Raw genomic sequence first — 135,108 nt, forward strand, 5'->3', positions numbered from 1 at the left:
TTTAATAAAGTGTATAAAATTCTTGGTTATGTTTTTTATGGATCCATATCTACACATTAATAGGAGTTTACTTTAAAAACTTTTCAAGTTCCAGTTTATTAGTCCCAAACTTCAAAGATTCTGATGTAAAAATAATAACTAATGAATTTGAATCAATGTTATATCTGAAGTGTAGATCAACAGAATAAATTTCTTTCCAGAAAATATCTTCAGTATTTTGAATTCTGTAGCCAGTGCCTCCTTTTTACTGGATGCATTCGGCCTATCATATTAAAGTTACTAACACAAGACAGACATTTGTATTTTAGAAAAATAAAAAGTAAAACTTTCCAGATGCTGCCTTTTGGTTTCTCTCGTGCCTTAGACCTTCGGAGACACATGTGATGTGGTCTGCTTGGCTTGTATTTTTCCATGCTTCCTTTCTGACCCTGTCTGTGATGTGATTAGAGAGGAGATCAGAGCTGTGCATTTGAAGATGACCATGAAGAATGAGTCAACTCCCATTCAAAGGCCTGCAGCTTTTGTAGAACAGTGATGTGTGTATTAATTTTTCTCTTTCAGCATTCGTGTCAGATCCTGTTGTGAATGTCCCAGTGCAGTCATACAGCAGTGAGCTCCCCTTTGGCAACAGCCTGGATTCCCCAGCTCATCCCAGGCTGCCTGGCCAGGCTCTCACCTCTGGCCAGCACAAGCTGGGGCTGCCTCTCACCATGGTCTGGAGCCACTGACTGAGCTGGGTCTAGGCTGCTGCAAGAGAAAATTGCTTCTTGCTGAGCTTGTTTGTCGTTTCTGTAACATTGCATAGATTTAGATGTAAGAAAACTGCTCACCAGTGAGGCCACCTTGGTCAGCAGCTTGTTCCAGCAGCACTGCATCAGAGGGGCTCTCACCCTCCCCCTGCGCTCAGCACTCGCTGCATCAATGTTGAGCTGGAGCCATGAGCCAGGGCACAGCATCACTCGGCCCCTGGGCAGCACAGGACAGCGTGGGGAGCCCGAGGATGTGAGGAACTGCCCTGGGATGTGGGAGTGTCACTGCAGCCTCGGCACCTCACCCTGAGGTGACAGTGACAGGACACGCTGATGGGTGAGCCTGGATGGTGCAGCCAGAGGAGTTTGGTGCCAGCACCTGGGAGTCCCCTCACAGCAGGGGAGGGAGCCTTGGCTCTTTTCCCAAAGGAGTTCAAGAATCTGACTCTTGGGGCTTGTGGGAGGGATTTGGAGTTTGAGCGTGTGTTTGAGGGGATGTGGGTGCAGCAGGGCAGTGGTGAGGAGGCACTGCCAGAGGAGGCTGGGCAGACCCTGCTCCTCATCCCCAGTAGGACAAGCTGCTGACTTTGAGAACAGACAGACTGAGCCCAGGACAAATTATGTAACTGCTGCTTTTTCATCAGCCTGTTCCCCTGACTTCTCCTTGCAGGTTAATTGACTCTATTTGTGTGTCAAGGCCACTTAGAGCTTTCTTCTATAAATGACTCCTGCCTCATCTGATGGCACAGTTAAATGTCTGAATTGTTTCTTTGATTAAAAAAAAAAATTAAAAAAAAAGTGGAACTGAAACTTTTCTAGGCAGTTGATGTGGAAGCACAGGATCCTTCCTGAAGAGTTACTCATAATTTTTATTGCTAGCTTTGGTGTGGCTTGCTTTCCCTGCAGGATGGAAACAGGGGCTTTCAAGTGATGCATTTCTTGGAGTTGTGGGATGGGCTGAGCCTTGGCTGCTTGGAAACACCAGCTCTGGTCAGAAGCCTCACCCCTGGAGGAGGTTGAGGATGGGAGTCCCACTAGCACTGAAAATTGAGGGTAATCCAGCAACAAGAGACTTTAAATTGTGTTTCAAAGTCAAACAGCATCCTTGGGCCAGGGATGTGGGATTTTACCTGGGGCCCATTTGCAGAAGTTACAGGAGGAGGTGCTTTATAGATGGAGTTGGGTTAAAGGATCTGAGCAAAATTATTTATGATGCTGTATTTACAGCATGTGTCATTTTGAAGTCTTACAGCACCTGGCCCATCTACTTTCTCACTGGGGCTTGTTTGTGCAGGAAAGTCAAGTTTAATACAAAAATCTCTTTTAGCTCTTTGGCTGTTGAAGCTTCAGTGGGAAACATGGGAAAAATTCAATTTTTCAAGATTTTCTCTATATTCAGATGGTCCAAAGCCAGTTTTTATTCATTCTGGTCTTGTTGCTGGACAAATAGATCAATTTGATCTATTTATTATGATAAATAATAATGGAGAAATGTTTGGCTAATCCCCAATGAGCTGGGATCTCAAATATGCTCTCCAACACAAGCAGTCCTTACCTCTCCCCAGCAGGGGTCATGTCGGGGTGCAGGGCAGTGTGAGGAACAGCCTGTGCCCTCTCACTTGTGCTCTGAGCTGTTAGTGCAGACGAGGGACTCAGGTGCCTCCCCCACCCAGGTGAAATGTGCCTTGAGTACATCTCTGAGAGCCAACAAAGGATCCCTGTCAGTGGACTGGGAGGCCTTTGAGGTGTCTGTGGACAGGGAGACAGAAAAAGGCACAGCCTGAAGGCCATGGGGACAGGCTTGGAGGAGCAGCCACCCAGCAAGCCAGCTCTGATGGGGTCCCAGCAAAGCCTGGCTCAGTTGGAAGATGTTTGCTTTGCCCTCCCCTCCTCATTTTACCTTTTTCAGGGTGGCTCTGCCAGTCTGTTTGGCAGGCATGTGCCCTGGCATCTGCCCCACTGTTCCCACTGCCCTTCCCCTGGATCTGAAAGTGTAAATCCAGCCCTGAGGGGATGGCACTGTGACACCTCACCACCTGCCTGAGGAACACCTGGCACCTTCCTCTTCCTGAGGAAGATCCCTGCTGCCAGGCAGGAGGCCTTGGCACAGTGCTGCTGCACCATTTCTCACTTGACAGCCACAGCTGGGCTCCACAGAGGGATTTCTGCTTTGCTCCATGGTTCATGTAAACGATTTGCTTGCAAATGTTATCAGAGCCTTCCCGAGGGAGCTGCTGCCTCCCACCTCTGCAGCCACCGTGTGCTCAGAGCCTGTGTCTGTAATTGATGCTGCCTCTGCTTTAATGCTTCACAGCACCAACGCTCAGCCCACCTCCCTGCAGTGCTTCTGCTGCAGTTCCTGCATGTCCTGGGCTCCCCATGGCCATCAGGCTTTTGTGGCTGTGGCCCCACCTGCCCCACAGTCCTGCCAACCCTCAGTTTTGCCCCCACACCTGCAGCACAGTGGCACCTGAATGTCTGGCAGGATGAACATCTCCTGGTGATGGCATCAAGGGCTGCTGGGGGTGTTTTCAGCTGCATGTAGCTGCACCAAAGCAAAAGTGCTTGTGCTTTGTAAAGCTTCTGGAAAACTCTTATTGAAGAAACCTGTGTTTTGCTCTCCTCCACAGAAGCCTGAATGAAAGCCATCAGCCACTTGCCCTTTGGGGTGAGCCTGCCCGAGGGTCCCACACTGCCATGCTAGTAAGGAGACAGGATATTGCCATCACTGCTCTGAGCCAGGTGTGGCTGTGCCAAGGCAGAGGAAATAAAAAGGTAAGACCATGTATTCTCTGGGGTGCAGGGTGCTGGTGGGCACCCACAGCCCATGATGTTGGGGAGTGCAGGAGCAGCAGGTGCTGGCTCAGCAGCTCCCCTGCCTGGAGCATCCCCTGTGCTTTGGAAGCTGGATGTGCCCAGTCCTGCTGTGACCCTCAGTGAGGTTTGGGACAGGATGGGTGATGCACAGGCACACATCACAATGCTAGTTGTGCTATTGCATAAATCAAGGGGATTTTGGTGAGGGTAATGAGGGCAACTTGGGGCTCTGAGCTGGGGAGGAGGAGGAGGCCTTGGAAGATTTTGATTTCCTACACTGAACAGTGCAAGGGTGGGGTTAGACTGAGGGTAGCCCATGCTGAGGAGGGAGGTGGGCTGCAGTCCCCCCTGCCAGGATCTTGCTCCTCTGCCAGCTTTGCTCAATTATGGGAAATCCTTTAAGCTTTTGCATTAGTGCTGTATTTAGGTCTGCGCTGTATTAGGGCTTGGCATAGGGAGCACAGTGAGATTTCTCACTTAATAAAGAATGTTTTAAAGGCATTTGTCACCGTGGGCCTGCTGCTGGGAGCCAGCTCTGGGCAGGCAGGGAGGGTGCTGTGGGAGGTGAGGGAGCTGGGCTGGCTCCAAGGCCTGCTATGCTTGGCCTGGACCTTGGGCCAGGTCTCTTCTCTGCCCCCCTGCTCCCACACTGAACATTGGGACAGAGGGTCCTGGTCTGCCCCCTTTACCCATCCAGCCAGGGGCTACACCAGGTTGTGCATGCCAGGGCTGCAGCTGGTGACCTGCCTGCCCATCTGCATCAGCACAGCTGCTGGCAAAGCCCAGCCACCCTCCCGTGAGGCTGCAGTGCTGGCGGGAGGCCCGTGCTGCTGGCAGGGAGTGTGTCATGGGCGGTGACCAGGGACCATGAGTCACCACCGCCCACCGCCAGCCAGCCAGCCTGGCCAGGGCTGCCACGGGCTGCAGAGCAGGAGCTGGCAGAGACCTGCTGCCTCCCCCTCCTCCTCCTCCTCCTCCTCTGCCTCTCCCCACCTGCAGCCTCACCAAGCTGCATCTTGCACAGGGCACCAAACGATGGAGCGTCCCTGTGGCAGCGCTCACCTGGGGCTGAGCTTCCCTGAGCAGTGTGGGGCTGTCATGGTCCCCCCACACCCCTGCCCACAGCTCTACCCCTGGCTCCTGGACAGCTTGGCAAAGATGGGCCTGAGGAAATATGTGTCCCCTGAACTGGACTATAAGTAGCTTAAGCTGGGGCTGGGCCAGCTCAGGGTGCTGCTGGGAGCCAGGAGGAGTCTCTGGACTCCCCTTTCAGTGTGGGTTTTTCTTTTAATCTGGTAATTGTTGAGGCAACTGAGTACTAGACCCAGATTTTGAGCTGCTGGTGATGGGCTGTGGCAAATGGCCACACTCTTGTGGAGGGCAAAGCTCAACCCTTGGCTTGTGGGCTTCTCTCCCTGCTTGGCCTCCCATGAGTGGCACTTGAGCACTTTGATCCTTGTCCCCAAACTCCAACCCCTGCAGTTGTGGCCTCAGCCTGGAGAAAGCCAGGCTTCTGCCTCACACCATGGCTGCTACATCAAGGGCAGAAGTTGTGCTGTGGCTCAAGTGACATCCCTGGGCAAGCCCAGTGGAAGTGCATGTGCAGCCCCTTGTTGGGGGCTCAGCTGGGAGCCCCAGCAGCCTCTTTCCCTTTCCCTCAGACCTGCCAAGTGAGCAGGAAAACAAAATTTTGGATCTGCTGCTGAGCCAGGCCTCAGAGCAAAAGCAGCCCCAGTGCCTCTCCCAAAACCACTACTTGAATCCCCAGGGAGAGCCCCAGCTCCAGAGAGAAATCATCAGACAGGGAAAGCTTTTATTTCCTTTCTGTCTTTGCCTTCTCCAGGGCCAGGCTTGATTATTCCTTTCAGCAACACAAAGTGCTAGAGAGGCTCAGCAGCCAAAGATCAATTTTCTCTGCTCTTGGTGCAATGTGTCTGTGCAGGGGGAAGTGGCTTTTTTCCTTCCCTTCCCATTGTGCTGAGACTTGGTGAGTGACACCAGGGGCACTGGCAGCTGCACTGCCAGAGGGAGGGTGGCAGGGAGGGTGTGCCAGCCCTCACCTAATGCTGTGCTGATGGAGGGTGTCAAAGCTTTTCACTCACAGCCATTGAAAAGCAAAGATATTGCTGGGGAAGAAATCCCAGCTCTCCCAGACATCAGTATCACTCAGAGGCACAGTGCAGGGTGGGACCCTCCCCTGCTGCCTCTGCTGCTGCTGTGACATCCCCTCTCATTCACCACAAAGCACTTGCTAATGGAGAATGACTTTCTTTCTAGGGAACATGCAAAAATTTGTCTCCACAGTAATAATATGCAAAGATCTCATGTTTAAGTGATTGGAACATATTGGTGACACAAGATATGAAGACTGAACACAGAGAGATTCAAGATGGTTCTCAATTACGCAGACAAGATAAGGGGAAAAAAAGAGAATTGCAGAATTTTAAAAGGATGGGAATTTGGCATGGGATTAATTATTAGAGAAAAGATTAGAACAGCAAAAAAGCAGATGAGAAATACCAGAGGGGTGAGGCAGATGGACCAGAGCAAGGAGAGCTGTCAGCCCACAGACAAAGATTAACCTAGGGATGAGCCCTGCACTGTCCCCACAGCATCCACATGCCCACACTGGAGCTGTCTCCAGGGCTGCTGTGGCACAAGACAGAGGGAAGAGCATTCTCTCATGCACTGGCATGGCTGGACTTGCTCAGGGGCTGCTGGCAGTGAGGTGTCCATGGCTGTGGCTCAATGAGGCAGTGAGCCCTCAGTGTGAGTGGTGGCTCTGTCCATGCAGGGCTGTTTGTTAGTCCATCTGTGCAGGGATGGGATGTGGTTGCCTATGCTGGAGGCTGGAAAGGAGCATCAGCCTGGCAGAGCAACAGTTTGCTTCCACCAGCCACTGGTTTGATCCTCTCCAGGCTGTACAAATTGGGAAATGCTTTGAAACACTGAAGTGTCACCCTGCAATTCCAGGCAGCAGCCCTTTGCTTCTTTAAGCAGAAATACAGCTGGGGTTTGGATCACCAGCTTTTATCCACAAAATGCTCAGGCAAGTTCATAAACTGCAGAACAAAATACTAAAGGCTGCAGGTAATTATGGCAGAGACCTCTGGAGTCCTCCCCAGCACGAGGAGCCCCAGCAAAGCTGTCAATGGCTCCCACTGCTGCTGATCCTGGCTGGCAAATATTAATTTCGGTTTTTTTCAAGTTGAGAAATCAACTGCTTTACAACCCTATCTAATTTGAATACTCTAATTAAGCAGTTTCGGTGCTTTTCTCCTCCCAGGACCTTCCCTGGCCAAGCACTTTAACCCCTTGGTTCCCAGACTCCTGGAGCAGTCAGCCTCTGAGGTCTGCTGGTTTGGCACCCTTGGATAACGATGATGGATGCCACATGTCATCCAGGCTGCAGCTCTCCAGGGTGCTATGAAGACCCTTACTGCTGTCTGGATTGTCTCCAAGCAGCCAGGTGTTCTTTCTAGGAGAGCTGACAGGCTCTGGTGTGGAGGACACACAGCTTTGTCCCACCAGCCTCCCTTGACAGGGAAGCTGATCAAGTGTCTCATAATGAGCTCGCCGTGCTCCTGCTCTGCAGACACTGGCTGTTGGCAAAGGCAGCCTGGGGAGAGGCTCTGCCTGGCTCCCACTGCCCATGGCTCTGCAGAAAGCCTTCTCCTCTGCCTCAAGCTCATCTCCTCTGGAAGCATTTCATCCAAGATATGCTTCTGCCCTCATCAGAGACACCTGCAGGGTGGCCAGGAGCAGGGACCCTCTGCTGCTCTGGTTGAGGGAAAGAGATGGATGGGAAAGTGAGTGTCAGCATGGGGAACAGGGCCATGCCAGAAAGATGGTCTGTGATATTCTGATTTGATACTCCATGATTCTAAATCGAGTAGGATGTGCCACCCTGCAGCATTTGGTGACAGTGGCACTGCCCACCTGGGAAGTTTATCTCCCACATGCCATGAGTGCTGCCAGAACTCAGATACTGCCTCCCATGCCAGCCAGGAGCTCCAGGAAAGGACCAGCATCCCACGAGAAATGTCCCTGTGTCACCCACCCAAGGCACTGAGGCCCTGCCACAAAGACAAGGTGCTGGGCTGTCTCAGTGCCACTGGCTGTCCCAGGGCTGGGGACAGGACCAGCAGTGGCTGTTCTGGTCTCAGGTCACTGCACAAGCTGGCAGTGCCCTCCTGGGGACTCAGCACGCTTTAATGAGCTCAGTGCCAGAGCCTGCGTGCAGGAATTAACCACTCGGAATAATACTTGTCACTTTGCTGGGAGGAAATTGTCAAGTGAAAAGCAATTTACTAAAAAAGAGGGAGGAAAGGAATGGTTTTGCTTATTAATATCAACATCATATTAAAGTATTTTCTCAATATCCCATTTGGGTTGAATTTTACATCTTCTCTCTCTTATTCTCACCAATGGGAGTAAAGCAGGGGGGGGTTCACTCTAATTAATTGTTGGCTGCTTCATTTGGCCAGCAAATTTCATGAGCAAGGTTACACATTTCTGTAGCATTTGAATTGCAAATGCTGCAGGAATATGATAAAAAAGGAAAACACGTGGAATTCTAAAAGCAAATGGGAACCTTTCTGCAAGACATCAGTTTAAAATTGCTTTAATTTTACAAATTTTAAAAATACATCTTAACAGATTATTTACCTTCCCCCCTCCTTTCTTTTCATTTAGAGTTTAAAGCAACAGGTTTGGTTTGTGTATTCACTGTTGCCTTCTGGCTTTTTATCCTTAAGGAACTGTATTTTCAGTTTTACTCTACTGTTGGCTAGAAACTGTAAAATATGTATGTGTATGTATTTCTATGAAGAGCCTGTCCCATGTGTTGATTTAACAAAAGCAAATCTGAGGACAGCCCTGTCCCCTCAGCTTTGCAGAAATTTGTGGAAGGTGGTACCCAAGGAGAGGGTGCTGTGCTGGGTGTGTGGAGGACAGGGCTGTTTTTGCAGCCATGGAGCTGCAGCTCGGTGTGAGCCCAGCACAGACCCAGTGAGCAATAGCTGGAGGCACTTCCCAGGCACTGCAGAAAGGATTACAGCAGCTTGGACTGTGAAGGGCAACGAGGAGAGAGCTCGGCGGTGTCTGGAGTAAATGGGAAGAGGAATGACCCGTGAAACCACATTTCTGGCTCCACCAGCACCGGCTCGCTCACGGAGCAGTGACTCATCCCCACCCAGAGACCTGTTCGATGCTGATCCTGCAGGCAGGAGATGCAGCAGCAGAGGGGAGAGCCAGGAGAGAGGGCTGGTGGGGAGGTGAGGGGCTGCAGGCACTGAGTGTGCCAGGGTGTAGCAAAAGCACCTTCCCCTGTGGTGCTGTTCAACTCCTGGACCAAGCTCTTCTAAATGGCTGATGATCTGATCTGAGAGCCAAGGAGAGATGCTTCTCCCAGAAATCCCAAAAGCCTCCTTGTTGTATCAATTATATTTCAGTGCAGCCCTACTTCTGCTTCAGAATCGGTAATTGCTTTGGAAAATGTCCTTTACCTCTTTTGAAGCACCATCATGCCTTTTGTTGCTACTAAAGTAATGGCTAAAAGCTGAAGGATGGCAGAAAATCAGAACTTTCTGAGAAATGTCCTCAGGATTTGCCTCTGAGTCATCTCTATATTGGCAGGAAAAGTTGGCAAAAAAGAAAAGCATCTCTGCAGGTTCTGAAACAGCCCCAGAATTAGGAGTCTGGGCCAGGTGGACACATCCAATCCCTAAGACACATTTCACTGGAACCTGACAGGGCTGAGATCATAAGCTGTCACTGCAGTTATGTGACTGGTGTGACATAACCTCCTTGAATGAGCTGCATGTGAGAGCAGCCCCCGGTGCTCCAGCAGCCATTTGAGCCCTGAGGAGCTGGTCCCTACCCTGCAGCTTCCATGCTGAGCACCATAAGGCACAGTAAGTGGATTAGCAAAACCTCTGGAAGAGGCAAAGAAGAAATGACACTGGGTCTTAAGCTGGTTTTGCATGTATTTACGCAAATGATGTCCCCAGCTAGATGGTAACTGAGGTGAAATCTGGGTTATCCCTGCTGCCCTGGCTCAGCAGCCTGCTGCAGGCTTCCTGGCAGAGGAGAGCCTGGTTTGTAGCTGAGGCAGACACAGGGAGTCAGAGCAGATCAATGATGGCAGTGGGGACAGCCCACAAGAGGTGGTGGCAGCAGCACAGCAGCCACACTGTGTCTGCAGTGGGGAGGTTTTGGCTGCTGGGGGCTGGTGCAGTCCCACCCTGGCATCACCAGGACACGTTCCAGACTCCTCACTCTATCCATGGCTTGGAGATGCTCCTTTGTCACCTCTCAGGGTACTGTTCCCAGTCCTGCCTCCCTGCTGGGCACAGCACCAGGCAGGATTCATCTCTCACACTGGTGAGATGGGGATTGCAATTATTCCTGGCCCTTGCTTGTGCCATCTGTCTGTTCCCTGAACATCCCTGCAGGATCTGTGTCTTAGCAGGTTAATTTAATAAGAGCCTGCTTTATTGTTGCTGGCTGCAGGCACAGCACAGAGCAGCTGAGTCCATCAAGAGCACAGAGCAGCTCTGGCAGCAATCGAATCCTGCCCGGATGTTCATTTGGGAAGGTTGTTTTGCTGAGAAAGGGCAAACCCTCCTGGGGCAGCACTGAGGGCTGAGCCCTGCTCCTTTCTCCTTGGCAGGAGCCGTGGAGAAAGTGGCAGCAGAGATTAAATCAGGCCTTTGACCTGGGATGTGCCACACCTCAGCGGGAGGAGATGGCGATAGCGAGGGAGTGGCAGAGGTGGTACTGGCAGGAGGTGCCCTGCATGGCTGGCTCAGGGCTTGGCCATTTATGGCAGAAGCAGCTCTTCCCATCCAGAGTTTCAAAACCTTTTACATCACCAGCTATTTTTGTGGCTCAGGATATGTGGTAGGGCACACGGCGGTGAAAGAGCTGCACGAACTGTTTAATGAAGGGAATGACTCGTCTTAAGGATAACAAACTACCTGGTGCACTTTGAGATCGGCCCTTTTGTTCAGCTCTAGACATCTGTGCCCAGGTATAAAGTGCTGTGAGTTGGGAAACAAATCTTGGCAATGCAAATCAATACTGGAGAAGGGAAAAAAAAAATCCAGTTTCCCAATCCCGTGTCCACCTGCTTGGGCTTCCCCTCAGCCCATGAGCGAGGCGTTGCTGATTAAAGTCAATTGCACAAAAATACATTTGGCTTTTCTCCCGCTGTGCTCTTTGCCCCTTCCTCTCCCACAGTCATTCCTCCACCCATCACAAACATAATGGGCCAGCAGCGCCACAAAGACGTGCACAGAATGAACCTAAGTGACCGTGTAATCTTATTATTGTCACCCTCATCCTCCCTTGCCCCTTTTCTCCCTCCCCCCATTTGTCACTGTCGCCGATTGTGTCATGGTTAAAATTAGAAGGGAAGCTCCTCTGGGAGCAACTGCGGCTTTCCTTTATCCCCAGCACCCTGAGTGCATTAAGGTACTTTGCAACAACTCGTGATTTCTAATGGGGTTAAAGTAGGAGGCAGCCTGTTTTAATGCTCACCTTTTTTACATTTTCGAGCTGATTCACCAGCCACATGAAAATCTTCCATGCAGGCACGTCTGCCTCCTGCCAGCAATTCACTTGACAACACAATTCTGGAGGCAATGGTGAAGGAAGGAGAAGGCTTTTTACTTGCATGTAATAAAGAAAAGTTAATCAAATTTGGTGTAACTTAAGTAAGATTTGTTCTGGAGGATGAAAGTCCTCACTGACATTTTCCCATAATGGACATGTTCTCTTTATGGAAAGGAAGTGAATAAAATAAAGCTGTTTGCAAAAACAGCCACAAGCAGAGTCACCTCCTCAGTGCCTTTGGATGGTTTTAGCCTTGACCTGGGCTGCTGGAAGGCCAAGGATGTCCTGGGATGGACACAAAGCAGCAGCTGTGACTGCCTCGGACTTGAGATCAAACAGGGGAAAGGGACAAATCCACAGTGCCTGATGGAATTCTGCAGCCTGCAGGGAGCAGCAGAAACACATGTGGTAATATTGGAGGACAGCTTCTCCTGCGGGTGGGAATCATCGAACGGGGGGATTTTCTTTTAGAAAGAAAACAGGCGTTGATCCTTTTCAGTTCCTTCCTCTTTCCTTCGGGGAGCTGCAGTGCCGGGAAGCGGCGGGTCGGTCCCGCAGCACCGGGATGGGATGGGATGGGATGGGATGGGATGGGATGGGATGGGATGGGATGGGATGGGATGGGATGGGATGGGATGGGATGGGATGGGATGGGATGGGACGGGACGGGACGGGACGGGACGGGACGGGACGGGATGGGATGGGATGCGATGGGATGGGATGGGATGGGACGGGACGGGACGGGACGGGATGGGATGGGACGGGACGGGACGGGACGGGACGGGACGGGACGGGATGGGATGGGATGCGATGGGATGCGATGGGATGGGACGGGACGGGATGGGATGCGATGGGATGGGATGCGATGGGATGGGATGCGATGGGATGGGATGCGATGGGATGGGATGCGATGGGATGCGGTGGGGTGGGGTGGGGTGGGGTGGGGTGGGATGGGATGGGATGGGATGGGATGCGATGGGATGGGATGCGATGGGATGCGATGGCTCCGGTGCCGTGCTGACCCCTGCTGTCAGCGCTGCCGCAGCCCTGCCCGGCACAACTCCTGCGGATCCGGGAGCATTTTAATGGCCAGGGCTCCGATGGAGACGGGTCGCAGCTCCCGGCAGGCGAGCAGCGCCGGGACACGGGCAGGGCGGAGCGGCAGGACAGCGCCCCGCGGCTCAGCGCCTGTCACCCGACAGCAAGGATTTTCTTCCGAATATCGAATCTGAACCTACACTCTTTCAGTCCGAACACATTCCCCCCTTCCTGTCACTGCATGTGTTATTAAACAGTCCCGCTCTGTCTTTCCTGTAAATTCCCTTCAGGCACTGAAAGGGCAATTAGAACCTTTCTCATCTCCAGGCTGAACAATCCAAGTTCTCCCAGTCTTTCATCATATGAGAGGTGCTCCCTCCCTCTGATCAACTTGGCGACTTTCTTTGTCACCAGCCCAGCGGGTTTCCAGGGACGAAGAACGGCGGTGCCGGTGTCCGACTCTCGACACCCGCCGGTGGCATAGCCCGGGTCTCTTCCCAGCAGGGAGCTCACAGGAGTTCGCTAAGGCGTTCAAGTTATGGAATGCAGAGCAGGAACTCGTGAAGGGACAACGCGCCCCTCACAGAGCCGCCCGCGAAGCGGCTGCGGCCGGGACCGCCCTGTCGAGCCCGCCATGTTGGGGGCCCGGGCAGGGACAGTGCCTCGGTGCCACACTCAAACCTGTCCCCCGTCACAGCGCGGTGCCTCGGTGCCACACTCAAACCTGTCCCCCGTCACAGCGCGGTGCCTCGGTGCCACACTCAAACCTGTCCCCCGTCACAGCGCAGTGCCTCGGTGCCACACTCAAACCTGTCCCCCGTCACAGCGCAGTGCCTCGGTGCCACACTCAAACCTGCCCCCCGGCGCAGTTCGGGCAGGCCGTGACGCAGCACGCCGGAAGTGAGCGCGAAGCGACGGGGCGGGGCCGCCTCCGGTGCCTCAGCAAAACCCTTCCGGGTGGGGGTGGCCCTGGCGGGCGGGTCCCGCGGCCGAGGCGGCGATGGCGGGAGCGCGGCGGTGAGGGAGCTCCGCGGAGCTGGGGCCGCGCCGGGCGCTGACGGGGGTCTCGCTCCCCCCAGGACGGTGCGGGAGCAGTACGGCCTCGCCCTTCACCTGAGGCGGGCCGGGGCTATGCGAGGGCCGCGGTGCCGCCTGCCCTAGGCCCGGGCCCGGCGGGGAGCGGCGAGCGGGGCCCGATGCGGGAGTACAAGGTGGTGGTGCTGGGCAGCGGGGGGGTGGGGAAGTCCGCCCTGACGGTGCAGTTCGTCACCGGGACCTTCATCGAGAAGTACGACCCCACCATCGAGGACTTCTACCGCAAGGAGATCGAGGTGGACTCGTCCCCGTCGGTGCTGGAGATCCTGGACACGGCGGGCACCGAGCAGTTCGCCTCCATGCGCGACCTCTACATCAAGAACGGGCAGGGATTCATCCTCGTCTACAGCCTGGTCAACCAGCAGTCCTTCCAGGTAACCTCGGCCGGGTCCCGTCCTCGGCTGGAGCCGCCCTGCCCGGGGACGGCGCCGGGCCGAGGAGGAAGTTTAGGGGTAGCCACGTGTGCGTAGAATCGCTTTTATCTCCGAAGGGCCACAAGTGTAAATGCCCAGCTTGAAAGCGCGTTTACCAGCCCTGCTTCCTGATGGAAAACTGCTTGCTTTGCAGGTACTTATCAGGGTGCCACCATTGTTAAATCCCACGCAGTGCTGGAGAACAATGACTAGCTCCCACTTCCCCAACAGAAATCTCTTGGCAATCCCCTTTTGTGAAGAAATCACTCGATATAAAAATCGAGACTTCCCCTTCCAACCCCCTCTCCTTCCTAAAAGGCATGTTTCTGCAGTTGCTCTTGAAGAGAGTCTCATTGTTCTGCAGTTGTGACTTGTTAAGGGAGCTGCTATTTTCCGCTCCCTGCCCCCAAAATATATTCCTGTCCAGCACGAGCTTGATGCTCTCCCAGCGTAGGTGGAGTACTGGAGAGGAGAACTAGCTATACATGATTATTTGTAGATCTCGATTTGATTTCTACTGTTAAAACTCTCCAAAAAAAAAAGACATTTTGTCTCTGAGACATTGTCTCAACCAGCAACTGTAGAAACGGGGGCTTTGTTTTTGGGCAATAAGTGAATTTAGCAGCGCTCCGTGCAGCGCAGGGATTTGCAGCTCCTGCCTTGGCTTGGGCTGCTGAGCTGGGTGTGTTCCAGCTGCTTGGCAAGACCTTGCACACCCCCACTGTTTGCTTCTGCTGAAGGCTGAACCTTATCTTAGCAGAGGCCTCGAAACAACCCTGTGCAAGCTGAAGACGTGCTTATCTCTGGAAAACAACAGCAGTGACATTGGGATGCTTCTGCTCTCATTTTCACTGATTTTTGGGTTCCGGTGAGCCCGCATTATTTGAGGAATGGGTGTAGAGTAATCCACCTTGTTAATATTTAATTGTTCCAGTCTGGCTCTAGTGTGTTTGCTCTGAAGGCTGTAGGTGTAAACCACTCTGCAGTTCTTTACACAGTGGTAACTTCAAACGCTGGGATTGCTTTGTCTCAGAACTATGCAAGAATTTGTAGTCCTGATAGTAACTTAAAACACTCAGGGGGCAGAGGAGGCTGACTCAGACTTTCAAGTGTAAACTCCCCGTGTCTGCTCAGACTTGAATAAATGCATCTCTAGGTAATAAAATCTCTTTACAACATCTAATTTGGTTACTTACATGTGATTAAATGTGTTCACAATGAATTATTCTAAGCATTCCAGGACTGAGAAGGCTTTATTTAAATTGATGGCTTTCTCAAGCTGTAAACTAAGCACAAACTTCCTAAATGGTTGTGTAATGGCATGCCCCTGCTAGGGTTACAGGTCCTTAGACTTGAATCAACTTCTTCAGAAAGCTGAAACCAGCCTTCAGAACAGCAATAGCTCTGGCTGAACCATCTGAGAGCACAGCAGTCACTTTCTGTTTGTAAATGCACATATATCCTATAAAATGTGTGTGCTTTCATATAAAAGTAGCAACTTAGTGATAGGTGGTAAATTTTCTCTGAATTCTAGTTCACTGTGACTATGAGTTTAAAAAAATCTTGTGATGTATTTTTCATGTTCAGTTGCACGTGAGGGTTATTAAAATGTGTTTCTGCAGCAGCTCCATGTGATTTGGTTGCTTGCATGTACTAACCAGCTGGATTGTTTGACCAGGACATCAAGCCAATGAGGGACCAGATTGTCCGGGTGAAGAGATACGAGAAAGTTCCTCTGATCCTAGTGGGGAATAAAGTGGATCTGGAGTCGGAGAGGGAAGTCTTATCTGCAGAAGGCAGAGCCCTGGCTCAGGAGTGGGGCTGTCCCTTCATGGAGACTTCAGCCAAGAGCAAAACAATGGTGGATGAACTGTTTGCTGAGATCGTCAGGCAAATGAACTATGCCTCCCTGCCTGAAAAACAAGATCAGTGTTGTACAACTTGCATCGTCCAGTGAGAGAAATTAAGAAAAACCTCAACCATGGCCATACAGAGCAGGTTGGTGGAACAGTCATAACTAACTGAGGTGGCTAAACATGGTCTTTCAGTAAAGATAAAGGGACAGGGAGTCTGAAATGAGGCAGCCTTCCTCCAAAAGAGATGGGAGCTCATGTGCACACGATTGAGTCAAATGGATTTCTTGTGTTACTTCCAGTAGGGTTAGTCAGGGAATGCTGCATTTGCTTGCAGTAATTTCACAGTGACACAGAGTGAATGATCTCATCTGCACCTACTTTGACTGTCAGTGCTGTATTTGATGCTGTTATTCTGCATAAGTGCTTTGTGATGTTGCAGTGGGTTTATTCTTGTAGCTGGTATCTGAACTATTTTCAAGTAATAGGAGTTACCTTGGAGTTCAGTGAGATTATTGTGTCCAAGTTGCCCAGTAGTTTTTCTGAGAAGACTTTGAGCTTGTTTAAAAGAAATAAAGTTCTGCAGTACAGAACTGACAGTACCCTGCTGTCTTATCAGTGGAATAAGTCTCTCTTGCAAGAGAACCAGCCTGAGTGGTAAGTGGCTCAAAGCCCACATGTAATAATCAAGGGCATGCACAAAGTGCTCTTCATCTCAAATCTCCAGAGCAGAGAACACACTGTAAAATGGCTTCCCAATGCACAACTCCCCTTTCCCAGTGACTCATAAGAGGTGATGAGAGTGTGGTGTTCAGAGAGCCCACTGTAAAGCTTCTCCTATGCCAGGTGTTGCTTAGGTTTTTGTTTTTTTTTTTCCTCCAGGACAGCTGCCTTTGGTCTTTCACATGTGTGAAAGACTACATGTGTGTTCTTTTTCAGCACCTTTTTCACCTGACTGTGGACAGGTCTGTTCCTCCCTGGTGTGTGTTCCTGTGAGGAGGTTCTGAACCCCCCACACTCCTGTTTCCCCTGTAGCTGTTGCAGGTCTTGTTTCACACTGGCTCAAATCCACGTTACTGCAAAGCACTGTTGGTGTGCTCTGTGTGCTGCAGCTGGCCCCTCAGACCTCCAGCTGTCTGTTGGGCCTGTCTTCACAAACAACTCATCCTGATCTCTGAGGGCAAGTGCAGGAGTGAGGGATGATGTGGAAGTTCAGGGGAAGGAACTGCCCCTCCTGACAGCTGCACACAGACTCCCACTGCCATGTTAGTGACTTCCTTAGCTCAAAGGAACTTTGTGTCTAAGTGACAAGAGGGAAAATAGGTTATTACTGGAAGTTTTGGACCATGTATCCTCTTTAATCTTGAATGCAAGGTCAGAGAGTGAAGTCTCAAAGCTTGTATTTGAGGTTGTTATCAAGTGCTTTGTAAAGAAAAAGTTTTAGGTGCTCATGGCCCTTGCACTGTCATGCTACAGATAATACATGATGTTTTTATCTCCAGTGCTGTGAAATTAGAAAGGGTAGCTGTCTCTGTGTAAGAGGTGTGTGTAAGTTTGAGATTTGCTTGTTGAAAGGTGAGTAAGCTTGTTTTGGAGCAGAGGAAAATACAAATAAAGTATTTCATTGCACATTAATCACACCTGCAGAGTCGACAGAGTTCTAGGAAGAAATTAATCTTAAGAAATTACTGCTTGTTTTTTTAATTGAGTGCTGCAGGAGTGGTCTCCTGAATTGTGTATAGTAATGCAATGTTTCAGCTATTTCTAAGGCAGTTTCACAAACAAGATTATATGGACTAGAAGTATCATGGTAAAGGATATGGCAATTCCTTGAGTTACTAGTGTTTCATCTTGTGCAGGTTATTTTCTTAAACTCTGACAAAATCAGGCCTTTCATCCTTGAAATTTATAGTTCTGGAATTAATTGCTTCTAAGGGAGGCTTTGTAACCTATCTGCTTCTGGATTTAGCACTAAGTAGTGCATTTAATCTTAAGGGTGAAATTGAAGAAGGTGCAAGGCAACATGTTATTCCTTTGAATGATAACTTATGCCTAGATTTGGTGGGTTTCCTAAGCATGTTCTTGTTTCAGGAGAAACATCTGTATTCTTATGTCTTTGTGAGCTCTTGAGACAGAGGATCTAAGCTTTTGTGATAGAGATTTCCTTTCCTTCCTTCTGCCTGCCTTAGACAATCACCCCAAGCTTTTAGCAGGGAACTGCTTCCTTGCTTCTGGGGAATGCTGTTTCTACCCAGTGTAGTCTCATCACCTGTGCCAAACAAGTCTTTCCTTCCTGATCCATTTCCTATTCAGTCCAATTCTCATTATGTCTGGAACTTTTGTTGCTCATTCTGGCTTTTTACAGGCTTCATGCTCTGTATATTTCATTTCAGCCCAACACTTTTGGGGTATTTTCCTCTTCCTGGATCCCACTTTATCATTGTTCTTTGATTGAGCAGATGTAGGATCTCATTAACTTTATCATGAGCCTTTGCTACTTGGTAATTTCTGTCTGATGTGCTTTGCTAGGAGAGGTGCTGATGGTGTCTTGTGATAGCTCTAATCAGCTTTGTAATCCTGCTTATCTGTGATCCAGGAAACAATTGCTGCTTGTCAGACCTCTGCTTTAGGAGTGACCCCTCCTAGGTAAATTGAAACTGAGGAAGTAAAACCAGCTGTCTGAAAATCTGTGTGTAGGAAATGGGCTTGAACTACAGCTGTGTCCTGGGATCATCATCATAATCTCTTGAGTTCTGTAACCTGGCTGTGTCCAGGAGCAGTCTTGGGTGTGTCAGTTCACAAAGCAGTGCATACACACACCAGTTTGTGTTCCTGCAGTTCTGCTGCAGAAACCCATGGGAGGGGTAAGGGTGGATATTTTTTTTTTTTTTTACTGGGCCTGGCTTTGCTTTGACACTGTTGCAGTGTCAGTTTTAACTCACAGGTACCACTTAACCTCTTTTTGGTGCTGATACCTCTGCCTGTCTGTCAGCTATGATGTAATTTTTGAGAAGCATTTGTGGAACTGCTGTTCCAGTCAGCTGCCCTGGAAGAGATGAAGGATGGAACATAACTGCATAGTCAGGATAACCCTCAGTTCCTTTTGAAAATGTGGTTTTTTCTGACATCCTGTTTCCCTACTCCCCTTTCCTGTTTCTGCAGTGGTCTTCTGTCATTTTGCTCTTGCATTCAGAGAAAGGAGAGTTCCAGGACCTGCTCTGTGTTCCTTGCTCCAGCATTTCTCTTGAATTTTCAGTATGACACTGTTTTGTTTTGAATTTTCCTTAAAGTATGGTACCTGGTAGAGTGCTCATAGAGTGAAGCCTTTCTGATACAAATAGGATTGGTAGTACCTTAACATTGGGATGAAAGACTGATTCTGATTAGTGAATTCTGTCCCCTGTGTTCCTGAGTAACTGATACTAGCAAGGTTGAAGGAAATGTGTTCCTCTCTAGGAATAAAAACTGAAAGTGTACTCTAGTCTATATGGCTGTGCAACACAGATACATTTATTATACTGTATTTCTAACTTCCCCTTTTCTCCTGCCTGCTCAGAGAAGAGACCAGAGAGTGCTATAAAATGTCACAGGCAAATGAAGCCAGATAAGGTATCATGTAGTGTTAATTTTAGTAACTAAACACAAATGGAGACATGAAAAATCTGAATTGGGAAGTCCCATACCTGCAAATACAAGGATGCTGAAGGGCATGTGGAGGAAAGTACCATTACTTCATTTTTCTGTTCTTACTATTCCCAGCAAATCTTTTCTGGCTACATTGTTGAATGCTGGGTTTAGATGAAGTTTCTGGGGTGGATCTAACTCTGGTAGGATGGGGAGCTATGCTGTTAATGTTTTGCTTCTAAACAAAGATAAAACATCTATTAAGCAGGTCCAATCTATCCCCATTAGAAGCTAAATGTTGGTTTGCTGCTTCTGACAGTACAGGGACCCTCTCTGTCTAAAATTTGTGGACCAGCAGCAGTGTGTGGGGTGGGAGTAATTTCACCAGACTGGGAGAGATTTGCTTTTAGTTAGAAAACATACAAATAATCAAGAAAAACCTGGCTGTTGGCTCCTGTCAGGGCAGGAGTGCTGCTCCTGAATATTGGGGTTGACCAGTTCTTAGGCAGGAGGGGGAACCCTGGCTGTGTCAGAGCACTCTGCTGTGACAAACTGTTAGCTGAGAGCAAATCAACAGAAAAGAAATGGTGCTGTAGGAAACATAAGGTCCTTACTCCTTTGGTGAAATTACTTCAAAAATTGAGAAGGCTCCTCAAAATCACTTAAAAGCTGTGGATCAAGCTAGAGTGAAGTACATGCACGTAATATGACAGGTTTCTGACTTTGAACTTCACCTGAGACTTAGGATATCTCTGCAGATAAATCCTGGGAGCTACAAGCAGGTTGTCTGAAATGCAGAGAGGGTTTGGTCCCATTGGTAACATGTTGGTGTGCTTGATTGAGGATGGTGGTGTACAGCTCTGTCTCTGCTGTCTCAATGATAAGGGGCTTTTTTGGAGTCATTTAGAGGGTCTGGTTGCTGAGAACAAGTCAAAACTGACTTAATTGTCTCATCTGCCTGTTCCCAGAACTTGTGCTAAAGGCCATTGCTGTGTAAAGGCTATTGTGTGTTTCTGGGTATTACACAGGCACTAGGTCCTGCATTGGTGCATCTGTAGAAAAGAACTTAAATTTCCTGGCTTTTTCAGATCTTTAGATGCATGCAATTTCGTATCCCACAGCAGCAGCTGTTACAAAGTGAATAGTAGGTTATTGCCTGCTTGCCTCTTGTATTACCACAGTTAGTGAAGCATTTGGGAATGCTGCTGTGAAAAACAGTGCTTTGGGGCTCAGGATGGAAAACTGGCAATTCTGGGCAAGGGAGGAGCTGTGTTCACTTTGGATATGTATTGAATGTGGCTTTCTTTTTCTTTTTTTTTTTTTTTTTTTTTTGTTTAAATTGCAGATAAAACTCAGAGGAAACTTGCACAGATGCTGCTTTGGAGAACTTTCAGCCCAGGTTGCAGAGCTGAGCCTTGGTAAACCTGTCTCTATTACAGCACATTGCCATACATCTAAGTGCATAAGGTTGGTGGCCTCCAGGATCCACACACCTTAATCAGAATGCTTAGCATGTTTACCATAAGTTTTAAAATCTGTTCTTTATCTATCAGTCCTTTTATAGCTTTCTAAGTTCATATAATGGCTAATATGCAAGAGTTCATTTTTAATATTTTAATTGATTTCTTTAATCAATTCTGAACTTGTATTTATTAAATACTTAAACTCAGTATTACCTACTCAATGCCTTTTAAAAGAAGAGAGTTTTAATGGAGAATAAGTTGAGCCTTAAACAAATGGTTACTTCTGTATATTACCTCGCATCAGTGCTTATTTCTATTTGCAAGGTTTTCTCCTACAATGTAGTTGGTCATTCTTTGAGACTTTTTGTTTACGTGTGACAGTGTCATGGAGAGATACTGAAGGCACCTCTGTTGTCTGGATGTAGTATCCCTTTTCTTGGCAGATGCAGCTGTGACAATGTGTTTGTAACCAGTCCAGTTTGACAGTAGGGATTACTTGGAATGGGATATAAAGTCTCCAGCTGATGTTTCTTGCAATCTCGGGTTTCTTAATTGAACATGACAATTGTAGCATTTGAAAACAGCAGCACACTTTTCCTTCTACTGAGTTTCTAAACTTGCTTGTTTACAAATTGCTTCTCTATGCCTTTGAAAAGGGATAATGTATCCTTCAAAACAGGCTGTATGCCTATTCTGTCAGCTCAGCTTTGCCTGGCACAGTAAGAGACATCTACTAGACCTCTGCATATGTAAATCTAATGCAAATAAGATCACTTTACCTTTTATAGTTCCTAATATTTGTCTTTCTGAATAATATTTTAAAGCAATATTTGTTAAAGTTTTTCTTGCACTGTCACAAATTGCTTTTTAGTTTGGTTTTTTTTCCCCAATAAACAAGTTTAATATTAGAGACAAGTTGGTGTAACAAGGGGAAAAGCACCAGGTTTCAGTGATACTAACTGCAAGCGTGCTTTAAACAGCCATTGCCTTCCTTATTGTTTACCTGATCAACATTTTCTCTGAATACTTGAAAATTTTAACAGTAACACAGGTATAAAGAGCAGAATGAAAATGTACAAAGAACAGACAAAATCTTTTTGTTCACCTTTATTAACGTGTTGCATACATGAGAGCTTTTTCTAGCAGTGGTTTAAAATGTGTAATTTTTTTTGCAGAAATTTAATAACTGCAGCTCACCTACTGCACCAAAGTTCTAGGTTTTTAGGAGCCCAGCTTTAGTCATTTGAACATGCTTCTAGAAATGTACATTCTTTCCCTGTAATAGCTAAATATCTATGAGAAAAGCTCCAGTAAAAGCAGTGATGGATATATGAGGTTAAGCAGTTGAAAACTCACAAATTGTATTGTGGATGATGGCATTTGAAACAATAAAAGATCACCGGTACAGTATCTCAATATTAAAGTGTTTTATTGGTAGTAATGCAGGCTGACTTTACAATTCTAGCAGAAATAAAGATTCTGTGTCTACATTCAGTGTTGAATTTGAATCCTGAAAAGAAGAGGACACCAGGATTTCTGCCTGGTTATTGAAACACCTGATTCTTTTTCTGTGGGGTTACTTGAATTTTTTTTTTCCTGTTTGTACAAACTTTATAAACAGGCTGAGGCTAATACTTAGGTTTGCACTTTAATATCAGAATTAAACCAAACCTTGTATTCGAAGTAGATTTTTTTTTTTTTTAAGTGATGGTTGTTGATCTTTTTTGTAGGTTGTAAGGAGGTAATAGGATATGAAAGTAACTCATAAAGATCCTAGTTTTCTTTTGTCTAAAAAGGAAAAAGTTGGTTGATATTGGTCAGTGGTTCATTCCTATGGGTAGTTTTCAAAGCAGTGTTCATTTTCATTGACCTCAGCAAAAAAAAGAGAAAAAAGAAAAAAAAAATCACAAAAAACAAACAAATGAAAAAAACCTTAAACTTGAACTAGCTTAGAGTGACAGGACTGGGAAAATGAGAGATGGTTTCTTCAGCACACTTTGGGGGGAAAAAGGGACCAAAAGTTTATTTAGGCTTCCTCAATAGTTTGCATGTGAAGTTGCTTATTAGAGTAAGAGGCTAATAATAAATGCAATATGTATTGTCTTTACTATGGCATCTGTTTAGGAGTTGTTCAAATCACTGCAGTAGGGCTCTACAAACAAAAAATGTAACCTAACATCTTGTATCTAATGTACTGTATCTTTATCAGTGATAGGTGAAATCTGGAATAACAAGTGCAAAAATGGAACAATTACCTATAATGCTTTGTAAAAAGTTTTTTCCAGTAGAATTCATTCTTGTCATTTTGTAAGACAACCCTACAGTCCACCTGTTTGTAACTTTTTTAATAAAATAGATACCTGTATTACCAAACTGGGGTGAGTAGTCTCTGTTCAGTTTCTTCTGGAGTGGGCTGAACTGACAAGCTGCTGCTGCTTTTTTGTTTTGTGGGTTTGTTTTGAGGTCCTGGTTATTCTAAATGCAGTAACTACATTTGAATTGTCTTGAGTGAGTCCTTGTGTGGGGGAACAGGGTGTGCAGCTGTGCCCCAGCTGGGTGTAAAGCTCACAGTCTCTCTCTGAGGAGAGAGAAGGGGGAGCAGGGGCTGTGCTTCATCTTCCTGAGCTGGGGGCTGGTTCAGAGCAGCCTCCTCACAGGCCAGTGTGATGAAGCTTTGTTCAAAAGAAATCTGTGTTTGTCTTCTGTGTATCTTTAATGTTCTTGTTTTCATGCAGGCTTTGTGTGTGTGAAGATGGCTGCAAGTCCTGATATCACCTTGCAGTGTCTGTAGCTGCTTTCCAGCCAGAGCTGACATCTTTCCCCCACCCTGGCAGAGTGAGTGCTCCTGGAGCTCTGCCACAGGAGAGGCACAAGATTTTTCCAGAAAACTAAAGTACCCAAAGCTATTTGATAGCAATTATCTTAAATGCTCAGTAAAAGCCCTCAATTTGCAAAGTCAGTGGTTGTCATCTGGGCCCTGTAACAAAAAGTGCATCTTCCTCAGGACATGCAGTCTTGGCAGTGACCTTTAGTACTGTGTTTGTAACTAAAGCTGTACATAATGGAGAGTGTGATTTCAAGTTGAGAAAAAGTTGATATCTTGGTACCTTCAGTCCTCAGCAATGTGCCAACAGGCAAAACCACACAGCCTGCTCACCACCCCTCCTCCAGCTGAAACAGCATTTGCCTTATCTTGTAGGTAGGTTTCTGTGCTGTTTCTTCTTCCTGCTCACACTTCCTTTGGTGAAATAGAGAAGTAGTTTCCATCTCAAGAGGAAAATTATAGAGAAGAGCAGGGTCTGTGTCTAAGTGATTTTTGGGTGAAATGTCTGCTTCCCTAACCTAGCTGAGAGGGGAGGGTGAAGCATTCCCTGTTCTCATTAGTGTCACTGAGGGTGGGAGCTGACACTTTAGGATCAGTCTGCTTTGAGGTGTTACTACTGGGTTTGCTGCTGTGTGAGTCTGACTTCTCATGTGGTTTAAAAGAAGTCAGAATGCAGCAATACTCCCAATTCCTTATGGCACTCAGTGTAACTAAGGAAGCTGCTTCCTGTTTCCCCTTGTAAGTTGGGAAGTGGTGCAAGTACATATGTTAAACCCCTCTGACATCAGTGACAGTGTAATGCAGGCTGAGTTGGGAACTTTTAGGAAGGACACAGGATTGTTAGTGTAGGCTATTATCTTTCAAAAGTCTTGGTGCTGAGAGTGACCTCAGTTGCTGCTGCAGCATCCTTTGTTAAATAGGTGTGGCATTGTCACGTTGCTCTGTCTGGTTTTGGGGCTGTTCATGTAGTGTTTCATGGCAGCTTTTCTCTTGGTCTACCAGGTCTTGCTCTACAGGTACCTGCAGAAATCTCCAGTGTCTGCTTCCCCCCTGGAGCCAGAGGACAGGGCTGTGCCAGAGCCAGCAGGGAGCAGGAGAGCCTGTCCCCACCCCGCTCCCCCAGCCAGCACGGGTGGCACGTAGCTGTGTCCCTGCCCAGGGCAGAGCTGGCTGCTTGGCTGGGGTACAGCAGCCTGACTGGGTGTGCAGAGGTGCACCCCACACACCCCACACACCCCACAGCCACACCAACCCCACAGCCAGGACAGAGACCCTGCCAGGGTGGAGGGTGACCCGCCGGCCACACCTCGTGTGGAGCTGCATGCTGGCATCTGCCCCAGGAGGCTGGGCTGTAATTACAGTGTGGAACTAGGTGGAAGTGTCTAGTCTTAATTAAAATGAGATAGGGTTCCAGAGCAGTGTGTGTTGCCCTGTGTGAGTTATCTGTGCTGCAGAGCAGAGCCCGGGTGGCTGCTGGGGCTGCCTGAGTCACAGCTCACTCTGGAGGAAGCACCAACAGCTCCCGGAGCTGCGGGCAGGAGGTGACGTGGCCCGATGCTGTGTGCTCTGAAAGTGAAATAATGTGGCTTTCTGGTGTTTTACATAGCCACTTTTATCTGTGCCTGGTCACTACAGCTGCAAGGAGCAGAGGAGAGGGCTCTGAGCTGTACATCAGCACAGTGCTCTGTTAGAGGGGATGTCCCACTGTGTGCTGGTGCTGCTGAGGGCAGCACTGAGCTTGGCTGGCAGTGAGTGCTGCTTGCAGGACTGGAAGGGATGGAATTGCTCTCTGTGGAAATAATCTATTTAGTGTGGAGCCAGCTTCCTTGCTGCTGGTGTTCTCCTTCAAAGCTGTTTTCTTCAAGTCCCTCCTAAGGGTCTGGAGCAATAACTACAATAATTGATGGGGAAAAAGTCTCTGTTGTAGGAACCTGTAAAATATTCCCTCTTAGGGGAGGTTTTGCTGCTTGTTTGGTTTGTGGCAGGTCTGTGCTCCTTGGTTCTGCTGGTTCAGTCTGAGTGTGCTGTGACTCTCTCTTAGCAGTGCCTTACTTCCTCCTCAGCATATTTCTGGTGATTAGGCTTGCGTGGGATTTGAGACTCAGTGACACTGCCAGTTACTGGGTGACCTCAATTGTTCTTGCCTGGGAAGAAAAATCTTAACTGTAGCACTTCTCTCCTGGGGCATAGGGGGTAGGGTGTGTTAGAGATGTGGAGGTGCTTGGACTTGCTTGGAATCAGATCCACCAGCATTGTAGAATAATTTTGAAATTGAACTTCTTGCATGTAAATAAATAAGTGAACTAGAACTTAAATAACAAAGTTGAAAAATTCTCAGACTGATGAAAAGGATTAGTATTTCATATATTTGTGAGACTACAGTGTAACTTGTTCAGTCTTAAGACTCCTACTAAAAGGTTTAATTAACTCAGTAAAGCAAACAATCATCTTTCTGGGAAATTTCTAGCTTTTCCAGAAATTGATTATTTTTTCCTGTTGCTAGGCCAACTAGTTCATGCAGTTTTATGTCCTTAGATCTACCTTGACATTACGTTTAAATTATTTGGTCAGCCCAGGAAAAAAACAATACAGTTGCTATCTCTGACATTCCTGAAGGGTTACTTGTCTTTTTGGGAGCTGGCAAGATAGGATGATCAGTCATCACCTTGGGATTCATCCTACTGCTGGGACAGATCTTAGACCCCTTTTCCTCAAATTAAAAATGATTGTGTAATCACCAGCTTCTGTGGGAAAGCAAGAATTTAACTGAATTTTCAGAAAGCTGATTTACATTGGAGAAGAGAGAAAGCTGCTCACAGAGCACATGTAAGTGCTGGAGCAAGTTGCAGTTATGTAGGATGGTGAAGGATTTTCTAAGATGATGCTGAATAACCAGTGCTGGGGGAAGGAGTGGGAGTGTGTTGGGCTGTCACGTGGGATCACTGAAGTCCCTTGCAGAGCTGTGTCTCAGTGACCACAGTCACATTACTGGCCCTGTCATTATTTTCCACTCGTTGTTCCAGGAATTAGCACAGCCTTGCCAAATGCTCTAGGTCTAATCTCAGTAATGCAGATGTTTTAATAGGTTAGAAGGAAGGTTTTAGCTGCAGGGCCTGCCCAGTGTCAGGCTGTGGTTAGAAGTGCTTGGGTGTCCACTGCATTCCTTTCCCTTCAGCTGTCTGTCAGCACAGGATCATCCAAATGGCTCCATCTGGGGATCCAGTTTAATCATCTGGAAAGGTTTTGTGAGTGTACCTTGAGACCTCGGGGCAGTCACAATGTAGGAATGTTTCCTGCTTTTGGAAATGTCTGTCTTGCAGCTCCCACCATCTGCCAGAAGGCCCTGGAGGAGGGGCCATGAAGTGGGATCACCTTTGGTCACTACAAAAGTACCAAGCTCCCAGCTTCAGGTGGATACTGCTCTGTGTTCCTCCTCTGCCTGCTGTGAAGAGTGGCTTTGACCTGCTCTGCTGTGAGCTGCATTCCTGGAATTTGGTGTGCCCTGGTAGGACTGAAATGTGATAAGGGTCTTTTGAGAAAGAATAAAAGGAAAAAAAAAATGTGGAGGTACAGAGGCTACTGGAGGGAAGTGTTAATAAAACTCAGGATCAAGATCCATATGGTGGAATGGGTCTGGTCCATTGGCCTGGAGGTGCCTGGAGAACATGTGTGTTTCTTTGTCTAGATGTAATCAAGGCTTACTCAACCAGAGTTATTTGTCTTGAGCCAAGAGGGAAACCACATCTATCATGAAAACAAGTAGTATAGTTCCTTAGAACTCTGTCCTTTCCACTAGGATTCACCTGGCATTGCAGACTCCATTTGGCAGCTTCCTCAGACAAAGCCATTGGCTGTAGGATCCTCCCTGGTGCTCAGCAAGTAGCCCAGCAGCAACATGTGTGAAAAAATAAAAGACAGCAAAAAATCAAGGTACCAGCCCAGTGCTGTGCACTGCTACCCAGGTGTGGTGAGATGCCTCTGCCCAGCTGGAAATCACTGAATGCTGTGTGATCCCAAGGCTTTGGAGACATCAGTGCTCCTTTGATTCAACACATTGAAGAGGCTTTCTCATGTCTTTGAAGTGACCTATTTGAATTAAACATCACAAAGTGCTTTTTATATAGCTGTGCCAACAACACAGTGTAACTGGGATATCAAAAAAGAGACAAAGTGGTCTGGGTATCACCAGAGTCAGGGCTGTATCCAGTTTCTTGTACAGCTTGTGCTGTCATTTGTAAGCTTTGCTTACAGCAAGCTGCTTTCTGCAGTCCTTGTAATAGTTTTTACATAACATGTAACATCTGAAAAAGGAGTAGAAGTCAGCAGAGCCCATGGATGCAGGCTGGAATGTGTTGTGAATGATTGCTGGGCTGCTGATGGCTCACACAGGATCCTCTCCCGAGGCTGCTGTGGGGCAGCAGCAGCACCACGAGAGGGAGCGAGGAGGCAGCGAGAGCCTCGCCCGGGCTGCCCCAGCCCCGGCAGCCCAACGCCTGCAGCACAGGCTGGACACAGCAGAAACGAAATCAATTTATCTTTTGGGGCTTCAGCACTTCAAGGAATGTTTTGCACTTAGGGTTAGTTTGTCTCAGGTGTCTGGAATTGCTGTTGTGTTTAGTGCATAATTGAAGTTGTTGCAGGTAGGTAAAAAGAGCCTCTTAGCTGCTGAAGCTGAAATAAAAATAAAATCACAAGAATGAGAGTTGCTTTTATTCTGTGATTCCTTGAGCATGAGGTTCTGCACTGATTTTTGCTGGGGTAAAATGGAGAGGAAAATGCTGCTGTATAATGTCACCTTCTGATATCAAAATGCTGCTCAGAGAAGTCTTATCCTGCAGTTGGAAGGTAATGGGTGAACCCCACCTAAACACAAAATAAAAAATGCAATTTTTTCCTTTTTTCCAGTGATTACTTATGAGTAATGAATTTCAGCACACTGATGTCAGATTATTTAGCTGATGGTTGGCAAGCAAAATTTGATGAAAATGTAAATGTATCACTGTTGATTATATTCAATAAATAGAACAGTTTTGGGGCTGTTTTTAGAAGGGCAGGATACAGTGAGTCCCCTCTAACTGTTGATTTATGTTCAAGATATAATGTGAAGTAAATGTGAAACAATGATCATTGTTAAAGGTTTAAAGGAAGGACCATGGATCTAGACTGTCCTCAACAGGCATGTCTAAACCAACTCTGCTTTTTCCAGCCTGCTCCAGTGTTCTGCCTCACAATGTAAATGTCTTTCCTAGGACCTAACTCAGATCCTCCTTGCAGTGTCCAGCAAACTCTCCATTTTCTCTTTAGCTTGGGAACACAGCTGATCTATTCTGGAGTGGCTCTGCATCAATCAGGTGATTGTTATTCCTTCCTGCTCTTTTTAAGCTAAACAAACCAAATATTTTCAGGCTTTGCTTTTTGAAAATACTTTTTAGGGGGGTCTATTTTATGAAAAGTTTAAAGCAACTGTGTATAAGCTGGGACCCCAGCTGAGAGTGAAGCTATTCCTGTTGGAGGGGCAGCAGGAATGTGGTAGGTACCCTGTTCTGGAGAGAAACGTCCCTGTTTACAGTGTTGGTGCCATGTCTTGGATTCATTAACCAGCTGGGATATCCTGTTGGGAGCCTGGAGCTGTTCAGAAGGACTTTGGCCCTCCCAGAGGCTGCTCTCAGTGATGCAGCCAAGAGCTGGGCTGCTCCCTGGCCCTGCAGCTGCAGGAGTTAGGGAACGTGGAAGTTCTCCATGCAGCTCCAGCTGAGGAAGAGGAGGTGAAGTGTGAGTGTATGAAAGGTCACAGCTGGCCAGAGTCCACCTGGGTGAGTCCTGGCTGGCATTTTGAGTGTGCACTTCTGTCTGCTCAGCAAAGAGCTGGGTGTGGTTCCTGCCTCTTGCACGGTGGTGTTAAAAATCCCCTGGCAGATCTCTGTTCAATTGCTTTATCTAGCCATCTTCATTTCCTTTCTCAACCAAATTTGAAGATAGGGGCAACAATGCACAGAGCTGCAGTGATGCAGGGCCAGCATGTTATTATGTCCCTTCTCTGTCAGAGTTTGTTCTCTCAGCCTGCTCCTTTCTGGGGAGGCAGTGGGGAGGTTTGGGGCATTTCCTTGCCCATCCCCAGCCCCAAACCAGGACAGCAGCTCTGAGCTGGCTCACTTGCTGCCCAGTGACAATGGCTCACCATTCCAGCAGGCTCTGCAGGGTGTAGCTGCAGTGCTTAGCTCTCTCCCCTGTCCTGTGGGCTGCTCCAGCACCAACGGGGCACAAAGGAGAAATGCCCAAACTTCAGTGTGAGTATTCTCCTTGGAAAAAGGGGCAACAGGGTTTGGGAGGAAGGAAACTTCTTTCTTGCTCTGCTCAGTCCATTCCAGCAAGCTGCAGGATTTGAGAGGCTGAAGACACTGAGACAATGCATCCAGCTTGATGAGGGGTCAGATGCACTTGGTGGAACAAAGTCCTTCCTGGGAGAGCTGGTCTAACACAGGATGGTGTCAGCAAGGTCCAGAGTATTTAAAATCAAGGGCTGAGCAGGCTGAGCAAGGAGCCCTGAAGCTGAACTCACTCCACCATGCTGCTGCTTGGAGTCCCCTCCCCACCTGCCACTATGGCTGTGCTTGCCCTTCACAGGTTCTGTGCTTTCCTGCACCATTTTCACATTATTCCCTGCCCCTGCAGATAAGGAGGACATACATACCAGGCTGGTCTTGGGCATTGGATCAGGCTGGAATTCTCCTGATTCTCCCCTTGTGTGCTGCTCCTGCTGGCCCCCAAGTCACCTCCAGAAGGAGATAGGTGGGGGGTTAAACAGGTTCTTCATCTGCTCAGACAATCTCCATGCCCCAAGCAAATCTTGCTTGTCCCACATCTCTTCTTGCTGTCCTTTAGTATCCTGTGCCAAAAAGTTCTTGTTTATGGAGCTTGATTCTGTTTGCTGCTGCTGCTTCCATGCTGGCTCCATGGATAGCTTTATAGGGTGGTCAGAGGTCCTGTCTGGCCCAAACCAGCCTTATTCCTTCATAGCAAGGTAGTGAAATAAACCTTTTCTTCCACTCACAACTCTGTTGGCCAGTGCCCAGCTTCTACAGCATCTGTGGAGTCCAGGGTCAGTGCCCCTGGCCTGCCAGGAAAGCCTGAAGCAGAGACTTGCCTTTTTCTGGGCTTTGGGGGCCCCTCTGTTGCACCCCCATCCATCCCTCCTGCAAGTGCAGGGTCCCCACCATGCTCCCAGTGCAGAGCTGTGCCTGTGATGTGAGAGCCACTCGCAGGAGAGCTGCTCCTCTCCTTGGTGCCTGCCAATGTTGGACAGCACAAACATTTTAAACTGCAGAGGGAAAGTGCACTCAGCCCCCTTGGATGGTTGTACATGCTGCTGTCCCTCTCTGTGACACAAAGAGCTCAGACCCCAGGCCAAGTGCAGTGCTGGGAGTTTGTCCTGACGTGGTGCAGGCACACTGTCCCCTCCTGGCAGAGCAGCACCGTGGGCTCAGCTGCTTTCTGCAGCAGCTTCACGGGGAAAAGCAGGTTGGCTTTGACTTTCAGGCTCCTTTTTGTCCTGGTTAGTAGAAGACTTACACATTTTTCTTTGGATAAAAAGCTTTATGGTTTTTCTCTCTGCACCAGAGGTGACAAGTTACTATGTTGTCCTGACAGCTTTCATCTTGACATCCCTGGGAATATTTGGGAAGTGCAAAAGAAGCCATGGCAAATGGTCTGGAGTGATTTACAGTGGAATTTTCAGTACAAACAGCCAAGGAAGCACCAAGCAAAATCTTTGCAGCACTAAATGTGGCTTTTTTGGTTTGCTGAGCCATGTTTCTGTCACTCTGGGTCCCACAGGATTGTGTGTGGTTCTGACTTTTTTCAGCAGCAACAATAATGGTCCCCTATTCCAGTCCAGTGCCTGCCTTTGGTACTGCTCAGTGCATTTTTTCTGTAAGTGGGGGCTCCTGCCCAGAGGTGCTTTCACCCAAAAGCTCAGTGAGGTGGTCTCTGATGGATGAGAGGGACCAGAGGGGTCAGACAGCTCCTCGTGGCCCTGCAGCACCTGGGGCAGAGAAGCAGCAGAAGCATCCCCAGACACCCACCACACCAAGCAAGGCTCACACAGCAGCCTGAGCCTGGGCTCTGAGGGGGAGTGATGCCTGGGGACATGGACTTTGCAGATTTGAAGTGGGAACCAGCTTGTCTCAAAGGCTTCTGAGACTGCACTGAGCTGCTCAACTAGGGTGTGAGCTGGGAATTAGGAGCAGGTTCTCCTCTACCTCTCCAGGAAGGACTCACAACTGGTTTCAAGTCTAGTTGGAAGCATTTTCCAGTCTCTGGTGGAGTACACCAGCCCATCCACACCTCCCTCAGTGTACAGAACATGATGTGCCCACCCTATGGAGCCAGCACAGCTGCTCCCCCAGTGCCCCTTCACCAGAGCAGAGCAAGGGGGGCACTCACTGCTGGATGATTCTGGCAGGAGAGATGCTCAGCTTTTCTCCCCAATCCTGTGGTACAGTCAGGGGCTTGCTTTGCCCTGGCATTGCTCACCACCAGCTGTAAGAGCTGAGTGTTTATCTCAGCCCCATTACTGCCAATCTTCCCCCTGTTAATACACCCATAATTCACAGGCAGAAAACATCTTTTATTGCAGTGGTGACATTTAAACCAAGGGAGGTATTGGGTTGTTGGGGTGTATTTTTTTGTTAGTTTTTAGGCAGTCAGCTTGTTTGCTCCAGCCTCTGCTCCACGTCTGTGACTGCAGCTTTCTCCATCCAGCTGAGAGGGAATTATGTGTGCAAGAGGAGTCAGGGCTCCCTTCCCTGCTCCCTGCTCACACTGCTAGGACTGCTCTGCCTGCTGCACTCCAGCTGCCTGCTCGAGGATGCTGCACCTGAAAGTCCAGTTCCTGGATGATTCCCAGAAGATCTTTGTAGTTGATGTAAGTGGGTATCATATTCTTACTGATTTTTTGGTGTTTATTATTAAGTCATTGCTGCTCTGAAGGATTGCATGATCTCTGATAGCTTCTGGTTTTCAGCCTTAAAAAAAATAAAAAAAAAACAGTAAAGAAACAAGAAAACTAATCTTAAATTCAAAATGAAAATTTATAGTATTAATTGGTAAGTGTTTTTTTTGGTATCAACACACTCTTATGGTCTCCTGCTATTGGCATTATTTATGAAGGAGGAGGAATGGCTTTTCTTACCTGGTGTGATATTTAGTAAATCAGTTAATTGAAGTGATGGTCTTGACAAGTGTCAAGTTCTCTCATTTGTCTGGCTGCCAGAGTTAACATTCAGCAAGGAAGTAAAGTCTGGGAAAAGAATAAAAATAGCACATTTGTCCAAGCTATCCCTGGTGAGAAACATCTGCACACATCTGAAAAAGAAAACTGTGTGGTTTTGTGAATAGCTGAGGAGAAAAATTCTGTCATATTCTCTGCATGGCAGTGTCCCAAAACACATTGTGATTAATACTTCACATTTAACAAATGCTAGCTCTGAACTGGGTTTAAAATGTTAAATTAGTATTAATATCTATAGTGTTAGATTAGATTAACTGAAAGTAGATATGTCTTAACTGTGTGTTAGAAACATCTTTTTACAAATGTGATTGCACATTTACTGTTGGTTAGGGTTTGATAATCACAGTAGCTAATTGAATTAGCTAATTCTAGTAGATTTGTTCTTACCTGCATCTCCTGTGGGAGCAGAGTATTTAATATAAAATGAGGAGATTTTTTTTAAGTTCTGTGGCTTTTCTTGTACTCTCCTCTTCCGTGGTTTATAGCACAGCCTGAGACCTCTCAGATGCACAGCTCTATTTCTTTATGAAAGTATTTTGCACAAAAGAGGATTATAAAGCAATTCCATCTCTTGACACAGTATGGAAATTGTTTGATTTAGTTTCATTAATCTTAAAACTTCATTAACCTTAAAAATGAGACTAGTAATTTTAAAATGCCTTCCCCTCCTCCCCCCATTGATTAGATCAGGTCATAGTGAGACACAATTCAAAAGATGCTTCTGGTACAATGTTGCTGCATTTTTTTTCCATCTCTGTTTTCTTATTTGCTCAAAACACAGCACTATAGCTCTGCACGACATGTTATTGCAGCAAATAGCTTCCATTAGAGCAACTCCTGGTCATTTCCTTTTTTAGCATGGAATGGTATTGGAAACCCCTTTTAGGCATTTCATGCATTTGCTGCTGCTGTGTGGCTAGGATAAATGAGGAGCTGAATTAGTGACTTCTCCAGTATAAAAGGAGTGCTTTGGGCTAAGTTTTGAGCAGATATTTTAAGCAACTCTTCCTAAACCTCTCCTGACTTTGGAAAGCTCTTTTGAATGTGGAGTACTGCATGTAATGGGAGGGAAAAGGACAAAAGCAAGAAAACACAGAGGGCCTGATTCCCCCTGCACCTTACTCTCAGTGTAAACATCTCTACCTGCCTCACGTGGCATCTGCAGCAAGGTCTCATTTCCAGGCTGCTTTGCATGAGAACAAGTTCCTCTCCTGGTGCTGGATGCTGACCCAGGAAGGCTTCAGCCTCCATCTGCATCCTTGCTGACAGCTGGGACCACTGAGCTCCCAGGATTTCCTTCAGCTGAGCACTGGGGGTGGTTCCTGGGATAACAGATCTGAGCCCCAGGGCAGGGGAGGGAAGGGACTGGACACATCTCTGAATGTCCCCACTGTGCCCTCCCTGCTGAACACCCCATGCTGGGGCTGGGGTGCTGCTGAGCAAACCAAACAAGCCCAGAAAAACGAGTTGCTGAGTGAAGGACAGAGTTTCCTGTGGTCGTGTGTCCCTTGTAAAGCTGGGAACTCCTTGGCAGGTGTGTGGCAGAGGGCACAGGGAGCCTGAGGGCTGCTGGCTTTTGGTGCATGACACTGCTGCTGCAGCACCCCTGACAGGGCAGGCACCTCCCAGGGTGGAGAGAGAGGATCCCACCAAATCCCAGGAGCTGCTGCTCAGCCCTAAACCAGAGTAGCAGCCTGTCCTATGGAATGCTGCAGGGATGGGCTTTGCTGCTGGACTGCAGGTGCTGCCAGGGTCCCTTTGGGGCTGTGAGTGCCCCGTGTGTTGCACAGGTTGCTGCCTACCTCTGGCAGTGCCTCTGATTCTCCTCACAGTCCCAGATGCTTTCACCAAGGAGTGCAGGGCCAGTGCAGCCTCTCCTCTTCACCTTCTGCTCTGGGTTCTGCCTGTGGGTGCTCCCCTGGCCCTGCACCACTCTCAGAGGCACCTGCAGGCTTGGACAGCCCCAGACAGCCTCACATGTCATGTTTCTGCCTTGCACTGAGCTCTTCCAGCACAGACCCCCCTCTCTCACTTGGTGCAGTGCAGGGCTGCTGCTGCTGACTGTACCCCAGTGCTCAGGGAAGAACTGGCCTCAGCACCCCAAACTCCAGGACACCTGCAAGCCACACTCTGCAAGAGAAAGGCTCTGCTTCCAAAGCATCCCCTGCAGCAGCAGGGCTGTGTCTCCCACTGAGCAGGTTTTCCTGGGTTTGGGGCTGCTCCTGTCCCTGGGCACTGCTGGGCTTGGAGCAGAGTGGGTTGCTCCCAGCAGACATGTGGAAGGTAATAACCCAGTAAGAAATCCTTGTCTTTCCTGGCTGCCTGACAAAGGCCAAGGCCTTTCATGCTAGAAAATTCTAGCTTGGAAAAAAAACATTTATAATTTTTTTTAATTACCCTTGTGATCCAGTAATTTTGGGGAGAAATGAGAGTGCTGCAAAGTGAATGCTGTTATTATGCTATCACTTTTCTGCATCCCTTAAGCACAGAGCCAGCAATTTCACCCAGGAGAAGTCCTGAAAGGTGGTTATTAGTGTGCATCAGCACCAGCAGCCAGGTCCCTCCCGTCCCTGCTGGGGACAGCCACTGCCACAGGGAGCTGCAGCCTGCCTTCCCCTCCATCACCCAACATGCCATAATTTAGCAGCTGTCTAACCTGGCCTCTGCTCCAGCTGGCTTTTGCAATAATCCTTCTTTTTGGTCTGCTTTCCACAAGTTGATGAAGATGCATCCAGGTTTTGTTGGGGTGGGTCCCTGCCATTTTACTTTCTGGTGCTTTCTGGAGCATTTTCCAGAGTCAGGGCCCTCTGGTTTGTTCTCCAGCCAGGTCATACAGTATGACAAGTCAAGAAAACACCCTCCAAGTGTTCCTGTTTACTGGGAATAACTACAGCCTGGACTCCCTTATCAGCATGTGGCACCACTTAATTTATATTGCTAAGCCCAGGGATGACTCAGAGCCCATGGCACAGGATCTCTGTCCTGTTACTGTTAATTACCACTAACCATAACACAGCTCATCCCCAGCTCCTGGGGCACAAGGACTCACTGCACAGATTTGAGGTCTGCTCCCCTTGGCTCTGAATCCAGAGCTGTCCCTGGTTCAGGTGCTTGTCCTGGGGGTCACTCACTGGTTTGCCAGGGACAGAACTGCCCAGACAGTGATAATTGCAAATAGTGAGCCAAAACATGGTTTGTTTTCCCTTGCTCTCTTTTCTGGTTTATGCTCCTTAATAAAGAAGTGATGGGAAGGAATCTGATTTCCAAAAGCAGGGAACACAGCATGCAGTTGTCCTGTTGTACATGCTGAAGCCAACAGCATTTTTATTGAGTGAGATTTTGCTGCTGGATGGTCAGGAAAGGGGTGAAGGAAGGGAGCTGAAAGTTCTCCCCATCTCTCTGAAATGCCATCACAGCTGCTGTCAGCATTGCCTAACCTGCTGCCCCTGTGCTCTGCTTGTTTGCTAGCAAAAATCCTGTGGGAAAGGGCTCTTCAACCTCACCTGCAGCCACCTCAACCTCGTGGAGAAAGAGTATTTTGGGCTGGAGTTTCACAGCCAGGCTGGGAACCAGGTGAGTGGAGCTGCCATTGCCCACATGGCTGGGGGGTTGTTAGCACCCCCTGAAATTCCAAATGGAAAATTAAATAGAAAGTTTTGCCATGATGGCAGAAAAACCCTGAAAATGGGAGTCAGGTGGGGAGCCACAAGCCCCAGTGATATCTATCATGGGGTGTGTCCATGGCCATCCATGTGGCACTGCCCAGCAGGACACTTGTCACAGCAGCCAAGCTGGCCAGCACTTCCATGTTGCATTCCACTGTGCTGCTGCTTTTATTCTTCATCTGTGGTGCTGTTTATTTACCCAGATCTTCATTGCCTTATTTTAGGTCTGGTTGGAACCACTGAAACCCATAACAAAGCAAGTTAAAAGTAAGTATTTCAAGAATAGAATTCTTATAAATCTCTACCAGTGAGAGTCTAGCACAGACACATCCATGCAGTGTTGTTGCTTGTGGACAGGATCTCTGTCTTCCAGCCTTAACCAGGCTCATTTTAGAGGGTGGGATTGTTTGCAAGGACACCTCAGTCCATACAAAATCTCATGGAAATACTGCTGCCTTAGAAATCTGGTATCTGCAGCATTTTAGGCTGGAGCTGTTAATAACCTGGGAGCCTGGCAGAGGAGCAGGGGTGGCTGGGTGCCTGTGTGGCTGTGCTGGCAGTGTGACAGGCACTGCCCTCCTTCTCCCTTTGCAGCTCAGGGTGGCCCAGGCACCTGGCAGAGGCAGGGTCCCCCTCTGCCTGCAGCTCCTCCCCAGCCCCACGGAGATGCTGCAGAGCCTGACCTGAATTCAGGCCCAGTCTCCTCTGCCATGGCCATGGCTGGTGTTACACAGTGCTGCTTTCAGCACAGGCCTCTTTCCATATCCATATTTTCCCCAGTACTGCTGGGATGTGACTGAGAGCTTGGGGCCATGACCCCAGTCTTTGCCATGGGGAGGCTGCAGAACAGAGTTTGCATGAATTTCCCTGAAAGGGGAAAGCCTGGCTAGGAACCTTCCCTTTCTGGGTGCACCACAACTGGAATTGTTGCAGGCACCTATTTCCTTTACCAAGTGCCTTCTGAGCCGTCCCAGGCTGTTCTGTGACAGGCAGTGCTCACATAATTGCCTCCCTCCCTCCACACACTTTGCCTTGGGCTTGGCTCCTTGTTCTCACTCATCCCACAATAAACCTTTGCCCAAGCAGCCTCCTCTGGAGCTATTACCTCCCAAGTGCTTGGAGGGCTGAGTTTAACACACAGCCCCAGTGATGGCAACCACACCAAGGCTCTGGCCACGCTCCCTGGCCCCATTTAATGGAAACCAACCCCAACAGGGGTTTTTGCAATTTAAAAAAATGTTGGGGCACTTTTCTCTTTAGTATTCTTTAGATATCCAAATCTCTGTTTGTACCCATTGGTAATACTGAGGGCCTGGGCATGCTGGTTTTGGGGGGGGGGGGGGCAGGCTGTAGGCCCTGATTTGTAAGGGTCCAGATCATTTACTGTGTAAGGAGGCAGCATGTGTGAAGAGAGTTGTAAATGTTCTCAATAGATATGTAAAAGAAAACTTATGAAGGTGTTGTGTTTTAAGATCCTAAGGAGGTTCTTTTCAAATTTATGGTGAAATTTTTCCCAGTGGACCCCGGCCACCTGAGAGAAGAACTGACCAGGTACAGTGCTTATTTTATTACCTTCTCACCACACAGTTCTGTGTTTTTGCAGTGTGTTAATTCTCTATTCTCATCCACCCAGCCTGTCTGTAAGCAGTGGTTATCCTAAGTATCCTAAGTATTATGCTTTACAGAACAAAACCAGAGAATATCTTTTCTTGATCCTCTGTTTTTAAACACAATCCACTTGAAGGATCAGCCTTCTTAGGAGGCTGCAATTTGTTTACTGCCAAACACTTCAGCAGTTGGGCACAGAGTCTGACTGCTCAGTCTAGCTCCTGCCTTGAGCAGTGTTCTGAAAGAAGAACTTTAGTTTTATTTTTAAAAATGACACTGTTAGCATTTACAATTTTAGAGAAAGCATTGCAAATAGGGATTAGGAATAAAACCAAGATAGTGCTTTTGCAGAATGTCAGTCCCAATAGAGACAAATGCCCTCCAAAACAGAAAGGAATGTTAATTTTGAAATCTGCTAATGAGCATTTCAGTGACAGGGACATGCTGGTCATGGTGGTGCCCTTCTGCAGAGGCTGCAGGCTCATCCTGTGACCCGCAGATGTGATGCCATGGGTTGAGATATGGGAACAGCACGGCCCTCCTGGCTCAGCCCAGCAGCCAGTTCCCCCCAGGCCATGCTCCTGTGCCCCTCCACAGGTACCTCTTCACCCTGCAGATCAAGAAGGACCTGGCCCAGGGGCGGCTGCCCTGCAGTGACAAGAGCGCGGCGCTGCTGGTCTCCCACCTGCTGCAGTGTAAGGACAGGGTGCCTGAGGGACAGGGCCCTTCCCTGGGGCCAGGCTGTGCTTCCCCTGCACTGACCCTCACAGTCTGACCCCTGCTCTCCCCGTCCCCAAAGCCGAGCTGGGCGACTTCCACGAGGAGACAGACCAGCAGCACCTGGCCATGCACAGGTACCTGCCCAACCAGGAGTACCTGGACAACAAGATCATGCACTACCACCGGAGACACAGGTGAGGGCTGCTCCACTCCCACAGCTCCCCCGATGGATTTCCCCCACCGTGTTCCCACCAGCCGTCAGAGCTGGCAGTGCGGTGGGTGTGATGCCAGCATGTGCCCCTACAAAATTCATTTTCTCAGCCCATTTCAGCGTCTGCCTTCTCTCTCCTGCTGCTTCCTGTGTGTCTGTCTCCAGAGGGAAGACGCCGGCCGAGTCGGATGCTCAGCTGCTGGACGTGGCCAGGAAGCTGGAGATGTACGGGATCCGCCCGCACCCCGCCAGCGACGGGGAGGGGACCCAGATCAGCCTGGCTGTGACACACACCGGGGTGCTGGTGCTGCGGGTGAGCCCGGACCCAGATCAGCCTGGCTGTGACACACACGGGGGTGCTGGTGCTGCGGGTGAGCCCGGACCCAGATCAGCCTGGCTGTGACACACACGGGGGTGCTGGTGCTGCGGGTGAGCCCAGGGCTCCTCTGCCAGCGAGGGGACCCAGATCAGCCTGGCTGTGACACACACCGGGGTGCTGGTGCTGCGGGTGAGCCCGGACCCAGATCAGCCTGGCTGTGACACACACCGGGGTGCTGGTGCTGCGGGTGAGCCCAGGGCTCCTCTGGCAGGACCCAGATGGGGTTGCCCCTCCAGCTGGGGGTGCCCCTTCTCCCGTTTGAGCTCCCCAAATCCTCCCAGAAAGAGGGCGGGTGCTCACAGACCGCGGCGCTGAAGGCGATGCTCTGGCACTCAGCCCCGCTGCCCTCCCAGCACTCGTTGGTGCCACCGAACCTGCCCGGCTCTGCTGGCCCTTGTCCCGGTGGTGGCCCTGGGAGCAGCACAGGTTCCTCGGCTCTGTCACATGTGCTCACCGTGTAATCTTCCAGCGAAAATAGCCCCCCACGTCTGTGCAATTACATAACGCTGTAATCACCGCCGAGCTGCACGGTAAATACAGACTTCCTCTGCTCCCACACCAGCTGATTTCAACCTGGGAACATCTTGTCACAGCAAGAAAAAAGTAAAAAAAACAAACCCAAACATAAAACCTAGCTGTGGGTCTGCTGTTGGTAATTAGTGCTGCCAGACCTGGTTATTTATTCAGAGCCATAAACACCCCTCATGGATGATTAGAACATCTCTGAGCCCATTGAAATCTGGGCTCTCCCAGAAAACTGAGAAGGTCTTGGTGCCACAGAGTGGAGTAACATGATTTTCCCTGGTTCTGCCATGGTTCAGTGTTTTGTGTCTGCATCTAACCTCATGAAAAATGATAACATGGTAAAGTGTGCTTGCAGCCTGCTTAAACTTGGTCTAAAGGTGTGGAGGTGAGCTGAGCACTGCTACACTTCCCAGCAAAGGAAGGGAGAATCTTATTTCTTTGGGGTGCAGATTCTGCCTTGACTCACAGGATATTTCAGCTGGCACAGACAGAACGCCCTCCCTTGACCTCTCTTAGATTTGCCTGGGGATCCTAGATTTTGCAAAGAGCTTCAGCAGGCAGAGTTAAGCCCTGAACTTCAATTTCTACTTTTAGAACCAGCTGATGGAGTGTTGAATGCCAACACCCTTTCCCCAGAGCCCAGCTCCAAGAGCTGCATTGGAGTCTGATGCAGTGTCTTGTGAGCTCAGGCCTTGTCCCACTGCATTTCTGTATTTACCAGTTGCCCCACCAAGCTGTAATTGCTGTGTTTATCCTTGCAGGGCAATACAAAGATCAACACCTTCAACTGGTCCAAAATCCGCAAACTGAGTTTCAAGAGGAAGCATTTTCTCATCAAGCTCCATGCTAACATCTCTGTAAGTGCCATGGCACAGGTAGCTGCTGGGCTGGGGAGCAGACAGCTGAGGATGGAAGGTCAGCCACCCAAAGCCCCAGTTTTGAGTAAAAGCCATTCCTGCTGCTCATGATGGTGCCCCTTGAGTGTGATCTGCTGCTCCTGTGTCCCCAGCGAGGTGACAGTGGCCTGGAGCCATTGACAGACCCTGGGGGGATCAGGAGGGAGAATGGCAGAGCTTGTCCCGTGCTCCCGACCCCTGTCTTGTCTCTGGTACAGGCGCTGTGCAAGGACACGCTGGAGTTCACTATGGCCAGCAGGGACACCTGCAAGGCCTTCTGGAAGACTTGTGTGGAGTACCATGCCTTCTTCAGGCTCTCTGAAGAGCCCAAGTCAAAGCCCAAAGCCCTTCTGTGCAGCAAAGGCTCCAGCTTCCGCTACAGGTAAATTTCCAGGGAAACCCGAACTGCTGGGGCTGGGAGAGGCCTGGGAATGGCTCTGAGCCTCCCTTTTATGTCAGCCCTGACTGAATCTGAGGGGATGGCAACAGCTGCTTCTCCTGGAGAGCCCCCTGCCTCAGTCCTGCTGCCTCCTCACGTGGGGCACAAAGGCTGGGGCTGGTGCTGCTGCTCACATTTCTCCCTCCACGCTGCAGTGGGAGGACTCAGCGGCAGCTGCTGGAGCACGGGAGGAAGGCTAAGATGAAGAGCCTGCCCTTCGAGAGGTACCGGAGGCGTGGAGGGGTGGCAGTGCTTGCGGGGATTTGGAGAGGGGAAGGACCCTCCTGGCCACACACCTACCCGTGCTCTTGTCCTGCAGGAAACACTACACATCCCGCTACGATGAGAGGCAGTGCCGCTCCTCCCCGGACCTCCTGACGGATGTATCGAAGCAGGTAAGTCCCCGCAGCATCACCAATAGCTCTGTGCCAAGGTCTTGGCATTGCTGCCCCGGCTGGAGGAGCTCAAGCCAGACCCTCATCTCCGGGTGCCCCTTCCCACCCCACTCTGGGCACCCACCTGGCACCCACGCCCTGTGTGCCCTGCCCAGGTGGAGGAGCTGCGCCTGGCCTACGGCAGCCGGGGCTCCTACCACGCCAATGGCGTGCACGGCTCCGAGCCCAGCCTGGACAGCCGCCGCCGCAGCTCCACCATGGAGGTGACCTTCGCCGCCGAGCCGGACCGCTCCAAGCCCGAAGCATCCCCCACCTTTCTGCCCCACTCCAAAAGCTCCTCTGCCTTCCCCCTGCTCTACGCCGAGCTGGAGATGGAGCGGGCGTGGGAGCCCATCGACCTCTTCGGAGCCAGGAATCCCTTGACATCCTTCCGGCCCCACCACCAGTTCGCTGGGAACAGCAAAAGCACCTCTGTGGGCAACATGCGGGACGTGAGCGCCCGGCCGCTGGTGTACACGGACGTGCCCTGTCCCCTGCCCGCGGTGGCCCCGGCGCCCGCTGTGCTCTTGTACGCGGACAGGGCCGTGCAGCCGCCGTGCCCCGCGCTGGCCCCTGGCGAGAACGCAGCGGGAGCGGCCGGGACAAGCGGCCCCGGGGCAGCGCAACCCCCCGGGCAGAGCCCGAGCGGGAGCCAGGCCGGGCAGCTCCACCGAGAGGCTGCAGGCACGGCCACGGCGCGGGAGAGCAGAGCCCTGGCTCGCTCCTTCGACTTCGGCCTGCAGGAGCAGCCTCCCAAGCGCTCCTGGAGCCAGTCGGACATGAAAACCATCCGCTTCCCCTACGGCTCGGAGTTCAGGCCCCTGGGGCCGTGCCCCGCGCTGAGCAGTCGCAAAGGGGGAGTTTTTTGGCACGTCCCAGCCCAGCAAGCGCTGGCTCCGGGCCCGCGGCGCTCGGAGCGCTACCTGGGCAGCAGCACCGAGTCCAGCGACTCGGACTCGGAGCTGCTGGCCGCCGACTACTGCTCGCTGTACGGCCGCGTGCTGCGCTCGCCCATGGCCCGCGTGCGGCTCTCCTCGGGCAGCCTCCAGCTCAGCGAGGAGGATGAGGAGGCGTCCTTCGCCACCAGCGCTGCGGAAGAGAGCATTTCCAGAGGGGCCTCCAAGTACTTCACCTAGTGCCTGACACCGGCCAGAGGGAGCAGAGGTGGCCGGTGCTGACCCAGGGTCAAAGAACGGTGACACTCTTTGTTAGCAGGTCTGCTTACAGCTTATGAAACATTGATGGGATTGTGTTGTGCGAGTGCTCTTAGCTATAGAGGATGTGTTACTGGACAGCAGGGGGTGTGTGTTGGGAAGTACTCAACCCCTGCAGCACGCTTGGAAGCTGGTTTACCTCGGCCTCCACACTTTGAGAGGGAGGGATCAGCCAGAGGCCAGCGACCTCCCAAAGCCCTGCCAAGCCCGGGGGTCCTGCCCGAGCTGGTGCTTGGAGCTCAGCTGCTGGAGCCTTCATTGAGGGGAGGGAGAAAAAGGGAGACTTCTCACAGAACAGCTTCAGCTGCTGCTTTTCCCAGCTGCAGGAAAGCACACTGGAGGGAAGGGTGCTCGAGGCCCTTTTGGAAAGGAGCAAGATCTTTATGGGAGCTGCTCCTCGAGCTGATGCCATGTGGGCAGGACAAAACCCCAGCACAGAGCCCATCTCCTCCACCTGCCTCACCTCCCAGTGCTGCAGGGAGCACCTGACACTCGAAGACAAGGCTCGGTGTGTGGCTGTCTTTTCCCTGGCCAGTTTAGAGGATTATCCTTCTCCAGAAATATCTCAGTAATACTTGTCAAGCTTTTAGAAGCACCCCATGGAGAGCACTGGAAAGTGGGTTCATATTCTCTAACTGTGCATTGTTTAGGCACATCAGCCATCATCTCCTGTCAGCACCATGACAGCCCCAGTACCTCAGTGCTCTGCTTAAATCTGAGGGAAGAAAGATGTGTAAGGGGGTTCTTTGGGGTCCTTTGCTCCCCCAAATCTGTCCTCAGTTAAGCAGCATGGGGAAAAAAAAAAGGTATCAGGAGCAGGTAGGAAAGGAAAAGGCAGCTTCTGGGAAGTATTTTTATTTAAAAAACCTTACTATTACCCCAAGCCTACATGAAATATACTCAGAAATCTTGAGAATGATGACACCTCCCTAAGATTTTGGAGGGGGAATCTTGACAATTTTAAGAACAACCTTTTAAGTCTTTGTAGGACATGACTAAGCAGAGGGACAGCCCAGAAAATCCACGGTGGAGAAACCACTGCAGCCAGCTGGATTTCAGAAACACAGGAGTTGGGACCAAAAAAATAAATTAAAATGTAGAAAGAACTGGGTTGATGGGTCCTGCTCATTCTGCATGTTGCTGTCCTTTGTTTCAGAATGTGACAATAAAAAACAGTTGCTCACACTGAATTTTGAGTTCCTCCTGCCCTGTGAGATCTGCACCCCCTGTCCTGCAGGCACCACCTCCAGCACACTTACCCTGTGCCTCCCAGCTCAGGATCCTCTCCTCAGTGCTCCAAGGTTTCCCTCTCCTGCTCTGCTTCCTGGCCCCCTCTGTGCCTTGGCTGTCCCAGCAGCTGGGGAGACTTGTGGAGATCCCTGAACACTGCTGAAAACAGCCACATTCTTGGTTGGTTGCCCAAAGAAATGCATTAGCCCAACAAGTGAGTACATTGTAAGGTTTGCTTCTGCTCCTAGTTACCCTGTGTGAAGCTGTGAACTGCAGTGATCCCTCATGCTGCTCTGGCACATGCTCTACTGAAAAAAAGGGCTAATCTTCCTGGCTAGAGGGTTGTTTTTGCCCCATTCCCAAAGCTCTGCACCTTAGAAAGATCAAGAATCACCACTCAGTACATTTAAGAATGACAGTCTGTGGGAAATTTGGCAGAGGGTTAAAAAAAGCAGCAGTGTTTCTCACACAGGCTGCACACACAGCCCTGGGATACATCCATGATCTCTGTTAGCTCCTCAAAGCACATGGACACACACCTTGAGCCTGTGCCAGAGAGATCACTGTACAAAGACCCTGCTCAAATCTTCAGGAACTTCCAGGCCTGATCTTCAGGACTATGCTAGGAAAACAGCATTGAGGGAGAAACAAGGACTTGGGAACTATTTTTGGATTTTTCCATGGACTAGGAAGCACTGGGGCACAGCATGGGCACTGTGCCTCAGCACATCCTACACATGGTCAACAATAGCAGAGGAACAAAGCAGCTCGTCAATAAGTGACACAAATTAACATCTCTGAGCTAAATCCACTGCTTAAAGCACTTTTTGGGACTGACTAAAATTAAGGAACAATCCCAGTAAGCAGTGGCTTACTTGTCAAGGAACAATGGAAATAACCCTTGACTAAGTCCTTCCCCTCACTCCCTGCTCAGCCCTATTCACCCCCAAGATAAGGACATCTACTTACGTGATTTTGTTTCCCTAGGGAAGAACAAAAATATGGAAATATTTGGTTTGCTGGTGGTGAAAGACAAACAGCAGAACCTGAAAAATGTAAACTGTTACAGTCCTTACACAATGGATTATTGAAGGGGAGAAGGCACTGCAGCATCACACAGTGGGAAAACATTAAGCAACTCAGTGCATTCAGATAAAAGTAACTGATTTATATAAAACATAAAAGTTTAGACAAAAAGCTGTGAAATAAGACAAGCCAATCTACACACCACTAAAACTTTGCAAAGAGGAAAATAATTTTATTCCAGTGTTAAATCATAAAACAGTATGATAAAAATCAGACTTAACAATCACTGAACTGTGCAAGCACATTAAGCCTACACACTCTGCTATTCAGCTGGTGAAATTCCTAGTCAAGAGCAGGTGTGATGGCACTACACTGACTGCACAGAAATGAATAGGGGGTCAGAGACCAAAGGCTTAAAGAATGGTTACATTCATAAAGGACTCCTATCTCTCTATTCTGCAATTCAGATTACTTTGATAAGATTACTTGAGAAACAATTTTTCTCAACCTACAGCAGGAAACCTGGCAAACCAAAAGAGCAAGAAGATGGTCCCTGCATGAATATTTTGATCTATCTTTCCATTAGCTATCTGCCAGCAACAGAATACTGCTGATTAAGTTACACAGTTCATCAATAACTAACACGTGGGAAAAAGGCAGCTCATCTCTGGAACCAGCAATATAGATGTCCCTTTTTAAGACCTAATTATAGTCTTATGATTCACAGAGACTTCAGGCATATGCAGCACAATAAAAAACTCACTTGAATGGACTGCAATACAAGAGAATGAATGTTTTGTACACATGTGGGGGAGGTTTCCCCATGCTGTCCCATGAGGGACATCTCACCCATTCCACAGGAAAAGAAGAGACACCATAGTTCAGCAACTTATTACAGCTCTATCTCAAACACGTCAGGTTCCAACTTCCCATGTCATTTGCTAACCCCACCTACCCAGAATTGTTCATAGAGTTGCATAGATTAAAGATCCTGTGTCAACAGGGTAGAGCCACCAGTTATGAAACTCAGGAGGAATTCCCATCAGCTCTTCCCTCAAACTCCCACAGAAAATGAGCACCTTAAGGGAATTGACATAGAAATAAAAAAACCCCACGTTTTTAATTCTGATAAACGTACATGGAGTTCCTTAAAATGAGTTTTGTTTTGAGGCTGCCAAGGTGAAAGTTGAGGGAGCTGTGGCACTGTCTGTGTCCTTTCAGTGCCCTGTGCTGAGGCCAAAGACAGCCAGGGCTGAGCCAGGGCTGAGCCAGAGCTGAGCCAGAGCTGAGCCAGAGCTGCACTGCCAGACAGGGCCAAGCTGACATCCTGGAACCTCCCCTCTAGAAAAGGAACCAAACTGAACCCCAGGACTGCTCCATCCATTCCCAGCTGGAAAGTGTCCTCTGCACAAGGACAGTGTGGGACCCAGAGCTTTGCAGGGAACACCCTTCTCACAGCCACATCCACACCTCTGCACAGAATAAAATGATGCACAACAGAACAAGCTCATGAAAGTTTACAGAACTTAAATATTTATTTTTAAACCATTTTAAACCCCCCAAAACATTGAAATAGGCTTCATCTATAAACAGATTTACAAGACTAACAACTACAGAAGCTAGAGGAGCACTACAATTTGTTTCTGTGATGCAGTTATTTTGTAAAGCTTCAGATCAACTGTATTTACAACTTTTGCTGCTTTTACATTTATAAAAATATTTATTTAATCCATAACATTATTGTTTTCAAAAACTATTTCCAGACTTTTTTTCTCAGATATAAATTCTAATTGAATTTCAGTTATATAGCAGATGAAAGTTTTAAACAGAAACATTTTTTTAAAATTAAAACAAGGAGTTAAAAGTAATTTTTTTACAGTGTAGGCACCATTGAAAATAATTGTCCTTGGCATATCTAACCACCATCTCTCACAAGTGTCCTTTATATAAAAACGATGTAATGGCAACATTTGATGAAAAATGCAGTATTTACTTGCACACCATTACTTTTTTAATATTTGGCAGATATATTTCAGATTCTTTAAAATGACTTTTGTGCAAAAACAAAATGTGCAGGTCTGAACCATAAAATAAACACACCCAGCCTTTATCAAAAATAAATTTACACCAACAGTTCCACAGCTAAGTACTGAAAAACAATCCCAGTTCAAAACTTCAGCATAATATACATACTGGGTTGAAAAAGGGAAAAAACCAAATCAAAACAAAACAACAGAAGAGATTACCCACCTAGCAGTACCATAAATATATAACTGAAAGCAACTTTATAGTCTTACCTACTTTTTATGAAAAAAAAAAAAAAAAATCACTCCGTACTGCACAGTACTACCTTTTTGTGAAAGAATATCTATAACTCAGTTATTTGCATATTAACTGGTAAATACATATTTAAAATACACTTTCAGAAAAATTATAAACAAATGATGTTGATGTACTGTATTTAATGTCTTTCAGAACAGAAGTGTGTATAAATATCTTACAGGAGAAACAACACCACCACACAGAACGCTGGTGTTACACCGATACCTGCGTGTGAGGTATGTAACATGCGACGCTCGGCTTCTCTGGCTCCCTTCCACCCAGCCATGTATACTCAGAGGAAAAAAAATATTAAATTAAGTTAAATTGGACTTCAGGTTTTGTCCATTATTGCCAAAAGCCCCACCCCCTCAACTGTATTGCTCTAAATTTTCCTACCATGATGATGTAAGATTGAGTTACTACTTCGAAACCTGTTCTAAAAGGTACTACACAGACTGTACATCAGGATAGACCTGTTGCTACATATCACCTGCAAACTATTGCCATATTGCTCTCAAATATATTTAATCATAGAGCTGCCTAAAATACTGTACCAATTTAGAATTAAAATAGATACTGTTGCAGGTTTGTTTTCCAGGGCACGATAACTATATGCTGGTTGAAGCAGGTGCTACAGCAATACCCTTGCCACTACATTACACGTCTTGAATATGCTTGTGAAAAAGCTATTTTTCTCTGAAGCTTGTTAGTGATTTACAAAAGTTTAACTCATGAATATAAAAGACCTGTACAACTCCATGTACAGGAACAAAATAGCATCAAAACATACTGTACTTGCACATTCTATTAACTAAAGTAATGGTTATTTCTAAAAGCAAAACTGCACCTCAACATTTATCAGATTAAACAGGTGAAACTACAATATTAAAAGTTGTTCTTTACAAAATAATTTCCTGAAAATATAAAACCATGTGCACTGCCACAAAATAGTTGAGTAGGTTCTTTCAAATCCTCAATCACCATCAATATGTTGCAAAGATCCAAAAGGCACAAGGAGCTCATGAGCTAAGCACTGCCAAGCTTGAAGTAGTTTTGGTGGGTTTCACTGGGTCCATACGAAACAGCAGTCAATTGTGTGAAGTTTCTTAGGATGAGTCATTAACAGAAAATCTACAGATAAAAAATGCAAGTTAAATCTTTGTTAATTATATTGTTTCAGCTAGATAAACAGCACATAAATATTTCTGCACCACTAAACTAGTATGTGCCTTCAGCTCAATGGTTTATAGTAAAAAACCCACCAGAAGTGACATTCCCAAGAAAACATTCCTAAAAGAGGAAAGAAAGATTCTCTGTCTCTCCTATTGCCTGTAAAAATGACTAAGACAAACCTGTAGGCTAAATTAAAGAAGCAAGATATAGAAACTACCATAAAGCTGCAGCACTTCAACACCAGATAAAGTGATTGTTAGTATTAGTTTCAGTCTCAAACAGAAATGTTATCTATAACTACAAAGTTAAAGGATTAAAGCACTGGACAAAGCAGATCTTTCTCTTATCACTGAACTACTTACTTCTGAAATTTCTCCATAAGTTTCTTCACCATCTTATCTGTGATCCCTGGACATGTTGCTTCTGCCACATTGATGCTTTTCTCAAGTTCCTCAATTGCTTTCTTTCTATTAGCATTATTTGTGTCCTGCTGCTTAAGCTGAAGAGAAAACCAAAAGAATTAAAACTCAGAAAGGTTATTAAACATTTGGCTAATATATTCAAAGAAGATTTTGAAGCCAACACTTACCTCAGCAAACACAGGGGTGATTATCATAGTTAAACAACTCAGGGTTTTAACAAGATCCTGATCCTAGAAGTTAACAAGTATGGATTACATCAGTGTATTACAACATACATCAGCATATACACAACATACACACTTCCTCTTAACACAACACATGTGATTTTGGAAACTGAACTAACAAAGTGTTTAAAATACATTATAAAATCCACAAAGACACAGTACATCAACAAATGTTATGGGATGTTGAAATAGATGTCTGATGACATGTCTCAAACAATGTAATTCAGCATTAGAAAAACAGTTCAGTTTTTCCTCACTAGTAAGAGACTTTAGAATTCCTATCTCTATGAATGGATACTGATCTACAGTACATCTGCAGTATATTTTACATTGGGGCTGACATGGCATAGGAAATACCACTAACATGCATCATCTCTTCAACTGCCAAAAATCCAATCAGTTCTTATGAAAAGTGAAGTTACTAATTTTTATCACCATCTTCCCTAAAGTGCCTTCAGAGCCAGCATTAGAAAGCAGAACTCCTCTGTCTGTACCTACCGTCCCGTTCTGGAGCTTCTTTGCATCCGGCTTCTTCCGAACTGTAGTAAAGCTCCACTCAGGGTGAGAATTATTCTCTTTGTTGCTGGACTCCCTGAAACAAAAAGAACATGATGTACATAACACTAGCCATAACAGAACACCAAGCAAACATATGTAACCCAAATACATAATAAGTCTATCAGGATTAATTTCATATTCCTTAAAATAAGGGAAAAAACATGTACTGAAACATTAACTGAACTTTAAAAGAGGCTGAATAAATTGAAATGTGATCAAAAGCAATCAGAAGATGTTATCTACCTACAAAGGCTTACCTTCTCCCATGGCATCCCATTTAAGAGTTATCTGATAGCCAGAAAAACAAGAGACTTACAGAAAGCATGTTGTTCCACAGGCATTTTGCAAACTTCTTCATGCACCTCAACCTTCCCCTGCAATATCTCTAACTGTGATTCAGGGGTTTTGGTACAACCACTAGTCTTAGACTAGGAAATAAATAGCACTTAAACAGAACTGAAATTTGAGTTTAAAGAGATAAAGAGGCAACAAACATGTGGCTTATGTGTTAGTCTTTAGGGTCCTACAGGGGGTTTTCTTGGGAAAAAGACAGGAGTACAGCAACAGTGTTATTACACAGAAAAGCTGCAGCAAACCCACTTTTAAGAACATTATCTAAAAAAAAAACCCCAACAAAATTCACACCCAAACAAGACTATACTGAAAATAAACTTACGAATCTGAACCATCGGAATCACTTTCATCACTACTATGTCCCTCTGCTTTCCACCTCTTAAACCTATCAATCAGTTCTGTCAGATAGGAAGTCTTCTTGGCATTTTTCATAATGAATTTGTGCTTCAGAAGTTCTTTTGCAGTAGGGCGCTGTAAGAAACACTTTAAATATTTAATGTCATGCTAACATTTCATGATTTTAAATGCTAATAGGGGAGACTTTGTGAGACAACACAGACTTCTAGAGGTAACTTGTATAATATCAGGAAATTAGTGAAACAGGAAGTCAGAAAAGCCAGTAATCCACATTTACGAGCACGCTAAAAATACGATCGAGTCACCCATAGACTATAGAGCTTATCCTGCTACGTTAGAAGGGCACACCCAGGAAAATGACTAATGAAAACTCTCCAGTGCAACATTTCCCTGTGAGCTGAATTCAGACAGCGAAAGTTGTGCTGAAGAAAAGGATTTCAGATGATTCTCTCCTCTGTTAAAGCTTCTCTTCTGACATTATCCTAGTTTAAAGTGCATTTTAAGAATCTGCCTCTGCTACTGTAATTTCTTTCAGCATTCTCCTTCTTCCTTTTGAGTATTTTAAACAAAACAAACAAGGATAGACATAGAGATATTAAAAAGCACCACTAAAATTTACAGTGGAAAGTACAGTCTCTAAAATTTTTTCAATCACTGATTATGCACAATGCCAGCAAAATACTTCACAAGCACAAGAGAGCAGAAAGCAAAACTGAAATATTTACACACACACAAACATTTATCTACTCACAAATGTTGGGTCTTTATTCAGACATGCATCAATGAATTCTTTAAAAGGTTTACTGAAGTCTCCTAATAAAGTGGGAGGATTGTTTTTTGGAATGAGGAACAGAACTCTCATTGGATGCATATCCGAGTTGGGAGGCTCCCCCTTGGCCAGTTCAATTGCAGTGATGCCCAGTGACCATATGTCAGCCTGAGAGAGGGAAAAGGGACTGTTAGTACAAAATTATGGGCTGGCATGACTAAGTATTCAGTAATTGAAATCTTCACATATAATGCATCTACATAATAAAATTAATGCTGGCCTAAGTAGATAATGCAAACATTCCTCTCTAACACTTCAGGAAAACCTGACTCACAAATTAAGTCACCTACCTGACTTAATTTATCTTTAATGACAAACATCTAGAAAAACATTTTTGTTACAGTTGGTGTTCTAACACTGCCAGCAAGTTAAATGGACACCTAAATTTACACGTTTTTGGAAAAGCTGCAGAAAGATTGATCCTCCTTTGATTTTTTCCATATGTTAATGACAAATTGCCACAAATTTCCTATGTCTAATTCAGAGTTTGATTAGGTACCCAACTTTGTTTGATAGCTCACTCTAAAGGAACAAAGCAGAAAGTTGAATCAAATCCAGCAGGGGATCACTTAATTTCTTTCCTAACAGACTGCTGAATGAATTCAGTTGGGAGAATTATTGACAACTAGTTAGACTTGAAACACCACTTGAAGCACCAAGTGTAATTCATAGAAGGATAAAGAAGTACCTTTTATTTTAGCTAAAAGCATCATTATAACCTTTGTAACAGAATACAGTATATTTTGATATCATATATAAAATACTAATATTTTAAAACTATTTCTGATTTTGACTTTTTCCCAAATGAAATATATTATTGCATTTTTTTAGATGAGCTACAATAGCTACTTAGCTCACTAAAGGTGTTTCTCATTAAAAAAATGTTTGGCAATACAGTTGACTACACTTGGCACAGAATCATAAACCAAAACTGCCTGTAGAGTAAAAATTTACAGTTGGTTATGATGTTTCAGTAATAAACAGTGAGTTAAATTCTTTGCTATAAAGTACAGCTAATTTAGGTCTTATGAGCAAAAAGGAACATTGGAGAGATGCAAATTGCAATCCCTGTTTACTCTATGGTATAGAGCATTGGAGCAAAATTATTTGAAAGAAGAGACAGGGCTTAAAATCTCTGTAAAATACTAAAATGTATGAATTTCTAGTTTATTTTCCAAGGCTTTTGCAGTAGAGAGAGAAGAAGGAAGATTAAAATCCAGTCCAGATACCAAAGTAGTCATCAGTATTAGCCTAGAAATTGGAGTGTATTCTATCCAAATCCTCCATCTCTCCTACCAAAGGCTTCTACCTTCTGTGTTCTTTCACCAGCCTACTGGCATGGAAAAAAAAAAAAAAGGTGAAGACATTGCTCTTGCAACACACTGATGAGATATGGAGGGCAAAATTTAGGTTGCTGGGGAAATGTAAATGAAGGGCTGGTGAAGCTGATCTATACACAGGGGAAGCAGAAGAATTATTCCCAACCTGACTGGCCAACACACTTGTTAAAGTGGGGTAGAGAGCTTTTCCAAAATGCCACAGGCAACACATTACAGTGGGACTGAACACATTGCACTGAAACCCTGAACAGGAGAATTCCAACTTTTTTATCAACAAGAACCCTTGTGACAAGTACACAAATTCCTTCAAGTCTGACTGATCCTGGGAAAGTCTCCTGGAGTGTGAATGTTTTCAGGACACTTCAGATACCCAACAGTTTTTCTCTATATGCACATCACATAAGTACAGTTTCATGTTTACCATTTGAGGAAAAACCAGCAAGAAAGCATTACTTCACACATACCAAGATTTTTATTCTCTTGATCTTATTTCAAGGTTTTGCCTACAGAGTGTGGAAGGTCCAATGCCAGACTGAAACATGCTGCTTGTGGTTTTACACACAGAGGAGGAGACTGTTCCCTCCTTATTGTCATTTCTAGCACCAGTTCTCAACTCTCAGAAAAACATGGAAGAATTCTGCTTTTCTACTGCTAGTTCAGAAAGGGAAACACTCCTTTGCAATTAGTCATCCATCAAGAGTTCTCATGACAAAGAAAGGTGCAAGGTACAAAATGCTACTAAGCCACAGCCACCAAGTTACTTTTTACCTTCTCAAGACCTGTGCTAAAATTTTCAGCATTACATGGCTCCTCAGAAACATCATTTGAGAAATTATACCCAGAGCTGTGTATAAAAATGTGAGAAGAAATTAACATTTTGGCACCAACTTGGCTTTAAATAAGCTGCCATATTCTGGTGGCATTTTACTTCATGAGTACTTTATTACTGTTTGAATTAAATGCAAAACATTGAATTTAAATCAGATCAACCAACCACCTCACATTCTGGGAATTGCTCTGAAACAGACGTGACATCACTATTTTACTTGGTGACTTTGCACCTGAGTACAATGACATAAACCAACTTAATCCTACTTTTAATTTTATTATTTGAAACCTTGTAATCTCAAATCTAATTTTTTTTCTCCCCATACTGATAGAACTAAAAGCAAAAAATCTAAATAAATGCTGTTAGATAATCAGAAGAAAACTGTTTTCATACTTACTTTTGAATCATATGCTGACTGCTGAATAACTTCAGGGGCCATCCAAAATGGGGTTCCAACAAAGGTATTTCTCTTAATTTGTGTGTCTGTTAGCTGCCCAGCAACTCCAAAATCAGCAAGCTTAACATCACCTTGTTCTGATAACAAGACATTGGCAGCTGCCAGGGACAAGTAACATAATAACTAGTTAGAATACAGTTTTATTGTTTCAAAGGCTTTAACAAAGTAACATTTGAAATGTTGCACACCTTTTATATCCCTGTGAATTTTCTTCTCTGAGTGTAGGTAGTCAAGACCTTTCAAGATTTCCTTTAGCATAGTAGCAATCTGGAATTCATCAAATGGGCCAGCACGCAGCTTCAGAAAAAAGACACGTTAAAATAATTTCAGTCTTGTATCTAATTTTTGCCTTGCTTAGATTAAATGAAATATTCAATGCAATATGTCAATATTCTTATTGACATAAGTGCCACTGGAATGATCACCTTCACATCTCCCCTAGTGCCAACACACTGAAAATGCTGTTACTCCTCAAACACACATTGCCTGTGCTCCCCTCAGCATATAAAGCACAGGAAAAGCAACAACTAACTTTCCACAAAGTTTTCTTTCCCTACAGGCAACAAACACAGCAGACTGAATTTTGCAATTTAGACTAAGTAAATTAAGAAAAGCAGTTTATTCCAAAATAGATTAATCTGCTGACTGTGGGTTTTAAATTTAATGATGCAGTTTTTACTTGCCCCAGCATTTTTGACTCCACGCTTGCCTTTCTATCAAGAACATAACATGCTACTATAAAGCTGCTAATGGATTAAGTATAAACTTTGCATAGTAGAAAGCTATGCTAATAAAACAAACGAAATTAAAGTGAGCAATCAAAAAAAAAATACCAGCAACACAGTAGCACAATAGTGAACACCATGAAATTACGTTAAGGCAGAGTGAGGCAAATGAGGCAAAACTGAAATTTATTCTTCTAAAAGTTTATTCTTTTACAGATTCAGTGATTTAAATTGACACTAGTAATAGCTATTTCCCTGACAGTCCATAGAATACAATCAGTTACTCAGAAGTGTTAGAGTAGCTCACAGCCCCTTCCTCAAAAGGGACAAGTTCTACAGCTACAAACTACCACACACTCCACCTAATTACTGTGCTTTTGGTGAGTTGATGTGATGGTGTTTCACAAAGAAGTTTAAATAGATTCATGAAGTCAAGTACATACTCCAGCTTTCACAGACAAGACCCCTGCTAGTGAAGATACAATTATTACCATTCTGTAATAACGTAGACAAGGTATTTTTCCTGCAGAGTCACACAAAGACTGAGCTATATTATCTTACAGGAAAGGGTGGGTCTGTAGTGTTGCAGCAGAGGCAGAGCTGCACTGAAACCGTGGGGAAACCACATTCACACTCAGAGCACTGTGCACTCTCCAGGCTACACCCTCCATGAATGCCACACTATCTGAACTAAAAGGCACTTTCATGCTTCACTGAAAATACCTGAACATGGAAAACCCAACACTTTTGAACCAGTTAAAATTATCTCTCTGTGGACACACTCCTCATTCATTCCTGAGATTCAAACCTAAAGGAAACATTTTTTACTGAAGTGTACCGAATTCTATTTGGAGGAGGTGGGAAGCAATGGACAGATCCAAAACCCCACCAAACATACTGTAAGAAAAGGACTTTTCAAACTAAATAAAAACCCCATGGCTTCATTTGAGAACAAATGGATGCTTCCTAATGCTTAGAGACAACAAGTAAAATAGAAAAATTAACATGAATTCAATGTGACAGAATTACCATTCTAATTCACACTTTTTGAAGTGATGTAGTATCAGCTGCCTTACTTATTTTTAGAAAGTGATAGAAAACCACAATGAAATAACGTTCACTGATACTTATAATGCAAAAAAACCCCCATATACTTACAAGATCCAAAGCTGACCCTCCTCCCAAGTATTCCATTATTATCCATAGTTTTGTGCCCTGTAAAAGAAAGCATGAGTTGTCAAAAGCCCAAGACTGCCATAAAAATTTATATATATTTCAACAGACTACCAGCACTCCGAGGAAAAGGCAAATAGTATCTCATTAATCACCTAGTTGCACAATGATCACACAGCTCCCATGAATTCTAAAATACTAAGTTTGACTTCTGTATTTAAAAAAGCAATGAAAAAAACCCATCACTATTAACCAATTTTTTCTACATAGTATCTAGAATGATTTCACTTAAAGGAACAGAAGAGAGAAAAAAGTGATTAGGTAGTGGTTTAAGTTTTAACAAATACAAATAATTATTCCAAATGGACCTTTAGAACATGTGAGTTTCTGCATTTCCTCTGTGGAGATGTCAGCCTCTAGAACTGACAAATTATTCTAACACTGATTTCTAGGTGCTTTGTCCTTGGTTTGTCACAGCAAAAGGTGGCTGGTTCATAGAAACAAAACTGGAAACACTTGGTAACAAATCTACAGACTCCTCACTTGCCAGAGGCCCCTCAAAAGGCAAAACTCAAATATGAATCTATGTGCTACTACTCTAGAAAATTCTGTGAATAAACATATTTATTTAAAATAAAATCCAGTTATTAAAAATGCTCAACTGAAACACAGCTGGTAAAGTACCACACACACTGTGTAAGTTTCCAGCAAATATTTACCAGTGCAAGTTCCTCATTACAGAGCACAAGCTTAGGGCAGGAATACTCTTTAAAGCCTCTTGCATTCTCCATTGTATAATTTCCCACTCTAAGGCCAGCCCAGGGATGGAAATCTAAAGAAAACTCAGCAAGTAAATAAAGGTGCAGTTTCTGAAAGCACCATATCCAACCATCCTAACAAAGTGTGCTCTATTAGATTTATACTGAATTTAAAAACCACACCATTTATGAGAGTCTATTCCAATATTATGATCTCAGCAGGGAAGGGCTGGCTAATTTTAGCAGTTTTTATAAAGCCCAACTTTGTCAGCTTAGAAAACCTGCAAGGAACTCCTGTTCAAGGCAAACATTGTGGTTACCAGACATGTTTGGAGAATTTGACTATTACTTGAAAACAGTACAGGGTGAAAATGAGAAAGCACTGTTCCTCAAATAATGTCTCAAAGAAATTGCTGCTATCCACTGTAACTGGGTGTGGGTATTTTCTAGCCAGGCATGAACAACCTTTTTCCTAGCTATTTTCTGTCAGCCAAGTATAAATAGACAGGACAGAACAACCAGTATCTTTAGATTATTACTGTAGGATTTCTCCATATTTGAATCTGAAAAGCTGAGAGTAACTTCAGGTTTGTTTTATTTGCAAAAGAAAAGAGCAAGCTCAGGTGGCTGTAAAAGTTACAAGGCTAGATACTGAAAACCTTGGTCTAAATGGCACAAATAAGGAAAACAGGGAATTCCAGTCATCAAGAGATTTATCTCTATGGTACTGCTGGGAAGTCCAGCTGAAGCACTTCAAGTGTACTTTCCAAATTTGTGTAACCAGAAGATGGCAGAACTACAGTAAATTTTAATACTTTTAATCTTTTTCTTGCCTGAACTGGTAGGGGAGTAATGCATTTTGACAAGCCATTAAGCTGGAAGAAAACACTCAATTCACCTATCTAACTTATCAAGGGAACCCTCCACACCCAATGGTTTATTTATTGAGATGTTAATAGCAATCCAAGTGTAATAGGGGATGAGGAGTCAAATTTACATCCAAATATTAAATATCTACAGATACCTCTATCAGGACTTAAATTATCTTACAGCCACAAAAGCTGAAATACAGCTGAAGCTTGTAAGATTCTACACCCATTAGTGAAAGCCATGATATAAAGGTAAAACATTGTTTTATTGTACACAAATATGTTTATTGAGGTGCATTCTTTGACTGTATACATGCTTGCACATCATCTACCAGTATGTTCAGAAAACACTGTTGATCTTGCCAGACACCCAATGAAAATTTAGGAAAAAAATTCTAATACCTAAGCTTTAAGGTTAATACAATGGGAAACTCCCATTTGAACTTCAAAATATCTCACATTACCATGATATGGGGCTTTTGTACCTTTTTGTGTCCCAATAACTGAAAAATGGCATCAACTTTATCATAAGATAAAGATAACTTCAAGGAAGCAGACCTTGCCATCTTGTACCAATGATAAGGTTAATCAAGACTAAAATACCTGATAACAGACAAGTAACACTGCACTGCTAGGAAAACTATTAAGGGACTATCCATACTTTTAAAATTACATTTACAAGTTGGATATACAAGTATAGACTGCAGAATGCCACAAGTTAGGAAGGAAAGTAATTGATATAAAGATTTTCAGCAGCAGGGGCACGTGGGAGAGCCTGCATGTGGCTGGCAAGCCCCAGGCTCCCTGGGACTGGGCCACTCCATCTCCATCAGCCACAAGGCAGCCTCTGCATCCTGAAGTGCAAAGAAACTGTCAGGATACAGAATATGGAGAACAGACTGTACAAAAAAAAAAAATAATCTCTCATCTGAAATGTTTGCAATTAGAACCCCCTCAAAATTACATCTCTTTTTCGGTGTTCTAGATTTAACAACTTTTAGCTATCAACTATCTTGCCACAGGGAAAACTCAAAAACTACAAAATGATGACAGGAACAATCTGCTTACTGAAAGCTTAGTTAAAATTGATTTTAAAAGAGTAAGTTACAACAGAAGATATTCCATTACAGTTCAACTGGATGAACTGAGGCTTACATGATAAACTTGAAGTCAACACATGATCACAGCTGAGGTTTCTTCAAAGTGGAAACTATAAATTTTTTTAGATTTAAGACAGATCTAGATTAATTACTGAATTAGAGAAATATCAGTAAGTGCTGTAGGCAACTTGAATGCCTTTTAGTCAGGAAAATACTGAGTCTCTTTGAACAGTGTAAAATGATAAACATTTCTAATGGCATTTCTACAGCTTCAGAGAGAGCTCCATGCAGGATTAATACACTTTAGTAAACTATTTCTAGTCCATAAAGCATTATCTGAAACACAGCACACTGGCTCAACTATTTTGTTTGCCTGTAAATAAAGATGCTAAGGAAAAAAAAAATTATCTTACATTTTGAAATAGCTTCTATTTACCTTATGCCTATGTTCTTTTTAACCATTATCTTGAAAAGTATTTACAGAAATTTTCCAGTGATCTTTATATAAAAATTGAAGTATCCAGCAATAAGCATATGGAACATATATGAATGTGAACTTCACATCAGTTATATCCATGGCAAACTGCTTCTGATCTCTGAAGCCTAGGACTTGGCATTGTAAGAAGTAAGATGTCTTATTTTTCAGAATTTAACTTCAATATTCTTTAACCTTTAATTATACAGTCATTTGGTACACAACTGTACCCATTTCATTGCTTCAAAGAGATGCTTACAGTGTATAGAAAAGTTAAATCCTGAATGAAGTACTGCACAGCTTAACAATTAGGCTGACAGCCACTCTCAAAGAAATAGCTAATAAAAAGTTAACAGCTAGAACAATTTAAGTAAAAAAACAAACAAACAAAAGTAGACAGACACAACTCTCAAAATACCTGCTATTACTAAAATGAAAAGGCAGAATAAAAGAATCTGCACATTGAATAAAGCCAATACCCTCTTTCCCCTGAGGAGTCTCACGATGAAAGATCTTGAACTAGCAACCAGGGATTAATCTAGTCTAAGAATTTAGATAGAAGATACTACTTTAAAAGTTTATTATTTATTTTTAATTACAGAATTAAAGGTACTCATTTATTCATGGACATTTTTATTAATTTACTTCAGGAATAGCAAGCAGCAGAATTACCTATCATGCTAGTCTGGGATGGAAAAGATTCCTGTAAACAACTTATTTGTTGGTTTGTGTTTTTGTTTTTTTTGTTTGTCTTTTTTTTTTTTTTTTTTAATTAGAGGGATTTATTAAAGGAAGGGGAAAGTAACCAAAATTCCACAAACACCACCCCCAAACTTCATGCACAGAAATTTTCCTTCCCCAAAAACTTTACAAGTGTGAAAAGTAAACAAGAGATCAGCATTAATTTTTCAGAATTCCTCCATCTAGAACAGAAATGGAAAGAACTCACACAGTGGTGAGGAGAGTACAGCAGCATTAACATGATCCTACATTTTCCAAGAACTTAATGGTTGTATAGCACTGATGGAATAATTAGACTCTACTCTCCACACCTATATTGCTGTAATAAAAAGGTTATTTTCTTTCCCTGTTCAATCCATAAGCTCTTTTCACACCCCACCTCCAAGAAAACAAAGAACAAACAAAACAAATCCCCACCCAATCAAAGTTTAATTCCTCCATTTATAGCAGCTGAAATCGCTGCTCAGTTTTAAGATTTCACAAAACACTTTTCTAAGCAAAAACACTTCCAAGTAAAAACACTTTCCAAGACTTACTTTGACCTGTTTGTATTCAGGGCAAACAACTGGGCTTTTACAGCACAAAGTTGAAATGATGGATATTCAGAACAGAATTTAGGACTTAGCTCATCACAGAAAATAAAGGACTGTAAAAAAGACTGATCATGTCTGGATCTGCAGTACCATTTGTGCACTGCTCCAGGGGAACCTTACCAGTTGAATTCAAAGTTATCTTGAGACAAACCTGCTTGTTCTAATACACTGTGATGGTGGAAAGTAAATCCCACTTCTCAGATATTTATTACTTATTAACAAACAAAAAAAAATTCCACTGATTGAGCCCAATAAAAAGAAGCAAAAATAGGTTATCAACAGCAATTTGTATGTTTACTTGGGTGTGCAGAACTCACAGTAAACAGCAAAGCCACTACAGCTGTCTTACACTGGCCAATATGAGAAGTTACAATTTGGAGTATACTAAATATACTGAAAATTTTGGGAAAATAACTCACCCACTTAGAATTAAAATATAAAAGAATGAAGACTTTTGCAATTTAAATGAAAAAAGCAAAATCTAGAAGGAATAATACCAAATAAATTCTGCAAATACTTTTACATAGCACTCAAAAATACAGCACAAGTGTGACACAGAACACTTATCAGAAATTTATCTTCAAATGCAGAAAACCCCCACTATACTCTAAGAAAGCAGAAATACTGAGAGGGAGACCAAGCACCAAGAAACATTACCAACCAGAAAAACCTCCCAAACTGAAGCAAACAAATCAAAACCAACAAAAAACCCAAACACAAGCAAATAACCCCTCCCAGATACTTAATATACTTTGAACTATCACTAAAACTTCAGCTTACATGTTTTCAGGGATTTTAAAAAAAGTCACCTAAAATATGTCAGCAGCACAAAACATTTAAGCATTATTTAAAGTGAAAAGTTTTACTCAACATTTTGGATTTCTGTAGGTTTTCATTTTTGTTTGTTTGTTAAATTATGCCTTAGATAACATTTCACACAGTGGTTACATAACTCTGCTGATGTCAGTGTTACTTTGTCTCAGGCCTACTAAGCTGCACAACTGCCAACACATTTTACAAGTGCAGGGTTTCTTTCCACACCAGGAACAGCTTTTGTTTCTGTAATTATGAAGGTATATTTCTCCTGCTCAAAAAGGCCATGAAATTATGCTAGGGATTGTGGAGGGAAGAGAGAAAACCAAGGTTCAAAACCAATGGCAAAAATCATCTCTTATCAACTGTTCATTCTATAGCCAGTTTGTGCAAATCCCAGCCACACAGGGCAAGCAGCAAAAAGAGAAAAATGAAGTGAAAAACTCAGTTAAAAAAAACCAAAAAACAAACCTACTAGAAATGCCAAGCTGGCATGACAAATCTTTCTTAATTTTAGATGATTTTCCTAGCAGCATTCTAGCAAATCTTTGTGCAATACTATACATTACCTTTAAATATGATCCATAGTATTTTGTTACATAAGGACTATCACACTGACTTAAAACAGTTATCTCTTGCTGTATATCTTCTATTTCATCTTCTGCTTCCTCAAGGTCTATGATTTTTATGGCAACCACTTGCTGTGTCCGATTATCAATTCCTTTGAAGACCTCACCAAAGGAGCCTTTCCCAATGCGTTCCAATTTTGTGAATAGCTCTTCTGGGTCTGCTCTGTGGTTCTAGAAGAAGAAAAAAAAAAAAAAAGAAGGGAAAAAAGACACATGAGTTGCCTAATTTACTTCCAAGTTATTAGCCCTCATTACTTCTCAAGAAGCATGTCATCCAGATTTATCATCCTCAGAAGGGTTGCATCAGGTAAATTTATTTCCTACACACAAACTTCTAATTCAGCTATTAGTTACAGAACATACATTATGCAATTCTGTCAAGGTGAGCCTTACCATGGAGGGAGTCAGGTACAAACCTCATTTCACTTCCTGACATAACAACCCTTTAAAACAAAAGAATATAGCTGTTCTAAACATTAATCCTGTCTGTGCAGTAATTCAGAAGACTGGGGAATGCAATTACTGGCACAGCACCACCATCAACATCACCCAGGCAGAAAAGGCTGGGCTTCCCACCTGGCCAAGAGCCTGGGGCAGGCACAGCTCCCTGTCAGGTAACACACAGAGGGGTGCTGGGGAGAGGATGCCACCACTGCCAGAACAGGAGAGCAGGTAAGAGCAGGTGTCTTTGGGGCAGTTAAAAGTGCTGATAAAGATAAGCCAGAGAGACTGAGAGGTGTTCAGCAAAAGAATGAGAAGCTGTCATGGAGTACTGAACCCACAGCACTGGTAGGAACTGGCTGGTACCACCACAGCCTTACAGAGGGGAGCAGAGCACTGCTAAGGACACTGCTGGTTTGGAACCTCTGCTGAATAACTACTCTTAAAATCACCAGACTGCTCATTATAAAAATATTTTAAATTTTTTAGCTTCACTCAAGTAGTTGGGAAGACAGCAAAAAGGAAGTAAATTCTCATTTTCCTTTCAAGATAAAGCATGCCATGTGGCTGCTTAGAAAACCCTGCATATCCAAATATCAGAGGAAGGACATGATGACACACTCCACAGTTTAAGACAGAACTTCAGACCAGAGTACAAAAGTTTACAGAGAAATGTTCTGAAGAGGTCAGACAGACACACCAAAAGAACAGAACAGCCCATGCCTTGCAAATCAACAGAAATAAACACCTTACTGCTATCAGAACTGGGCAACTGACTGCACAAATCAGTGCTTGAATAAAGAAATATCCCTGCCTGAAAAAAGCCCTCTAATTCATAAGAAGTTTTGAAAATATGGAAGACATAATTTGCCTTATATTTTTCTCACATTCCAAAAGTCAGAACCAGCAAAAGAATCAGAAGGTTTAGCTAAAGTAGAGAGAAAGCACAACCAAATATTCAAGTATCAACATGAAACTCCAGAAAATAACTTTATATTTGTGTTCTTGCAAATTAATGAGAAAATCTTTACTGGGAAAAAAAAAATACATTAGTACTTTAAGCTAGTTGGAAATGACAGTTCCATTTCTGTTGCTACTTCCCTTTGACCAGAACCAGATTTTATTCCACAATATGGTGAAATGAATCAGGAAACAGATCTAGCTGAGAGTTAGCCAGATGATTTGCCAGGTTTATTTTCAGCTGAATCAGTTCACTGCTCATATATACCAAGGTGCTACTTCTGCTATCACAAGAGGAGAGAAGATGAATTGGTACAGCAGATCCATAGTGATCTGTGGAGGTAGGATTTCCAGATTTTGCAAACTGACAGGATACACTTCTGCACCTGAGTGGCAAATTGCAACAGGAATGAGGAGTTTCCCCTTTATATGAGCTCTATAATGAGCTCATGGCTACTCTGTTCCATTAAAAACAATTCCTAGAAATAGTTAAACAAAAAACTTGTATTTTCTTCTATAGATAGAGACAGTGAAAGACCTAATAGATGAACAAATAGACAAACAAAGGAAATGAAAAAAAAAAAAAAAGAAAAGAGGACCTTCTGGTCTGAAACCTGGGAGAAGTAATATTGTTATATTAAGAAAGAAAATGACTGAAGGCTTCAGGTACTTATAAAGTTTTTAGTTAAAATGGTTGCAGAACACCATTAAATCTTCAGACTGTCCAAAGACATTGCTGTACACTACTGCATCAGCTCCTGCCATCATTTCATGACTAAGACTAAAAACCATTTATAAATAAATCTGAAATTAAAATCTATTCCCAGGGTATTCAAAAACCACTGTAGGGACAGGTGTGGAAAAGCAGCAGTGACTGCCACCCATCCTTTCTCTGCTGCCAGGGAAGATGCCAAACTGTCATCTAGCCAGGAATTACTTCTCAACTACATTAGTTGCAATGAGGAATAATTAACTGATAGTTCTCCATTTACAATAAACAGAGACACACACTTCCAAGAAACAAGTTAAGAAAAATGACTGGCAAAACTTTTTATTGATGCTTAAATACTCATCTTCACAAAAACGAGGTTCAATTTAAGACATACTTGGAATCTGGAATTTCAGGAGTCATTAATACTAATAGGTATTATTGATTTGAGATTAAACCTGTTAAACACTCCAGATAAAAGAATAAGCAGTCAGATAAAAGAAAAACAATTTAATCACAGACATACTCAGCTAATCCAGGACTTCACAAATGTCTGCTCATCTCAAAGGGCAGCACTTGGATTTTGCTGGGGGAGAAACCTTAAGCAGAAAACTCCTCTGGGTTCCTCAGTAGAAAAGCACATCACTCCATCCTATACACCCACATAACCACCATTAACAGAACAAATCAGGCCTACAAATTCTCTCTCCCAAGCTACTTCAGGTGAATCAGAGCTTTAAAGGCTATTTTATCTTCCAACAACTCCTGATGCCATTATGTGTGAGTGCTGGAGAGAAACATCAGTCATGGCTGGACTTTGCAGTGCTGCAGAACTCCATGTACATCCCTGGGAGGAGGAGGTGGAACAGGGGAGCATCAGAGAACAAACTGTGCAGGACTACTTGAGGAAACAGTCACATCTTTCTATTCTCAGAAAATCCTCTCACAGCAAGCAAAGTCAGCTTTACAGCTTCTGTTACTCACCGAGGCTGACAAGGGACTGCAGGACACTCCAGGATAAGGACAAATATTTCCAAGCAACTACAGCTAATATTGAGATAATGTTCTTTGGAAAGACTTCAAACTTGTAACACTACATAACTTAAAACATGGCCTGAGAACAAAGACTGCATTTTGAAACAGATTTGCTTTTACCTTTCTTAATTTCCTTGTCTTTCAGCCTACTGTTCTACAGGAATGTTTTTCTATAACTAATGAAAACAAAACAAAATTTTAAAAGACTGCTCCATAAACAAATGTATAGAAAAGGATGGAGATTATTTTATATAAATAGAATTGTATATGTGTATACACAAATCCTCAACATACACCAGTAAATTTCTGCAGCACAGCTGCCAGCTAAACTTCTAATATGGTAGAAATTACGATTTTTAACACTATTAATACTCCTGAGGAAAAATACCCATTGTAATTCCTTGTTGTTTCACAGATCATTCACTGAAATGGAAAAAAGCTTTGAAATACGCCTGCAGGAATAACTGTTATTCTTTTTTTTTAAATAAATACTGGTTTCCATGGGAAGCCATGTCTGTTGGGCAGCAGATGGTAACAACACAATAGACAGTATATGGAGTCCATCATCACCTCTCCAAAGATAATACCTATATGTGCACAAACCAGGCAGAGAACATCTTGCTCTTTCCCTCCCTAAGCCCAGTTCCAGACAGAAGCAGCAACAAGTACAACAAGCACAGGCACATTCACATGCCAGCTCCAGTCCTGCCAGTGTGACTAAGAGCACCAACACAAGCCCTCTGCACCATTTCAGCAGCCCAGCACAAGCACACAGCCTGGGGCCTTCAGGAAATCTCTCCTTTCTTATTCAACCTTGTGGCATCCCTGCATGTGTTCATGCACATCCATATGTGCACACAAAGTCACAACCTGGCTCAGAAAGACCTCAGGAGGTCATACAGTCTGACCATCTGCTCAGAAGCCCCAAATAAAAAACACTATAGCATTATTCTGCCATCTTTTTTTTTTTTTTAAACATTTTTGTCAGTTGTTGGGTCAATCATTCTGCCAGTCTGGCTTATATAACCTCCTTCCTTTGATTCCAATAAACACATGTTTCTGGAGCAATGTCCTGGTTGTCTTCTGCTACAAGACTGACTTGCTGACTCACCTTTTCACCTCTGACCCTGTCAAGTGCCTGTACATCAAATTCTGAATTCTTCCTTTAAAATAAACTTGAAACATACTGAATATGTAACTTCCAAGATTATACAGAAATCTAATGACATAGACCAAATTAGAAGAAGCAGTATGTCAGGCTGTGTGTGGATATGTCACTGCAGGACAGCTCTTTTACAGAAAAAGGTCTCTGAGAAAACTCTCATCCAAAGGTGCTGACTACAATTGAATGAAAAAACAAAACTTCAAGAATCTTGGACAGAGACTGAACTAATGTTTTGATTCTGACAAAATCAAGCATCTAATACCCTCCAGGATTCCTAAAGCAACTATTTTAACAGTCTTGTCAGATTTCTTTTAACTAGTCTGTCACTGTGAGAATATATATATTTTTGTCTTAACAGTATTTCCAAAACCTGACTGAGAAATGCTGTTACACTATGAGGACCTTAAAGCATTCCTCAGGCTTTATCTGGAACAGATGTTCCCTTGGAATTGTAGCACTGCTACAGAGCAGCTCACCTACACTTACATCTACATTACCCAAATATGCATTAAATAAAGATATAATAATTAGTTCAAAGGATTTTATAAAGGTTGCTAAGAGATGCCCATGGAGTGTTTACTCATGATTTTCAAGCACCCACTACTATGGGAGCCTAACAGGTCCTGGTATCTTTGGAAGCCATCAGAATTACCTGTGTTTAAAAGACTGTCATTTCAAGCAATTCCAGTCACAGGCATTTACCTATTCTCAAATAATAAAGTACCTCTTAAATTTGTCTTCTGTTCAGACCCCCCCCCAAAAATAAAATTAAGAGGTAATAAGACTGACAAACCTGATAGGCTACAGAACTTCTTAAGAGTAATATCTTAAGATACATTTTTCTTTATCTCTTACATACACTATCTGCATGTAGTTTCAGATATTTTATATATATATACACACACACTAATTATACACCATGCATATTAAAATATGTAATAATATTTATTCACATAATTATATATATTTTCATATTTTACCTGCATAAGGAAAATTACTCACAGAAACAGTGCCACAGGCATGTGTGTGTATACATAAAAATTTAAATAGTTTCCAGTTAATGAAGGCACAGGTGCAGATCCATTATTACTTACAAAGAATAAGAAAAATGAACCTGCTGACATTCAAGACAAGGGTGGACAAGACTAAGATATTATGATTTGATTATACTTATTGGAACTGTATGATACATATGCAGAGAATATTATTTTAACAACAAAACAATTTGATTTTATCAAATTTTTACATTATCTACAAGTTTTTCTACTCAGTGGTAATAAAATCTAGATCTGAGTTTTGCTGTCCTTAAATGGGACCTGACCTCCATTACAGCCTTTATGAAACATCTCTCTTATCTGACAAGGCCAAGACTTATTGCCATTTTTAGTGAGAACCTAGGGAACTTCATCCATAAGCAAAAACAGCAAGCAAAAATGTATGTGGCTTTGTTTTCATCACATTAATAAGGAGAGGTGCTTGAAAATTTCTATGACTAACAAAACTCTAAAATCAGCATTCAAATCCACTTATAGTCAGATTTTTAAGGAAAGAATTACCTTCATATTCAAACCATCTCTGACCTGTGGCAGATGCGAGCTGTCAATTGTACGTTAAGCTGAAAATGGAAACCACTGAACTCACTTCCTCTATTCTTAGCTTTTCTTTCACACAACATAAAGCAGCTTAGGAAAAAGCATAAATAAGCCCAAAAAAGAACTAATACCAAATGTCCCAAAGATTAGCTCTTTGACACAAGGCAATTAAAAAAATTTACACCAATTATTTATGAAGAGTACTCTGCACTGAGGAAAGAGAGAGACATTTCCCATGACAGTGGGCTTCTCTATACTGATATTCTACACATGCTACAGTTCAAATGGAGTCCCACTTGGCTTCTATTCTTTGTATCAACACCTTTTAACTACCTAGTATATGTTTAAAACATCCTCAAACCACTGCATACAACTGCATAATCCCCAGTCTGTTTTCACCTCCCAGGAGCACAAACGATTAAAAAAATGAAATAAATTAAAGTGGGGGACACACACCATTTACATGATTGAGTCTTTAATACAATTGGAGAAAGATGTGAGTAGCTCAGTGTTTTCTAGCTAGAAGCATGGACATCCTGAAATGGAGATAAAAATCAGTGAAGACATCAACAAGTTCTGGTGCACCAGTGTTTCAACTAACTCTGTTCTGCATTTATTAACAGCTCAACAAATTTTATCTTTCACAACAAGTTTCATCTTGTCTGTTGAACCGTGCAGGACAAGTGATTGCTGAACAACTAACTAACCCACCTCAATAAACTAACCTGAATCAGAAGTCAGAACATAACAGACACTGCAATTTCTCATTGCTAAAGAGCACTTGTAACCTCTCCATTTTAGGAACTGCTTTGAAAAACGTACTCTGCAGAGAGATTTCAAAGGCCACATCTAATAGGAATATGGAAAAATAACCATTTATGGGCTGTAGACTACTTTTAGCCGTGTGCCTTTCCTTTCAGCACCAGCCAGCTTATCAGTGCACAAACAATTTTTTTTTATTTTTGCCACACCCATTTAAAGGAATAACCATGTCAGAATTCTGCCAGCAATAACCTGTATCATTACAGCATTTCAACCATTTTATTAATATTTAAATACACCTAAGTGGCAACTGCTATATAAATTTGATAGGCTTTCTCATTCTAGAAGCCACTTCAGAGTGAGCCACTTTCTTTTGTGTAAGCTAGGACTTGATAACACAGCCTTCCTCCTGTAAATAAATTAGAATTATACTACAAGCCAGCTAGAACACAAATTACAATAAAATACAGATTTTTAACATGCCAATTCATAAACTAAAAAGTAGTAAAAAGCCCTCAAGTACGACACACGTTAGTACTTTTGCTAAATCTCTCCACTGAAGAAGTCTACTTATTTTCGGGCCAAACAAAATTCAAGTGAGGCACAAAACACACGAGTTGAAAAAGGATGGCTCCAAACCACAGTGTGGGTGGGTTAAAGAGCAGACCACAAGTTTCATTACCACAGATAAGTCTCCAGGCACAGCAAATGAACACAATGAACCCGAAGTGGGACCCCATACTTAGAGAGTATCACCATTCCTTTAATTTGGGGAGGGACCATTTGAAGAAAGAAAGGCAAACACCAGTCTTCTAGAATCCTATGTTTCTGTCCTCTCCCCAAGGCTAGAGGACCACAAGCTTGAATGCTGCATTCTCTTCTTGAACACTGGCCCTCGATCATATCAATGATACTGGACCTGAAGCTACAAAAAGCACACGAGGAAAACCAGAAATGCAACTCCAAAATGAGCTACAAAGAAAGGAACCTCTGCTGCCAGAACCAACCTGCCCATTTCAGGAAACTCCTTTTTCAATTACTTTGCAGCTCATTCATAGCATTGCAAAGCATCTCATTACATAAAAGGCAAGGGGAAGGGGGAGGGGAGGAAAAGAAACACCCTGGAGAAAAAAAAAAAAGAATCAGATTCTTCTTGCCAACTAGGCTAGAATAAAGCTGTACAGGAATGTAAAAATGTTCTTGCTATGACCAGCTGCCAGATGACACCTTCCTTGGTGAGAGATCAGCAGTAAGAACATTTTGCTGCCCTCATAATTCTCTATGTTTTTAACTGATCTACATCAGTAGAAATTCAATCTTTTTTACTCAATGTTTTACATTTAGGCATGTTACAACACTCATGGTCACTTCCAAGCTGTACACTGTTTTTATTATTCTGCATTCAGCTCCCAACACAGAAGCCTCCACTGAAACACAACTTGACATCTAGCAAAGCACAGACACCCTCTGATCCTCCCCCAGACAACATTATTCAGATATTCAGAACATACAACAGTACCCAGTTGAGAGGAAAGCCTGCAAAAGATTGGGGAGCAGGACTGAACACATGGTTCTTGAATTCTGGTTCATGTAAACAGTGAAGCCACTTTTGGCTCTCAGACTGTCCCTTCCAAGGCTCAAGTGAGAAACCTGCAGATTTCTGCACATTTCTCATTCCTTTTTTTTGCTTCACTGATGCACAGAGAATTCATGCAGAACCATGGCAGACCTTGTCACAAAGCTTTTTCAGACATGCTTCCTCAATCAAGACCATTCAAATCCAAATTTCAGCAACACAAACTTGGCTACAGACTTCCAAAAATTGCAGTTCTGTGCAATTCTTCTAAGTTTTCCTTATGAAGAAGGAACTAAGTTGAGCTATGCTCTTTCCTGAGCTATGGACCTAATTGATATAGCCCATCTCTGCAAAAATACAGGCACAAAATATGAGGAAGAATGAGACCAACAGACTACTGTTACCTTGTCAGTACCTGTATTAATAGTTTCTCTGATTCAGTTATTTTTGCCAAATCTATTTGGCAGCAATCCTCTAGCAGAGGAGAGTTCAGTATCACCAGGTGGGTACCTTTCCCAGGAGATTTAAGCTTCTCCTTCAGAGCTAAGGAGTGTGCTCAGTGATCCTCATCTAATCAGCAGAACAGACATGTTCCAGAAGAACAGCAAGGAGTTTAAATTTAAAAAAACAAATGACAGTTCTTTAAATAGATAAAAATACTGGTGAGGCAGTATTAGGAAGGAATTTTATTTCCAATTATTTTAAGGAAGAAATAGCAGATTTGGAACAGTGACTCCTGATGTGATAGATACCTCACCAACTCTTTATTTCTTCAAAGACAACATACAAGCAGACACTACAGCATGACAAAAAGTATTTGTCACAGAAGCATTTAAAAAACAACTTTGTACTGTTCATCTCCAACCTCATCTTCCCAAAACCCATTTCTGAGCCCTTCTGTCAATTATTAAAGTCAATCCCTAAGAATAAATAAAAAACAAGACAACAGTCTCTTATAATCTTCTGAATTTCATGACTTCTGTATCTGAAAACAGTCACTAAAGAGAAAACAAGTGGTACTTTTACTACTGGTTCTAAAATTCAGTCTCTCACTTTTAGAGATGACTGAAAACTGAGGCTACTATCTAGTATTTTCTTCACTAATACATTTCATATGTCTCATAGGACAAATGCTGTTGCAAAGGCACACTAAGTCATATAGATGCTTCCTGGTGTACCTTTGAGTTTCTATATATAAACATTCCTCCCCTCAAAATGAGAAATAAAAAACTGCAATATATTACTGAGCTATTGCTTGCTATACATTTTACTTTTGGAGAAAAAAGAAGAAAAGCAAGACAAAACTTTCATCAGGACTTCATCAGGGACACTAGAATTCAAGAACAGCCAGTGCAAATACATTCAATATCGAAATCAGAATAAAATAACAATTACATCCTTTTAAAAGTTAGAACTCTGTTTTCAGATGTAATTCTTTTACCTTTGGGGGAATATTACTCTCTGCTCAAAACTGACATGTTCCAGAACGTGCCAGTGTATGATGGCATAGAACAGCACAGAGATTAAAGTAAGTTGTTTATGTGTTCTCTCCAGCTTCAGCTGATTTGCCTCTGAATTCCAAGTCAAAGCACTTAATGTGTCCATTAAAATATGCACAGAAAATACTACTACAGGACTGGACTTTTTTTTAACCCTGACAAAAAGCATCTCCTGAATTCCAGGTGATTTTACCTGCACAGCTCCCATCTACTGAATACTCTCCAGAGCTCTGTCTACTCTCCTCCTTTGACACAAGTAAGACAGTACAAGGATGACTGAGACCTACTTTTCTTGTCACCAGAGTAACTTACCACAAGGTATTAGAGGGAAGACCCAAATTCAGCTAATAAAGCCTGAGCTGATTTAGCAATCTGCTATTAGATACAATAGAGCTTGTAGGCCCTGCACAAACAGCAAAGGAACAACAGCAGTGTTGAATTTCACAAATACTTTAAAGCAGACCTGCTTCAAGCAGAAGAGAGACTTGTTGTCTGTAAGGATTAAAATATTGTCTTCCAGCAGTCTACCTGCACCATGGCTCAGTGGACCAGTCAAGGAACTGAAACTGGAAAAAACACCACAGTCCACATCAAATCCATCACAAGACATCAGTTTTCTAGGCACTGTGGAAGTCTCCTGGTACCCTGCAAGTGCTTGACTTTCCAGTTTCTTTTAAGTAAGACATGTTTCTAAATAGCAGAAATTTCAAGCCTTTTCAAATTCACTGCTGATGCATCAGTTCCTAGGAGAAGAATAAATTAATAGAACCTTGAATGGATCTTTCTTCAAAAGCTTAAGTTCCTCTAATATGCACTTTCTAAACATTTAAGTATTTAACAGTAAAAGACTGGTTGCTCTTAACAGAAGCTATATTCTTTTAACTTCAGTGCATAAGGTTTACTAAAAATCTGACATACTTCCAGCCTAGCTAGCTTTAGGTACCATACATTTATAGATGTGCATTAAGTTAAGAGAAAATCTGGGTTTTTTTCTAGGGCTTTGAAAAAGACCACTTACAAAATTAAACACTACCTCTCATCTTTCTCTACCCATCCAAGTAAGCATTAAGTGATCTGCCCCTAGCAGCCTGCAGGGAGGGACTCTCCAGCTGCCAGGCTCAGGCTGTCAGGGAGCAGCACCCTACAGCAACTCTGCTAACTGGCAGCACAGAGAGCAAAGCTCACCTTGACACCCAAGTTTTCATTTAATCAAACAATCCTTCAACTGTGAATCAGAGTACACTGCCTGATAGGTCACATGCTCCTGGCAGCTCCACTTTTAGAGGAAGTTAGGTTCTTTATAGCAAGGTAGTCTGAATGCCAACAAAAACAGATGGAGAGCAGTTCTAAACAACCTTTCTTGCTGTGCTCAAAACTACTGTCATACAGGATCAGGAGGTATCAACAGAGCCAGAACAAAGGAAACAAAGTGTTTAGATGAGTAGGACAGTAGAGATAACGGGACAAAAAGCCTCAAGTCAGGTACCAAAGACACACATACTAACAAAAAATACAAATGAGAAGAATCAGTATTTCCATCAGTTAGTAAATTAATATTTCACAGACTTCAGGTTTTGCATGACAAGTTAGAATAGGGAAAGGGTAAGTTTATACATTAAAACTCTACCAGCTAAAAAAAGGCATTTATTACTTGAGTGATGTTCCATCAAGCTTACAGACTAGTTTAGAAAATTTAAATGCTGACAAATTAAAAAACATTCTCCTTGACCACCTTAGAAAGGTTAGCTGTTAATCACTTGCAAGCAAACAGTTTCCAAACTCTTATTTGTAAGGCGTTTTGGAGCATTGTGTGAGATGCTGCCAAGAACAAAAGTTCATCAGAAACACATCAATCTCAAATGACTGACATCCTTGAAATGTTCCCATCACTTGAAACAAACAACCTTCTGAACCATGTACTCTGTCTGCTGGGCAATACAAAAGCACTTAGGACTAATAATAAGAGGTCTGACACCTTCTTCACTCCAGCTGTTTTCAGCACCTGGGTGACAAAGACACAGCCACATCTCTCTCACAAGCTGTATGCAGAAATGTTCTGTAGGAGTTCAAGTGGATTCCTTGAAGACAGTGCTGGTGAACATGTTTCTCACTGAGAGATCTCAAAGCATTCCAGACTAGGAACTAGTTTGAATATTTTTATCCCAAGGAACAAAGTTACTGTGACATTACTGAATAAAACCTCAAACCTGACAATCAAGCTCACTGCAAACTGTGCTTCCCCTAACCAGGACACCTTAACTGTGCTCACCATCCTTTCTTTCCACTTTCCATCTCATCTTGGATTCTGTACAAAATGCCATAATCTGGTGTATCATGTTCAGCTTCAGACCACTCATTTTATACATACACTGAGTCCTTTGATTTTACTGAATGGGCTCACAAGTTTGGCAGCTGTTAACTCTGTACAACTGCATCAAGTGGAGCCTTTCCAAAGGAGCAAGGAAAATGAATGTGTTTAGGAAGTTGTTTGCAGAGGCAAGAATTGTTAGGTATAAAATTTGGTTTTGTTAGGGACACAAGACAGGTTAAACAGAATGTAACCACTACATAAACAAATGGCTCTGTAACTACTCATAAGGGCAACAGATAATACTACCTCTGGGTCTGCCACTGCTGCCAGGGGACTAAAGTCAGACTCCAAGTCCACCAAAATAACTCTCTGTGATTTTCTGTAATTTTCCATGTTGGAAGTTTTTTTAAAGGGGACCTGACTCTTCATAAGATGAAAGATCTTTAAAGAGTCAAAAAAGCTTCTGATATATTTTGGAGATAAACTGTCTTAAGCTTTGTTTTTGGAGTATGTGAATTACATAAGATGTTTATTTCTGGATTTTTCTTGATACTTTTTGTAGAATGTAAGGGAAAGTTTAAGATGACAATAAAGCTGAAAACTTCAAGCTTGTGACATTCTCTGACAAATTCCATTTCCAACTGTTATAATTCAATAAAACCTTCCCTCAACAGGTTACAAAACAAGAGGTTTGACATTACACTTTCCCACAGTGATAGTTTGAACATAACTATTATATCTTGCATCACAGGAGAACCTGTTTATTCCTTCTTCAATCAATCACTACACATTTACTTTAACACTGAACAGAAGCAGGCACACTTTTACCATCATCACTTAGATGATCTGACTGAATAATCCAGATAGGTTAATAAAACCCAAAGAAAACAACTTTTCTCCCTCAGACTGCCATGCAGTTGCTGTGCTGGTTTTAGTTGGTTTTTTTTTTTAATTAAAATGCTCTGTATTATGTCCCTTCTAGAAGAAGGATGAACAGATTAACATCACACCAAATTCTATTTCTTATGTTCTGAGGGTTTCAGGACTTGTGTTATAATCTTCATTAAAAAAAAAGTCACCAAAGAAAAAACTGTGATTTAATTCTATACATCTAGATTTATCTAATAGTTTTAAAATAAAATATTTAACATACTGATACATATGTTAAGGGCTGTGAATTACACTAATAACAATACAATAGTGGGAATAAGGATGCTATTAGGATAAAGTTTATTGGTATAGAAATAGAAAAACAGAACCTTAAATAACTTCAAGGTCTTTTTGTGATGGCAGTTAGGGAAAACAGGGCAGCAATACATTAAGGAGATATAAAAATAAGAAATTGACAAATAGAATGCTGAAACAAAAGCTTCCCAAATACAAACACACTAGAAAGCCCAGAGGCTGTAAATAAAGAAGCTTAAAGCCTTTAAATTTTTTATCACAAATTTTCTTTAGGATGTTCTAATGCAACAGTTACTCTGACCCATGGAGTAAGCTGGCTGAGATGTTGCTTATGTCCTCATACAGACACCAAATCAGAGAATGACCATAATTTAACAGATTTCAAAAAGCCTAGAAATTATTAGAAATGAGAAAGGTAAACTAAAGCATAGCACTGTAACTGGCATAAATTAATATATAAATATTGTTTACACATCAATTCTACACTTTACAGAAGTCATAAAGTTACCTGACCAAGAGATATAGTAACTTCCCCTTCTGAAGCCTCCTGAACTCTACTGTTTCTCTCACATATACAGAGATGTATCATAAATGTTTCTGTATTATTTGAAGTTAAAAAACCCTTCGATGCTATGACTATCCCAGAAGTTAAGAGAATGCTCAAATGACTGGGCTGCCAGTGTCTGACAAACAAAAATCAACACTGAAACGAGCTGGGTTCTAAACTCCTTTAGATTGATAAAGATCTCTGATCAAATTTGTATTAGATTGTCCAGTGAAGTAAGAATGAAGAATCAGAGGCAGTCCCCCTTTCCTGTGTAAGTCAGTAACATACCAACTTGTTTGTTTTCTAAGCAGGTACCACAAACGTACAAAAGCACCACTAGGCCTCATTGGCAGGCGAGGAGAGGCGCAGTTTCTGGCAGGCGATGCTCCCCAGCGCTCTGCTCCCAGCAGACCTGGCAGGTACCACCTTTCCATCAATCCCGGGGCTCTCCGGGCAGCTGCACTACAGGCCCAGCGCCAAGGTGGTGGGGAAGTCCTGCAGCAGGTCCGCCTGCCAGCGCGCCTGGTATGTCATTTACAGCGCACCCACACACCCTGCCATTAACTTCACTTCGCCTTCAATCACTTTTAGAGGCTCTTACGTGCTCCTGGATGCGGCGCGGCCACCCCTGAACAAAGGGGGCAGGGAGGGAGGGGAATCGCTTCTCCCCCGCCGGGCTGCAGGTACGCGGCCCCCGCTGCCTCCCGTTAGCTCGAGCAGCCCCTGCTTGCCCGGCCCGGCCTCCCCCAGCCCGAGCGCGGCCTCCCCCGACCCCGCTCCCTTGGCCCACCCGCGGCCCCCCGCGCCCCGGCGGCGGCTCCGCCCGGTGCGGGCCGCAAGCGCCGCTTCCGGAGCCGGGGCCGGGCCCGCCGCCTCCATTTTGGGCCCGGTGCGGAGCTCACCTGCATGCCGGGCACTTGCACCGCCACGGGCGAGTGGGCCATGGCGGGCTGCGGCGGCCGGGCGGGCGCCGCCCGCTGCTCCCCGATCTCGGCCTCTTTCTCCTGGGCGGCGGCGGCGGGGCCTGGAAGGACAAAGCGGCGGGGAGGCGGCGGCTTCAGCGCGGGCCGCGCTCCCTCCTTCCCTCCCCGCCCTGCCCGCCGGCCCCCGCCCGCCGCCGGCTCCTCACCTCGCGGCCGCGGGGCTGCGCTGCGCGAAGGGCGGGCGGGGGTCGCTAGCGCCGCTGTCCCCTGCCCGCCGGGCTCCCCGCAGCGGCCCTGCCCATGCCCCGCTCCCCGGTCCCGGCGCGGGGGCGGCTGCTCGGGGCCCCCCGGGGTGGCGGCTCTCGGCGCGGCCGGGGCTGGCTCAGAGCGCCATGTCGGGCTCCGGCTGCAGGCGGCGGCTGCTGTGCGGCGGCGGCTTCCGTCTCGCTCCGGCCTCGGGGGCGGGGCCGCCGCACGGCGCTGGCGTCACGGCGCCCGGCCCCTCGGGCGGGGCACGGCGGGGCGGGGCCGCGGGGCCCCTCCGCCTCAGCGCAGCCCGGCCGGGCAGTGCGGCCGCCCGCGCCGCTCGGAATCACCGGTAGATAGGTTGGAAAAGACCTCTGAGGTCATCGAGTCCAACGTATGGCCCAACACCACCGTGTCAGCGGGCAGGGGCGCTGAGTGCCACGTTCAGAGTTTCCTTAAAAACCTCCAGGAACGGTGACTCCACCGCTTCCCCGGGCTGCCTATTCCAATGTCTAATCACCCTTTCTGTGAAGAAATTCTTCCAGATGTCCAGCCTAAACCTCCCCTGGTACAGTTAAGACCTTATCCCCTGTCCTGTCGCTGGTTCCTCGGGATAAGAGCCCAAGCCACACCCGCAGCCTCCTGTGGGAGTTGTACAGAGCGACAGGGGCCCGTCCTTTCTCCAGCAAACACCCCCAACTCCCTCCAGAGCTCCTCAGCAGGTTTGTGCTCCAGGTGCTTCACCCAGTTCTGCTGCTTTTCCCTGGACCCTGTCCAGCACCTCAATGCCCTCCCTGAGCTGTGTGGCCCAGAACTGGACACAGCATTCGAGGTGTGGCCTCACCCGTGGCAATGCCAACCCTCGGGTGCTGCCATGGGGTCCTTCCTGCACAGCCACAGCGCTGCTCCCTGGCCCCACTGTCCCCAACAGCCCATCACCCTGTACCTCTGTACAGCCCATCACCCTGTACCCCTGTACAGCCCATGACCCTGTACAGCCCATCACCCCTGCACAGCCACAGCGCTGCTCCCTGGCCCCACTGTCCCCAACAGCCCATCACCCTGTACAGCCCATCACCCCTGTACCCCTGTACAGCCCATGACCCTGTACAGCCCATCACCCCTGTACCCCTGTACAGCCCATGACCCTTTACCCCTGTACAGCCCATGACCCTGTACAGCCACAGCGCTGCTCCCTGGCCCCACTGTCCCCAACAGCCCATCACCCCTGTATCCCTGTACAGCCCATCACCCTGTACAGCCCATCACCCCTGTAGCCCTGGCTCCCACACCCCAGAGAAATAGGGCAGTAACAGGGTACAAATAACTGAAGGAATATTTGATGGTATTTACTTGCTTTCGTGACAAAAGTGGTGATGTCTTCTTGTCTCAGGGGTGCTCCTGGCAGCCAGCCATGGTGGAGGTGGTGATGGCAGGTTCAATTTGTCTTTGGAGGTTCAGCTCAGTTCAGGGTGGTTGGCTCTTTCTTGGCTCCCCAGGAGGGTTCCCCCTTCCTTGGCCAGCTCTCCCCACCCTGCACTGGCTGCTGCAGGGCTGTTCCAACACACACCTCTGTCCTTCACCACCACCTGCTTTCCTGGTGAGGTGGGCTTCCCCCAACATCCTACCAAGGCCTGGAAAGGGGAAAATAACAGTGTTTTGAAGTGACTTTTTTCCCATTCATGCATGAGTCACACATTAGTGTGTGTGATTCATGTTCCTATACATATAAGTTTTGCCAGTTACTAAAGAAATCTCAAACTGCATCTTTTATGGCACTGGTCTTCCCAGCAGCCCTCCCAGCAAAAGTACAGAAATCACATGAATCCACCACAAATATCCTCATGGGCATGTGAGGGCTTCCTTCAAATTCATAGGTTTCTAAGTCTAATAGTAAGAAAAAGTAAGGTAAGCTGGAGGTGTTGTATTGCTGGCCACACCAGAGCTATCCTGCTGGGAGGGTGGGTCCCTTCAGAAAGGATGTGACAGCAGGCAGTCTCCCTCCCTGAGGACTCAGAGGAATGTTGCACTGTGGCAAGGAGCACAAAACACCTCTGTTAAAGGTTAGGTTGTGTTAAACAGGCTAAAGACAAGGATTTCAAAGTTAGGCAGTCTTTCCATCCTTAACTCACTGTGGTTTGAACCAAAAAACAAACAGTAATGTTTGTTAAGGATGGGCTTGTGGATCGTGGAATATTTTTTTTTCCAACTTGCCAGTTTGTTAGCCTTTACTGTTACTAAAATATTTACTTTCTTCTGCAACTTAAAAAAAAAAATAGCATGACTTTAAAAGGCTTCTCTGTGATAGTTATACATCTATTTACTTATGAATCTACCTGAAGTTAATTTTAATGCGTGGAATGTTTAAGGTATTTTCTGAAAGTTGATACCATATACTTAAATTCAAAAATGTTTTCCATTAATAAACCCCTGGGAAGAAAAGGGGATTTCTATTGACAAAAAACTTTCTTACTTATGTACAGTGGTTCAGCAAATAAATGAATAGATATTCACTCATGGTACTTCTGAATCCTGCCTGATTCATTCTGCTCAAATGTACTTAAATCACTTTTCCTTCTACCTTTTACTAATCTTTAGAACATGACCCCTGAAAAAATCCTGACAAATGAAATAGGATGATTTTTATTTCATGCTTCTGCTGCATTGCAGACCTGCTATTCCTCTTCTACTTCTGAGACTTTGCTTTTCTCTTTCCACCCATACATTACCTTGATTTTTCACTCCAGATTGCTGCTAACTGTTTATCTGAGCCTTGTCTTGATGTTATACATATTTGCTCCCTGTTTACTTTGTAATACTACAAATTCACTTTATAATACCCAGAGAATACTAATTGCCAATCCATTCTTCCTATTTTGGGGCCACATACTGAGACTTCTTGTCTTTTATGCATTTCTGACTTGCATATAACTTAATAGAACATGAAAGGGACTATAGCAGATTTATTTAAGAGAGTTCTCCTGCTCTTGCAGGACAACCATGAAGCATGTGATAAGGTATTTTCCCCAGCAATTATATTTGTAGCTGTCTCCTACACATGGCAGGTTGACCAAAGGAACTGCATTGAGAAAAACACAAAGAAAAACATCCTTTGAAAAGGCAGGTCAGAAAGCCCAGGAATGACAAGGTGAGCAAAGCCAGGGAGGAAAATCTGTCAGGGAATCTTAAGCAATCAGCTGGTCATGCAATGGCTGAATCATGGAGCCAGGCTGCCAAGTGAGGTAGACTGGCACCATAACATCTAAGAAAAGGGCTGTAATATTGTACTCCCCTCTGTAATTAGCAAATTCTAGTTTGTGCATTAAGAAAGACAGGTGGTCAGCTGCTGATATTGCTCTATGAAAGACCTTCCCTGCTCCCTCCCAGCCTGCCCATTAAATACCTGGTGCTGCTGGTTTTCAAGACTTAAAATGTGTCTATAATTCACTTAGGACAGCTCCCAGGGCCTCACAGTAGCAATGTGACCCAAGTCAGACCTTCAACTGTTTCATGTGATTTAACTACTATTTTTGTGTTGCTGGTGTGAAAATATAATTATTTTTACATCAGAAGACTGCAGGGAGCTATCAAAATCACAGAGCTTTTGGAGAGTGCCTGCACCATGTTAGTTACTTTAGACCTACCACAAAATGTGGTAGAAATGTCTCTTAAATTTTCAAACATAAATGGAAAAAAATTGAATTAAATTGAGTGCTAACCAGAAAAAGACTGCATTTTACAGACTCCAAGGACTGCTCACAGTGATGTGCTGGGGACGGAAGGGAACAGGTGTCTGATCTGGTTCTAGCAGAGCTGATGCAAATTCAAACATCTCTTTAGAAAATATGATGCCATTTTTCTATGTATCAGGATGGATCTAGGTGTTCCAAACCCTCAGTGCCTTTGCAAAGTTCAGCTGGCTGGTCTCACACTGACCTGGGCTTGTGGTGACAATCCCATGTGATACATTTAGAGGCACCCACAATTCTCCTGCCTGGCACCTTTCTCTCAATAAGAGCAGCACAGCTAAAGGGTTATTCCATAAAAGTGGAATACAGTATCCCAGAACAGTAACTCCTAATGACTTTCATGATTTTAAGTCTGAAACACTTTGCCAAAGATGATGTGGAAGTTAAAAGTTGACTGGAATTGGGGGAATAAAGAACCACATATTTATTTTATTAATGAGAACATCAGGGATGTCAAAGGAAGAATTAAAATATTTTTGTAAGGACATAATTTCTCAATTCTTTGATATAAATCAATCTCTGATTCATGGGCATTAGGGAAATCACTTTGTTTGCAAGTCAACTTATTTAGGACCTTCAGAATTTCCAGCACTGCCACTAGAAACTGCTAATACTAATATGGGAGACAAATGTATTCCTTGTCAACCCCTTATTGCAACTTTGACATTGCTGTATCCAATAAATAATTTTAAATTATAGAGCCTTGCAGCTGGACTAGAAACAGTACCATAGAACATTCTCTTCTGCTCACACCCAGAACACATCTTGTCTCCCCTCATTCTCTAGTATTCTCAGTATCCCACCTCCCTTGTAGCCTCTGCAGCTCTGGGTTCCCCCCCAGCTCACTTGTTCAGTAGGACACCAGGTGCATGGAGCTCCTCCAGCACAAATGCATTATTTAAATAATTCAGCTGCCAAAGTCTGCCAATGCCAGCTAAGTGTTAAAAAATTGACATTTTCCTGTAATATAAAAAAAACATGCATTTTCTCCAGGAGACAACAATGGTACATGCTTGACACAAAGATGATGCCCCACATCCTCCCTCAGAAGCAAAGGGAGCAAAATGATATTTCTTAGCGGGCCAAAATGATACATCTTCACGAAGCCTTCCTCTTAGAAATGCCTGAACTATTTTTTAATTGACACTTCCTGTACTTTTAAGGAAAATAATCAGGCTGAAGTAAATGCCTAGGATGGAAGAGGTGGGTGAAGGGTACAGGTTCACCGTCTCCTTCAATATAAAGACTAAAGATCATTAAATCAAACAAGCAGATGCCAAGTTCAAAACAAACAAAAGAAGGTTCTTCTTCACACAGGGTATAGTTAAGCTGGTGAGCTTTTTGCTACAGGCTAAAAGGGACTGGACAGTTTCATGGAAGGAAAAAAATCGTAACACTGGGAAATACTGTTTATAAAACTAGCACCTCTGGTTAAGGAATTAGGTGAGCTGCAAATCCCCTCAAGCAAGCCCTGCCCTTGCTCCCTGCATTCTCATCCACTTCCCAAGCCCCTTGCACTGGCTTCAGTGATGAGCTACTGTAGTAGATGGGCTTTGTCCTTGCATGAATGACCTGTTGTATTACAGGGTTAAAATTTGGCCAAAGTACTCAGCTGAGATGGGAGGAACTGCCTGCAATAGTAGGCAGAGCTACTCGTTAACAGGACCAGTGGACACAGTGCCCATGGTACTAGATGAGTCTGCAGCACAGGAATTCTGCATTGGCATAATCTTTAATTTTCCATAACAGAGGAAAAAAAATCAGTGAGTTGTCTTTATGAGGGTACTAAGCTGATAGTGCATATGTATTGTACCAGTCTGGTGAATGGTGAGTCACTCTGTTCCTAAGGATTATTATAAATTGACTGGACTGTTCACAAGTTCAAGGGCAACTTTTCTACCTTCAGCACAAAAGATCTTTATGCTAGCTAACTTTTTATTTCAATACAATACTTGGCTTAAAGAAGGTGATCTTCTGTAGGATAGTTCTGTGCTTCCAAGATTGCAAGATAAGTGAGATGGAGCTACTGTTTTGTTTCTGACCTCTTTATTACAAACATAGTCTATTTACATTTCCATCTCTAAAATAAACCACACTTCTCTAAATACACACAGATGGAGACATGCATATATGTACTTATAGGTAATTCTATCCAATTCAGTAGTGTAATATCATAGAACATTGTTCTCAAATTATTGTTCTCATATATTCTTCCTCCTGTTTGCAAATATATTTTGTAATTTTAAATAACTCTTCCCTGCTCAAATTTCCCCCCTAAAGCAGGAAACCAGAATTTCAGCAAAGCTTGCGCTCTTGGAATACCAAAAATAGTTTGCTCACAACAGTGGAAAGGGTGAAGGAAGTGAGAGGCCCTGCCAGTGGGCAAACAAAACACCAGCCCCAACAGCAGAGTGTCTTTACATAGCTAGTCCTTTTTTTCCCTAATTTTTTTTTAGTAAAATGCATATGGTATTTATAGAATTAAAAACATTTCTATATAAGGGAACAGCAAGAAGCTGGTTCTGGTGAAATTCCTACACTAGCAAAGCACCCCTTCCAAAGAGGCTGATGGCCCAGGGCAGAGCTCTGGGCAGGATATTTGTGAGGACATGTTGATCTGCCAGCACCAAGAAAAGGGTGGAGAGAAAGAGCAGATGGGTTAAGGAAGAGAGAGGGGAAAAAAAAAAGGTAATTTAAAAAATACACCAACTGAAAAAATAAGGAAGAAAATAATAAAGGAGAAGGAAAAACATTCAGAAATAAGTAATTATCTCATCTTGATAATTCTCACATGAAATTGCTGTACTAAAGGAAGGGATCTCCTTACCTTTCCTACCACATCTTCAATATTTCTTGGTGTCTGATCTCTGCTGCTCTCAAGAAGATGGTCTCTTCACCTCAACCTCCAGCTAAGCTGGTCCACATGTGCAGCAAGACAGCAATGATCTGATGGAGGCAACTGGGAAGGGAAAAAGAAGAGGATGAAGTGCTAGGGAGCTCTAGGTGTGAGAAAGAGTCTGTTTCCAGCACCAAAACAGAGACAGAGAGAGAAAGACACACGTGTGTACAAACACGTGAATGCAGACGCACACACATCTTCAGTCCCTGTCCCCAGAGCTTCAGCCATCCTTCCTGGGAAGCCAGGGACATCAGCTTGCTTTGTGCTGCTCTGCCACTTCTCTCAGCCTTGCTGCCCTCCCCACAGGCTGAGCCACAGTGCCTGCCTGCCCTGACAGCGTGCTTGGCTCCTGGGAAGAAGCATTCACACACCATGGCAGCTCGGGAGAAAAGCTGAAAAGGAATCAAAGCCATCTCTATTGAAATAAACATCTGCTCTGCATCCAGTATCGTGGCAACAGGGCTCACAAAATGCACGGGCAGCCCTCCAAGGGCTCCTGGCACATCACAGCTATCAGTACCTGCTGCAAACAGGCGGATGGAGCGGTCACGGCACAGTGGGGAGCACAGACGGGGACACTCACAAGAGAAAACTTTGGTCAAAGCTAGAAATAACTTCATGGTTCCCTTGGAGGAATACAGCTCAGAAATGCACTGCCCCTGCAGTGATGCTGGCAGCTAGGAGGAAACAGTGGCACCACAGTCCCTTCCATGTGGCTGAGATGTGTGCTCATCACCCCAGCACACAGTTTCTTCCCAGCTGCCCCAATGCAGGCAGAGGAAGAAAGCAGTGGGATGTGGCTGTGGATAAACATTTGTCCCGGGAAACCATTCAGGCAGATGTGTGTTTAATGGCTCTCAGTTTACATTCGGTTCCCTGAGGAGTGGTCAGAATAGGCAGACACCCAATGCTTTTGCCTCTAGCTATGAGTTCTGCCTGGACAAGCTGGGGCATTAAATGCAATCCTCTCTTTTTCACTTTCCATTCCCATATCCCTGCAGAGGCACTGTTTTGAGCTGAGTCCAAACAAGGCAGGGACAGTCACAGCCAGTTCATCCAAGTGCTGCATTTGTCATGTATATCCTCTGCTTTTAGTGTCTTAGCAGGGGAAAGACCACAGCTTGGGTCATAAAGACTCACCTAAGCATCCAGTTGGAACTTAGTAATGATGGCAATTGGTCTTTTTAATGAGTGAATTGTGTGTGGTTGAGCCAGGAATCAATGTGAAGAGACAGTCTGATAACACCACTTTACTGAGCTTCTTAGAGCAGAAATGCACATGAAATGCAGGAACCTGATACTTTCCTGGGAGAGGGAACAGAGGTATCTTTGTCTCCAGTCCAATTTGCCCAAATTCCTCTCAGAGCACTAAGTGACAAACATGGCCTTCACTGAGAGCTTCAAAAGGAAATTGCTGTTTGCATAAAAGACATACTCAGATGAGTTAGTTGTTAAAAGGGAGCTTGAACAAGAGGAGAAAATGGAACAAATCTCTTGGAAAAATGTCCAAAAGCCACCAAATTGTGGGAAATGAGACTCAACATCTGTGTCCCAGTTGGGCTGTGACTCACAAACAGCAAACACACAGCTTTGTGTGAACTGCTGGATGTCACAGATGGTGGCTCTTGGGTTAAAAAAATCAGGAGATGCTCAAGACTTCAGCAAGGACAGTAAGGAGAAGGGGGCCAATCTGAAGCTGAGATGATGAGCTTTGTCAGTTTTACAGCAAGACAGGGTAAAAAGATGGCAGAGAGGAAAAGGAAACACAAGGCTAGCAGAAAATCCTGCTAGGGTTTCATCTCTGTTTGAATATGTAAGTAGGATGATCTAAATTTTTCCTGGCTTCACAATTCTTGTTTCCAGGAAATGAACCCTCAAGCACTGCTGCAAACCAACCCAGCTGCCATCACAGCAGTGGCTAGCCAGGGGGCAAATGGGGTGATGATAAAGTGAGAGTTCTAAGGCCCAGACCTGCAATCAGACTGGTACAGGCAGAGCCTGGTAGGTAAAATAAAACTCTGAGCAAGGGCCAGGGTTTCTCTGGGTGAATGGATGAGATCAAGGCACCAGCATGGTGAGTGTGTGGATCTAAGTGTAGTGTGTTCAATGACAGAGACTACAGCAAGGAAGGGAGATTTCCACAACAGAGCCACTTTTCTGCCATCTAAGAGCAACCAAAGAGCAGATGACTCATGAGTACACATCTCCCCTGGCTGCTTTTGGAACTCTCCTCTATCTGGTCCAACTGCTATGTACACATATCCCTTGTGCTGATGAGGAAGTCAGATGTAAACATGTGGATCAAGGCCAGCAAGGCTACTGGTGAGACTGTAAATGCCATGATGGTGACAGTGTGACCTGTGTGCTCGAAGGCTGCATCTATAAAACACGCAATGGGTGGTTAATCCTTCAGGTGTGCTAGTGCTTGGCCACCTTTGCATCCAGGAAAGTGGGTGTGTTTTTCATAGAAACATAAATAATCGAGGCCTAGTTAAACACCACCCTCTACTACCAGACGTTGAACAGCAGACTCAGCCCAGGAAACTGCCACGACAAAGGTTAAAATAGGGGGAGGATATGAGTGAGAAAGGGATGAAGGGAAGAGGAAGCTTCCAACCCTGTTACCTTTCACTGCTAACGAGCTGCTGAATGCTTGGGCCATTGGTTCCCCCTTGCTCAATGTGTGAATGGGGAAAGATAGCAAAATAACCTACCAGAAAGCAGGGATCCATCCCCAGGAAATGTGTCAAGAGTGTGCTCCAGAGCCTGATCTTCCTGCTGTGTTTGACGAGCCTGCCACAAGGCAAAACGTTTACTAGACTGACTGAGATACTGATGGGAGGCAGGGGATAAATGGGAAACAAAGAAGTCGGTGCAGCAGGGGAGAGATGACCTTTCATAAGAGGGAAGTGAGGAAAGCTTGTTTATGAGCTGCTGTCAGGAAGTCCTGTGACTAACCTTATTTCACACACCGATGTATGGACCAAAGTTGTATTTGTAGGAGGCAGGACAAAATGCATAACCAAACTGTGAAAAGGTGGGCTCACCTTTCCTTTGGAAGGTTACAGAGCTCTGAAAGATCTCCTGCTGTTTGAACATCCCACCCACCAGAGCAAGGCCTTGCCTTTGCAGCAGAGACTGTTGCCAGGGGGCCCGGGAGCAGATTGGGTAACCCCAGGGAGGAAAAAGCCACAGCAAAGCTGTGCATTCTTGCAAAAAGAGCTGCTCTTTTTGCAATTCAGAGAGAGCAAACTTGACAGCTGTAGTTCTGCACTATGCTGCTCTATTGGCCCTGTGCAGCACAACAGGGCATCTCTCCTCTTTGCACTCAAAGAAAGCATTACTTTTTGTTTCTACAACTTCAGTGACAAGTTATGGATCATATGTGAAAAGCAGAGAATGCATGTTAGTATTCTCCTAAAGAACTTTCCACTTTCAATCCATACTGTGAAGTGGACAGAAGACCAGAAGTGATCTGGAAGTTTGTGCAAGTCAAACAGAATGGACACGAAGCATAGTGTCACCATGAAATAAATGCCTGTGCTCATGGCAGGGAAAGTTGAGGAGGATGCTGACAGGCTTTTTGAAAGCACCAGGCGGGGAAGGAAGGCTCAAGGGCAGCAGCACCAATGCAGAAAGTTTGTAACAAAATAATGCCTGACTTGGTTAAACATCAACTCACAGATAAGAGGAATAAGCCAGCCTCCTGAAAGGGCTTGCACAAGCCAAAAGGATGAACTGTTTGGTTAGGCCATTATAGGCACGTATAGCAGAAGCAAACAAACAAGTGAAGTGACTTCTCACAAACAGGATAAATAAGAGGAAAATGTTGCAGTGTCAGGAGGTACTAGCCTGGGCCAGAGGGTCCTGTGAGAGGAATGAGGTGCAAGTGGTGTCTCAGCTCTGTCACTGCTGTGTGCCCATGCTGCCTGCCCCTCTGACAAGGGGGTGCTGCCTGGCAGGGTGAGCCAGCATCCTCAAATATCCCCCCTGCCCCACAACCAGCTACCAAGGAGAGAAAACCCTGCAAAGTGCTCTTCCTCATCTGCCAGCTCCTGAGGCAAGATGGGTAACCAATCTGCAGGTGTAAGGTCAAAAGGGCAAGTAACACACCCAGACTGGCCCAGCATGGTGCCAGTCTGCAGAGTTTGTGCTCCAGCTGATTCCCAGAGCCGTGAGCTGCTCAAAGGCAGCCAAGCCCTGAAAAACAGGCCCAGCTACCAGATCTTGGCCTTATGCCCCTATGGATTAGGTAGGTCCCACCTGACCAGTTTATTATCCTACATGCCTTCTCTGGCATGTCTTCCAGTGATGCAGTTTGATGATTTGTGGTTGCTTGGAGGGATGCATTACTGGCTTGTCCCAAGCAATGAGCAGATTTTGAACTTCCTGCTGTTGGCAAGTTATTCTGCCCCAGGGATGGACACCCACCATGGCTGTGCTTTGAACTGCAGTGCTTTTCTTCCACTTCTCCCTGGTGTGATGGGCAAAGGCAGTGGGAACCTGCTTTACTCTGATGTATGGCTGCAGAGGGAGCAGGGACACAGCCAGCAGCAGTGGATGGCCCCTGGCAGAGACACACACCATGACATTGTACTGCAGGAACTGTGGGTTTGCAGAGCACTGGGCTCCCTCATGCTGAGTCCCAGTGGCCTCTGTGCCCATATCCCTCCCATCCCTTCTGCTCCTGGCACAGGCTGTGTCACCAGGACCTCATCACATCCAGGTTAAATGGAGCTCCTGCAGCCTTGTTTGTACAGTTGCCTTCACCTCCTGGCAAATTATAGCTGAGGTAGATTGGAGCCTCTCCTGGTGCCTCCCCATCTGGCAGAGCATGTTTTGGTGAACAGGTAAGGTCCTGGCAGTGCATCCTGCTTCCCACCCACCTCCCTGTTCCCACCATGGCTCTGCACAGCCCTGACTATTCTGTGCTGTCACATTGCAGCAGGGTCTGTGCAGAGCCTCACCTGCAGCTGCAGCGCTTCCCCTGGATTTCCCCAGCACTCTGCACAGGGGTTTCTGCAGGTGGTTTCTGTAGGTGTTTTGCTGTGCTTTGTGTGTAAATGGATCAAATTTAACCCATACTCTTTTGTTCTCAGGCCTAGCAACTTGCCTCCCTCCACCTGGCCATGCTGCTACTCCTGCAACCTGCAAGTACCTGAAGTTTGGAGCAATTTATTCCAGCCTATCATTGCTGTGATTCTACTTCAAAATGAAGCACCAGTGCTCTCACACACATATGCAAATATTCATATGCATGGCCTGCAGATCCTTCTTTATATTGCCATGGTAAACACCCTGATGTATCCTACAGCACAGCCTTTTGGTTTTGTCCCACTTACTCCCCAGCCTAGAATTTTTCCCCAGGAGGGGCCTGAAGAGCAGGCCACAGCATAGAAAGACCCCATGTGGTTTCTCTGGGGTCCAAAGTAGGTGACCTTTTGTCCTGGACTGGTTTTTGAGAGCTGCCTCCAAAGAAGTCTGGTGCAGACCTGGGTGCACATCTCCCTGCCAGGGACAGAGGTGATGCCCAGCTGGCCCTTGGCTAAGTGCAAGCCCCTGGCACACGCCAGTGGGGAGGGCTACAGCTTCCTTTCCTGCACAGATCCCTGGAACTCCCTGGCTGTTTAAGAGTGGGGGCCTTGTGAGGAGCTCTGTTCAACCTGCTCCTATTTTCTCCCCCCAGTAAGATGGCAGGGATGAGGAGGTGGATTGTCCCAGTTGCTGCCAAGGCAAAAGCTCAGCACCTCCCACCTGCCTCCAAGTTTATACTGTGTCTCCAACGTGGTAAGGGAAAATACAGCCTGGCAGCATGCCCATCCAGCAATCTGCAGGGTGGAGGAGGATGAGGATCAGAGTCAAACTTACTGGGTCAGGTAAGGTGAAGATGGGAGCCTCACCCTCTGGGTCAGCCCCCATCCAGGAAGCCTCTGCCATGGATACCTGCCCTTCTCCCTACAAAAGCCACTCTGAGGAATGGTGCCATGTCCCTGCTAAGGTCCCATTCCCTAGAAATCCACTCTACATTGTCCCTCCACATTGCCCAAAAGTCTCCACTTTCCTCCACTTTGGAGGATAAAGGAAAAGAGGGAAGGCAAGCAATAACTGATGTCCTTTCCCAGCAGTAACTCTCACCCCAGTTAGTGGGGAGGGGCAGCAAAACTGTGACCAGATCACTGAGAGGCAGTGAGCAGCTGGTGAAGCAAGGCCTCTCCCTGGTTATTTGGTAGATTTGTATCACATAACACCTGCCAGCACCGCCTTTGAAGCTGATCTGTTTGTATGAAACAAAAATGAGAGAAAATAACCAAGTCAACCAAGGTGTTTGAGCACAAAAAGGAAGCTCAAGTCAATTAGCTTCCCTCTGATGCCTGAAGTGGATGGGGATTTGGGGGTGGAGGAGTGATAAAACAGTAGATTAGCTGACTTTCATGTATCTGCCAGTCTGGCCGGTTCCACAGGATTTCTGGCTGCTGACATCACAGTGCTCCTCCAGGGACCAGCCAACCTATGGTAGTTTTCAGGAAATGCCAAAGAGCTGGTCATTAGTGGTTTACTAATAGAATGTCACCCTTCCCCATCATCTCAGGCTTTCCAGCAGGGCCTGGCACTCCACTCTGCCCTCTGCCCCGAGGGACTTTTCATGTGCTTTACTACTTCAGGCTATCCTGGCAGAGCAACCCCAAGTCCTTCCCTATTTATTTGTCCCATTGCACATTTATTTGTTCCTCTTGATCTGGCAAGAGCATAAAGCATGTTTGTATCGTGTTGACAAATGTTCCTCCAGGCACCAGCCCTGGATGTCCACAATCCCATGGGAAGGCAGTGGTGCAGAGGTTACCTGCTGACCATAGAGGTGTGTAGCAGCAGAGGTGGCTTCAACCATGCCACCTTCTGCATGACCACAGCACCCATCTTCTGCTACTGGGAGCCCTACAGCAGAGTGTGACACATTGTCAAATGTCCCAGAGTGCCTGGTCACAGGTCACAGGCTGCTTGGTCCTCCTTCCTAGAAAACACAGAGTCAGTTAAAGCAAAAACATCAGATTTTGTGGAAGTATCAGAGACTAGCTGTTCCCAGGGAGTAGGGGTCAAAGGTGACTGCAAGTGTGCCCTCTGCAAAAGGGAACATGAGATTTTCTGCTGACACTGGGTGACTATTGGGCAATACAGCCACGGGCAGTTCTCACCCTTGAATTTGTTTTAAAGAAGAAATAAAATTAAATTTCAATATATGGATGTGTAGGCAGCTCCTGGTAGGTTCACATCACTAGAGCCCCAGCTGCTCCCTTCCCACCCTTGGGCTACATTTTACACCTTGATCAAAGCCCCTTCTGGTCCCTCTGGGTGCTTCTCGGTGTTTGGGTCAAGGATTTGCATCCACAGTGGAGAAGTAGGAAGAGCAGGAGGACTCTCAAACAACAGCAGGAGGAGGTTCAGGGACATTCTCAGATGGAAGGTCCCTGTGCTCTGAGAAGTTCTTGTAGCTGTTAATCCCCCACGGGCACACATCCTCCAGGTCATTCAAACAGCAGAGGGATGCACTCCTGCTAAGCCAGGCCTGAGCATTGGCCCGAGTGACCCTGAAATATTCCTGCACACCCATGTGCACACCTGCATCCCCCGAGCAGCCTTGCACACCTGCACACCTGCATCCCCCGTGCAGCCTTGCACACCCATGAGCACACCTGCATCCCCCGAGCAGCCTTGCACACCTGCATCCCCCGTGCAGCCTTGTACACCTGCACACCTGCATCCCCCGAGCAGCCTTGCACATCCATGAGCACACCTGCATCCCCCGAGCAGCCTTGCACACCTGCATCCCCCGTGCAGCCTTGTACACCTGCACACCTGCATCCCCCGAGCAGCCTTGCACACCTGCACACCCAGTCTGCACGGCTGTCGGTGGGGGCACAGGGTGCCCGGTCCTGAATGGGGTGGGGGGTTAACTGTGCACTTGGGGGGCCAGCACACGTGCAGAGGTGGCCAGGCGGGCACAAGGGGGTCCTGGATGAGCCCAGGGGATGCACAGCGCAGCCTGTGCTGGCGGGGCTGCGCTGAGAAGGGACGAATGCCCCGGACAGAAGCTGTTTGCGGGAGCCTCCTGCCGCCCAGTGTCGGCTCCAGCCAGCGCTGCTCTCCGGAGCTCCCCCCGCCCCGGCCAGCGGCGGATCTGCAGCCAAACAGCTTTCGAAACCTCAGTTTAACAAAAGCAAAACCCAAATCAACGCTCCCACCCCTTAGAAAAACTCCAGAAAATCAAACAAGCCCCCACGACACGCTCTTCTTCCAAAACCTCTCAAAACCCGAACAAACCCACGGCCACAGAAGGACCCCGAAGGCGCTCAGGACACAAGGTCCCCGCGGATGGCACCGGCTCTGCTCCCCCACGGTGGCCGTGCCGTCTGCTCTCGGGGCTGATGACAGTGTCACCCCCAGGCTCAGTGTCACCCCCAGGCCTGTCCGGTCACACTCAGGTCATTGGTCACCTTCGCACTCAAACGTGGTATTTCCCCTTGTGCGAAGCTGGTTTGATGGAGCCGCAGGGGACGGGGCGAGCGCTTCCCCGCCGCTCCAGAGTAACTTCTGGACCTCCCGGCCACTTTCGGCTGACTTGGTGAAGTCCCAGCAGCGATCCCACCCGGTACCTTCTCTTTCCCGGGGTCCGGGCCGGCCCCTCTCCGCCCCGGGCCGGGCTTCCCGTCTGGAGCGGGCACGGAGCGGCGGAGATCGGCTGGGGAACCGCGGAGGGGGCGACGGCAGCGGCCGGGGCCGGGCGGAGCCACCGCCGGTACCGGGAGAGCCGGGCCGGGCGGAGCCACCGCCGGTACCGGGAGAGCCGGGCCGGACGGAGCCACCGCCGGTACCGGGAGAGCCGGGCGGGGAAGGGAGAGCGGGACTGCCCCGAGCCGGGGAAAGCGGCTCCTGCGGGAGGAACGGGACAGAAGCGGGCGGCGGAGGGCGAGGGAGCCCGGGAACAGGAGAGTGAACGGGACCGGGAACGGGAGAGGGAGCCTGGGAGGGGAGGAGGGCGAGCAGAAAAGGTGACGGGTGGTGGAATCACTGCTGCGTCCGGAACGTTTGTCCCTTTGTCCCTTTGTCCCTTTGTCCCTTTGTCCCTTTGTCCCTTTGTCCCTTTGTCCCTTTGTGTGAGGTTATGAAGGAGGAGGCTCGACAGTAATTTAAAGTTTTTAGTAAAGTATGTTAAAGAAAATGCTAAATACGGGGCACCAAATTGTTAGATTATGAACCTCCGGTGGTCTAGGCACCAACTTGGTCGGGTTATCTTAAATGAGCAATGTAGGTAATAGTTGCTAAAAGGTTATTTATTACAAATCAGTCTCAAAAGCAAAAAGAAAAGCAATGACAGGAAAAGCCGAAAGAGTGACGGCAAAAAGCACCAACTCTTCCCAATACATACTCTTATACAGGATCTTCCCAACAAGCTAAGACACAAACTCGGAACACCACTCCTTAACCTGTTAGAATTCTGGTTTCTTAACATGCTGTTACGTATAAACTATGCATACAACCTATCTTGTTCTATCTAAAAAATATAAGCAATATTCTTACTATAGCTCTATTATGTCTAAACAGAGTCTGCAACCAGGGTCCTGAAGCCTCCACTAAAAACATTAACATGTTTTTCAACCTTCACTAAAACTCGCAATTTTACTTTTGTATCTAAGCCTTTTACTTAGTAAAAGCATTAAAGCTTATATTAAAACTTACTGACTTACTTACTTATCCTAAAACTTAAACTTACACCTCTGCCTTATATGTAAGTGGCTTAATATACTTCAATCCATCCACAGGCTTTGATTCAATCCCTGCACTCTAATTTCTTCCTAAAAGATTCAAAAACCCCCAGCTCACTAACTCCTACATCTTTGTCCCTTTGTCTCTGAGAGGGAAGATGTGCACTAATGCCTTTACAAACAATTCGATGGGTGAAGGTATGCGTGTCAACATCTTTGAGATGTGTCTCCATGTCTTTATTGACTTTAGGAAGCAGGTTTGTTGCCTGGCTCCTGAAACAGGCACGGGTCTGCACAGGCTTGAGTTTTGAGCAGGTTCAGGGCTGAGTACCCGGCAGACGGCTCGGGAAGGCTGTACCTGCCTGGTGACGGGCCCGGGGGAAAGGAAGAGGGCAAAGTGCGGCCGGGAGTTCGGGATAAAGGAGGCTGCGCCCTCGGAAACCGCGAGAGAGAAAACCCCGCGGGCCTGTGCCCCAGGGAACTCCCTCCCTTTATTCGAATAAAGTTGCAGCACTTCTCTGTCTTCTTTTCGGACATAAACCTTTGGCGTTTGTGGGTTAGTTTTGCTGACATCCCTTTTTCTCTCGGTCCGTTCGTTTGTTTGCCCCGCTCCGCTGCCGCTCGGGGGTCTCAGGGTGAGGAGGCTCTAAGGGGCTCCCAGGGAAGCGGTGGAAGCTCCATCCCTGGGATGGGTCAAGGGCAGGCTGGATGTGGCTTTGAGCAGTCTGCTCTAGTGGAAATGATTTACCAAAATAAGAGTATTGGTACTCAGCTGCTACGGACAAAAGACTCTCTAACAATTTAAAGTTGGAAAATGTATTTTTATTCAGCGCTGGGCAGCAGCGTGAAGCAATCCTCTAACAAGCACTGCAAAATTACAGGTGATCACAGAGTCTATTTATTGGCAAAGGATTCAAACAAATAAATATTCATAATAACAGCCCCTCCCATATCCCGCTTCCTATGGTAATTAATTTCAATAGCTATTAAGCATGCGTGATTGACTTCTTAAATGAAATCTGGGGGGGGGGGGGTCTTAAAAGGAGGAGGTAAAGCAAATCTTCCTCACCATGAACTCTTGACCTTTTCTATCACTGACAATACAAATGAGTTCTGGGGATAGTCCAATTTTCCAAAGAATGGGTTTCTGGTTGCATTGTCTGTGTTTTGTTGGGTCTGCTCACTAGTTTCATCTTTTCCCATTGTAAGCCCAGCTGAGCAAACATAAGATGACAGACAATCAATTATGTAAGTTTCAGATAAGTACCTCAAACCCGGTTTTCCTTCTAACTTTTAATTATTTTTCAGCAAGATCTATCTATGCATTTGCTTTTTAATAAATCCTAGTAAATAGCTAACTTGTAACTAAAATCCTGATTTTTCCAAGATGAGTGTTTCAGGTTTCCTTACCCACGACAGGGGGATTCCAACAAGGTGATCTTTAATGTTCCCTCCAACCCATACCATTCTGAGATTCAGTGATTTTGCACATGGGCCTATTTTGCTGGAAGGACAATCCATTTGCAAGAACACAGTGAACCCAAAGTCCACACAACACTGTACAAAAGAATTAAACTCTTTACTCTTCAATATCTTCTTGCTCATCCTGGCTAATCTGGTTCTTCTTAATGTCAACCAGAAACAATCCATATAATATTACAGGGCTGTTCCTCTCTCATTCCTCTGTTTTGAGCAAATAATGGCTCAGGTTTCTCTCACTGATATATTGCTGACTGAGGATAGTCTCCCACACTGCTTATAGAAGGAATTTCTTTTACATACCCAACTTAACATGGAAAAAAATCTATTTAAGGACCTTAAAGAGGATCAAGACATAAAAGCAGATTCTACTTATCAAACCCACAGCAACGGTATTAAAATGTAGGTTTATGATCCCTTCCTCAGTATTTCTTAGTTAAAGCTCTAGACTAATTTTGACAGATAAGTATGCAGCACCCAACAAGTACAGATCACATGCTAACAGATATAAGCATCCATCCATCCATCCATCCATCCATCCATCCATCCATCCATCCATCCATCCATCCATCCATCCATCCATCCAGTATTCCAACAATTGTGTCTCATTTTATTCAATAACTGACATGTGGACATTACAACCAGCTTCTGATTTATGTTTCTTCACTGCCCTTTCTCTGAGTTGAGAGCAGTAGTGTCTTTGAGGTTTTTGTGAGTGTTCCTTAACCCATTCCAAGGCCACCAACTCACTCCTATTCCCTTTGCTCTGCCATGGAAGTTTTTGCTAATCTCTTTTTTTTAATTTATTTTTTTTCCCTGCAGCTCCTGAGGATCTGCAGGAGCTGCTCATGGGTTTTCTGTGTCTGTGCTGTGGAGGCCTTGCTGTGGTGGCTCTTGGGGAGACCAGTGAGGAAATTGGAAAGTTGAGTGATCTAGTGCTAAACTGTGAGTCATTGAACTAAGTACATTTATAAACAGTTTATTTTCAGTATAGTAAAAAAATAAATTGTTAAATATAGAACCACAAAAATTTGAATTCAGTTACACATTTTTTCTTCATTGTGTTTGAGCTGAAATTATAGGTTTAATGTATTGTAGAGCTTCAAAAATGGGGGAATAAACACAAATCACTATGTACAGTTACTCACTGACCTGGCACTTGAAGCAGGGATTTTTTTAAATGTTTTTCTTTTTCAATTTTTTGTTTTTCAGCATTCTTGATTTCTGTGGTCAGTGCAAAGCATCATTATCCCATTTCCACATTTCCACAGTGGTTGTGTATGTCCTGGAAATTCTTTTCACATTATCTAATTTCTGAGCTATAAATCATAATTCTTTTTTAATTTACAAATACTGTGAGATATTCTGAATGCTTGTGAGTGTTTTCCAATGTATTTACTATTTAGTGAGAAATTCTCTATGCTCACTTCAGTGTCATGGCATTTCAAGGTGGGATCACTGCTATTGCTTGCAGGAAGTGAATGCTTTAGAGGATTGTAGTTGTAGTAATTTTGCCTTATTTTCAGAGCTGTCAAACCTAGAATGCATCCCTGATGACACAGATTAAGGACATTCTAGGGAGGGTTTCATTCCAGTGCTTGTGATGTGCCTGTTTAGAATATAAGTAATAATTAAATATGTTAAAAAAGTAATTTGACATCTAAGCCATGTGCTGGAAAGATCCTTTCAGGAAGGAAATCCCATCTTAACTTTGGTCACACAGAGAAGAACCTGCAGTAGATACATTAACCTTTGAAGTCAATTTTATCAGATTGGATAAAAAAAAAGGTTAGGAATGGTCTTTATCCATGTGATTGTTGAATCAGTCTGGGTTACATAAATAAATGTTATGTTAGTGCCAGAAATTGCTGTAGTCTGTGTTTGTTTGATGCAGCTCTGTCACCCTCTAGTGCTCATATCCAAAAAGTTGGTGAGCCTGCTGTTACTCTCACTAAATCTTTAGCTGTATGGACTGGTTCAGGGCTTTTTAAAGAAGAATAATTTTTGAAAAAGAAGCTGATCACTGGCCAGTGATTTGCCATCAGAAATGCAATAATTTTTTAACTGAATGTGGGATCTAAACCAAGATCTTCTGATTCTTAGGCTACACTTTTAATCCCTAAACCAGTATTTCATCATGATTTAACTTATTGAATTGAGTTTCTGAAGCTTGATCCACTAAGTACTGCAGAGACAATGAGATTTGCTGTGGTACAACTTCCTTTTGTGAAACACCCAAGAAAGCTGTGTTCTCTTCTCTATATAGTATACTATAAATCTTGTATGATTTATAGTAGTTTTGATAACAGTTTTCCTCTGTTTAATTTAAGATGTTAAATTCCTTTAATAATTATGTATTTATTAGTTGCAGTGAACTTCAGGTTCTTCCCAAGCAAACAGAAAAATTGCAGTTATTTAGAGAATTAAGCATAAGAAGAAATCATCTTCATGCACTGCCAGATGGTAAGTTACTAATCTTCATTTATTTGATGTAAGAAATTAGGAAAGCTGTTAAAAAGAATGGATTCTTTGTTGTTGCTGTTGTTTCCCATCAGTCAGGACGTGGTTTCCAGCTGGTTGAGCACTGGGAATCAGGTGCTGCAGTGATTCTCCAAAGCTGCTCTCAGAGAGGGGTCAGTACTGAGACATTTTTTCTGCAACCTGCTGGTGGTGACAAACCTTCAGTTTTACCAGTCTTTGTCTGCTTGTGTCTTTGCTTCCATGGGTAGCTGGGAGAAGTGAATGACTTGAACAGTTCATGTATTGCTAGGAAAGTATTTGTAGAACAGTTTTAATGGCAAGTAAGTAAATTAAAATCTGGGCAGGTGGTAAAAATAAACCTAGCAACTTATACAACATGAGAAACATGAGCAGGATAAAGTAAAGTGACCCCACAGAGATCACTGTGCCAGCAGAAAACCCCAAATGAGCAAATTTCTTGAAAACATGCAGAGTTCTTTGAATACACCAGATGAAATGCTGTAAAAGGAATCATTGCTTCCAAGACTTAATTATTTAAGATTTTTTTTTTTTTAATATTTCACACCAGATGGATGCTCAAAGAGAAGGGAAACCACCAAGGGGGAGAAGGCAATTGATGAACAAAGGCATCCTGCAAACACAACGTGCTCCAATCTGACCTGGAGCCATCTCTCTGTCTGGGCAGGTGACAAGTGAAGCCCAACCCAGCAGCAATTCTGTGGTTAATCCCCTAGCCCAAACAGAGAAGCACAGAGGTAAATGAGCTGATTTGGTAGGATGGGAGCCCCACAAAGCTAATTGCAAAACCCTGTGTGTTACCAAGTTCACTCCAGCAGGTTGTTTTGCCAGCAGAGGGTTTCAGACAAACTCGTTTTTCTGCTCAAATAAAACAACAGCTTGTATTTGTTCTGAAGTCTGCACATTAAATATAAAATTAGACATTCATGGAAGAAAGTCTTAGAAAAAACTGGGTCAGAGGGTACTCTGGAGGTGACTCTGTTCAGAGCAGAGAAAGATGTGATTGCAAGGGGCTTCCTTTTGGGCTTGGAGAACAATGGACACCAATAGGACAGGGACCAAGGCTGCTTTTGTCACTGCTTGTCACTTTGTCACAGCTCCTGAGGTGCTGCACTGCTCCTGCAGGCCCTCACTGGGGCACACTCCCTCTACATAGTATATATAGTATTGTATATAATTCTTGCATTTACAAAATAAATGCTATTTCATATTTTAAAAGTTTTCCCCAAAGTGACAGAGGAAAACTTCAATAAAAATACAAAACTCACATTTTCCTCTGCTTCCTAAAATAAAATGACATCTGCAATATCTGAATATGATGTTGCTTTCTTTCCAGGTGTTTTCCTAACTTACCCAGGGCTATTTTTCTCATCCTGCAGAAGCTCATGGCTGTAGCCATTCCCAGATGGCACACACCAAGAGGGGAGACCATGGGTGCAGGCAGTTCCTTTCCTTTTCCTTTTCCTTTTCCTTTTCCTTTTCCTTTTCCTTTTCCTTTTCCTTTTCCTTTTCCTTTTCCTTTTCCTTTTCCTTTTCCTTTTCCTTTTCCTTTTCCTTTTCCTTTTCCTTTTCCTTTTCCTACAGAAAAGTGTCTCTGAGCCACAGGCCCCTAACAAGTCACCAACAATCCCTTTTTTGGAACCTTGGAAAAAGCTCTGGGTGAAGGACAAATAGTGGTGAATTTTAATATGCCTCCTCTAAATGGTAATAATAAGGTAAGATGATGTGGAATTTGCTTTTAAGGAAATATTGTAACATCTTTCAGGAACACATTTTGTAAAGATATTCTTTTGTAAAACCCCACAGGAGCAGATTCAGTAAAACTATGCCAAGTCTGAAGCTCATAAAAGCAACTGGAAAAATGCTATTCCATATGTGTTTACTCACTTGTGCATAACAAATCCTGTGCACAGGCATATAAAAGATGGTGTCTGTAAAATTTTTATGTAGACAGTTCTTTGAGGTGATCAAAGATCATAAAATTCAGCAGATTTCTATATGACATTTGGGAGCAGCTGTACTTTTCTTATTCCTCCACCTCTTGAGCTGATACCTGGTGATCTAAAGGACTCACTCCACCAAATGTGGCAGCTGCTCCTCTCTTGCAAACAGGAAGAGTATTCCTCAATTTTCTGCAATTTTGTTGCTCTCCAAACCCTCATTAAAACAGTTATGTCCTACAAAAATAAACTCCTATTTTAGCATTCTTCAAAACTTGATTTATGATTACAGTGTTGCAAACTGATTACAAGGTTAACTGAATATAACATAAGAATATGTATATAAATAGTGATGCAAGAATCCCATTAATTTATTTCAGAAAAGGAATTTTTTATTTCATAATATTAAATTATTTATCTTTCCAATGTCTCACTAACATTCTTGTTCTGTGTAAGATTGGCAAACACATTATTTGATTTGCAATAATATAGAGGAGAAAAGCCTTCCACCAATCTGATTCTTTTTAAAGGCAGGAACAATCACCAGGAAACTTGTCAATCTGAACTCACATTGTTGTGAATGAGCTGTGAAATGGAAAAAGCCTTTTGGCTTTTGGGAAAAGCACACAAGTGACTCAAACATCCATAAGCCAACTCCACAGCAACCTGGAACAACTCTTAAGTGCCCACATTCCAGCACTTGGCAAGCAAAGACTGGACCATAAATTTATTTATTTATTTATCTGATAATTTATAATATTTGATAATTTATATTATAATTTATTTATATGATGATTTATTTGTTTGTTTATTTATTTTTAGCTTGACATATCCTTACTTACTGCCTATACTGAAGAGGGCACCAGGGCTTGCCTGCAGGGAGCAGCTCCCAAACCACACATTGGGGTGCTTCACTCCTTACAGCTGGAAGTGCTGGCTGGGAAAATGCACAAAACCACAATGCAGTTCACAGCTCAGTGGGGCCAGCAGTTATTTGCTTTGCCACATCCCTTCACTGCAGAAGTGCAGTTGTGCAGATGTTCCTCTGTTGACAAACACTGAGCTTGGCAAACTGTTTGTTTTTGCCAGATGTGTTCTTACTGTATTTAACAATCCTTGTCCTTTAGTCCTGATTCTGTCCCCTAAAGTTGCTTTCTCCCTTCAGCCACCCCCCTGGGCCTGCCCCTCTCTCTCTCCTGCTTGCCAGACCAGTCTCTGGGAGGTGACCAAGCCTTGCATCTCAGCTCTCCTGCTGGGGGGGCATCTCCTCTGCAGCAAGAGGCTGAGCTCTGCTCCCTGCTCTGGGCTTTCCACCAGGGCAGTGGGAGGGACTGATGCTAAAGGCAGCCCTGACCAGAAAATGGTGCCTGTGTCAGTCTGTCCCTGTCAGAGAGGCTCTGCTCAGCAGTGCCCTCAGGCAGGGCTCAGCAGCACAAATCACTAATGACACAGCAGCAGCCTGCAAGGGGAGCCCTGTGTCACCCACCAGCTGGGGACCCAGGCTGCTTTCTGACTCCCTGTGCCTCCAAAATGCAGTGTTACCAGTGCTTATTCTTTCCTTTAAGCCCCTGGACATCTACAGACACTGTGCTGTGATCTCCCTTGCTCACCTCTGTTCTAGAAGAGCCTCTGTGTGTCTCCTTGTCCACTGCCTGGAAGCTGATCCAGCCCTCTCATCACCTTTGCAGCTCTGCTGGTTCTGCCTGGGACAGCAGGGCTGAAGCAGACATGGTATTTGAGACATTTATAGGGAGGCTCTGCTTTGTTTTCTGTTCCTCTCCTAACAATTCCTAACATTCCAGCTGCTTTTTAACCCAGAATAGCCACTTGGAGTAGGAAATGGAAAAGAACAGTTCTGTTGGTTTCATGCAACAAGTTTCCAGGGAACATTTTCTGCAGAAGCCAGTCTTGCAGCCCACATATTGGTGCGGCAGAGCACTCCTAGGGAGGCTGGCTGCAAGAGGAGGTGCCCAAGGGTCTGCTTCCCCAGATAACATGTCATTTGGAATTTTCTTAGTTTTTAATGGGATGTCTGGTTTGATGCTATAAGCCACCTTTAATGAGTTTCACAGATGGAAGAGAAGGCCAGTGTTCCCTCCAAATTTCTCTGTTTGTCGATTCTGGATGATGTTAGTGTCATATGACCAGTAGAAGAAGTGCATCAGATTACTCCCAAGAATTTTGGGGCATTTGCATTGCCAGATTAGCACAGGGCAGGGTCCCTCCAGGGGCCCTTGGAGGAGCAGCATGGCAGGAGGGGCCTCAAGAAAAGCAGGTGAGGTTTGGAGCAGACCCATCAGTGAACTCCATCCTGGAACCAAAGCAGTAGCCAAGGAATCCCCTCCAGGGGCTGGAATTCTGTCCCATATTGAAGGGGGCTCCTGGTGCTGATGTTTGTCAGGTTGGCTGCAAAGCAGAGTCAGGCAGGGCAGGAACTCATGGCCCAGATTTGAAGGTGCAGAGGGAAGGGTCAGTGGAGCCTGCTGCTGGAGCAGCAACAGGAATTGTTAGTTTTTAGGGTCCTTGGAGGCATTCAGACAGCCACAAACCACAGGCATGTATTAACAGAAACTGAGACCCAAAAAGAATCTCATGCACTGCAGTTGGTTCCCTCTGGAGCTGGGATAGGCTGGGCTATAAGGAGAGCTTTTTCCAGGTGTGACCCAGTAGAAAAGAGCCACAAGAGGTTGAGAAGAGACCAGAAAACCCCCAGATTAAATGTGAGAGGTGGCCTAAACTGGGCTTCAGACAGCAAAGCACTGGAGAGGGGAAACAGGCTGGAGCAGGTCCACTGGTACTTTATCAAATATCTCATTTCCAGGCATCTCATACAATTTCTGAACAAACCAGAGTCCTGCCTCAGCACAAGGCTGGGTGAGAAGGAGGTGTAGGAGAGGGCTGCAAGCCCAAAGGATTTACCATCATTTCCAGACCAACAAACAGCACTTCCCCAGACAGCACCAGGCAATCCCAGTCCCTCCAACTCAGCTGCTGCCATGGGCAGGATATCCCATTTCCAGGGCCAGCCCTGCTCCAAAACTGCATTATCTTTGTCAGAAACCAGTGCCCTGCACTAGATTCAGAATCTTTGTACCCTGAAAAAGGGATATCCTCTTCCAGAGCTCAACTAATGGGCCTTGATCTTCCATGTGCAAGACAGCTCTTTTTTTTTCCCATTGCAGGTTTCATTTGCTGATGTGTTATTCCCACTGCTCATCTGGATCAACTCTGGACATTTTTATAGGCAACAAACATAAGGTGCTAACACATGGAGGCAAGAGGAACAGAAAAACCAGATTTGGAGAATCTTCAAGACCTGAAGTTTAGGATTTAGTGTTAAGCCATGTTCTAAAGCAGTTCCTTCCTAGCTGTGTCAGCTCTACTGCCAGCTCTTATGATTACACTGCAAGTCCCAAGATGTTTAATGGTACAGTTAAAACCCCAGTTCCTGGAGGCAGGTCAGGGGGTGAAAAATCTCAACTTTCCTGTATTAAAAAGTCAATTTGCAATGCTGTGGCTATGCCATAAAATTATGACCTGAGAGTAACTTAAAAGCTTGAGTGTCAGATGCCAAAAAACCAAGAATCTCAGCACCACTGCCAGCATTAAGAGACTTTTGTCCCTACACCCCCTGTTTCAGCAGCACTTTGTTGCACTGCAGAAACATCCTCAGCTTACTGCAGGGACACAGGTCTGAGCAACAAGAGATTTGCCCTTTCCATAGGTCATGACTGGAGAAGACACCAAGTTGAAATTATTAACCCTTCCATTGCTGGGCTCCAGCAGTATCAGGGTATGGGCTCTCTGCCTTATGCCATCAAATGATCAAACAGCACTGCCACTCTCCAGCCACCCATCCCTGGAGGCTGAGGATGTCCCTTTCCCTCACCATGGATTGAGGAGGATTGGAGATGGAATGTGGTGACTGGCAGAAATCTCAAGGGAACCCATAACCGATTCCAAAGCAAAGCCAGGTGCTGAGGAGAGAGGGAGGGAAGGAGAGAGGCTGCTTTATGTTGTGAGTTATTTGCAGTTGGTAATGCCTGCCTCAGCTGCTCCAGGAAGAGAACTTCTGTCATTCTTGCCAGGAGTGTTCATAAACCTGGTGGAGCCTGCTGTGCTACTGGCAGTGGCAGGAGCTGCACACATTTTATCCTCCCATTGAGTGTCATTGGAGAAACAAGGGGCTGCCAGAGGTGTTGGCAACCCACAGGCACAGGACCTGGGGTAGAGAGCTTCTCCCTACTTCTGCTGGGGAACATCCAGCATCACTGCTCTGAAGACCCTTTTTAGCTTCAGTTTTGCAGCCCAAGGGAGTTTCTGGCCATCTCTGCCTGGCCCTGAGGCAGCTTTATCCTCTGCTGAAATGGTTTTCCCCTCCCCTGAGTCCTCCAGGAGTGTCTGCTGTCAGGAGTCCCTTCTCAGTGTGCATTTTGCAGAGCATTTGCAGTGGCCTCTTTCATTACAGTTCTCCATACCCTATAAAAAGCCCTTTTTCAAACCCACAAATGGAAAATTTCCAATCCCCTGACATCCCATTCTCAAAAGCTGTATAGCTGCTTAAGTTGCCTTACTCATGAGACAGGAGACAGGCTATTGCTGTAGATGGACAGCCCTAATTTGAATTTTCCAGGCCTTCATGCATCTCCCTACTCCCTTCAGGATCACACCATGGAGCACAGCTCTGGTGGGAGCACAACCACATAGTGCCACCAGTGAAGGCAGAAATATTTAATACCAGCCCCTTTTGCACCTCACTAAGTCAGCCTTGCCAAGGGGGAATCTGCAGGAGCTCATGGATTTCACAAGTCCTCTGGGTCTGCAGAGAGCATGCATCCCAAATACAGATTTCCCCCTTCCCTAGGCCTGGCACAATAATTCTTCTGTACATTTGCTCAAAGGATTTCACTGTCGACCAATCCAAGGTTTCTTTGTTGACCACAGTTAATTTTGGTATGCAGAAAATGCCTGGGTAAGGACAGGGATCTAAGCTGCATTTTCAGTGTCTGTGAGCTGCCTGCTGTATATTAACAACAGACTCAACAGCTCTCAGCAGCTGAGGCTCAGGTTCCATCACTACAGTTTCTGTAATATGAAAAACAACTTGTGAAAAACCTCACCTGAGGCAGGACTGAGCTGAAACATCTTTAGAGGTCTGGTCTATGAGTCCTGTGGCTTTTTGAGCATGGACTGAAGCTAGGGAAGAAAATATGGTCTGACATGTGACCAGCCTTGGCTGTAGGATACGTGGCATTGCTGAGGGTTTTCTCCCTGTAGGAAAGATTGAGGCCAAGTATCTTTATTTGCATATTAGTGGTGATGGAAGTTGCTTGTGTGCAATGAAAAGAGAGCACAGTCCAAACAGCTAGAGACTGATTTACTATTTTTTTTGCATAAGCCCATAAATTGTCCAGAACTTGCTCTTTTTTTTCCTGAGAAACTGCTGTCATTTGCAAAATATGTGACTAATTCCACCTCAACACCAGAAAGATGCAAGAGAGGCAGATTCCTCAGGGATCTCAGTTCTTAGAGAAGAAAACAAGCTTTTAAGTCTTCACCAGCTCTACATCACAGGGAAAAAATATCCATTTGTTTCTTTTGCTGATAGTGATGAGAAGGGGAAGGATCACTGAGAATGTGCCCTGCTTGGATCTTGGCATGAAACAGCTGACAAGGGCTAGGAAAGGTGGAGAGGCTTCAAGAGGAAGGGAAAAGAGACAAAGCCCTGTTGGAGCTGCAGAGGTTTTTTTTTTTGCTTAAGGCACAAAGCTTGCCTCTGTTTTTTGTCTGTGCTCTCTAATCACCTCCTCCTAGGGTAGGAAACCCTGGCAGCAGAAAGGAAGCTGGTGAGACAGAGGCACTTGGCATCCTTCCATGGCCATGCAGGGCTGGAGGGTGGATCTGAGTGTCAGCAAGCACCAAAGACCCCCTTGTTCCCAGGGTCTCCTCAGGCAGGGGATCCCCAGCCCTGCCCAGGCTTTTAGATGACCCTGCTTGCTGCATCTTGTGTCTGCAAATCCTCCTAAGCAACCCCAGTGAGGAAAAAAAGGAACAATTTGGGTTATGGCTCTACAGAAATCCAGAAACACACTAACAGACCCAGGTACAGCTACACCTGGGCTGGTTCTGGGATGCCTTGGACTTGACAATGGATCTAACACTGCATTTAGAAGCACTTTGATCCATTCTGTTAAGTGTGCCTGGTCATGGATCTATGATGCAAAGGAACACTACAGCAATTCTGAAGGGAAAAGGGACTTCTGTGATACTGCATGCAAGATGTTCTGGTATTTAGATCAGCCCCAGCAGTCTTCATTAAAACAGACACTTATTGCAGGAGTTTGGAAACAGGATGATAACAGGATGCAGCCACAAACAGAATGAAAATGTAACAATTTCCACCTAGCACCTAGCTTTAATGCAAGGTTCTATCTTCTAATTAGAGCCTCCAAAAACATATTCCTCTGTATGGTTGTTTTTTTTGAAAATAAGCTAGGTGGTGTGGTATTTAGAAAAGTGCATTTTTATATTAATTGAAATTACAAGCTGGTTCCTTCCCTGCTGAGCTGCTCCTTTACGAGGGCCAGCCAGGAAAAAGTGCTCAAAATGTCATGAATTGAGATCTAACTGGTTTACTGGTGGGAGAGGGCAGGATTTCACCAGGCAGCCGCACAAAGCCCAGGAACAGCCAAGGCAGCAATTTCTCCTCTTTCTGAGCTGTCCTGCTCCAATCTGTGTTAGAAGTGGTGTCAGCACACAGACCACAGCTGCTGCCACAATTCACCTCCTCTGACGAGCTCCCCTCCTGCTCCTTTGCTCTGGATCCATCCTTGTGATGCTGTGAGCACCCTCACCCCTCAGCCCCTGTGCAGCAGCTCCTCATTCCTGGGCAGGGCAGTCCCTGATGCAGCACAGTGCTTGCAGTGTCCTGAGGAACAGAATCAAGCTCAAAGGCCAATGTTGGCTTCTGCCCACCTGGGCTTGTCAGAACCCTGCTCTCAGTGTGGGAGAGGGGTTTAAACCAGAGGGGTTTGCTGTGCTGGAGCCATCAGAGCCCATCTCCCTCCTGAATCCATGTGCAGAAAACCCTTGCATAAGTCTCCAGGTCAGCATTGTCTCCATCTCACCAGGTGTCTGTGGTGTATTTGCCAGGTTGCTGATTTATAGCTGGATAATTTCCTGCTCATCTGGGCTGCTGAGGATTTTGGCTACCTCAGAGCCAAGGGCAGATCCTCTGTTATCTCAGCTGTGGGTGTCCTGCTCTGCTCAGCCACACACTGGCAATTTCCAACCATGGAAATCTGGAGGGAGGTAGAGCCAAGAAAGAGCCTGGAGCTGCTAAAAACTACCTCAGAGTTATTCACAATTCCTGGAGAGGTTTCCATCAGAGACAGGTGATGGAAGGGCTGTAGGAAGTTATTTCACCCTGGACTACACCAGGGTTTGATAGCACAAATAAACTGCCAACAAAACACTGCTTCTCCTTGAATGCCCTCATTTGCTTCTCTGGATAGCAGCCATCATCTATTAATAAAATCCTTACAGAAGACAGCTTGAAGGAGGAGTGGGAAATTCTGAATTTCATTTCATTTTGATCACAAACATTTTCAGCTGTTCAGGTGAACTTTCCCCTTGCTCTTGAGGGGAACCAGAAATGTTTTAATGAAAATGATGTATTTTGTCAAGAAGCTCTCACTGCTGGAAATAAAGGAAGTAAACATTTCTATAGGGGTTATTTATTGAAAGAAGTGTTCTGGCAAGATAGAGGTTTTAGTCTTTTTTCAGATTCTTTTGTATACATTAAATCAAGTCCCAGAATTATTCAACAATTTATGGGTTCCTTTCCACATCCTATCAGTCTCTGCAGGTGCCATTATAACAGATCTCTCTTCCCAGAGCTGCTATTGTCTGCCTCCATCTGTCCTCTCCTTCCCAATTGCTACTGCAAACTGTAAGCTGTAACTCTGGAACACAGTGAAAGAAAATCTTTAGAAGGTTTTCAAAGAGTAGTCAACAAATTACAGGAGTTAATGTGCCCTGTTTGCCAAGGTCAGAGAGGCCCTGCTCAGGGGTGCTGCTTCATTTTACAGCAGCAATGAATTTCATCCTGCCTAAACTTGAGTGAACATCTTGAGAAGCCCGAAAATGTCTCAAAAATTACTTCTATTTCTGCCCATAGCCATGTAAATGTTGCCTTTTCCACAATCCAGGCCCAAACACTCACTGCTGAGTGGTGGCTGCTTGCACTGCCACCCTGCAGTGAGGGGGAGCAGGGGGTCAAGTTTCATCTTCTTTTTGCCAAAGTTGGGATTAATTGAGTGAGACAGTATTTCTTGTTGGACTCAGATGTTTATTAGCTCTTATCTATATTCCAGTCTCACAAATGGTGAGTTCTACAGCACTTCAAGCTAACAAACTAAAAATGGAGCTCTATCTCTCTCTCTCTCTCTACAAGGCCTTTTAAGGATAAATAGTCCAATTAAGAAATGACAACTAAATTATTTTTACTTTTAACCCAATAACCAACCATCCATGGCCCACAATGAGGACTTTTCTATCCAATTGCACAATAGCACCCAAACCTATGAGAAGAAGTGAAGAAGAAGGATTAGCCTCCACCTAAAACATCTATCTTTCTTTATATACATTACTACATTCTAAAACCATAGACTCTAAGTTTTTTACCATCTGATATTACACATTTCTATTCAAATTACACACCCATAGTCCTAGTTCTGTCATTCAATTTTGGAAGCTTTCTCCACAGCCTCAGGTCTAAAGCAGTGTTCTCCTGGGGGTCAGTGCCTGCCAGCACAGAAAGTCTGAAATTCCCAGTGACCAGGGTTCCAACACAAGGGAAGGATTTGAGGGTACAACTTAAGGTGGAAAGTGAGTGACACATCACATTTACAGCACCACAGGCACCTGTCCCTGTGCCTGCTGCTCCCCAGGGTCACTTGGTACCTGATGCTGATGGAACACATTCAGCTCCTGTGTCCCAGGGCAGGTGAAGTGACACCTGAGGGGAGTCCATCCTTCATCCTGCCAGCAGCAGGTCTGCCAAGGACTATGCAATTGCAGAGATGAGCAGCTAAAAGGGCACCTGCAGAACATATTTTGGGCCAGAGACTTTAATTTCAGACTGGTTTTTGCTCTGCATTCATTTAAGCCCTGCAAAAGCTGTGATGACTTTCTGGTTTTCTACTAGCACTTGTATTTTTTTAAAGACATTAAAATAGATCTGACCATAAGCCCAGATGTACAGACAACAAAAACTTTGCATGTGTCAGGGTTTCAGGAATAGATCTAATTTTCATGTCATTTAAAACCATATCTAAACAAAGATGTTTTTGAATATCAACAGGTCAATGAAAGCTGTTTGGTTCAGTCCTGCTGAGTCAGATTAATCATCTAAGATTAATTGTCAAACTAAGCTATAGAAATGCCTGATAATTTTTTTCTCCCCCTCCCCCTCCTTTTTTTTTTTCTTTTTTTTTTTTTTACTCATCATTCCCAGAAATTACTGGTTGCTTTTTTAAAACAAGTGACAAAATAAAAACCACACAATACAAGAGAACTAAAATACAGTTCCACGTGTTATTTTTCTCAATTTGCTTAAATCACATTAGCACTGTCCATGAATTCTGCTCCCTGCCACAAAAAGTTACAACACCTCAGCTTTTGTGTTGTTCACCACTTGAGTTTTTTCTTCAGGATGGGCTCCACCTCGAAACTGATTGTGCCCAGTGCTGGCCTTTGCTGGACTTTATGCTGCCTTAGCACTGAATGGTTTAACAAGTGTGTGTTAAATGTTATCATAAGAGCTGAATTGTAAAGTGGTGAAATCATCTGAAAACCCAACCGGCCTTAGAGGCACAGCACAGCCCATGTTCATTAGAGCAAGCTCAGTCACAAATATCCTCTTGATATTTGCCAAGAAAATCTGTTGTTTTCCAGTAAACACAAAAAAGCTGGAAGCAAAGGGTATTTTTCATCATTAGCTCCTGCCCTTTTTGTTGCATGTTCTCTGTTCCAACCAGGCAGTGCAGAGTGAAAACTCCACAGAAGAATTAAAAAAAAATTGCTTGAGAGCATTTTTCAGGTTTTTAAAACAGAAATACCCATTAAGAGCAGAGACCTTCCAGCTTCTGCAGAGGTTCAGGATGAATAAACAGGCATCAGGAGGAGTGCATTGGGTGCTGCAGTGCTTGGGTGACCTGTTTCTCCCCAGATTTCCCCAACCACTCTTTTCCCAGAACCAGCTTTGCTGCTCAGTTTCATCTTGTCAGAAGTGCAATTCACTGTGTAAGCAGGGCAAATAAAGGCCCCAGTGTGCAGCCAAATGATTTATAATTTCTTCTCAAATAGTTTTCTATCTTCAGCTGCCACTGTGTGCTATATTGGCAAATGCAATGCATTCATTCATGTTATCCTGATGAACATGTCAGCAGATTTGGGAAAGCTTATTTGTTTCTTCTCTGCCAAAGCCAACCAATGCATGCCTGTGTTTTCCTTCTGACACAGAAGTGTGGTTTGCTGGGATTTACCAACAGTTACTCAGCAGGATTTCAGTCCCCATTCAAACTCTGTCTATTTTTTGATCTAGAATTTAATATTAACATTTGGTCAGCTTTGAATGCCTCATTTTAGCTAAGAAATTTCTTATGTTGTCAATAAGAAGCTGCATTTCTTACGGCTACCCTCCAAACCAGTGAGTTTTACATTATCACATTGTATAATTTTACAATTTACTGTGTATCAAAGTCTTAAGTTTTACAATGTATCTCTAACAAGCTACACAAAACTGCCTTTACATCTGTAACTATATCTTATATCTGTATCTATCTATCTATCTATAGATACAGATATATCTTCATATAGATATAGATACAGATATATACATGTACATATATCTGTATCTATGTCTACTCCAGCTAATTCAGAAAAGCTGCAGCTCTCTGTATTGCACTGAGAACTCTTCTCCTGCCCTCCCTGAGCCTGGATTGTCACCAGTGCAGTGAAAAGGTGTCTCCCAGATGTGTCCTGGGGATGATCATCCAACAGCCCTGCTCCTCCTGCCCTGCACCAGCCCAAATCAGATCAGAGTCTCACACTCCCAATATAACACCCAGACAGACATCTGCTGCTTTGTTCTGCAATATGATGCACCCAAGGGACTAATTAGGCATTGTTTGGACACTAATTGCTTGGCAGCCCTGTTTGCCTTCAGATACCTTGTTACAGCAGTTGCTTGAGTTTATTTGTTTCATCTAATCCATGGGAGGCAGTTGGGTACCAGCCAGGTCTGCTCCCTGTAGCATCCAGGGCAGAAAATAATGCATAAACTTCAGGTCTCTGGATACAAAACATTTCTCCTGGCTTGCCAAAGGCACTTGAGCTACAGCTTTTGGCATGGGAAATGCCAGACAGGGCTGGGTCCCCTGCCACAGGAAGGGGATGCTGTTCAGGTGGAGCTGCAGAGTCACCCCCAGAGCCCAAGGGCTGCAGTCAGCACAGACAGACTTGAAAGAACCCAACGTGGCATGAACAATAAGGAAACTCTGCATGAGTGGATATGTACAGTATTGACTACATCATTAGTGTGGAAACTTTGTTTAAAGCCAGTAAGTCTTCCTCTAAACAGGAAGAGTGGAAAGGCTGAAATGCCAAATTCCTGTGGGAGGAAATCTGTAACCTTTCTAACTCTGCAGTTATCTCTGCCTGACCTGTACCATGCAAACTCTTGTTTTCCCAAAACGTGGATCATTGTGTTTGAGGTTCCAGGGACAGAGCAATTTGGGCATTCTGCTCTGCCTTGTGATCAAGAATGGAGCAGGCTCAGGTAGTGCTCCAGACAGTGTGTTCTTGCTGAAATCCTTGTCTCAAACAGGGTAATTGTGGATGGTTCTCCATTAAACCCAGGAACCCAAAGACTTGGGATCAGACAGGGGCTTCTGGGCAAGACCAAATAAAGACCACTCTTAAATTCTAGACCAGCAGCTCCTCTAGGGAAGCAGCTCTATCTATGCACAGCATCTTGAAGATTTTGGCTGTGTCTCTATTAAATGTATGTGTTTAGATCCACTTATCCTTTTTCTGCTGCTGCAAACTACAAAATAAATTTTAGCTGACATGCTGCAGAAGCCAAACAGGAAAGGGTAAATTTCCTGTGGCAATTACTTCTAATCAGAGATTTATTCCAGCATCCTTGAGAATTATCTGAGATAATATTTTGAGGGACTTTAATGATCGGAACAGAGTTGCTCAGAATATTTTCCTCAGGGAAATCAGAGTGCCTCATAGCAACAGATTTACCACCACTAATGCCCCAAGCTTACTGACCCCCTGCTCCTCCAAGACCTTCATCTGCCATCCAGCACCATTCACCTGGTGGAGAAGGATACCCTGGGTCAGGCCTTTGAAGCCAATTGCTGGAACTGAATGGGCTTAAGGAATTCAGGGTAATAAATAAAAAAATCACAGAGGTTGTGTATTATGCTGGATCAGAGACAGTTGAAGCTGATTTATAATACATACTACCAATTTCTAAATAGTAATTCTTGGTGGATTTGTTGCTTTCTTGGCTAAACAGTGAATAATTGGACAAAGTCCAAATACCATTATTTGCTTCTATTGAACAAACCAAAATAGGTGTTTTGTAGGGAGGCCATGACTGAATTATCCTGTTACTTTTCTTACAAAATCTTTCCCCCCAGTCTTGGCTGGCATTTGTTTTCAAAAAAGGAGGCTAAAGTAATTATTCTAAACAATAGATTTGCTAAACATCTTAGCATAGGAGTTTGATATCCAAATTTTGTTGCTGAACTTTCTGGCCAAGCCAGGCTTTTTATTCTTGAACAAAACTATCATTTGCAGGTTTTTGTTTTGCTTTTTTTCCACTTGTGAATATGAAGTTCTTCCACTTATCTGCACAGGAAAATACAAGCTTTTCCTCAGCTGGTAAAAAATTTCTTTTCTGTGTTTAATAGTATTTTCCAATTCTGCCATCAGGAAAGTTAGAATCATAAAATGGTTTATGTTGGAAGAGACCTTAAAGCTCCTCTAACACCCTTTCCATGGGTGGGGACAATTTCCACTGTCCCAGGCTGCTCCAAGTTCCATCCAGCCCAGCCTTGGACACTTCCAGGGATGGGGCAGCCACAGCTGCTCTGGTGAGCAGATAGACCTGGCTGCAAGGACAGAGCTCAGCTGGCACCCAGGCTCCCAGAGCAGTTTAATTAGTTAAGATCATACAAACACAGCTCTGCTCTGGAACTAGGTTTAGATATTTCCAAGGCCAAGCCAGGCCTCCAGCAGTTATTCCTCGTTATTTTTTGTTTATGTACATATGAGATTTCTTAGAGAATAGTCTCATCAAAGAGTTGTTAATGAAACTTCTGAGCCATAACATCCCAAAACTGCAGGAAATGCTGGAATGGTAAACAATAACTATTTTCATAAAAACAGGCTGTGTGTTGTGCTCTGCCTCTGTCATTGACTACACTCCTCACCTACAAGATCTCTTAACACCCTCTATGATACTTTTTTGTTTGACAAGCACAGCCAAAGATCTGCAAGCAAAGGCAAAAGCTGAGGAGTGAGTGTCTGGGCTGTCCCAGTCCCAAAGCAGGGCTGAGTGCCTGTGCTTGCTAGGATGACACCAGTTTCTACAGGAGCATAACAGGTAACATCAACAGCCTGGAAAGGAGCAGAGAATTGAGGGAGGAACTAGAAAAAGAGTCAATCCTAGCCTGTTCTGCCTTACAGTGAGGTGTCTGGGGATGCAAATGGGGAGCAGGTTTTATAACTGAGAGCCACAGGCACTGCTTCAGTAACAACCTGCTCTTTGTAGCTCCTCTCCTTTGTGCCATCTCTGCCTGCAGTAAGGGATTGAGTGGGGAGCTCAGCTAAGGAGCTGCTGTTGAGCTCTGGAGTTCTGCTCCCTGTGAAGCTGGGGAGGCTGAGGAGCTGCTGGTGAAAAGAACTGACTGAAGGGCTCTGTCCTGCACCTCTCATGGAGACCATGGTGGGTGGGTCAGAAATGCTCCTGCAGGTCTCTGTGCTGCCCTGGCTCCAATGCAAAGCACCTCTCCTGGCTTGCAAATGGCATCTGGGAGAGGCTCAGCTCTATATAGAAGATGAAAGAACTGCTTTCAAAGAGGAAATGTGCAAATTAGAGCTGTAACTGGATTAGGCTGTGAGTACAACTTGTGTTTGGATTATTTATGTCCCATGTGCTTATTCTTGATCATACTCATTACAGCAAGTGCAGCCCAGGATTGTTTAAACTTGGAGTCAGGGCAGCTGAGCAGCAGCCTCTGCCCAGTGGGGTCTTGTGGCTGCTGTGAGCAGGTTGGAGGGAGCTGGCACTGCCTGTGGCTTCAGGCTTGCTTCTGAATCACACATGCTATTTCAGGAAGGTGACAGAACAAAAAGACACAAAGAAGCCACACTTTGTTTTTTTTCCTGCTATTTTTAATGCTTCCTTACCTGATATGTTGTCATGTCTCTTCGTGTCTCTACCTTGCTCTGAGTGGAAGATCCACAGAGACTCCCAGAGCTTTTTCCTAGCACTGTTACACAGAAAACAGATGGATGTTGCTCCGACCTGCAGGTGCATGACACGCCAGGCTCAGGCACAGACAGATACCTGTCCCTTCTTCCTCCAGAGCAGCTGCTGGGAGCATCTCTGCTGACAAGGATGATGGAAGAGCAGCTGATCTTTTTTGGAACATGTCCCTAGAGATGCTCTAAGCAGCAAGGGAAAATAACCAGTGGATTTGACCCATCCTCATTGAGGTGGACTCCTGTTAGGGGAGCTGAGTGTTTGTGGGCATATGCTCTTTATTTATCCAGATAAAAATACTTGGACACATCTGGAAGCTTCTTAGATAGTGCAGATCTGTGGAGTTACAGCAAGTAACTGTGTGCAGCTCTCAGCAAATGCAAGCTCAAGCTCATGGTGGTGCTTTGCTTGGCTGCTGATGTTGAACATACACAGCTTGCTACTGAGCCCTTTCATGGCCACATTGCCACAATCAGCACTTTGGTTTCTGTTTGTTCAGGAGCCTGTGGGGAGGTCACTGAGCACTGCTGTGTGCTCACCACCTCCCAGGGTAAACTCCTTGCCCACTGCTTTAAATAAAGTGAGACTTGGACTGGGGAGATAATTTCCTTTTGTGGGGAAGCAATTTGCACAGTAAACAAAGAGGAGAGAGAATAGGTTTAGACTTAAGTGAAGACATAGAAACTATAGATTACTATTCTTCTGTCTTGCTGCTTGAAATCAGAGACTTTGGAGGTTTTTTTTTACATAGCAGATTCAAATGAGGGCTCCTGAGTCTGTATTTGGATATTTACTGAAGTTCTGGGAGTACTGAACACCCAGAATATCCCAATGGTGTTAGACAGAATGTTTCTGGGGTGAGGAGAGGACCAAGGTGCTCAGTCTTTTTTTAGAGAATTCTAACTTTTGGCTTGCTCATTTTTATAGCTAGAGTCTGGAAGCAGCTTCCTTTTCTGAGCTGACCTTGGAAAATGTGTTAGGAGTGTTTTCTGCTTTCCATATCAGGAAATGTTATTTGCATCTTAGACTGTTTTGTTTTGGTTTTTCTTTCCCTTCTAAAAAGAGCAGAAAAGAGCCTTTTCATGTGGCAACAAACTGCAAACTAAGAACTTTATTTCCTATTTTAAAACTAAACCACAATTTTTATATCTGAACCATCTTTTTCATGGGACACTCTGTGTCCAATTGGTTCTGTGTTAACTGTTATAATTTGGTTAATTTAAGTCACTGTAATGCATGACACTAATATGCTTTTTGTGCCCTGGCCATTGCACATACCAAGAGTGAAAACGTTAAAATACTTGTGTATTTTTCCAGGACTGGTCCCTCAGTGCTCTGGAGGGTATCTCAGGGATCAGTGGAAACAAGCCAATGCCTTTGGGCTGGCACCTGGAGTTTGGAGCCTGAACTGCCACAACAGCAATGGCAAGGGAGAGGAAAAGCTGTGGCTGTGGAGGAAGAGCAGTGGCAGGAGGGTGTTGCTGAGCCTGAAGCTCAAGCTGATGCCTCCCAGGGATGGCCATGGCTGTGACACACAGCTGAATGTACCTTGAGCCATATCCAGAGCACCTGCAGCCACAGGAGCCCAGGGCATCCTGGCTGAGCTGAGTTGACAGCATTGCTGTGGAAATCCCTGTGTGGGGATGAAGAATAAACCACCAAGAGCTCCCTGTGCCTCATCCCAGCCCTGATGTTCCATGAGCTTCTGTGAGTGCGGGGCTAAAGTGGGACCATAAACCTTGGCTGCCTTCTCCTGGTCCCATAAATGCCACTGTGAGATCTGAACTGGCTCCAAGGCCAGCCTGACAGCAGAGAGCTGTCTTGTGTTCTTTGGAGCACCATCATCCCATGTGCTTCTTCAGAAAACCCAGTTTTAAGAATCCAGATTCAATAAAGAAGAATTGTATTAGCAAGATCTGAGACAGTCACCAATTCCTGACATGTGCTCTATCTTTGCCAAGGCAGAGCAGAGCCTGAAAAGAATGTTACCACAAGCTGAGATGTTTTCATAGAGTTATTCTTCAGATAATGTGGGTTGGAGAAGAAGTTCAGGGCTGTATGGCAAAAGCACAGGGCAACATTGACAGAGGTGCTGCATCATTTTGTAAAAGAACATGAACTTTTTTCTCCTGCTTTTATAATTTCATCCCAAAATGGCTGTGTCACTATCACACAGGTTTTGGTCGCCAGGCTCTATGAAGTCTGAATATGAAGAAAGAATTCAGCTGACAAACATCTTGGAGAAATGCTGGAATAATTACTCTCTCTCTAGTAGACTAATATACCAACCTCCCTGTGATGACCTGGCTCCTAAAAAGTCCTTTAGAGAAAAAAATCTGTCATCAGTGCTGCAGAATTCAGACAAGCACAGATCTTCCTTGCTCTTTGAAGCATATGAAGAAAAGTCTCATTAATGTTAATAGTAATAAATTATTCAAGTCTTACTGCTATTTAAAGCCAAATAGATGGCATCACTCACATCTGGGAGTTCTACACATGGCTATATTCCAAACAAAAATAAAAGATATGGGATGATACCTATTGGAGGAGAGACATGTGGGCTTTACATTCTCATTGAGCATCTCCTGCACTCAGCCTGCCACTGCTGATTGTACTGCAGCACATTTTGTAGAAAGCCAACAGCCACTCTTTCTGTTGCTATTAATGTGATGGAAGAATGTACCTTCTTTCAATCTGAATGATTACTTAACTTCATTACTAACTATTTGCACCTTAATTTCAATGTTACCATTTTAGGTCAATTTTAAAAGTGCTTGTTGTTAAAAGTGCAGCCTGTGATGGAGCCACCCTCCTTTCTCCTCCTGGATAAACAGTCTGCTCAGCTCCATGCTGTCATGCTTAAGGTATGTTTCTAGATTGCAAACAATTTTTGTGGCTCTCCCTTGAACTTCTTCCAAGCATTGAGAATCCTGGAATATATTTACATCACAATGGAAGGTGCTGAGTTTTGTTTGCCTGTTTTTTTCCCCCTTCCACTCCCTCAGCCAGTTGAGCCAACTTCTGCTTCATATGCACAAGTACCAGTCCTGCATGGATCCCAGGTCCAAGTTACCATGAACTATTTGTGTGAGAAAAGCTGCTGTCAGTTGTATGCCTAGCAGGGAACCATTTTGTTTTCTAAGGAGTTTCCATTGAAAAAGGGGAAGGGCATTTTAAAGCAGGACCTGAGGCTGACAGTGAGGTTTCAAGCTGTGCCAGCAGAAGGTCTGAGTTTGCATCAGTCTAGACAGTGGCCACCACATCTTGTGAGGGTGGCTGGGAAGTACCAGTGCCCTCAAACCAGAGCAACTCACCAGCAGTCACCAATGGGTTTTGGTTGATTTTTTTTTTTTTTTTTTTTTTTTTTTTGTCCCATTACCCAAGGAAAAAAAAATTTGGAACAACGAAAATTACCCAAGTCTAACAAATCACCTGCCTTGAGCACCATTTGCCAGCTCCTCTGTCTTTTTCCTGCTTTACTAATAATCTGTTCTCAGCCATGAGTGTGGTGGATGCTCAGGGATGGGGTGAGCTCAGATGGACATGAGCAGGGAGCAGCTGTCCCAAGCTGAATGGGGCTGATGACTCAATGCCCTCTGTTATTACATTCCCAAATTTCAGGAATTACAAATGCTGATGGAGTAGTTTGTTAATCTCCTTGTGCTGCTTTTTTGCATTTCTGCCTAGGACAGGCAGATGTAAACTACAGGCAGTTCTGGGTGTTTCTAACAGCCCATATTTTTGAGGGAAAGTGAAACTAGGCAAAAGTGTGATAAGCTTTCAGAAAAAAGGGTCCACTTAGACAATAATAATTAAAAAAAACTTAGCTACTTGACAACATATTTTAAATCTTTCCATCTTAATAGTGAGAAGATGGACTGACATCTGCAGGATTAGTAATACTGAACTTCCATTACTTTTTAATCTCATTTATTTTTAAACAAAAATCCATGGAAATTCCTTGCAGTGATAGTATGGTACCTTTTCTGTAGCCTTTTCACAATAATCTCCATTTTTGAGGCTCTTTAATTTTGGTTTTAGAATGAATTCCAGTATGATAAGATTTCTTCATTTGCACTGTTGAGGTTACAGAGATGAAACTTCAGGAATTCAAAGTCTAATTTCAACCCTTGTCAGGCTTGTTCATGGAGTAAATGAGGGCAGAGCTGTGAGTGACTGTAAACTCAAAGCTCACATTCATCTTGCTGTACAACGATTTTTCCCCCCTCCATTGTGAATTTGAGTTAATTTTTGAGTGAAATCTGGATTTGTAAAAAAACCTTAATATCTGTCTGAATTTACAGCAGCAGAGAAGAATTAGGAAGGTTACAAAATCTGATATGTAGGCAATGGAACTTTTTACCTCTTTTCTCTGCCTTAAACTTTTTCTAACTGAGGAGAAAAGTGTACAAAGCCTTCTGCAAGGTAAAAAGTGTGATTCCAAAAATCTGATAAAAATACAAAGAACTGGAACACAATCATGACAGTAATCTAAACCAAGACAGAAAGTTTGTATTGCAAAGAGCATTTCTTATAATGCACTTTTTTTAAATTCATCAACATGACACAGTTTATTCTGGGCCTATCAGTCACAGAAGCACCCCTGATGGTTTCTGGTTGTTTCCAGTGATACAGGTGGGTCTAGCAGCCACCACAGGCTGTATTTTCTTTATCTCCTGGAGCCCAACAACCTCCTTGATGGGAAATACTCTTTACAGTAGACAGTATTCCAGCAACTAAGACTTAAGACATGTCCATAAGAGAAATGTAAAAGAAGCTGGATGATGTTGTGATATATACTGGAAAAGTTTCCCTGGTGTAAACTGGTGCTGCTTCACTCCTTCAAGCAAAGTTTTTCTCTTTTACAATAGACAAATACAGAATTGTTTGTACTTGTGTAATACCAAGAGCCTCCAGACCTGGTGATATGGTTAAATTTTGTCCAACCAGCACTGTAACTCATCTTAAAAATAAAAAATATTACCACACTAGATAGGTAAACTGCTATTAAATATGACACTTGGAGAAAATCTAGATGATTTGGTAACAAGTGAGGAGTGTCCAAGGTCTTAGTTCTGCCTTCACAGAGCAACTGTGAATATTGTACAATGAATCTGGGATTTTCATTTGACTGAAATCTCTCCTACAGCATAAATTGATGGTGGATGAGCAATTGACCTGACCTAGTGCTGCAAAATGTTCACTTGAGATGATGTGTTCAACTACCTGTCACCTTTTCTTGTCCCATTTGTGCAAACCTTCGTGGGTGCAGGGCTTTGCCTGCAATAATATTCACAGTGGCTGCTGCTCTGACAAATCAGGGCACTTGTGAGACAGAAGGGAACAATGGTTACTCCATGTCTTCCAGTATAAATGGGGTCAGACTGCTCCTGCTCCCTTCTCTTACCCACAGACAGGTCACTCCAACCACACAGCAGCTCCCAAACAACTCCCCATCTCAAGTATTCACAGCCTTCTCACTGAGCAGTTATGGACAGCAAATACATCAATAAAAAAGTGCTTCTTCATTTGAGGATAACACAGGAAGAGAAAAGCTGGCTTTATGTGGCCTGGTAAATTATTTTCATGAATCATTCAACCAGTCAAAGTGCATTTGCTAATAAAAGAGAACGGGAAAGGAGATGTGCTAGAGGCAGCAATGTGTTGTCAAGCCAAGATGGAAATGAAAGCAAGAAGTAGGGCACTTTGCTGCCTTCTCTCTCTCCCCTGCATTAGTACTCAGGGAAGTTTAGACCATTTGAAAGCCTAAGAGCTTTGCAATCTGGCAGGAAACTCCAGAAATAAAAGAGAGGGCACTGTGTCATAGGGCTCCCTCCTTGGGATTCTGGAGAGTGCACAAACACCTCACTTCTGTTATTGCACATTTCCAGTGAGATGCTGCCCAAAGGCTCCATGGGGCTGCTCCTGCCTTGTCAGGGGCTGAACAGCATTTCTCCCCAAGGCCAGGGGCTGAGGGTGACCAGAACATGACAGCTGTGCCCAGCAGCAGCTGATGAGACCTGTCCCCTCTGCAGCTGTCAAAGCAGCAGGACTGTGCAAACAGCAGCTAATTTCAAACCTGCCACGGGGAAATTTAGGAGCAGCTGGAGATTAAGAGGATGGAATTATCACAACAGGTTTCTTACTGCTCTGTGTGACATGATCAGCTGGATGCAGCATGCTGCCCACCAGCTGAACTGGCCATCAGGGATGCTGCAGGTTTTTGATCAGCGCTGGTCAAGAGGTTGCTTCCATTTGGAAATGAAATGTTAGCAAAACTGGCTGAGCATCTGCAGGACAGCACGCCTGGCCTGTGAAGAAAACAGTGTGAAGAGCCAACAGTTTTACCGAAAAGATTCCAGGCTTTTCTTTTCCCTCTTTTCATCTTTCACTTGAGCTGTAATATTTAGGATGATCACATAACTCAGGGGATGTTTCAGATAAAGCAGAAGGGACCATTCTGTGTTCATGGTACATCTCAATCTCAAAAGCTGGAAAGAATAATCTCTGTGTATTCAATGTGCTGCACTGTCACCTTCCTTGTGACATCTTGTCATGGCTCATGATGCCAAGGGAGGTGGCAGCCAGACTGTGGGAGCATTAGGAATATGTAACTGAGGAATGTTGCCTTTTTCATCACACTTTGGGCCATGTGTGTTGAGAAGGTGGATTTTGCTACACACAACGCTGCACAGGGGAATGTGGGGGCAGAGCATTGTGTTCACAGGAGCTGTCTGTGGCTGGATGTTTTTGTCCAGATGAGCCTTCTTACCTGTTTTTGGAGCATAAGGAGTATCAAACTCTTTGGTGAAGTGCTTGAGATACACTGGGGAAATCCCCTTGATAAGATGAGAGGTTGTTATTAAAATATTTTAAATTCCTCCAGTTTCCACTGACTGCTTTCAGTGCCTGCTTTGTAATATACTGGAAAAAATGTTCATTATTACTCTTTCCTTCTCTTGGCTGCTCTGCTGCAGCCCTGTGTCCTTGCTTTAATATTTTGTCCCTCATGCTCCAGTCTCCTTCTGCAGCCCACCACCACAGTTCAGTATTACCAACACAATGCATGGTTCACATGACCATACAGGTCACTTTTTCCAGATTATCCTTGCTCCTGGAGCCACTAGAACAAAAGACCTCATCTCCTGCAGTTCTCATCCTGGCAATGGTAGGAACCTTCCCCAGCTCCTCTGCTGTGTTCTCAGTGCCCCTCTCCTTGATGCTGCAGCTCCTGGTGCATATCAGCACATGCGACCTCAGCTGGGTGCTAATTTTGACTACTGACAGAGGATGCATTTATGTCTGCCCAATATTCACATCAGAGTGCACTAATTCTTTATTTTGTGGGAGCTGCCTGTGTTTGCTGACTTCGTCTTCCAAGGAGATGAGAGTGGAAGCAGCGTGCCTCCTCAGCAGAACCATCCTCTTCCATGGCTGCTGTTTGTTATTCACACACCAGAGACCACAACTAACACTGGCTGTTATATACATTATTCAAGGCAAGGAGACAGCAATTGCATTAAACAGTGCGTGATGAAACAGTTCAACAAAGGGCAGCTTTCCTCAAATGCATCTTAAACGTCTTAGTGCTCTGCTGGGATGCCTGAGATTCTGAATTTACCGTATGCATTTCTTATGGGAGACAGTGTTTTTCCCAGCAAGGCACACGAATTGAAAGCACTTAAGAGCAGCAAAACGAGGCCAGTTCACTTGATGACTGAATACAGGTTGCTCCTATGAGAATCAGAAATAAAAAGCCACTTTTGAAACAGAATTGCAGCCAGAGGCAAGGAGAGGGACATCAACCCTATGTGCTGCACAAGGTTGTCAGATCAACTGCCTCCAGGAGAGGGGCAGCAGCTCCTGGCTCATGCTTTTCATCAGCCCCATTTGGGGTCAGCCCTGACCTTGCTATACAGGACATGGTACCCAGCCCTGAGGACAGGGCTGCTCAGCTCCCTCCACCCGTGCCATCCCATTTCCCCAGCTGCCTTTCTGCACTGCTGGTGCTCCTTGCAGACAGATGGGGGTCAGGGTGATCTGCCAGAATAAGATTTCAAGCCTTGTTATGGTGCACTTGTTCTCAGTCATGATTTACGTGCACAACATGCTCCCTGCTTGGCCTCTGCTTTCTCTGTAACCAGTGGAATTAAAGGACCTCTGAGGGTGGCAACAAAGAAAAGAGCATACAGCACTTAAGGCTAAGGAAGAAAGCTAAGGCAGGACACCATCCAGGCCTGCAAGTTATCTCTCTTTGCCTTTGAGAAAGCCCAAGAAGGAAACACTTCTGAGGACGTGAAAACTTCTTACCCCAAACTCATATTTCAGGAGAAGCTGCTGAGCTGAGCCACTTCCCCTGAGGGTGGGGCTGCTGTGAAAAGGTTGGTTTGCACCAGAAACCAGGAGCAGCAGTGGAGCTGGACTGACATCCAGCACCCTGATATCCAGCACCCTGATATCCAGCACCCCAACATCCAGCACTGCAACATCCAGTACTGCAACATTCATCACCCTAACATCCAGCACCCTGATATCCAGCACTGTAACATCCAGCATCCTAAATTCAGCACCCCAACATCCAACACCCTGACATCCAGCACCCTAATATCCAGCACCCCAACATTCATCACCCTGATATCCAGCACCCCAACACCCAGCATCCTGATATCCAGCACCCTAAATCCAGCATCCTGATATCCAGCACCCTAAATCCAGCACCCCACCATGCAGCACCCCAACCCCAGAGCCCCCCGGCTCGTGTCCGTGGGGAGCAGAGCAGCGCAGCCGCGGGTGATGGAGCCCATGTCCCCGGGGTAAATCTGTCACAGCCAAGTGCCAGCACTGCCTGCAGGGACACGGCGTTCCAAGACGCCACCTCTACTCTGCTATTTCCTTCAATTGACCCCACGGCAATTTCCCAGCTGGAAGCAGCTCCCTCACACCCACTCCTGACAAAGTTATCACTGACTTCAGGGCCATTAGCGCCTGATTTTTTGCCTCTGAGCTTTCACATCTCCGTAGCCGATCAAATGTGAGCAGGATGCATTTTGCAGAGATTCTCCGTGCTCTGAGCTGCCCCGGGCTCTGCCGGGCTGCAGAGGGGCAGAGCGCTCTGCATGGCACTGCAGGGCTCATGAGCTGCATGGAAAAAATGTTCAGCTGTGGGAAGCAATGATCTTTCAATAAGCACTGAAAAGTGTACAGTCAGACATTTAAGAACCGCCCTGGCAGAATAACAAAGTGGAACTCTGGGTGAGCTAATCCAAAAACAACAAAAGAAATTTTCCTTTGCCCCTCCTGGGTTAGAGCTCTGCCTTCCCATAACTCCAGCCTGTATTGCTGTGTCTCACACGCACCCATCTACTCCTGCCCAAAAAGGGCTCAGAAAAGAAACCAGCTCTGCTGGGGGAGCCCTGGTTTGCAGATTTTGGAGGAGAAAGAAGTGGGGAGGAAAGCCATGGGATGGCATCCAGCATGGGGTGGGTGAGCCTGTGAAGGCAGTGCTGGGGCTGCCTCCTGCTCCCCACCTTGGACACCCCTGGCAATGTCAGGGAACGGGCTGTGCAGGGAATGGGGGAAGGAAAGGCATCTGGGGAACTGTTAGTTGAGCTTAGTTTAGTCAGCTGAGCTTAGTTTAGTAACTTGTAATAATAACACATCATGAATGACACAGGGCACTGCCTCATTAACAGCTTGGCCTGTGCTCCCACCCCAGACTGGACAGGGTTTGGTCTTCTAAATATATGTACTTGCTAAGGAAGAAAAGCTCACCTCCTGCCATCCTTTCACTGAGGCCTAAAAATGAGGATCCTAGTTGATTTTGGGATAGGAAAAGTGTTCCAGAGTAAGTCCCAGGAGGGCTGTGATGACTCCATCCCTAAGCATGCTCCACAGCTGGACCCTGAGCCTGCATCCTTGGTCTGGGTGTTCTTCACATGCTTCCTATCACACCATGCAGGCACTTCCAGGCAAACTCTGCCTGACTTGGAAAGTTCCTGCCTGCCTGGAGGTTGTTATTAGCAGCAGCACTGGCTGCTGTAGAGAGCTGGATGTGAAAGGCAATGCCCCAGGGAGCATCCTTCCTCCAGAGAGCTGCTTTCTGCTCCAGGCTGCACTCAACACCACCACATCCACACGGGGAACAGCCTGTGTCTGGTGATACCTGCATGGAAATGCTCTGCTCCTCCTGCATTTAGGTGCCTGAATGCAGCAGTCAGAGCTGCTTTTGGGCTCACATAGTGACACACAGCTCATATAGTGACAACATTCCCAGGACAGTTCTCATTCCCTTCCATATATGCCTGCATCCCATGCTCCCAGTTTAGCAGGTCATCCACAGCCTGCTGCCTGGAGCAGGCAGGATACAGGAGCACAGTTTGCTTCTCAGCTTATCCGTCACTTGTGCAGCAAAGAACAAAGATTTTTTTTTTAATTTCTTTTTTTTCGTCGTTTAAACAGACAAAGTTCACAAGAAATGCAGGATTAGGAAAACATTTTGCTGTCTGGCAAAATGAGAATGGTTGTGTTTGAGCAAATCTGAAGATTTAGAGAAAACAGACTGACATATTTAACATCCTTTGCAATTTCACTTCCGATATTGAAAAATGGTGGCCATTTAAACCAAATTTTAAAAAAGCAAAGAATCATTTTGTATGAAATAATAACTTTCCTGGAATATTTCAAGTCACTGTGGAAGATGACTTTTTAGTTTCAAGAGCTTTGGAAGAGACAAATTCCTTTGCCCTTCACAGCAGTGAGTGTGACTTATGGCTGGGGAGCTGTAGCCAGAGCAGGATTTGTTTTTTAGGACAGCCAGCAGCACAGTTGAACTTCACATCCAGGAGTGCATGGAGCTTCTTGGCTCAACAGCACATCCATAACCAATGAAGGATTATTTCTGCATTAGTATGTGATGGCTATTATAATATTTTCATTGTACATTTCTCCTTTACAGTCAGCAATGCTCACACATAAATGAAACCTTCTCTGTGCTGGGGAAAGGGTGGTGGTGTCCAGTTCTCTGCACATTTATCTGCCTCTGCCCCTTCCCAGCTTCTTTCATGGTCGTTATTTGTGTGGGTTATCTCCTTGTGCCATTTGGCAGCAGGGAAAGTTGCAGGGTTTCCCTGCTGGGTGGGACCATGTGTGGGCTCCTGCAAACCCCTTCCCTGGTGTCCTCATGGCACATATCTCATAAAGTAATGCAAAAATAATCAGCAGACAACTCTTACAGCACACTGGTCTCTTTCCAGAAAAACTCAAGATATGTTTGAGAGGAAAAGATCCTCCTTTAAACCTCCTCCCTTCACAAAAACTACTCCTTTGAATGACTTCCTGAAACATCCACGTGGCTCCAGGGAAAGTTCCATAATTCTGAATTAGAAAAGCTTTGCTCTGCAATCAAGACTTCAAACATTGTCATTTAGCAGTCTTCTGAAATAGAGTATTGCAGTGTCTTTTGCTCTACTCACAATAGCAGTAATGTGAGGAAATCTCACCAGCACAGCTGGGCTAAATAGTGACATGCACGAAATAAAACAGACTCTTGGGCCTGGTACATACATCCTGCTGCTCTAGATGATTTCTAAACACAGGACACAATGAGCATGGATTGACAACTCATAAACTATTGAAAAAGGATGTTGGGCTATTTCTGTATCCTGGAAGTGTGCACTGTCTGAAGAAAATGAGAAGGAATCATTTTAGTTTTGAGCTTACATCTAGCAAAAGGATTTAGACAAATATATTTAAAAATGCCTTGGAGATATTTTCTTTTCTTTTTCTGGAACACCTAATTAGTAACAACCCTGTGTTAATGCAAACATACAAACAGTCCAAGCTCAGAAAGGCTCAGTGAATTCTCTAAGTGGGAGAAAAAAGAGACAATCTATGGCTCTGAGTCTGGGGGAGGGTTCATTCTGCGCTCTTTTTTCCCCCTCTATGGACCCCCTTTCTTGTGCAATGACTTTAGATGGCTGAAGAGTCTGCACAGCCAGACTGTGTGTGCTCTAGGCCTGGACTTCTGCATGACCCATATGCATAACCCCTAGAAATTAGAACATTATACCCAGGGGATCAGCCCTGAGCCATTTCTGACAGGAGTTAATAAATGGCACAAGATCTGCTGAGGGACAGAGGGTAACAGGCTCATTTGTCAGCCTGTCCAAAGCAGTTGCCTTTGTCTTCAGGATATATTTCAGCATCTCAAATATTTTGCAAGCTGCTGGCCCAGGCAACTGTACTAAATTCTTGCAGACACCACTGTGGTGGCTTCATTCTGGGTCAAGAGGCCACATTAAAGCTGCCACACTGTAAACCTGGCACTGGGGCACACAATGAAGGGTTTTGTCCACATAAGCAAGAGATATTTATTAATTGATCTACTGAAATCAACAGATCTGCTGATACATTGACAACTGCAGGTGGGAAATCAGCTATTTTTTTTAGAAAGATAGACTCTATCAAGAAATAGAAGGAAGTCTCTGATAAGGGAGAAACCCTTGTTATAGTGGCATAGTCCTGGTAAGAAGATCGTCTGCATCCAGATACCAGGATCAGCAAAACCAAAGAGAATATTGGAACAGCATTTAATAATACTTTTCTATGCAAGGATTCAAAAAGACAGCACAGTGGAAAAACATGCATTTCCTCGAGATGTGCCAAGAGAAGGCTGTGCATATTCCTGTTGTGACTGTGTGCTGTGCCAAGCCTGTGGTGTGGGTACCTGCCTCGGGCACAGAGAGTCTGCAGGCACAAGCCAGGGCACCTTCAATGATCAAACTGTCAGGAAGAGATTTCTCCATTCAGAGCAAGAGTTCAGTGAGTTTTTTCAACATTTTGCCTCTCACCAGAATATTCCTGGCAGCAAACTTGTTTATTTGGATATTTGTACAAGGTGAATCATAACAAAGGAATTGCAGATGCAGCTGAGACAGGCTGCTGCTCAGTCCTTGTTCTGCAGCTCATTTTCAGAGAATGACACTGATTTACTGTGATTGACATCCAAAATCCTAAGGATGAATCAGTCTTTTGCTTCTCAGGTACATGAGTTTGATTTTTCTGGCTATGCTGAGTAACAGGAAGGTTGTTATTTAAATGGAAACAGTAAGTACAAAGTAAGGAAAAGAAAGTAAAAGGGGGAGAACATTGAGTGCTGTGAGACCTTCAGCACTGGCAGCACAAAAGTTGTGTGGCCTTTCCCAGAGTATTGGGCCAAGCAGTGAACTTTCTCTGCAGTGCTGTGGGAGACTTTTGCAGGGCTGGAGAGGAGAAGGCAGCACTCAGCAGCTCTCACCCCCAGCCCAGGGGGGTCCCTGTTGTGCTGTAGGATTGATTCTGGCTGCTGCTGATATTTTGAGCAGGCTCTGAGCAGGTTCTTGGTACTGTGGCCTGCAAAGAGTTCACCTGTTTTGGTGCTGACGCTATGAAGAGTGATGCTCCCCTGCATTTCTAGTCCAAAACTCAACTTGCATTTTCAGGAAGATCCACGTTAAACAGCACAGAGTGCACCCCTATTTAGCTGCAGATGGATATTGTTTGGGGATCAGATGCTTTGTTTATAACAGAAGCCATGGTCATCACAGGGTGACTCCTATAGAGTGAAGGAGGGACATGGCAGGAAAAGCTTCTCAGACTGCACTGGGGGAAACTGAGTAACTGTGCTTGGGTTGTGCCACAGGTTTGTACATGTATTGGATTTTGAGGGTGTCCTGGTTTTAAGGACAGGTATTTGCCAATAAAGGCAGAAGCTTCTCTTTGAAATGGAGAATGTAACCCCCCTCCCTTCAAATTATTATAAATTTGAAATTAAGGGACTCTCAGGCAAAGATATGAGAATTAGGAGTAACAGTTCTTTACTGGGAAAATCAAAATATAAATACAGTATTACAAAAAAACCATCCCAACCCTGACAGAGTCAGTCAGGGTGTTGGCAGCAGTCCCATTCAATGGTGGCTGCATCCTCCTGCAGTGGCAGATGTGGTTCAGCTGGAGCAGTGCTCCTGGAGAAGGTGCAGTTTCCTCTGAAGGTTCAGGGATGATGTGGAAAGGTCTGGCTTTCCTCTGGAATCCAGTGAAAAGAAGGTACCTTGATGTTCCAAATCTCAATTTTTATCTAGGTGGGAAATGCTTGGCTCCTCCCCTGGCTGGAGTATCTCCCAGTGGGATGATGTAATTTTATCAGTCATGCAGTGGGACTGAATGGGCCAGCAGCAGATGATATCTTCCTGAAGGGAGGATGGGTTGTGGAAAAGATAAAGATGATTGCCCCAGCTGGTTTAAAGATGGCCCATTAGCAGATAATATGTGTCAGGAGATCAGAGTCACTGCCCCACCCAGTTTTTAACAATGGCCCATTAACAGGAGATATCTCCCACGGGGATAAGAATCGCTGCCACACCCAGTTTTTAACAATGGCCCATTAACAGGTGATACCTCCTGGATGAAGGGTGGGTCATGGGAAAGATAAAGATGATTGCCCCAGCTGGTTTAAAGATGGCCCATTAGCAGATAATATGTGCCAGGAGATCAGGGTCACTGCCCCACCCAGCTGCAACAGATGGTGACAGAATACACATTTCTGGCCACATTAACCCAATACAGAGAGCCAGTTGTTCAGCAGCACAGGGTGTGGGAGCTCCCCTGTGCATGGGAGCTGCTCTGTGGGTTGTGCTCCCGGGGTTGCTGTGTCAGACAGGGGGTAGAGACACAAGCATTGCTCCTCTGTGTCATCTCACAGGAGTGTGCAGGAGTTTGCCCTCCCATGGAATGGTGTTGCTGAAATGAAAAGATAATGGTTCAAGGAACTTCTGGCATTCAGCATATGGTAACATAAAATCTTATCAGGATCAAAAAGCTATGATACAAAAAGCCATTATGAATTTGTTTTTAAGGCTTGACTTCACTTGCCCTGCAGTGGATACAGTCCAAGGTAAAGTCCAAACTAAGACTAGCTGAGGGACACATTTTTCCTAATGCTGACACTGCTTTTCTAACACATCTGAAGCTTTGCTGTGGGGTTAGATGCTATCTCTGAAAACTGCCAGTGCAGGGTGGGACACCTTTCCTGTGTGCTCCCCAGCAGGCACCATGATACTTAGGATGCATGGCTATCAGGGGTGATGCCCCTGGGAAGGGAAAGAGAAAAAGCCTGTTTATATCAGGATTTGCTGAGCTGGAGCCCTGTACAATCATGTTTCCCCTTCTCATCCATACACTATGTAATCAACTCATAAATCTAAAACTACTCTGCAAAACTCTTAATTAATAAAGATCCCTCTTAATTCAGTTGTTTGCTTCCTGCTTTAGCTGTTGCAAAAGTTATATCTTCTTTTTCAGAACAGGGTGCAAAGTACCGTATAATGACTTCCAAATGCTCCCACACAAGGGACCTGAAAAACAGTGCTACAAAGTCCACAGGCTGGGAGGTGTCCTGGCAGGGAGAAGGGAAGGAAAGGTGCCACATGTCACACCCTTTGTCCCCTGCTGCACCACCTCCCTCGGGCTCAGCTGCCCCTCACTGTTAAAGGGCAAGTCCCACAAAAACACTGGAAAGGAGATTAGTCCCCAGGTGTGTCTGGCACCATCCTACCCTAAGAAACAAAGAAGCCAAAAACCCCAGGCTCACTTGCTTGGCACATCCTTGGCTCGTCCTGGTACCAAGAGCCCCTGAGCAGCTGAGCCTATCTTGCTCCATGGCAGAGGTTCTGCTTTCTCACCTCTGTCTCCAGCACTGGAGAGTCCAAAAGCTAGCCACAGGGGTTTATTGGGTATGAATCCTTGCCAGATGCAAAGATTAATGAACTCTGGCACCCACTGCTATTTGCAGGTGGGTGATTATATGTTCATAACAAATATGCCATCATTTCAGGGCAGCCAGGAACCTGTTTCATCACGTGCACACTGGGGCACAGGTACAGGCTTGAGCTGCCTCCTTCTTCTTAAAATCTTTAATGATTTTTTTCTTCACCTGGATAGTCTCAGAGCTGCTGCCCATGAGGGGTTCTCACATCTCTCCTTCACAAAGGCATTTGGGAAGAACAAAAAGTACTCAAGATTTTGACAACTACAGCTGAAAACCATGTTTGATTCAACATTTTCTGTTTTTCCCTTTGTTTCACCTGAGGACCTCTGTAACTATTTGAATTTCCAATGAAAGATTTTAAAATGCATTTTTTCCATTACAAGTAACCTTAAGTATAAAGGGAGTTAAATATAGAGTTAGGAAACACAGGAATGTTCAGGTTGAACGAAATGCTTCTGATTGCTCAAGACTAAATATTTTTCTCCTCCCTGTCTTGCTAACCCAGACATGTTCTCTTTCTGGTTTGTTTTGACCTCTGAGCTAACAAATGCTCCCTCCTCTGTGCCTGCTTGAGGGTACAGTAGGTGCACCTTTAGTACTGTTTTTGTTTTTCTTCAGTGTTCTCATTTCCCTCGAGCTCTTTGAATTTCAAAACTTTTTCCTGCTTTCCAGCACATTTTCCCCCCTACCAGCTGAGAAAAGGCACGTTCAGCACTGTGATGGTGGAGACAACCACGCTGAGCCCTGTGAGCAAGCTGGGCTGTGGCAGAGCAGGCTGATAGAGCTGCAGAAACCTGAGATCTCCTGAGCACCAGCATTGAGGTGTCTTTTAGGAGAAAAGAAAGACACTTATACTTTCCCTTTTTTTTTTTTGACCTTGGCAGGTCTTCTTGCACATCTCACCTTCACCTTGGGCAGAGCAAAGGCCATGGACCTGCATTACCCTTTATACCTTTTTTGTGAGTACTGGCATGGCAGATGGGGTCACAGTCCTCCCTTATCATGAGTTTTATATCACTTACTAATTACCTAGGTCAGAGAACCTCTTCTGCTGGGTGGCAGCAGAGGAAGAGATCCCATCCCCATGCTCCCACATGGAGGGGAGCAGGGGAGCAGCTCCAGCTCTCCTCTCCAGTGAGTGGGTGGCTGCCTTGCTGCACCAGTTGCATGGTTGCCCAGTTGCATGGGTGTCCCTTGCCACATTGCAGATCAGCTCTCACTCCTGAAATCATCCTCACTTTGCAAGGCACCAGGATTCAGAGGATTGTGAGCTCAGCAAAGCATTTTGGAGATACATTGTGACAGAATAAGGTTCCTTGCTTTGTGGTTTGCTTTCTGCCCTTTGATGGATTCCTGACACTGTTCACTATTTTAGGGTGGGTGGTTCTCACACTCTTAAAAGCCTCTCTTGAGATCATCAGGGACAGCCAAAAGTGGCAGCATAAAGACACAGACCAGCAGACTGATGTGTGGAAGTTTCAGCTTCTGCATAGGTGGCTTGTCTAATTCTTCCCTCATCTCAATACTTATCATGGATTATTGCCATCCCTGATCCTCCTGCCAATGCCTCCTTAGGGTACAGAAATATCATGGAACAGTTTGACAAACCCATAAACATGGGCAGTTTTACAGGAGAGCTGGTGTATTATAGACACAGCAGATAATTGTGCTGCTAGGAGAGAGATAGCACAGGCAATAAAAAGCAAGCAGAGAGTGTTTGCCCAGCAGCTGGTGGAGGAAGCAGGGAGCACCTCAGTTCAACTATTTCATGGTCAAGGCCAGAGAAGCAGTAAAGGAGATCCTGGGAAGGATCTGCTGACAGCTGGGACCTTGTTGGGTACATTTGAGTTTGTGGTCCTTACCAGACAACTGCAGCCTCTGGTCTCAACCATCCTACTAAAACAGTCTGACCACATGGGGCTTCTCCCACCGCCTGTTTCCTTCCACACTGAGCACTGGCTGAGGAAAAGGGAAGACAAGGCTGATAAAGGTTGTACAGATTGTCCCAGCTGAATCATGATTTTCATACAGCAAGTAAGGACATACTTGCATGAAGAAATAATTCTTTTAATAACAGCGATGAAAAATCAGTTTTGCCTACATGTGGGAGTGCAAGAGGGCTATGAGGAGCAGCATTCCATACAACAGGTGATTCTGTAAGCCACTCTGGCCACACCACAGGCCAGGGTCAGCCTGCCCAGCTGTTGTTCCAACAGTTGTGTCATCTTAATCCCCTACCACGTGCTGCATTCCTTTGGCATGCCCAGAACTGCCAGCCATGGCTGCAGCTCCCCTTGGCCAGCAGCTGGGGAAGGGTGGCCTCCAAGAAGTCTTTATTTCTATGTTGATAAAGATCAAATTTTTTCTCTCCAGGTTTCACAGCAGTTCCCACTGTGGAGGAGGGCTCCCTTGGGGACTGAGTGATCTGTCCTGAGGTGGAGGCAGTGGCCACATTGATAAAGCAGAGCTGCACAATGCCAAGGGCAAATGGCAAAGGGCAGTTTGGGACAGAGGCACTGTCAGCTCCTGGCAAATCTGTGGCCAGCAGGAAAAGCAGTCATTAAAGGCCACCCAGATCACAGCATATGTGTCACCCAGGGGCTTGTCTGCAGAAAACATGGATTTGCATTGCCATGACCTTTCACAGCCCATCACCTCCTGTGCCCCTCTGTGATATCACTGCCGGCTCCTTAACCATGAGAATCCTCATGTGTGGATCAGCACCCACTGTGTTAGATGGCACATGGACAGGGGACATGATCATCACTATCCCAAATTATCTAAATCCTCTGAGTGAAGAGTGAAAGGTGGTGGGTAGACACATGATGATGCATTCAAGGAGGTGGCACTGTTCAGGAAGAGTTCAAATTTTTAAAAATCATGCAAAATATTGCAAGTCTTTACAAAAAATGTTGGGCTGTGCCAAGAATATCCAGCCCAGAGGCTGTAAGGATTAAGAAGCTGGGTGGTGTTAGCCAGGGTGGAACTTGATAGGGGAAAAACTAATAATTCTGTTTTGCTCACTTGGAGATTATTATCATGATGAGAAGAAGATGCCAGGGTCTCAAGCTGACATTTAAACCTGAGGAGCTGTGTATGAACTGGAAAGCAGCATGGATGTGGAAAAATCTTCCTCCCAGGTGGGAATGTAAAACCATTATAGGCTTGTTTGAATTGCAGGGCAAAGATTTTATTTGTGTATGCTGCACAGCACATCTTCCAGCTCCCAGATCTGTGAGGCTGGTCCCCAGTGGGGAAGTTAGATTCTTTTTCCCAGTTACAGGATGGGAAAATCACAGTTTTGCTGGCAAAACAAACAGGAAAAGGATAAGTTGTAGCTGGAGTGAAAATAAATAACTCATTTTGTATCAACTTGAAGATTTTCAACACCTGCAGCCTCCTATAACTGTTTACATTCAAAAATAAATGTCAAGTGACTGGAATGTGAAATACTGCACTTGAATCTGTGGTTAAGATTTGTATTCCCCAGGATTTGGGGTGATTACTGAGGTTGACCTGGCTCCACACTTTTTGTCATTCACCTGGAGACTCTTCCTGAAGGACTGACCCCATGGAAGGAACCCATGCTGGAGCAGTTTTTGATGAACTGCAGCCCATCAGGACCTCTCATAACCTGTGATTTCCAATTCTTTATAAAACAGCTCTTCAAGATAATCCTTAAGTAGTAACAATAATACAGGAATTAAATTCACAGGGAACACAGACCTTTAGAACCACTTGTAAACAAGGTCAGGTTTTTCAAGCTGCCTTCAAGCTGGCCTGCCAAAACCATTAGAGAGTATTGATGTCATCACCACCAAAAATGGAATGTTTTAGAAGATAAAGCAAATATGAGCCATGTAGCAGCTACATGACAGAGAAAGCTACTTCAGATTTTCTTCCAGTACCAATTGGATGGACCATAAGCATACAGTGATTGAAAAAACCTCTTTTCACAGATCAGGAGGGGATATTTAGTGGCTGAAAAATGTTTTTTTGTGTTAATGCCTTTGGCAGTGCTTCATTCTCAAATTTCTTATGAGATACATGTGTGAACACAAAAACTAAGTCAATTGTAAAAGTGTTTGGGACAAAATCAAAACTAAAGCCAAATGTTGCTTTCTCTGCTTCTAGAAGAAAGCCTTTTATTCATAGCTGTCACAGCAGCTGATATTGGTCTGGATGGAAAATCAAAATATGAAAAGTGAGGATAGATAATGCTAAAACAACAATAGCAACAAAGAACAGGAAGAAAACTCTTCCCACTGCCAAGTCAAAAATGAGATGAGATCTCTGTGGGACAGATATCTTTACTTTGTCCATCAGAGGAGTGCCCTGCTCTCTCTGGGCACTCGGTGCTGGCAGCTCCTGACCCTGTTTTGTCTCACAGAGCACAGGAGGGGCTGAGCTTAGGACAGCTGTAGCTGCAGCCACCACCCTGCACAGCAGCTCCTGGGGGCTGCACATGGCCACCTCTCCTCAATGTGGCCCTTGGACAAGCCCTGAACCATGCAGCCCTTGCCAAAAAGCTGCATTTCTACAGAAATAGAGCTTTGGGCTCTTCTGCTGGAGTGGCTGCTGAGGCAGGGACACAAAAGGGGTCCCCTTAAACACTGAGGTGATAAAATGTCTGGGGCACATGGTTTGAGGAACATCCTTGACTTGGCAGGGCTGTGAGCAGGGGTCCACAGTGCCCTTCTAAGAACCAGTTTGTCCTTTCTCTACAGGTCAGTATGGGCAGGGTCTGGTCACCTCAGGTATCCTCCACACACGGGAGCCGAGGGTCCCTCACTGCTCTCATCTGCCACTTTTAAAAAGACTGTCAGTGCCTGCTGCAGAAGCAGGAGGACATGGAATGCCCTTGCTTGAGGACAACACAGCCTGTTTTCTAATTCTGCCTGTGCCCAGCCCACTAGAGAACCCTTTTTTTTTTTTTTTTTCCCACAAGAGTATTATTTTCTTCTATGTTTAAGCCATGTCACAGCTATGAATTCCCTTTGTTGCAGCACACACCTATCAGCTCTAACAAAGGGAGCAAGAGGGACTCCTGAGGGAAATTCCTGTCTGCAGCTGATGCTGAGAAACACTTTTTATGAGCTGTTTACTGTCCTTTTCCAGTAAATTACTTTTTTTTAATAGAGCACACTGGTCAGAATCTGTGGACTGTTGTTGGGCTAGAATGTGAAATGCCAGGACAGTGTCCAGTTAAAAGTCCTGTGATGCAAATTATGTGAAGGCAGAAGATGAAGTTTGTGCTCACCCATCTCATTTGGCACAAATGTCCTTCAATGCTGTGAAAGCAAATATCCATACAAAACACATTTTGTTATGAATTCTAATGTCCAAATGAACTTTTAACTTTATGCATCCTTGTTGCTGAGCCCTCCCCCTCAGCCAGGATGAGGCACGATGCTGCTCAGGCCAAAGAGGATTTTTTGGGACACAGAAGCTTTCTGTGACCTCCTTTTCTAGACTGTCCCAAAGCTGCACACTCTTCAGAGGGGTTGAAGCAATCCCTGACAGACTGGGCTTGCTTTCAGAGGTGGGAACTGCTTTTGAAGAAAGGTTTTATGTTTTCTACAGTCGTTGTCATCA

The 135,108-nt window shown here is 44.9% G+C and overlaps 3 protein-coding genes and 1 long non-coding RNA gene across 6 annotated transcripts; 2 read left to right on the plus strand and 2 right to left on the minus strand.

Annotated features, from left to right (window-relative positions):
- Window positions 1-9,535: 9,535 nt before the first annotated feature.
- On the minus strand, window positions 9,536-13,023 carry LOC306808387. Its single transcript, XR_013776015.1, has 2 exons — window positions 12,903-13,023; window positions 9,536-11,203 (listed from the first exon to the last, which is right to left on the minus strand). It is a non-coding gene; the product is annotated as an uncharacterized lncRNA (long non-coding RNA).
- Window positions 13,024-13,197: 174 nt separating this feature from the next.
- RAP2C (RAP2C, member of RAS oncogene family) lies at window positions 13,198-23,042 on the plus strand. Its single transcript, XM_079318937.1, has 3 exons — window positions 13,198-13,690; window positions 15,408-15,727; window positions 20,552-23,042. Exons 1-2 carry the CDS (start codon window positions 13,418-13,420, stop codon window positions 15,684-15,686), a joined length of 552 nt encoding a protein of 183 aa, XP_079175063.1. The 5' UTR covers window positions 13,198-13,417; the 3' UTR covers window positions 15,687-15,727; window positions 20,552-23,042.
- A 400-nt stretch (window positions 23,043-23,442) lies between these two features.
- Window positions 23,443-44,061, plus strand: FRMD7 (FERM domain containing 7). Of its 2 annotated transcripts, XM_079318881.1 has the most exons (13): window positions 23,443-23,504; window positions 32,240-32,416; window positions 36,251-36,355; window positions 36,672-36,714; window positions 37,920-37,998; window positions 38,653-38,750; window positions 38,855-38,969; window positions 39,152-39,299; window positions 40,652-40,747; window positions 41,005-41,168; window positions 41,381-41,449; window positions 41,545-41,620; window positions 41,776-44,061. In XM_079318881.1, exons 2-13 carry the CDS (start codon window positions 32,360-32,362, stop codon window positions 42,793-42,795), a joined length of 2,070 nt encoding a protein of 689 aa, XP_079175007.1. In that variant the 5' UTR covers window positions 23,443-23,504; window positions 32,240-32,359; the 3' UTR covers window positions 42,796-44,061. The 2 variants fall into 2 exon arrangements, with proteins under 2 accessions (XP_079175007.1, XP_079175006.1); XM_079318880.1 differs by lacking the exon at window positions 23,443-23,504 and having other exon boundaries at window positions 32,004-32,416.
- A 2,578-nt stretch (window positions 44,062-46,639) lies between these two features.
- On the minus strand, window positions 46,640-77,040 carry STK26 (serine/threonine kinase 26; the record flags this gene model as incomplete). Of its 2 annotated transcripts, XM_079318924.1 has the most annotated exons (12): window positions 76,782-77,039; window positions 76,555-76,676; window positions 61,811-62,041; window positions 55,878-55,934; window positions 54,183-54,291; window positions 53,935-54,092; window positions 51,291-51,476; window positions 50,505-50,653; window positions 49,769-49,862; window positions 49,214-49,276; window positions 48,987-49,123; window positions 46,640-48,582 (listed from the first exon to the last, which is right to left on the minus strand). In XM_079318924.1, the coding sequence occupies exons 2-12, from the start codon at window positions 76,594-76,596 to the stop codon at window positions 48,558-48,560; spliced, it is 1,251 nt and encodes a 416-aa protein (XP_079175050.1). In that variant the 5' UTR covers window positions 76,597-76,676; window positions 76,782-77,039. The 2 variants fall into 2 exon arrangements, with proteins under 2 accessions (XP_079175050.1, XP_079175051.1); XM_079318925.1 differs by lacking the exon at window positions 46,640-48,582 and having other exon boundaries at window positions 48,983-49,123; window positions 76,782-77,040.
- Between the last annotated feature and the right edge of the window lie 58,068 nt (window positions 77,041-135,108).

This window comes from Erithacus rubecula (genome assembly GCF_903797595.1).
Source record: "Erithacus rubecula genome assembly, chromosome: 15".
In the NCBI taxonomy this organism is placed as follows: Eukaryota; Metazoa; Chordata; class Aves; order Passeriformes; family Muscicapidae; genus Erithacus; species Erithacus rubecula.

Excerpts from the sequence above, each read along its gene's own strand:
- RAP2C (XM_079318937.1), top strand. The coding sequence starts at position 13,418 with ATGCGGGAGTACAAGGTGGTGGTGCTGGGCAGCGGGGGGGTGGGGAAG. Across the intron at positions 13,691-15,407 it reads TCAACCAGCAGTCCTTCCAG|GACATCAAGCCAATGAGGGA; the intron begins GTAACCTCGGCC and ends TTGTTTGACCAG.
- FRMD7 (XM_079318881.1), top strand. The coding sequence starts at position 32,360 with ATGCTGCACCTGAAAGTCCAGTTCCTGGATGATTCCCAGAAGATCTTT. Across the intron at positions 37,999-38,652 it reads CTGAGAGAAGAACTGACCAG|GTACCTCTTCACCCTGCAGA; the intron begins GTACAGTGCTTA and ends GCCCCTCCACAG. Across the intron at positions 41,450-41,544 it reads AAGAGCCTGCCCTTCGAGAG|GAAACACTACACATCCCGCT; the intron begins GTACCGGAGGCG and ends CTTGTCCTGCAG.